At 39.5% G+C, this 110,088-nt stretch overlaps 1 protein-coding gene across 5 annotated transcripts; it reads right to left on the bottom strand.

The window, feature by feature from the left end:
* Positions 1-32,613: 32,613 nt before the first annotated feature.
* CYP2C18 (cytochrome P450 family 2 subfamily C member 18) lies at positions 32,614-108,786 on the bottom strand. Of its 5 annotated transcripts, XR_005244182.2 has the most exons (12): positions 107,201-108,786; positions 92,845-92,913; positions 72,673-72,830; positions 65,045-65,207; positions 64,701-64,850; positions 60,775-60,935; positions 55,319-55,495; positions 45,809-45,950; positions 41,866-42,053; positions 35,387-35,528; positions 34,716-34,885; positions 33,447-33,535 (listed from the first exon to the last, which is right to left on the bottom strand). XR_005244182.2 is itself a non-coding variant. In XM_007963633.3 (11 exons), the coding sequence occupies exons 3-11, from the start codon at positions 72,673-72,675 to the stop codon at positions 33,354-33,356; spliced, it is 1,308 nt and encodes a 435-aa protein (XP_007961824.3). In that variant the 5' UTR covers positions 72,676-72,830; positions 92,845-92,913; positions 107,201-108,786; the 3' UTR covers positions 32,614-33,353. The 5 variants fall into 5 exon arrangements, 4 of the variants coding, with proteins under 4 accessions (XP_007961824.3, XP_007961821.3, XP_072875286.1 ...); XM_007963633.3 differs by lacking the exon at positions 34,716-34,885 and having other exon boundaries at positions 32,614-33,535; XM_038009286.2 differs by lacking the exon at positions 33,447-33,535 and having other exon boundaries at positions 33,542-34,885.
* Positions 108,787-110,088: the final 1,302 nt, after the last annotated feature.

Raw genomic sequence — 110,088 nt, 5'->3', positions numbered from 1 at the left:
CTCCACTGCTGATACTCAGGCAAACAGGGTCTGAAGTGGACCTCAAGCAAACTCCAAAAGACCTGCAGCTGAGGATCCTGACTGTTAGAAGGAAACCTAACAAACAGAAAAGACACACACACCAAAACTCCATAAGTACATCACCATCGTCAAAGACCAAAGGCAGATAAAACCACAAAGATGGGGAAAAGGCAGTGCAGAAAAACTGGAAATTCAAAAAATCAGAGCGCATTTCCCCCTCCAAAGGAACATAGCTCATTGCCAGCAACAGAACAAAGCTGGATGCAGTATGACTTTGACGAGTTGAGAGAAGAAGGCTTCAGTTGATCAAACTTCTCAGAGCTAAAGGAGGAACTACGTACCCAGCACAAAGAAACTAAAAACCTTGAAAAAAGATTTGATGAATGGATAACGGGACTAACCAATGTAGAGAAGTCCTTAAAAGAAATGATAGAGATGAAAACCATAACACAAGAACTACATGACAAATGCACAAACTTCAGTAACCAACTCAATCAACTGGAAGAAAGAGTATCAGCGACTGAAGATCAAATGAATGAAAAGAACTGAGAAGAGAAGTGTAGAGAAAAAAGAGTAAAAAGAAATAAACAAAGCCTCCAAGAAATATGGGATTATGTGAAAAGACCAAATCTACATCTGATTGGTGTGCCTGAAAGTGACGGGGAAAATGAAACCAAGTTGGAAAACACTCTGCAGGATATCATCCAGGAGAACTTCCCCAACCTAGTAAGGCAGACCAACATTCAAATTCAGGAAATACAGAGAATGCCACAAAGATACTCCTCAAGAAGAGCAACTCTAAGACACATAATTGTCAGATTCACCAAAGTTGAAATGAAGAAAAAATCTTAAGGGCAGCCACAGAGAAAGGTCGGGTTACCCACAAAGGGAAGCTCATCAGACTAACAGCAGATCTCTCGGCAGAAACTCTCCAAGTCAGAAGACAGTGGGGGCCAATATTCAACATTCTTAAAGAAAAGAATTTTCAACCCAGAATTTCATATCCAGCCAAACTAAGTTTCATAAGTGAAGGAGAAATAAAATCCTTTACAGACAAGCAAATGCTTAGAGATTTTGTCACCACCAGGCCTGCCCTACAAGAGATCCTGAAGGAAGCACTAAACATGGAAAGGAACAACAGGTACCAGCCATTGCAAAAACATGTCAACATTCAAAGTTCATTGATGCTAGGAAGAAACTGCATCAACTAATGAGCAAAATAACCAGCTAATATCATAATGACAGGATCAAGTTCACACAAAACAATATTAACCTTAAATGTAAATGGACTAAATGGTCCAATTAAAAGACACAGACTGGCAAATTGGATAAAGAGTCAAGACCCATCACTTTGCTGTATTCAGGAGATGCATCTCACATGCAGAGACACACATAGGCTCAAAGTAAAGGGATGGAGGAAGATCTACCAAGCAAATGGAAAACAATAAAAAAAGCAGGAATTGTAATCCTACCCTCTGATAAAACAGACTTTAAACCATCAAAGATCAAAAGAGACAAAGAAGGCCATTACATAATGGTAAAGGGATCAATTCATCAGGAAGAGCTATCCTAAATATATAAGCACCCAATACAGGAGCACCCAGATTCATAAAGCAAGTCTTTAGAGACTTACAAACAGATTCACATAAAATAATAATGGGAGACTTTAACAACCCACTGTCAACATTAGACAGATCAATGAGACAGAAAGTTAACAAGGATATCCAGGAATTGAACTCATCTCTGTAGCAAGCAGACCTAATAGACGTCTACAGAACTCTCCACCCCAAATCAACAGAATATACATTCTTCTCAGCACCACATCGTACTTATTCCAAAATTGACCACATAGTTGGAAGTAAATCACTCATCAGCAAATGTAAAAGAACAGAAATCACAACAAACTGTCTCTCAGACCACAGTGCAAACAAACTAGAACTCAGGACTAAGAAACTCAATCAAAACCACTCAACTACATGGAAACTGAACAACCAGCTCCTGAATGACTACTGGGTACATAACGAAATGAAGACAGAAATAAAGATGTTCTTTGAAACCAATGAGAACAAAGATACAACATATCAGAATCTCTGGGACACATTTAAAGCAGTGTGTAGAGGGAAATTTATAGCACTAAATGCCCACGAAAGCAAGGAAGATCTAAAATTGACACTCTAACATCACAATTAAAAGAACTAGAGAAGCAAGAGCAAACGCATTCAAAAGCTACCAGAAGGCAAGAAATAACTAAGATCAGAGCAGACAAAAAAACCTCCAAAAAATCATTGAATCCAGGAGCTGGTTTTTTGAAAAGATCAACAAAATTGCTAGACTGCTAGCAAGACTAATAAAGAAGAAAAGAGAGAAGAATCAAATAGATGCAATAAAAAATGATAAAGGGGATATCACCACCGACCCCACAGAAATACAAACTACCATCAGAGAATACTATAAACACCTCTACACAAATAAACTAGAAAACCTAGAAGAAATGGATAATTTCTTGGACACTTACACTCTCCCAAGACTAAACTACGGAGAGGTTGAATCCCTTAATAGACCATTAGCAGGTTCTGAAATTGAGGCAATAATTAATAGCCTACCATCCAAAAAAAGTCAAGGACCAGAAGGATTCACAGCTGAATTCTACCAGAGGTACAAGGAGGAGTTGGTACCATTCCTTCTGAAAGTATTCCAATCAATAGAAAAAGAGGGAATTCTCCCTAACTCATTTTATGATGCCAACATCATCCTGATACCAAAGCCTGACAGAGATACAACAAAAAAAGAGAATTTTAGACCAATATCCCTGATGAACATCGATGCAAAAATCCTCAATAAAATACTGGCAAAATGAATCCAGCAGCACATCAAAAAGCTTATCCACCATGATCAAGTGGGCTTCATCCCTGGGATGCAAGGCTGGTTCAACATACGTATATCAATAAACGTAATCCAACATATAAACAGAACCAAAGACAAAAATCACATGATTATCTCTATAGATGCAGAAAAGGCCTTTGACAAAATTCAACAACCCTTCATGCTAAAAACTCTCAATAAATTCGGTATTGATGGAACATATCTCAAAATAATAACAGCTGTTTATGACAAACTCACAGCCAATATCATACTGAATGGGCAAAAACTGGAAGCATTCTGTTTGAAAACTGGCACAAGACAGGGTTGCCCTCTCTCACCACTCCTATTCAACGTAGTGGTGGAAGTTCTGGCTAGGGCAATCAGGCAAGAGAAAGAAATCAAGGGAATTCAGTTAGGAAAAGAAGAAGTCAAATTGTCCCTGTTTGCAGATGACAAGATTGTATATTTAGAAAACCCCATTGTCTCAGCCCAAAATCTCCTTAAGCTGATAAGCAACTTCAGCAAAGTCTCAGGATACAAAATCAATGTGCAAAAATCACAAGCATTCTTATACACCAGTAACAGACAAACAGAGAGCCAAATCTTGAATGAACTCCCATTCACAATAGCTTCAAAGAGAATAAAATACCTAGGAATCCAACTTACAAGGGATGTAAAGGACCTCTTCCAGGAGAACTACAAACCACTGCTCAGTGAAATCAAAGAGGACACAAACAAATGGAAGGACACAACCATACTCGTGGATAGGAAGAATCAATATTGTGAAAATGGCCATACTGCCCAAGATAATTTATAGATTCAATGCCATCCCTTTAAGCTACCAATGAGTTTCATCACAGAATTGGAAAAAGAACTGTTTTAAAGTTCATATGGAACCAAAAAAGACCCCTCATTGCCAAGACAATCCTAAACCAAAAGAACAAAGCTGGAGGCATCACGCTACCTGATTTCAAACTATACTACAATACTACAGTAACCAAAACAGCATGGTACTGATACGAAAACAGAGATATAGACCAATGGAACAGAACAGAGTCCTCAGAAATAATATCACACATTTACAGCCATCTGATCTTTGACAAACCTGACAAAAAGAAGAAATGGGAAAATGATTCCCTATTTAATAAATGGTGCTGGGAAAATTGGCTAGCCATAAGTAGAAAGCTGAAACTGGATCCTTTCCTTACTCCTTATACGAAAATTAATTCAAGATGGATTAGAGACTTAAATGTTAGACCTAAAACCATAAAAACCCTAGAAGAAAACCTAGGTAATACTATTCAGGACACAGGTGTGGGCAAGGACTTCATGTCTAAAACACCAAAAGCAATGGCAGCAAAAGCCAAAATTGACAAATGGGATCTAATTAAACTAAAGAGCTTCTGCACAGCAAAAGAAACTATCATCAGAGTGAACAGGAAACCTACACAATGGGAGAAAATTTTTGCAATCTACTCATCTGACAAAGGGCTAATATCCAGAACCTATAAAGAACTCAATCAAATTTACAAGAAAAAAAACAAACCCATCAAAAAGTGGGCAAAGGACATGAAAAGGCACTTCTCAAAAGAAGACATTCATACAGCCAACAGACACATGAAAAAATGCTCATCATCACTCGCCATCAGAGAAATGCAAATCAAAACCACAATGAGATACTATCTCACACCAGTTAGAATGGCAATCATTAAAAAATCAGGAAACAACAGGTGCTGGAGAGGATGTGGAGAAATAGGAACACTTTTACACTGTTGGTGGGACTATAAACTAGTTCAACCATTGTGGAAAACAGTGTGGCGATTCCTCAACGATCTAGAACTAGAAATACCATTTGACCCAGCCATCCCATTACTGGGGATATACCCAAAGGATTATAAGTCATGCTGCTATAAAGACACATGCACACGTATGTTTATTGTGGCACTATTCACAATAGCAAAGACTTGGAATCAACCCAAATGTTCATCAGTGACAGACTGGATTAAGAAAATGTGGTACATATACACCATGGAATACTATGCAGCCATAAAAAAGGATGAGTTTGTGTCCTTTGTAGAGACATGGATGCAGCTGGAAACCTTCATTCTCAGCAAACTATCGCAAGAACAGAAAACCAAACACCGCATGTTCTCACTCAAAGGTGGGAATTGAACAATGAGATCACTTGGACACAGGAAGAGGAACATCACACACTGAGTCTTATTGTAGGTAGGGGGTAAGGGGGAGGAATAGCATTAGGAGATATACCTAACGTAAATGATGAGTTAATGGGTGCAGCACACCAACATGGCACATGTGTACATATGTAACAAGCCTGCACGTTGTGTACATGTACCCTAGAGCTTAAAGTATAATAAAAATAAATAAATAAATAAATAAATAAATAAATAAATAAGTAAAGCAAGAGCAAACCTACCCAACATTAATAGAAAGAAAGAAATCATAAAGATCAGAGGAGAAATAAATAAAATTGAAATTTTAAAACAATACAAAACATCAATGCAACAAGACGTTTGTTTTTTGAAAAGTTAAACAAAATTGACAAACCTTTTGCCAGATTAAGAAAAAAGGAGAGAAAATACAAATAAATAAAATCAGAGATGAAAAAGGAGACATTACAACTGGTACTGCAGAAATTCAAAGGATCATTAGTGGCTACTATGAGCAACTACATGCCAATAAATTGGAAAATCTAGAAGAAATTGACAATTTTCTAGAAACATACAAGCTACCAAGATTGAACCATGAAGAAAACCAAAAGCTGAGCAGACTAGTAACAAGAAACAAGACCAAAGCCTTAAGAAAAAATCTCTCAGTTAAGATAAACCCAGGACCTAATGGCTTCACTGCTGAATTCTATCAAACAGTTAAAGAAGAATACCAATCCTACTTAAACTAATCTGAAAAACAGAGGAGGAGGAGGAGGAAATACTTCCAAACTCATTCTACAAGGCCAGTAGTACCCTGACACCAAAACCAGACAAAAAAAGAAAATTACAGGCTAATATCTCTGATAAATATTGATGCAAATATCCTCAACAAAATACTAGCAAACCAAAATCAACGATACATTAGAAGGATGATGCATAATGACTAAGTGGGATTTATCACTGGGATGCAAGGATGGTTTAATATACACAAATTAGTCAATGTGACATACCAATAGAATGAAGGATAAGAGTGATATGATTATTTCAATTTATGCTGAAAAAGCATTTGATACATTTCAACATCACTTCATGATAAAAGCCCTCAAAAACCTGGGGATAGAAGGAACATACCTCAACATAATAAAAGCCATGTATGATAGACCCACGGTTAGTATCATACTGAATGGGGAAAACTGAAAGCCTTTCCTCTATGACCTGGAACATAACAAAGATGCCCACTGTCACCACTATTATTCAACATAGTACTGGAAGTCCTAGCTGGAGCAATCAGACAACAGAAAGATATAAAGAGCATCCAAATTGGAAAGGAAGAAGTCAAATTACTCTTGTTTGCAGAAGATATAATCTCATATTTGGAAAAGTCTAAAAACTTCCCAAGAAAACTATTAGAACTGACAAATTCAGCAAATTTACAGGATACAAAATCAACATACAAAAATCAGTAGCATTTCTATGTACCAACAGTGAATTGATTTGATTAAATGATAAATGAATTAAATTCAACAGTGAAATGAATTGGTTAAAAATAAACAGAAGAAGTAATCCCATTACAATAGTTACACACAAAATAAAATATCTAGGAATAATTTAACCAAAGATCTCTACAATAAAAACTATAAAACGTTGATAAAAGAAATGGAAAAGTACACAAAAAATGGAAAGATATTCCATGTTGATGGATTGGAATAATTAATACTTTTAAAATGTCCATACTATCCTAAGCATTCTACATATTCAATGCAATCCCTATCAAAACAGCAATGACATTCTTCACAGAAATAGAAAAAAATTCTATAATTTATAGGGAACCACAAAAGACCCAGAATAGCCAAAGCTATTCAAAGCAAAAAGAACAAAACTGAAGGAATCACATTACCTGACTTCAAATTATACTACAGAGCTATAGTAATCAGAACAGCATGGTACTGGCATTAAAACAGATACACAGACCAACGAAACAGAATGGAGAACCCAGAAATAAATCCACACACCCACCATGAACTCATTTTTCACAACAGTGCCAAGAATGTAAACTGGAGGAAGGATATTTTCTTAAAATGGTACTGGGGAAACTGGACATCTATATGCAGAAAAAAATGAAACTAGACCCCTATCTCTCACCATATACAAAAATCAAATTAAAATAAATTGAAGACTTAAATCTAAGACCTCAAACTATGAAATTACTAAAAGAAAGTATCCGGGAAACTCTCCAGGACATTGGTCTTGGCAAAGATTTCTTGAGTAATATCTCAAAAGCACAGACAACCAAAGCAAAAATGGACAAATGGGATCATATTAAGTTTAAAAAGATTCTGCAAAACAAACATTCAACAAAGTGAAGAAACAATACACAGAATTAGGGAAAATATTTACACACTATCCATCTAACAAAGGATTAATAACAAGAATATGGAAGGAGCTCAGACAAGTCAATATGAAAAAAATCTAATAATTCTGTTTTTTAAATGAGCCAAAGATTTGAATAGAAATTTCTCAAAATAAGACATACAAATGGCAAACAGATATATGAAAAATACTCAACATCATTAATTATCACAGAAATGCAAATCAAAACTACAATGAGAAATCATCTCAACCCACTTAAAACAGCTGTTGTCCAAAGGATAGGCAACAATTGATGCTGGCAAGGATGTGGATAAAGGAGAACACTTGTATATTGTTAGTGGGCATGTAAATTAGTACAATCTCTATGGAAAACATTTCAGCAACCTAGTATGGAGGTTCCTCAAAAACTAAAAATAGAGCTACTGTATTATCCAGCAATCCCACTGCTAGACATATACTCAAAAGAAAGAAAATCAGTATAGCGAAGTGATATCTGCATTCCCATGTTTATTGCAACACTATTCATAATGTCCAAGATTTGGAGTGTGTTCAACAGATAAATGGATAAAAAAATGTGGTACATTTACACAAAATAATATTACTCAGTCATAAAAAAGAATGACATCCTGTCATTTGCAACAACATGGATATAATTGGAAGATATTATGTTAAATGAAATAAGCCAGGCACAGAAAGACAAATACATGTTCACTCCTATCTGGGGGCTAAAAATTAAAAGAATTGAATTCGTGGAGATAGAGAGTAGAATGATGATGACCAGAGGCTGAGAAGGGTAGCAGAAATTGGGGGATAAAGTGGGGATGGTTAATGAGTGTAAAAATATAGTTATATATAATGAATAAGATCTAGTATTTGATAGCACAGGAGGGTGACTACAATCAACGATAATTTATTGTATATTTGAAAATAACTAAAAGAGTAGAATTGGAATGTACCTACAACAAAAAAATGATAAATGCTTGGCTTGACCCCAATTACCCTGATGTGATTATTACACATTGCATACCTGTATCAAAACATCAAATGTACCCCACAAATATAAGTACCTACAATGTACCCATAAAAATTAAAATTAAAAAAATTAATATGCAGTTACACAATGTTTAATCAGTCATGTTTACAGGGATTCTGACAATTAACATAGATTTTCACACCCATTATACTCCTCTTTATTCTCTCAATTATTTTGCCTAAGGTAAAAGTACTCTTATTTTAGGGATGAGGAAGCTGGGCCTCAGAAATTCAATACCTTAACCAAGGACATGGTGTCTACAGGTGCTGTGGAACCCATAACCTCTGAGTCTTGCACCCTTTCTCCCAAATAAAACATTCAGTTCAACTGAGTTTGCTAACATTGACTGATTGTGTGCTGTGTTTTGATATTTCATGGGTCAGCCTAGTGAGTGACTTGCAAAGTAAATATTAATTTAGTTAATAATTATAGTGCAAATCAATTAAAATGGGGGTCAGAGAGTGTAGTTTTATACACCTTTAGTAACTTGAGTGAGTCTAGATCTTGGTTAATTCCATACCCAGAGTGAAGAGTTACTGCCTAACTCCCATACCTACAAATTCTAGAAGAACTACAACTACACCACCTTATTTTGGATAAAATAAGCTCAACTGCTCTCTTTACAGCAATTATTTTATTCCTTAAGAGATGAGTGTCCCTGATTTGCCCTCCACCCTTTTGATGAACTGAGTCTCCTGCCTGGGCCTTTTATAGAATGAAAGAATCATAGATAAGTTAAAGATAGAAGGAGCCTTTAATTTTGATTCATTTTTAAGGAATGAGCATTTGGTGACTCAATGAGATAGAGTGCCACCAATGCAAAAGTGTGTGAGAATTTCAGTTTTTCAACTCCCAGTTTAATGATATTGCACATCCCATCCTGTAAAACACACATCCCAATTAAATGATCAGGAGAGTACCAGCATTAAGCCCTCCACAGTCACAGAATATTGCAAACCTCAGCTTGGCTAGAATTGTGGATTACAGTGGGAATTTTTTAATTAGAATTTATTTTTTAGGATTGGTTTGGGTTCCCAGCAAAACTAACTGGAAGATACATAGTTCCCACATACTTCTTCTTCTCACCCACAGATAACCTCCCCAACAATTCGTTACTCTCACCAGTGAGGTTTCATAGCTACAATCAATAGACCAATATTGATACATCACCATCAACAAAGTCCAGCTTATATAGGGTTCACTCTTTGTGTTGTACATTCAACAGGCTTTGGCTAATGTGTGACCTGTATCTAGCATGTTAATATAATACAGAATAGTTTCAATCCCATAAAAGTCCTCTGTGCTCTGCCTATTCATTACTCTCTTTCCCCAAGCCCTTGGTTAAAAATATGATATTTTAGTGTCACCAGAGTTTTGTCTTTTCCAGAATGTCATGTAGATGGAATCATATAGTATATAGCCTTTTCAGGTTAGTTTATTTCAGTTACTGATATACATATATTTCCCCCATGTCTTTTCATGGCTTGACAGCTCATTTTTTAAACAATAAGCAATATTCCATTGTATGGATTTACTACTTTTTTATTCACCTATTGAAAGACATGTTGGTTGCTTCCAGTATCGGCAATGACAAATAAAAAGTTGTTAAAATCATTCATGTGCAGGTTTTTGTGTAGAAATAAGTTTTCAACTCATTTAGGTAAATACTGAGGTCTCGTGGTGCTGAGAAGCAGCATTCCCTATTTGATTTGGACTGGTCCCTTCCAGTCCCTTCCAATATGGTCCCTTCCACATTAGAAGGAAGTGATCGGTGACTAGGAGTCACTGCCAAAACCCTTTTAGCCACAACTGAGCAACAAGGAAGATTCAGAAAAGTGGTCCCCAGGCTGTTAAGTTAATTTTGTCTGTTCTGTAGGTAATGGCTATAATCTCAAAGTGCTGGGCCAGCATTCTTCTGTTAAGAATTGCACTTCTGCAGAAATTTAACAAGTTACAGGTAAAACCACAAGAAAAATCAAGTTACAGTGTGTAGAAACCTGGCTTCTAGGGCTCCCCATTTTACAGTGATTGCATAAAAACTCTCCTCTTGGAAGGCTCAAGCAAATTAATAGTAGCATGATAATCTCAGTTTGCAAAATAGTTTTAAGCCATGAACCTAGGTTTAAAGGCAACCAATTGAAAAATCAAATGACCATAGGGAATTAACAGACGAGATGTAAGATGAAAGATTAAATGATCATTTTAAGAAACAAACTAGCTACCATGATGGAGCTGAAAAACCACTGCAAGAATATTATAATGCAATAATAAGTATTAACAGCAGAATAGCCCAAGCTGAGGAATGAATCTCAGAGCTTGAAGACCAGTTCTTCAAAATAATTCATTCAGACAAAAGTAAAGAAGAAAGATAAAAGAACAATGAACAAAACCTCCAAAAAACTGAGATTAAGACACTGTATTAGTCCATTTTCATACTGCTATGAAGAAATACCTGAGACTGGATAATTTGTAAAGAAGAAAAGGTTTAATGGACTGACAGTTCCACATGCCTAGAGAGTCCTCATAATCATGACAGAAGGTGAGCAAAGGCGTGTCTTACATGGTGGCAGGCAAGAGAACATATGTAGGGGAACAGCCCTTTATAAAACCATCAGATCTCATGAGACTTATTCACTATCACGAGAACAGCACAGGAAAAACCTGCCCCGCAATTCAATTACCTCCCACCTGTGTCCTTCCCACAACGTGTGTGTATTATGAAACCTACAATTCAAGATGAGATTTGTGTGAGGACAGAGCCAAACCATATTATTCCACCCCTGGACCCTCCCAAATCTCATGTCCTTACATTTCAAAACCAATTATGCCTTCCCAATAGTCCCCCAGAGCCTTAACTCATTCCAACATTAACCCAAAAGTCCACAGTTCAAAATCTCATCTGAGACAAGGCAAGTCCCTTCTGCCTATGAGCTTGTAAAATCAAAAGCAAGTTAGTTACTTCCTTGATACAATGGGGGTATAGGCACTGGGTAAATACACCCATTGCAAATGGGAGAAATTGGTCAAAATAAAGGAGGTACTGGCTCCAAGCAAGTCTGAAATCCAGCAGGACACTCAAATTTTGAAGCTAAAGAAAGATCTTCTTTGACTCTGTGACTCACACCCAGGTCACACTGATGCAAGAGATAGGTGTCCATGGTCTTGGGCAGCTCCACTCCTGTGGCTTTGCAGGGTACAGCCCCACTCCTGACTGCTTTCACAGGCTGGTGTTGAGTATCTGTGACTTTTCCAGGCACACAGTACAAGCCAAACTGTTGGTAGATCTACCATTCTGGGGTCTGGAAGATGGTGGCCCTCTTCTCACAGCTTCACTAGGCAATGCCCCGGTGGGGACTTTATGTGGGGGTTCCCACCCCACATTTCCCTCCTGTACTCCCCTGGCAGAGGTTCTTCATTAGGGCTCCACCCCTGCAGCAAACTTTGCCTAGATATCCAGGCTTTTCCATACATCCTCTGAAATCTAGGCAGAGGTTCCCAAATCTCAATTTTTTTTTTTAATGGAGTCTTGCTCTGTCACCCAGGCTGGAGTGCAGTGGCACAATCTTGGCTCACTGCAAACTCTACCTCCTGCCTCAGCTTCTTGAGTAGCTGGCATTACAGGTGTCCACCACCACACCTGGTTAATTTTTTGTGTGTTTTTAGTAGAGATAGGGTTTTTCCATGTTGGCCAGGCTGGTCTCGAACTCCCAACTTCAGGTGATCTCCCTGCCTTGGCCTCCCAAAGCACTGGGATTACAGGAATGAGCCACCACACCTAGCCTCCAAACCTCAATTCTTGACTTCTGTGCACCCACAGTCTCATCACCCCATGGAAGCTGCCAAGGATTGGGGCTTGCACCATCTGAAGCCACAGCCTGAGCTGTACCTTGGCCCCTTTTAGCCACAGCTGGAGCAGCTGGGATACAGGGCATCAAGTTCCTAAACTGAACACAACAGGGAGACCCTGGACCCTGCCGAGGAAACCATTTTTTTTTCTCTTAGGCCTCTGGGCCTGTTATGGGAGGGGCTGCCACAAAGGTCTTTGACATGCCCTGGAGATATTTTCACTCATTGTCTTAGTGATTAACATTTGGCTCTTGTTACTTATGCAAATCTCTACAGCAGGCTTGAATGTCTCCCCGGAAAATGGGATTTTCTTTTCTATTGCATCACCAGGCTGCAAATTTTCCAAACATTTATGTTTTGCTTTCTCTTGAACACTTTGCCACTTATGAATTTCTTCTGCCAGATACACTAAATCATCTTTCTCAAGTTCAAAGTTCCACAGACCTGTGAATATTAACCTTGACTGTAAATGGGCTAAATGCCACAATTGAAAGGCACAGAGTGGCAAGTTGGATAAAAAAGTAAGACTCAGCAGTATGCTGTCTTCAAGAGCTCCACCTCACATGCAATGACACCCATAGGCAAAAAGTAAATTTGCAAAGAAAAATCTACCAAGCAAATGGAAAACACACAAAAAAAGCAGAAGATGCTATTCCAATTACAGAAAAAAACAGCCTTCAACCCAACAAAGATCAAAAAAAGACAAAAAAGACATTACATAATAGTAAAGGGTTCAATTCAACAAGAAGACATGACTATCCTAAATATTTATGTACCAAATACAGAAGCACCTAGTTCATAAAGCAAGTTCTTAGAGACCTGCAAAGAGACTCAGATAACTACACAATAATAGTGGGAAACTTCAACACCCCATGGAAAATATTAGACAGATCATCAAAGCAGAAACTAGAACCAGAACTCAACACATGACCAAATGGGCCAGGTAGACATCTACAGAATGCTCCACCCCAAAACAACAGAATATATATTCTTATTGCCACATGGCACATACAGTAAAATAGACCACACAACTAACAATGAAACAATTCTCAGCAAATTCAAAAAAATCAAAATCATACCAACCACACTCCTGAACCACAGTGCAATAAAAATATAAATCAATACTAAGAATATCACGCAAAACCATACAATTACATGGAAATTAAACAACATGCTCCTGAATGAATTTTGGGTAAACAATGAAATTAAGGCAAAAATCAAGAAGCTCTTTGAAACTAATGAGAACAAAGATAAAACATACCAGAATCTGTGGGACACAGTTAAAGTAGGGTTAAGAGGGAAATATTTAGTGCTAAATGTCCACATCAAAAAGTTAAAAGGATCTCCTAGTCAGCAGGGTTATAATTAAAAAGTCAAAAACCAACAGATGCTAACAATATTGTGGAGGAAAAGGAACACTTTTACACCATTGGTGGGAATGTAAAGCAGTTCAACCATTGTGGAAAACAGTGTGGTGATTCCTCAAAGACCTAGAAGCAGAAATGTCATTTGACCCAGCAGTCTCATTACTGAGCATATGCCCAAAAATATATAAATTATTATATTATAGAGATACATCCAGCCAGGTGTGGTGGCTCATGCCTGTAATCCCAACACTTTGGGAGGTGGGTAGATCACCTAAGGTCAGAAATTTGAGACCAGCTTGGCCAACATGGTGAAACCATATCTCTATGAAAAAAATGGAAAAATTAGCCAGGCATGGTCATGCAGGCTTGTAATCCCAGCTACTCGGGAGACTGGAGCAGAATCATCACTGGAACCTGGGAGGTAGAGGTTGCAGTGAGCTGAGATCATGCCACTGTACTCCCACTGGGCAACAGAGTGATAGTCTGCATCAAAAATAAATAAATAGGGCGGAGCAAGATGGCCGAATAGGAAGAGCTCCAGTCTCCAACTCCCAGCGCGAGCGACACAGAAGACCGGAGATTTCTGCATTTTCAACTGAGGTACTGGGTTCATCTCACTGGGGAGTGCCAGACAATCGGTGCTGGTCAGCTGCTGCAGCCCGACCAGCGAGAGCTGAAGCAGGGCGAGGCATTGCCTCACCTGGAAAGCGCAAGGGGGAAGGGAATCCCTTTTCCTAGCCAGGGGAACTGAGACACACAACACCTGGAAAATCGGGTAACTCCCACCCCAATACTGCGCTTTAAGCAGACAGGAACACCAGGAGATCATATCCCACACCTGGCCGGGAGGGTCCCACACCCACGGAGCCTCCCTCATTGCTAGCACAGCAGTCTGTGATCTACCGGCAAGGCAGCAGCCAGGCTGGGGGAGGGGCACCCGCCATTGCTGAGGCTTAAGTAGGTAAACAAAGCTGCTGGGAAGCTCGAACTGGGTGGAGCTCACAGCAGCTCAAGGAAACCTGCCTGTCTCTGTAGACTCCACCTCTGGGGACAGGGCACAGTAAATAATAACAAACGCAGCAGCTCTGCAGACGCAAACGACTCTGTCTGACAGCTTTGAAGAGAGCAGTGGATCTCCCAACACGGAGGTTGAGATCTGAGAAGGGACAGACTCCCTGCTCAAGTGGGTCCCTGACCCCTGAGTAGCCTAACTGGGAGACATCCCCCACTAGGGGCAGTCTGACACACCACACCTCACAGGGTGGAGTACACCCCTGAGAGGAAGATTCCAAAGCAAGAATCAGACAGGTACACTCGCTGTTCAGAAATATTCTATCTTCTGCAGCCTCTGCTGCTGATACCCAGGCAAACAGGGTCTGGAGTGGACCTCAAGCAATCTCCTACAGCTACAACCTACAGCTGAGGATCCTGACTGTTAGAAGGAAAGCTATCAAACAGGAAGGACACCTACACCAAAACCCCATCAGTACATCACCATCATCAAAGACCAGAGGCAGATAAAACCACAAAGATGGGGAAAAAGCAGGGCAGAAAAGCTGGAAATTCAAAAAATAAGAGCGCATCTCCCCCGGCAAAGGAGCGCAGCTCATCGCCAGCAACGGATCAAAGCTGGACGGAGAATGACTTCGACGAGATGAGAGAAGAAGGCTTCAGTCCATCAAATTTCTCAGAGCTAAAGGAGGAATTACGTACCCAGCGCAAAGAAACTAAAAATCTTGAAAAAAAAGTGGAAGAAATGATGGCTAGAGTAATTAATGCAGAGAAGCTCACAAACGAAATGAAAGAGACGAAAACCATGGCACGAGAAATACGTGACAAATGCACAAGCTTCAGTAACCGACTCGATCAACTGGAAGAAAGAATGTCAGTGATGGAGGATCAAATGAATGAAATGAAGCGAGAAGAGAAACCAAAAGAAAAAAGAAGAAAAAGAAATGAACAAAGCCTGCAAGAAGTATGGGATTATGTAAAAAGACCAAATCTACGTCTGATTGGGGTGCCTTAAAGAGAGGGGGAAAATGGAACCAAGTTGGAAAACACTCTTCAGGATATCATCCAGGAGAACTTCCCCAACGCAGTAGGGCAGGCCAACATTCAAATCCAGGAAATACAGAGAATGCCACAAAGATACTCCTCGAGAAGAGCAACTCCAAGACACATAATTGCCAGATTCACCAAAGTTGAAATGAAGGAAAAAATCTTAAGGGCAGCCAGAGAGAAAGGTCGGGTTACCCACAAAGGGAAGCCCATCAGACTAACAGCAGATCTCTCGGCAGAAACTCTTCAAGCCAGAAGAGAGTGGGGGCCAATATTCAACATTCTTAAAGAAAAGAATTTTCAACCCAGAATTTTATATCCAGCCAAACTAAGTTTCATAAGTGAAGGAGAAATAAAATCCTTTACAGATAAGCAAATGCTTAGAGATTTTGTCACCACTAGGCCTGCCTTACAAGAGACCCTGAAGGAAGCACTAAACATGGAAAGGAACAACCGGTACCAGCCATTGCAAAAACATGCCAAAATGTAAAAACCATCAAGGCTAGGAAGAAACTGCATCAACTAACGAGCAAAATAACCAGTTAATATCATAATGGCAGGATCAAGTTCACACATAACAATTTTAACCTTAAATGTAAATGGACTAAATGCTCCAATTAAAAGACACAGACTGGCAAACTGGATAAAGAGTCAAGATCCATCAGTCTGCTGTATTCAGGAGACCCATCTCACACGCAGAGACATACATAGGCTCAAAATAAAGGGATGGAGGAAGATTTACCAAGCAAATGGAGAACACAAAAAAGCGGGGGTTGCAATACTAGTCTCTGATAAAACAGACTTTAAACCATCAAAGATCAAAAGAGACAAAGAAGGCCATTACATAATGGTAAAGGGATCAATTCAACAGGAAGAGCTAACTATCCTAAATATATATGCACCCAATACAGGAGCACCCAGATTCATAAAGCAAGTCCTTAGAGACTTACAAAGAGACTTAGACTCCCATACAATAATAATGGGAGACTTCAACACTCCACTGTCAACATTAGACAGATCAACGAGACAGAAAGTTAACAAGGATATCCAGGAATTGAACTCATCTCTGCAGCAAGCAGACCTAATAGACATCTATAGAACTCTCCACCCCAAATCAACAGAATATACATTCTTCTCAGCACCATATCGTACTTACTCCAAAATTGACCACGTAATTGGAAGTAAAGCACTCCTCAGCAAATGTACAAGAACAGAAATTATAACAAACTGTCTCTCAGACCACAGTGCAATCAAATTAGAACTCAGGACTAAGAAACTCAATCAAAACCACTCAACTACATGGAAACTGAACAACCTGCTCCTGAATGACTACTGGGTACATAACGAAATGAAGGCAGAAATAAAGATGTTCTTTGAAACCAATGAGAACAAAGATACAACATACCAGAATCTCTGGGACACATTTAAAGCAGTGTGTAGAGGGAAATTTATAGCACTAAATGCCCACAAGAGAAAGCAGGAAAGATCTAAAATTGACACTCTAACATCACAATTAAAAGAACTAGAGAAGCAAGAGCAAACACATTCGAAAGCTAGCAGAAGGCAAGAAATAACTAAGATCAGAGCAGAACTGAAGGAGATAGAGACACAAAAAACCCTCCAAAAAAATCAATGAATCCAGGAGTTGGTTTTTTTGAAAAGATCAACAAAATTGACAGACCACTAGCAAGACTAATAAAGAAGAAAAGAGAGAAGAATCAAATCGACGCAATTAAAAATGATAAAGGGGATATCACCACCGACCCCACAGAAATACAAACTACCATCAGAGAATACTATAAACACCTCTACGCAAATAAACTGGAAAATCTAGAAGAAATGGATAATTTCCTGGACACTTACACTCTTCCAAGACTAAACCAGGAAGAAGTTGAATCCCTGAATAGACCAATAGTAGGCTCTGAAATTGAGGCAATAATTAATAGCCTACCAACCAAAAAAAGTCCAGGACCAGATGGATTCACAGCTGAATTCTACCAGAGGTACAAGGAGGAGCTGGTACCATTCCTTCTGAAACTATTCCAATCAATAGAAAAAGAGGGAATCCTCCCTAACTCATTTTATGAGGCCAACATCATCCTGATACCAAAGCCTGGCAGAGACACAACAAAAAAAGAGAATTTTAGACCAATATCCCTGATGAACATCGATGCAAAAATCCTCAATAAAATACTGGCAAACCGGATTCAGCAACACATCAAAAAGCTTATCCACCATGATCAAGTGGGCTTCATCCCTGGGATGCAAGGCTGGTTCAACATTCGCAAATCAATAAACATAATCCAGCATATAAACAGAACCAAAGACAAGAACCACATCATTATCTCAATAGATGCAGAAAAGGCTTTTGACAAAATTCAACAGCCCTTCATGCTAAAAACGCTCAATAAATTCGGTATTGATGGAACGTACCTCAAAATCATAAGAGCTATTTATGACAAACCCACAGCCAATATCATACTGAATGGGCAAAAACTGGAAAAATTCCCTTTGAAAACTGGCACAAGACAGGGATGCCCTCTCTCACCACTCCTATTCAACATAGTGTTGGAAGTTCTGGCTAGGGCAATCAGGCAAGAGAAAGAAATCAAGGGGATTCAGTTAGGAAAAGAAGAAGTCAAATTGTCCCTGTTTGCAGACGACATGATTGTATATTTAGAAAACCCCATTGTCTCAGCCCAAAATCTCCTTAAGCTGATCAGCAACTTCAGCAAAGTCTCAGGATACAAAATTAATGTGCAAAAATCACAAGCATTCTTATACACCAGTGACAGTCAAACAGAGAGCCAAATCAGGAATGAACTTCCATTCACAATTGCTTCAAAGAGAATAAAATACCTAGGAATCTAACTTACAAGGGATGTAAAGGACCTCTTCAAGGAGAACTACAAACCACTGCTCAGTGAAATAAAAGAGGACACAAACAAATGGAAGAACATACCATGCTCATGGATAGGAAGAATCAATATCGTGAAAATGGCCATACTGCCCAAGGTAATTTATAGATTCAATGCCATCCCCATCAAGCTACCAATGAGCTTCTTCACAGAATTGGAAAAAACTGCTTTAAAGTTCATATGGAACCAAAAAAGAGCCCGCATCTCCAAGACAATCCTAAGTCAAAAGAACAAAGCTGGGGGCATCACGCTACCTGACTTCAAACTATACTACAAGGCTACAGTAACCAAAACACCATGGTACTGGTACAAAAACAGAGATATAGACCAATGGAACAGAACAGAGTCCTCAGAAATAATACCACACATCTACAGCCATCTGATCTTTGACAAACCTGAGAGAAACAAGAAATGGGGAAAGGATTCCCTATTTAATAAATGGTGCTGGGAAAATTGGCTAGCCATAAGTAGAAAGCTGAAACTGGATCCTTTCCTTACTCCTTATACGAAAATTAATTCAAGATGGATTAGAGACTTAAATGTTAGACCTAATACCATAATAATCCTAGAGGAAAACCTAGGTAGTACCATTCAGGACATAGGCATGGGCAAAGACTTCATGTCTAAAACACCAAAAGCAATGGCAACAAAAGCCAAAATTGACAAATGGGATCTCATCAAACTAAAGAGCTTCTGCACAGCAAAAGAAACTACCATCAGAGTGAGCAGGCAACCTACAGAATGGGAGAAAATGTTTGCAATCTACTCATCTGACAAAGGGCTAATATCCAGAACCTACAAAGAACTCAAACAAATTTACAAGAAAAAAATAAACAACCCCATCCAAAAGTGGGCAAAGGATATGAACAGACATTTCTCAAAAGAAGACATTCATACAGCCAACAGACACATGAAAAAATGCTCATCATCACTGGCCATCAGAGAAATGCAAATCAAAACCACAATGAGATACCATCTCACACCAGTTAGAATGGCGATCATTCAAAAGTCAGGAAACAACAGGTGCTGGAGAGGATGTGGAGAAATAGGAACACTTTTACACTGTTGGTGGGATTGTAAACTAGTTCAACCATTATGGAAAACAGTATGGCGATTCCTCAAGGATCTAGAACTAGATGTACCACATGACCCAGCCATCCCATTACTGGGTATATACCCAAAGGATTATAAATTATGCTGCTATAAGGACACATGCACACGTATGTTTATTGCAGCACTATTCACAATAGCAAAGACTTGGAATCAACCCAAATGTCCATCAGTGACAGATTGGATTAAGAAAATGTGGCACATATACACCATGGAATACTATGCAGCCATAAAAAAGGATGAGTTTGTGTCCTTTGTAGGGACATGGATGCAGCTGGAAACCATCATTCTTAGCAAACTATCACAAGAACAGAAAACCAAACACCGCATGTTCTCACTCGTAGGTGGGAACTGAACAATGAGATCACTTGGACTCGGGAAGGGGAACATCACACACTGGGGCCTATCATGGGGAGGGGGGAGGGGGGAGGGATTGCATTGGGAGTTATACCTGATGTAAATGACGAGTTGATGGGTGCAGCACACCAACATGGCACAAGTATACATATGTAGCAAACCTGCACGTTGTGCACATGTACCCTACAACTTGAAGTTTAATAATAATAAATAAATTTAAAAAATAAATAAATAAATAAATAAATAAATAAAAGATACATAGACGTGTATGTTTATTGCAGCACTATTCACAGTAGCAAATACATGGAATCAACCTAAATGTTCATCAATGATAGCCTGGATAAAGAAAATATGGTACATATACACCATAGAATACTATGCAGCCATAAAAAGACACAGGATTATGTCCTTTGCAGGGACAGGGATGGAGCTGGAAGCTATTATCTTCAGCAAACTAACACAGGAACATAAAATCAAATACCTTGTGTTCTCACTTATAAGTGGGAAGTGAATTATGAGAATACCTGGACACATTAAGGGAAAGACACACACTGGGACCTGTCAGAGGGTTGGAAGTTGGAGGAGGGAAAGCATCAGGAAGAACGGCTAATGGATGTTGGGCTTAAACCTAGGTAATGGGATGATCTGTGTAGCTACTCCACCATGGCAGACGTTTAAGTATGTGACAAGGCTGCACATTCTGCAGAAGTACCCCTGAACTTAAAGAGTTGGAAATCAAAACAAAATTAGAAAGATCTCAAATTAACAACCTAACATCACACCTAGAGAAACCAATAAAACAATAAGCAAACCAACCCCAAAGCTAACAGAAGACAAGAAATAACCAAAATCAGAGCTGAACTGAAGGAAGTCAAGACACGAAAAGCCATATAAAAGATCAATAAATCCAGTTTGTTTTCTGAAAGAATAAACAAGATCAATAGACTGCTAGCTACACTAATAAAAAGAGAACATCCAAATAAACACAACAAGAAGTGATAAAGGGGACATTACTATTGGGAAAAGGCCCCCCAAAATCTGGCCATAAACTGACCCCAAAACTAATCATAAACAAAAGCTCTGCAGCAGTGTGACATGTTCATGATGGCCATAACACCCACACTGGAAGTTTGTGGGTTTACTGGAATGATGGCAAGGAACACCTGGCCCACCTGGGGTGGAAAACTGCTTAAAGGCATACTTAAACCACAAACAATAGCATGAACGATCTGTGCCTTAAGGGCATGTTCCTGCTGCAGATAACTAGCCAGACCCATCCCTTTATTTTGGCCCATCCTTTCATTTCCCATAAGAGATATTTTTAGTTAATTGAATATCTATAGAAACAATGCTAATGACTGGCATGCTGTTAACACATACATGGGTAAATCTCAGTTCAGGGCTCTCAGCTCTGAAGGCTGTGAGACCCCTGAATTCCCACTTCACACCTCTACATTTCTGTGTGTGTGTCTTTAATTCCTCTAGCACCACTGGGTTAGGGTCTCCCTGACCAAGCTGGTCTTGGCAAGTGATGTCCATCATGGGGGCTTGAATCCAGGTCAAAGGGTCACCAGAGCAACAATTGGAGAATGTGGAACTAGCTGGAGGACACCTGAGTACTCTTAAAGCAATCCCCATGGTGAGTAAGAAGGGGAGCTTGAAGCATCAGGGTAACAATGGGACAAGTGTGGGCTGTGGTTCATTCCACCTCAGAACGTTTTCACACTGATGAGGAGGAGGAAGGAGAGTATAACAAAGTAATGGAAGAGGTTAAAGAGCAGGTTTATTTGCCAGCTAAAGTGGCAAATGAGGGAGAGGTTCATCCCTACCTTTCTGCACCCTCTCATTATTATTTTGAAGAAAAAGACCCTCCAGATCTTTCTTTTCTGGAGGACACTGGGCAAAAAGTAGTTGCCCCAATGACTGTTCAAGTAGTGCCTCGAGTGACCACTCTTAGTTCTATTCAGGCAGGAATTTAGCAAGCTAGATGAGAGGGTGATTTCGAGGCCTGGTAGTTCCCTGTTAGAATATACCCCCCAGATCAACAGGGAAATATCATAGCTACACTTGAGCCCTTTTCCTTTTAAATTACTCAAAGAATTTCAACAAGCTATAAATCAGTATGGGCCAGGTTCTCCTTTTGTAATAGGACTGTTAAAGAATGTTGCTGTTTCCAGTCAGATGATTCCTACTGACTGGAACACTCTTACTCGAGCTTATCTAAGTCCTGCTCAGTTCTTACAATTTAAAACTTAGTGAACAGATGAAGCTTCCATTCAGGCTGCCTGCAATGCCCAGGCCCAACCTCAAATTAATATAACTGCAGACCAACGTTTGGGGGTTGGCAGGTGGGCTAGTTTAGATACACAAGTGGTCAGGCAGGATGATGCAATAGAACACTTAGAGGAGTGTGCATTAGATCTTAGGAAAAAATCACTTCAGGTGGGGAACAATACCCTTCCTTTAGTGCTATAAAACAGGGGCCAAACTGAACAATGAGATCACTTGGACTCGGGAAGCGGAACATCACACACCGGGGCCTATCATGGGGAGGGGGGAGGGGGGAGGGATTGCATTGGGAGTTATACCTGATGTAAATGACAAGTTGATGGGTGCTGACGAGTTGATGGGTGCAGCACACCAACATGGCACAAGTATACATATGTAACAAACCTGCACATTATGCACATGTACCCTAGAACTTAAAGTATAATAATAATAATAATTAAAAAAAAAAAAAAAAAAAAGGTGCCAAAAGAACCATATGTGGATTTTATAACTCAGTTACAGGAATCTCTTAAAAAGGTGATTGCAGATTTGGCTGCTCAGGATATAGTGCTGCAGTTATTAGCTTTCAACAATGCTAAACCCAATTGCCAGGCTGCTCTGTGACCTATCAGAGGGAAAGCACATTTAGTTGACTATATCAAGGCTTGTGATGGTATCGGAGGTAAGCTGCATAAAGCTACTTTGTTGGCACAGGCAATGGCAGGACTGAGAGTGGATAAGGGAAATACTCCATTTCCCAGAGCTTGTTTTAACTGTGGGAAGCATAGTCATACTAAAAAAGAATGTAGAAAAAATCAGCCAGTCAGGCCACCAGATAGGGGAAAAAAGAAAACTGTTGAGCCTGAAATATGCCCAAAACGTAAAAAAGGAAAACATTGGGCTAATCAGTGTCACTCTAAGTTTGCAGGAAATGCAATGAGGGGGCCCATCCCAGGCCCCATTCTAAACTCGGGCATTTCCAGCTCAAGCCATTCCCTCACCCCTGGACAATGTCTGTCCCCTGCCACAGCTGGTAGCGCCACAGTGGATTCATGCTGTACAAAAGCTGTGAGCCTTCTGCCTGGGGAACCCCCACATAGGTCTCAACATGAGTCTGTGGACCATTGCCAGCAGGGATGATAGGATTACTTCTAGGCAGGTCTAGTTTAAATTTAAAAAGGGTACAAATGCACACAGGAGTCATTGATTCAGATTACAATGGGGAAATTAAAATTGTAATATGTACTTCTGTTCCCTGGAAAGCAGAGCCACGAAAGCGCATAGCACAGCTCCTGATTGTGCCATATGTGGGAATGGGAAAAAGTGAAATTAAATGAACAGGAGGATTTGGAAGCACAAACAAACAAGGCACAGCAGCTTATTGGGTAAATCAAATTACTGATAAATGTTCTACTTGTGAAATAAGTATTCAGGGAAAGAAATTTAAAGGTTTGGCAGATACAGGAGCAGACATTTCAATCATCTCTCTACAGCACTGGCTGTCTGCGTGGCCAATTCAACCCGCTCAATTTAACATAGTTGCAGTTGGTAAAGCCCCTAAAGTATATCAGTCACATATTTTGCATTGTGAAGGGCCGAGAGGACAACCTGGGACTATTCAACCAATGATAACTTCTGTACCTATAAATTTATGGGGGAAAGATTTATTACAACAATGGAGAGCACAAGTTCTAATTCCAGAACAAGTATAGAGCCTTCAAAGTCAACATACAATGCATGAAATGGGGTATGTCCCGGGGATGGAACTAGAAAAAAATTTGCAAGGTTTGGAGAAACCACTTCAAGCAGAAAGACAAAGCTCCTGCCAAGGTTTAGGATATCATTTTTGACGGTGGCCATTGTTAAGAATCCAGGGCCAGGCGCGGTGGCTCAAGCCTGTAATCTCAGCACTTTGGGAGGCCGAGACGGGCAGATCACGAGGTCAGGAGATCGAGACCGTCCTGGCTAACATGGTGAAACCCTGTCTCTACTAAAAAATACAAAAAACTAGCCGGGCGAGGTGGCGGGCACCTGTAGTCCCAGCTACTCGGGAGGCTGAGGCGGGAGAATGGCATGAACCCAGGAGGCAGAGCTTGCAGTGAGCTGACATCCCGCCACTGCACTCCAGCCTGGGCGACAGAGCGAGACTCCATCTCAAAAAAAAGAAGAAGAAAAAAAAAAGAATCCAGAACCTACACCTTTAAAATGGTTAACAGATAAGCCAATTTGGATAGAACAATGGCCACTAAGTAAAGAGAAACTGGAGGCTTTGGAGAAATTAGTTGCCAAACAATTAGAAAACGCACACATAGCTCCAGTATTTTCCCCTTGGAATTCTCCAGTTTTCATAATTAAGAAAAAGTCAGGTAAATGGAGAATGCTAACTGACTTAAGAGCCATCAATTCAGTTATACAACCTGTGGGAGCATTACAGCCAGGATTGCCTGCTCCTGCTATAATTCCGAAAAGTTGGCCTTTAATAGTCACAGATTTAAAAGACTGTTTCTTTACTATCCCTTTAGCTGAGCAAGACTGTGAGCGGTTTGCATTTACAATTCCTGCAGTAAACAACCTGTAGCCTGCTAAGTGTTTTCATTGTTTTACAGATGGGTCTAGTAATGGTAAAGCTTCTTATTCTGGCTCGAAAGTAAAGTTTTCCAGACACCCTATACTTCAGCTCAAAAAGCAGAGCTTGTAGCTGTAATTGAGGTATTGACTGCTTTTGATATGCCTATTAATGTGATTTCTGATTCTTCATATGTGGTTCATTCCACACAGTTAATTGATAATGCTCAGTTACGATTTCATACAGATGAACAACTGATGACTTATTTACCCAATTGTAAACAGCAGTTAGAAGTAGAATGCACCCTTTTACATCACTCACATCATACACCTCTTCCAGGACCTTTGACTGAAAGGAATCAAATGGCTGATCACCTAGTTGCTAAAGCAATATCTAATGCTAGTCACTTTCACAATTTAACCCATGTTAATGCCTCTGGTCTCAAATGCAGATAAAGAATTACCTGGAAAGAAGCTAAAGCTATTATCCAACAATGCCCAACTTGCCAAATGGTACATTCCTCATCTTTTACAGGAGGAGTTAATCCTCGAGGATTGGAACCTAACTCTCTTTGGCAAATGGATGTCACACATATTCCCTCATTTGGGAGACTAGTTTATGTACATGTATGTGTTGACACCTTTTCTCACTTTGTCTGGGCTACCTGCCAATCAGGAGAGTCTTCTGCTTGTGTTAAACATCACCTTTTGCAGTGTTTTGCGGTGATGGGCATTCCAGCTTCTATTAAAACAGATAATGCCCCAGTCTATACTAGCCAAGCTCTAGCTACATTTTTCTCTATGTGGCATATTAAACACATCTCTGGAATCCTATACAATTCTCAAGGACAAGCAATAGTGGAAAGAATGAATCTTTCTCTAAAGCAGTTGCAAAAGCAGAAAGGGGAAAATAGAGAATATGGAAGCCAACAGATGCAACTGAATCTAGCATTATTAACTTTAAATTTTTTGAGCCTGCCCAAAGGCCAGATGCTATCAGCAGCTGAACAGCATCTACAGAAATCAGCTGTAAAGACAGAAGAAGAAGAACTGATTTGGTGGCGAGATCTGATGACAAAAATTTGGGAAATAGGTAAAATAATAACTTGGGGTAGAGGTTATTCTTATATTTCTCCAGGCCAAAAGCAACAGCTGATTTGGATACCATCAAGATACCTGAAACCTTATCATGAGCCACATGCTGGGGAAGAGACTCCAGGAGGATACCGAGGACCCCCCAGTTGCAGCCATGCCAAGACTGACACTGAGGAGGACCACAACTGTCACGAGCAACACCCATCAAACACAGCCACCCTCCTGGGGACAGATCAAGAAGCTGTCACAGATGGTGGAAGAAAACCTGAGGAAAGCAGGACAACCAGTCACAATGAATAATTTAATGGTAGCTATGATAGCAGTTATCACCACTGCCATGAGTATTCCTTCAATAAGGGCTGCCACAGAGAACAATTATACTTATTGGGCATATTTATCAATCTTGGCTGGCAATAATGCCTAGATGTAATCATTCTATGACACAGTTACACATGCTTTCTGATCTCAGTATTTACCATGATAAATCTGCTCCTATAATTGAGGCATACTAGCATACTGCCATCAAAAACCTATTTGTAAACAAAATAGAACCTGGTCAGAATAATGAACATATTTGTTTAGGAAGATTGCATTGCAGAACAGGCAGAGGTGCTACACAGCAATTCCTATGGAATCATTATTAATTGGTCCCCTAAGGAGATGTTTAACTTGAATTGCACCTCTCAGTCTATGTGCCAAGGCCACACTATGTTCAGATGGTCTGAACAAAATGGTCAGATGGTAGAAATGATAAGAAGTATGGCAAAAGTTCCTATTATCTGGAACCATGGCAGTATAGTAGCACCTCAACCTCAACTGATATGGCCTGTTTTAGGAGCTAAACATAAGGATTTGTGGCTTAATAAGATCAAAATTTAGGAAAGAATAAAAAAGCATCTAGAAGGACACTCTACAAACTTGTTTTTAGAGATTGCAAAATGAAAAGAACAAATACTTAAAGCATCCCAGGCACACCTGATCCTAATGCCAGGCACTGGGTTGCTTGAAGGAGCTGCAGACAAATTAGTAGCATAAAAACACTTGGAAGCTCTGTGGTTTCAATGATGATTGTGCTTTTAATCTGTGCTTTTTTTCTTTGTAGTCTGCAGATGCAGATCCTGAATCCTGAGAGACGTAGCTCACTATGACAAAGCTGCCCTTGCTTTTATCGCTTTGCAAATAAAATAAGGGGGACATGTTGGGAACAGGCCCCCCCAAAATCTGGCCATAAACTGATCCCAAAACTGGCCATAAACAAAATCTGTGCAGCACTGCAACATGTTCATGATGGCCATAATGCCCACACTGGAAGGTTGTGGGTTTACCAGAATGAGGGCAAGGAATACCTGGCCCACCCAGGACAGAAAACCACTTTTTTTTTTTTTTTTTTTTTTTGAGACGGAGTCACGCTCTGTCGCCCAGGCTGGAGTGCAGTGGCGAGATCTCGGCTCACTGCAAGCTCCACCTCCCGGGTTTATGCCATTCTCCTGCCTCAGCCTCCTGAGTAGCTGGGACTACAGGCGCCCGCCACCTCGCACGGCTAGTTTTTTGTATTTTTTTTAGTAGAGATGGGGTTTCACCGTGTTAGCCAGGATGGTCTTGATCTTCTGACCTCGTGATCCGCCCGTCTCGGCCTCTCAAAGTGCTGGGATTACAGGCTTGAGCCACCACACCTGGCTAAAGGCATTCTTAAACCATAAACAATAGCATGAGCAATCTGTGCCTTAAGGGCATGTTCCTGCTGCAGCCAACTAGCCAGACTCATCCCTTTATTTCGGCCCATCCCTTCACTTCCCATAAGGGATATTTTTAGTTAATCAATTATCTATGGAAACAATGCTAATGACTGGCTTGCTGTTAATAAATACATGGGTAAATTTCTGTTTAGGACTCTCAGCTCTGAAGGCTGTGAAACCCTTGATTTCCCACTTCACATCTCTATATTTGTGTGTGTGTGTCTTTAATTCCTCTAGCACCACTGGGTTAGGGTCTCCCTGACCGAGCTGGTCTTGGCACATTACCATCAAACCCACAAGAATACAAAAGCCATCAGAGACTACCATAAACACTCTATGCACACAAGCTAGAAAACCTAGAAGAAACAGGTAAATTTCTGGAGACATACAACCTCCCAAGATTGAACCAGGAAGAAATCAAATCCTTGAACAAACCAATAATGAGTTCCAAAATTGAATTAGCAATATAAAGCCTACCAATTAGGAAAAATAAAAAAGCCCAGGACCAGATGGATCAATAGCTGAATTCAATGGATGTATAAAGAACAGGAACTATTACTATGGAAATGATTCCCAAAAAACGAGTAGCAGGGATACTTCAGTAACCCATTCTTTAAGGCCAACATCATCCCAATATCAAAACTTGGTACACACACACACACACACACACACACACACACAAATGCCCACAAATTCAGGTCAATATCCTTGATGAATATTGATGCAAAAGTCCTCAACAAAATACCAGCAAACTGAATCCAGCAGCACATTAAACAGTTAATCCACTACAGTCAATTAGGCTTTATCTCTAATAAAGAAGATTGGTTTAATGTACACAAATCAGCAAACGTGATTCATCACATAAACAGAATTTAAAACAAAAACTATGTGATTATCTCAATATATGCAGAAAAGGCCTGTGATAAAAATCCTACATCCCTTCATGTTAAAAAACCCTCAACAAAGCGGGCTTTTAAGAAACATGCATCAAAATAATAAGAGCCATCTTATCTAGTAAACAATAATAATTTAAAAAGAAAGAGAGAAAGACAAAAGAGGAATAAAGAAAAGAATAAGAGTGATCAAAGACACACCCACAGCCACATATACTGAATGAGCAAAAGCTAGAAGCATTTCCCTTAAAAACAGGACCAAGGCAAGGTTGCCATCTCTTACCACTCCTATTAAACATGGTATTGGAAGTCCTAGCCAGAGCAATCAGGCAAGAGAAAGAAATAAAACTCACCCAAATTGGAAGACAGGAAGTCAATCTATCACTGCAGATGATATGATTCTATGCCTAGAAAACCCAAAGTCTGTTTCCAAAAGCTCCTTGATCTGATAAACAATTTCAGCAAAGTTTTGGGATATAAGATTTATGTACAAAAATTCATAGCATTTCTATATACCAAAAACATCCAAGCTGAAAGCCAAATCAAGAACACAATCCCATTCACAATAGCCACAAAAAGAATACAATACCTAGGAATACAGCTAACTAGGGAAGTGAAAGAGCTCTATAAAGAAAACTACAAAACATTGATGAAAGAAACCAAAGATGACAGAAGCAAATGGAAAACATTCCATGCTAATGGATTAGAAGAATCGATGTTATTAAAATGGTCATACTACTCAACACAATTTACAGATTCAATGCTATTTCTATCAAACTATCAATGACATTATTCTCAGAATTAGAAAAGGCTATGCTAAATTTATATGAAACCAAAAAAGAACCTGAATAGCCAAGGCAATCCTAAGCAAAAAGAACAAAGATGAAGGCATCACATTACCTGACTTCAAACTATGCTATAAGGCTACAATAACCAAAACAGCATGGTACTGGTACAAAAACAGACACATAGACCAATGAAACAACATACAAATCCCATAAATAATGCTATACACCTATATCCATCTGATCTTCAACAAAGTCAACAAAAACAAGCAATGGGAAAAGGACTCCCTCTTCAATAAATGGTGCTGAAATAATTGGCAAGCCATATGCAGATGACTGAAAGTGGATCCCTTCCTTACACCATATACAAAAGTCAAGATTAATTAAAGACTTATATGTAAAACCTAAAACTATAAACACCTTGGAGGATAATCTAGGAAATACCATTCTGGACATAAGGCCTGGAAAACATTTCATGATAAAGATGCCAAAAGTGATTGCAACAAAAGCAAAAATTGACAAATGAGACCTAATTAAACTAAAGAGCTTCTCCACAGCAAAAGAAACTACCAACACAGTAAAGAGACAGAATGGGAGAAAATATTTGCAAACTATGCATCCAACAAAGGTCTAACATGCAGAACCCATAAGGAACTTAAACAAATTAAAAAGCAAAAGACAAACAATCCCATTAAACAGTGGGCAAAGAACATGAACAGACACTTTTCAAAAGAAGTCATACATACATACAGCCAACGAACATTAAAAAATGTCCAACATCACTAACCATTAGAGAAGTGCCAATCAAAACCACAATGACATATCACCTCACACCAGTTAGAATGACTATCATAATAAAAGGTCAAAAAATAACACATGCTAGCAAAGGCTGCAGAGCAAAAGGAATGCTTATAGACTCCTGGTGGGAATGTAAATTAGTTCAGCCACTTTGGAAAGCACTTTGGTGATTTATCAAAGAACTTAAAACACAATTACCACTCAACTCAGCAATCCCATTACTGGGTATATACTACCCAAAGGAATATAAATTGTTCTGCCATAAAGACATATGCATACATATGGTCATTGCAGCACTATTCACAATAGCAAGAACATGGAATCAACTTAAATGCACATCAATGGTATACTGAATAAAGAAAATGTGTACATATACACTGAGGAATACTGCACAGTCATATAAAAGAACAAGATCACGTCCTTTGCAGGAACATGGATGGAGCTGAAGGCCATTATTCTAAGAGAACTAACACAGGAACAGAAAACCAAGTAGTGCATGTTCTCACTTATAAGTGGGAGCTAAACATTGAGAACACATGGGTACAAAGAAGGGAACAACAGACATCGGGGCCTACTTGAGAGTGGAGGGTGAAAATCGAAACACTGCCTATCAAGAACTATGCTTATTATCTGGGTGATGAAATAATAATCTGTATACCAAACTCCTGTGACATGAAATTAACCTGCATAACAAACCTGCACATGTAACTTGAACCTAAAAGTTAAAAAAAGAAATAAACAATAAATCTGAGATTCCTCTGTGATCAATGTAGAGAGAAAAGGTATGTTTGTAGAGAAAAGTTAGACCTGTTATTGGATTGTAGCCTTGTACATTGTTTTCTAGTTCTTGTTATCTACCTACAGGCTAGACTAGATCCTGAATTCTTCTAGATTTCTCTAATCCCATTTTCTTCTATGAAATTACTAAAGCTGGGACCTGATACTGTTCCTGAAGCCCTGTAATCTGACACTAGATTGATTTTAAGGGATGAGTCTCATTTCTGATGTGTGGGGAACACAGAAAATTTACCAAACCTCCCAATGCCCATAACCAGAGACATTCAAATTGCAAACCAGGATGAGAAGTCAATGGCTTCATGGTTTCATGCTATTGACAGCATGTCCCACAACACTAGAAAAAGACTCCGTATTGTAAGACTCATCACTATGAATGCCTTTGATTTTCACTTAACTTAGAGAACCTTTAGTCCACCTGGAGGGCAACTTTGGGCAACATTGCTGATACAATCATTGCTCACTCCCTGCTTTAAGCTCAACACAGTCATGGGATAGTAGTGTTGGTGAAAAAGTTGCTCTATATTATCTATTGGTTAAATAAGGAAATGTCTGTTTTATTGCTAATACTACAAGTAATGTAGCTTTCATGTATCCTTTTTATTTTTAAGCTATTTTAATACTTTTAATAGCCATTCCCATTTTCTCTTCTGTAATCTGCCCAATGAAATGACTTGCCCATGTTTCTACTACCTTGGAAGTTTTCCTGGCATATTGTTTAGTACAAAACATGTCTTTTGCAGGAAAATTGATGGATCTGGGGCCAGTACCATTAGCAAACTAACAGAAACAGAAAACCAAATACCACATGCTCTCTCTTATAAGTGGGCATTAAATGATGAGAACTCATGAACACAAAGAAAGGAACAACAGACACTAGGGACAGTATGAGGGTGGAGGGTGGGAGGAGGGAGAAGAGCAGAAAAAAATAACTATTGAGTACTAGGCTTGGTACCCAAGTGATGAAATAAGATGTACAAAAAAAACCTGTGACATGAGTTTACCAATATAACAAACCTGCATGTGGACCTCCTAACCTAAAATAAAAGTTAAAAAAAAAAAAAACAGCAAGTTATATAATATTATATTATGTGTGCAATATAAACCCAGTATATTAAAGAGCCACTATTAATCTCATATATACATGCATGTATATATTATGTGTAAATATACACCTATACAGACATATGTATGTTTATAAAACTATACACATGTGTAATCTTACAAACGCACAATGAGTATAAATGGCTTTCTCTTGGAGATGAGCTGAGAAAAAGTTAATGTGTCACTTCTCATTTCATACACTTCAAGACAGAAGGAAGGAAAAAAAAATGACTAGAATTTGATGTCTATGAGTTGTTCATTTGTTTAAGCTTTAGAGTTGATATAAGGCTAATAATTTCAGGATCGTAGCATCTAATTACCATTGCATTTATGTTCAGTAAAATAAAAATAAAAATTAAAAAAAGTATGCGGTGCAAAATAGAAAAAAATAAAACCTGGTGAGGATTTCTGGAGATTTTGCTCTTGTTTGGAAGAGAAAAATAACAGCCATTAACACATGATTAGCAATACGAAAGCACATATTTAGACAGGATCTAAGTTGGAAACACAAAGGAAAACGATTATCCAAATCTTGATCTTGTGTTTACAGTAACACAAAATCAGATCATGAATTCAAACACTTAATGTTCATTCCTCTTATGGCTGATTGTTTCAGTATTTCCCTACAGGTTACAGCTGCTTCTGGACATAGTTTTTCTGTTCCAAATCCAGACTTCCAGTAATTCTAGGTGATTCTCAGCCAAAACAGCTTTCCTACCCTCTTACCTTTCTCCCTTTTTGTGCTTAACATTATGAGGTCCAGCATAGCCTCTTCACATTCTATCTTCTTTCATTTCTCACTTTCATTTTACTCAAAAGCAAGAAATCTAAGAACTGACCCAGCAAATAATAATCCTTTTTATCTAGAACATGCAGAGAATAAATGGCTCTGAATTGTCATTTATTAATTTTTCTTTGTTTTATAGTGATAACATATTAACAACTCAGCAGTAGATAGGTATTAGCATATGTGGTGGTCAATACAAGTGTTACAGAGTGTGGAGAATAGCAGATATATGTATGCAGTGACCCAAGAAACTCTCTTTAATGGGGGTTGTTCACTGGATCTTGAGGGAATGGGAAGATGTGGGTTGACAAGTCAGAGAAGATATCCCTCATGGTGGGAAGGAAGAGGGTGATGGCCCCGATAAGGGAGAATTGCAGGTGACAGCACAGCAGCAGCCAGACCATCTGCCCTTCTTCAGACAGGAATGAAGCAGAGCTGGTAAAAGGGTGGCACACGACCAAATGCATTGGCAATGGGGGTGATGTCAATATCCTTCGGGTCAACCTGAGATTTCAGGTTAAAGTTCTGCAAAATGGTGGTCAGGAATAAAAACAGCTCCATGCGGGCCAGGCCCTCTCCCACACACATCCGTTTTCCTGAAAATAACAGACATAGACGATTTGTTCCCTGAACATTAGGTCACGAACAGTCACAAAAAGTATGCAGTAACTATTTGGTATATGATTAAATAGATGGATGGATCAAAGGCAGAATGGCTGGAAGGAAGGTTGGATACACAGAAAGAAAAATGGATACATTTCCTATCTACCTAATATCTTATGTTACTAAGTACCCTTCACTCAACAAATATTTATAGAGTATCAGCTCTATGCCATGTACTTCACTAAGTATTCCCACATTATAACTGCTCTTTTGACACTACTAGTTTCCATCAGTCTTTTTCTAGAAATGCACTCACAAGGAAGAAGGGTTGAAAGGAGAAGGCTCATATACTGTGTTCCCCTTTGTACTTCTGGTACAATATTTAGCCAAAGATTTTTTCCTAGTGTACTTTCAAAAGTACATGTCTAAACATGTCACTCTCTCACTTTACAACTTTAAACGACACCCATCTGTCCTATGGGATAAGGGCCAAATGGCTTGACCTGACTCTTCACATTCTGTTTCCAGGCTGACATTCTATATCACATCTTCCATTGTTCATCTCCTCCACTCTCAGCTCCAGGCATATCCATTCTTCATCAATCTCCAACACACCACAAAGTTTCAAGCATTATCTCTTGCTGTCCTATCTGTCTAAAAAGCTCTACTCTTACGCTTCCTTCAGAATTTATGTCCCATGTCATTTCCTCTTTTTGATTTCTGTGATCCCTAGTCAATAGAAACTCACCCTCTCCAGGTTTCCTCATCATATTCATGCCTCCACTGGAGCATGAATCACCTGGAATTCTATTATCTGTGTATTTGTTTTTCTATCCTGCTAAAACGCGAGATCCTTAAAAGGTCTCAGTTCTTGACATTATTAGTGTATACAGTGCCAGATCCAAAGCAGAGATCAAAAGCCAGAGAAAAAAATGAAGGGAATTCTATGTCCACAGACTCACCACACACTTTAGCTGTAGAGATTGAATATCCAAGATGTATGATCATGAGTGGAGGGAGATCAAGGTACTCTGGAATAATCGCAGACTATTCTTCCATATTCTCAGGGTTTCCTGAGATTTGTTGACCCTGAGATTTGTTGACCCTGAAATTTGTTGGCAGGTTCTAACCACCTAGATCTACAAAAAATGTCCTGCTACTGTGGTCCATTACCTCCGTAAAAGTTTCCTGCCTTCTCTTCTTGTCCGGCTTCCCGCTCCAATGAGGTAGCTTAAGTTTCCTTCCTCTTGGAAGTAGTATGGCCTATGAATGAGCAGTAAGCAGGCAGCTTCCCCGGCTGAGCTCCCCAACATCCTGTGCTTTCCCCTCTGGCAGCCTTCCTCCTATGAGATTACAATGATCTGTTTACTTGTCTACTTCTCTAAATCAGAAGTGAGCCTCTTAGGAGCCCATTCTCTGCTCTCAGATACTTCTGAGCTCAGATACCTAGAGCTCAGCCTAAGGAGCAAAGGACACCACAGGGCAGATATTCAAAGTCATGGAATTAGATACCTTTCTCATAGCAGATGAGAAATGTCTAAATAAGTTTCACCCAGTAAGAGGAGCTCTTGGGTAGCTCAGTGTTGTATCTAGAGGCAGAATTAAATTAACCTACACTCTAGTTTTTTCAGTTTGAAAAACTGGATCAACTCCCCAAAGCCCCACTAATCTGGCTGAATAATGGGGATGTTCATCAGCAGGGAAATCGCATAGGCATAGGGAACGGTGCTAATGATCTGTAAAGCAATTCAACCAGACCCCAGAGGAGGCATCATGTAAGAGTCAAATGATCCCAAAAAGGTATCATGTCACCTGAAGGACAGATGAAAATGAATATCTATTACCTGCTGAGAAAGGCATGAAGTAGTCACTTTTCTTAAAGTTGCCACTCTTATCCAGAAAGTGGCCAGGGTCAAACACCTCTGGGTTGGGGAATTCTTTGTCATCGTGCAGCACAGAAGTCAGTGATGTTATTATGGTCGTGCCCTGGAAACAGCAAAACAGACAAACTAAGTTATAAAGAAGTCAAAGAGTGGGAAGAAGTGATGGAAATCACCTAGTCCAATTTCTTTGATCAATAGATAAGAAAATTGAGGTCCAAAGAAGTTACATTCCCACGCAGACAGACCTAGTAAGAAGCAGGATGAATTTAAGGCAAGTGGCAGTGACTTTAATAAAGTCGTCCCCTCCAATTAATTGCATTTGAAGTCCTGAGCATTTGAGTACATGGGGGCATCCTTCTGAATCCTCTGTTTATCATCAAGCTTGGACCCTGGTGTACATCCCCACTTGCTGCTGTATTTCATCACTTCAGTTTTCACACATCTCACAAATGGATTACCTTTTTTGTTGTTGTTTGTTTGCAGGATTGTTACACGGGTATACTGTGTGATGCTGAGGTTTGGAGTACAAATAATTCCATCACCCAAGTTGAGAGCACAGCATGCAACAGGTAGTTTTTCAACCCTTCCTTCCCTCCAGCCCCCATCTAGCAGTCCCCAGTGTCTACTGTTGCCATCTTTATGTCCATGAGTACCGATGTTTAACTCCCCCTTGTAAGTGAGAATGTACAATAGTTGGTTTTCTGTTCCTGCGTTAATTCACTCCAACTGCATCTATGTTGCTACAAAAGACAATATTTCATTCATTTTTATGGCTGCATACTGTTTCCTGGTGTATTTGTACCACCTTTTCTTTATCCAGTCCACTGTTGGTGGGCATTTAGGTTGATTCCAATCCTTTGCCATTGTGAATAGTATTTTTTGCCTTTTCATCATAGCTATTCTGACTGATGTGAGAATGGTATCCCATTTTGGTTTTGATTTGCATTTCTCTGGTTAGTGATGTGAAGCATTTTTTCATATGTTTATTGGCCACTTGTATGTCTTTTGAGAAGTGTCTGTTCATGTCTTTTGCCCACTTTTTAATGGCATTGTTTTTTGTTTGTTCAATTGTTTAATTACCTTATAGGACATTAGACCATTGTCAGATGCATACTTGGTAAATACTTCCTCCCATTCTGTAGGTTGTCTGTTTACCTTGTTAATAGTTACGTTTGTTATGCAGAAGCTCTTTAGTTTGTAACTAATGTATCAATTTTAATTAACATATCAATTTTTTTTCATTGTGATTGCTTTTGAGGACTTAGTCATGAGTTCTTTCCCAAGGCCAATGTCCAGAATGGTGTTTCCTAGGTATTTCTCTTGCAATTCTTAAAGTTTGATGTCTTACATTTAAAACTTTAATCCATCTTGAGTTCATATTTGTATATGGTGAAAGGATGGGGTCCAGTTTCATTCTGCGTATGGCTACCCTGCCATCCCAGCATCATTTATTGAATAGGGAGTCCCTTCCCACTGTCTATTTTTTGTCAGCATTGTTGAAGATCAGATGGCTGTAGGTATGAAGCTTTATTTCTGGGTTCTCTATTATGTTTTATGGGTCTGTGTGTCTGTTTTTGTACCAGTACCATGATTTTTTGGTTACTGTAGCCTTATAGCATAGTTTGAAGTCTGGTAGCGTGATGACTCCAGCTTTGCTCTCTTTGCTTAGGTTTGTTTCAGCTATTCAGGCTCTTTTTTGTTTCCACATGAATTTTACAAGAGACACTGGTAGTCTGATAGGAATAGCACTGAATCAGTAAATTGCTTTGGGCAGTATGGCCATTTTAATGGTATTGATTCTTCTAATCCATGAGAATGAAATGATTTTCCATTTGTTTGTGTCACCTACGATTTCTTTCAGTAGTGTTTTGTAGTTTTCCTTATAGAGATCTTTCACTGCCTTAGTTAGATGTATTCCTAGGGATTTAATGTTTTGTGGCTATTGTAAATGGGATTGCGTTCTCGATTTGGCTGTCAGCTTGAACGTTACTGATATGTAAAAATGCTATTGATTTTTGTACATTTATTTTGTATCCTGAAACTTTACTGAAGTCATTTATCACTTCCAGGGGCCCTTTTGGCAGAGTCTTCAGGGTTTTCTAGGTGTACAATCATATCGTCAGTGAAGAGAGATTGATTTCTTCTTTTCCTAATTGAATACGTTTTCTTTCCTTCTCTTGCCTGATTGCTCTGACAAGGACTTCCAGATGAAGATTTTTAAATAGAAGCCTCTGCTGGCACTTAAAGAGTCAGGAGAATTTGGAATCTGTTCATAGGGTTTTTTTAAATGGAGGTCTGATCTATCAAAAATGACTTCTGAGATAATATCAACAAGTACACTAAAATCAATTGAAGGGTTGATCACAGAAGTGTTATATGTTTCTTTTCATTAAAACATGTGGGAGAACTCTTCATTATAGATGAACCCAACCTAAAAAACACAGAAGGAATGATAAAAGTAGAAAAAATCATCATTTTTGCAGCCATTCGGGTAGGACCATAGATTCAAGCAAGGATCATCCATTAACTTTAAAACTACTGGGTAAATTAATTGGGAAAGTAATATTCACAAGATCTTAAAGTACCATGCCATCTTTTTATTAACTGTATATGAAAAACAGAACCCCAACAATGGAGAGACTAGCAGACACACCGTTACAAAATGTGGACTGCACATGTGATGCAGTAGCACATATATAACATCACCTACGTAACTTTCTTGCCAAAAACACATAACTGGAATCTAATTGTCAAAAAAGCATTCAAACAAAACCAGACTGAGCAACATTTTACATAACAAGGGGACAGGACTTTTAAAAACTGTCAGTGTATTAAAGTGAAACAAACTAAAAAAAACTGTTAGTAATGAGAGAGGACTAACAAAACAAGATAACCAAATTAAAAGCTTGTTCCTTGACTGGACTACAGGAAGTCCACCAAAAAAAAGCTATAAGAGATATTTTAGTATAATTGGGGAAAATGTAATTGTAAGATATTAGATAATATTAACCTATTGATAATAATTCATTGAGTGTGAATGTTATTATTATTATTATGTAGGAGAAAGTCCTTGTTTTGGGGAATTATATACCGAAGTACTTAGGTGTTAAATGTGACAGATTAGATTACATAGGTACATAGATGATAGATAAATGCAGATAAATGTACAGAGTAAACTGTAGATGTATAAACATTTCCATATATTATATGTATACTATATGCCTACACACAAATATATTCATTCTAGAAAGATATTATAATACATAATAGTTGCTATAGATTTTCTAATACTCCCAATAATGTGGGAGTGGGGAGATACCAAATAATTGAATACGTGATATTTCTTTTCTTTTTTCCTTTTTTTTTTTTTGAGACAGGGCCTTGCTCTGTCACCCAGGCTGGAGTGCGGTGGTATGACCATAGCTCACAGCAGCCTCAACCTCTCGGGCTCCAGCAATCCTCCCACTTCAGCCTCCCAAGTAGCTGGACTACAGGCACATGCCACTATGCCCAGCTAATTTTTTTTATTTTCTGTAGAGATAGGGTTTCACTATGTTGCCCGGGCTGGCCTCCAGCTCCTGGGTGCAAATGATCCTTCCACTTTGGCCTCCCAAAGTGCTGGGATTACAAGTGTGAGCCTCCACACCTGGCTGGCCTTTTCTTTAGCAAAACATAAATATTTATATAAAGTATGATAAATAAAGAATAAAAATACATTCAATCCATGCAAGTAAAGGTTTAGCCAAATGAAATTGCACCCACCTTAAATCGTTTTTAGCTATTCAGGCTTTTAGTACAGCATAATTGAGAATGAGATATTTCCAACCCTGTATTACAGAAAATTAAAAACTTAGATATGTGTTGTGTAGCATGGTAGCCATGAATAATCCATGGTTATTTGTATTTAAATTTAAAGTAATGAAAACTAAATAAAATGTTAATTCCAGTTCCTTAGTTGCATTCATTACATTTCCGGTGCTCAATAGGTACCTGTGTCTAGTGGATTCCACACGGCACAATACAGACATTCAGAATTCCCTCTTCCCTATAAGATGGCAATAGTGACTTCATCCTTAACAAACTCCAATCCTTTTTCCTCTCAAAGTTAAATTTTTGTTATTTTATTTCTTTATAATGGCATCATGTACTTGCTTCAAGTGGAATGGAGCAACTTGCAGCATAGCAACTAAAAAGTCTCAGTAAACACAGAAGCCATGTGTTAGAAGGCACTGGAAAAGCTGCTGAGACAAAAATTACTCAGGGTTGCAGACATAGGGGAACCTCAGAGAGGTCAGCTGATGGCTACAGTCAATTTCTGACTGTGTTTCATATATTTATTGTGGCACTATTCACAATAGCAAATACTTGGAACCAATCCAAACGTCCATCAATGATAGACTGGATTAAGAAAATGTGACACATGTACACCATGGAATACTATGCAACCATAAAAAAGATGATTTCATGTCCTTTGCAGGGACATGGATGAAGCTGCAAATGATCATTCTCAGCAAACTATCACAAGATCAGAAAACCAAACACCGCATTTTCTTACTCATAAGTGGGAGTTGAACAATAAGGACACAGGATGGGAACATCACACACCAGGGCCTGTAGGGGGTGGGGCGGGGGCTAAGGGAGGGATAACATTAGGAGAAATACCTAATGTAGGTGACAGGTTGATGGGTGCAGCAAACCACCATGGCACATGTATACCTATGTAACAAAACTGCACATTCTGCATATGTATCCCAGAACTTAAAGTATAATAAAAAAATTGAAAAAAAAACATTGTTCAACCGTGTTCATATCTAATTCTGAATGAAGGTAGAAGGTGTTGCATAATTCTGTCTGCCTAGCACAGGAGGGATGAACCCTTTCTGGAAGAAGATGAACTTCATCTGACGTTCTGCATTTTTTCATATGTCATAACTGGCACTTAACCAAAACTTATGAGTCACTCCAAAGACAGAACTAAGTGAGCACAAAAAGAATAGAGAGTGAGAAAAGGTTATAAAAACAATCAGAATAGGGAACATTATCTTCCTTATTTTATAAAGCCAACATTTCCTCAATATCAGAAATCTGACAAGAAAATTTTGAGGAAGAAAAATTGCAAACTGATGTCTCTTATAAATATAAGTTCAAACAACCTGAAAAAACGTAGCAAATAAAATCCAGCTGTGTATGTCTCTGTGTGTGCATTTGTGTGTATTTTAACTAATATATATATTATATGTATATGCAGGACAAACTATATGGCCATATTAATTGATGCAGAGACTCCATTTGATCAAATTGTATAAACATTCATGACCAGAAAAAAAATCATCAAAAGTAGGAGAAGGCAACCTTCTCTAATCTGATTTTTTAATTACAAAAATATACATAAAACATTGTTCTCACTGGTGAGATGTTAAACCTCCACTCATCCTGAACATCATACATGAAACAAGGATGCCCACCATCATGAATTATTCAACACTGTCCTGGAAATCCTAACCGTGAAATAAAGCAATAAAGATAAAATTGAGTTATAAGAATTGAAAAATAAGAAATAAATATTAAAACAGATCACAGGATACATAGAAATTACAAATAAATTTACAAACAAAACATTAGCAATGTTAAGTAAATTTGCTTGATGTAAGATCATCAAAATAATAAAATCAATTATATTTCCATGTGCCAGAAACAAAGAAATGGAAAAGGCATTTTTTTGAGTATATTATTTAAAAGCCAGGTGCAGTGGCACACATCTCTAATCCCAGCTACTCAAGAGGATGAGGTGGAGGATTTCTTGAGCCAGAAGATCAATCTGTGCAACACAGCAAGACTTTGTTTTGAAAATATTTTAAATATTATATATATTTATTTTATATTATATATTACATATTTATTATTATATATTATATACACAACTTACAATTACATCAAAATACCATTTATTTCAGAAAAAATATATAATACATGTGAAAGCCACTGAACTGAAGACAAAACATTACTGACAAAATAGAAGAAAGTCCAAATAAATTAAGAGCATAATCATATCCATGAATTGAAAGATTCAACCTGTCCGGACCTCAATTCTTTCTAAATTTATCTAAAGATTTAATGTCACCATGATAAAAATCCCAGCACAGTGTTTTGGGAAATTGACAAATTGATACTTTAAACATTTATTTGGAAATGTAAACACCTGAGAATAGCCACAAAAAATTATTACAGAAGCAGAACAAATTTGGAAGACATAAACTGCTAGATACTGAGAACTGTTATAAACCTTCATAGGACCAAACTAGAATGGAAACAGCAGAGTCCAGAAAGCTGCCCCGAGCATGAATTTTACACTTCTCTCATCATGTGTTGTTAGAGGATTGGGACCATACTATGAATCTGGGGACTTCAAGAGCATGGAGGTGTAGGAGAAACAAACTTACCTTAGGGATGAGGTAGTTTCTGAATTTAACATCACAGGTCACTGCATGGGGCAGGTTGGTGGGGATGAGGTCAATGTATCTCTGGATCTCGTGGACCACAGCATCTGTGTAGGGCATGTGACTCCTGTCCTGCATGCAGGGGCTCCGGTTTCTGCCAACCACACATTCAATCTCTTCCTGGACTTTAGCTGGTAAGACACAAGTAAGAAATGATGGAAAAGGACAAAAATGGCACATTTGCTGTAGCAATTCAGGTTACAAGAAGCATAATGAAGGGGTCCCAATATCATTATAAACTTAAATTATAGGACCGAAAGTACACCTAGACTTAGAGAAGAAATTACTACATTATAGATACATCTAACTCTGCTACAAGCTAAGTATTAAGATAAATCTGTAACCACCTACATATTAGCATACAGGATAATCAGTACAAATATAAATGATAAAATGCTTCAAAATATAAATATTTAGTATATTATAAACTCAAGAAATTACTATTCTTGAAGAAAGAAAAAAATCAAATTAATGTTGTATCGGAATAATATATAATGTTTTAAAACTTTAATTCTACTAACAGATCTATATGTATGGGCAGATTTGTGTGTTGTGTGCATACGTTTATTTGAAACTTGAAATGATATTCTCTCTCATCCTCACACTCCACAAAGGTGGCCATGCTGAAACATTCTAGAAGTTTCTTCTGAAATTTATATTCATATTTCTAAATAATGACTCTCTTTCGATTTTTTTATTTTTAGAAAATTTCTAAAATTTCATGGTAAGAAAGATGAGGACTTTCTCCATTACCAACCCATAACAAATAGACACACATGCACAAACAGAAACACACACACACACTCACACTTCCCCCTACTCTAGTTTCCCCAGTGTATTTATATCACATTTGTATTATATTCTCATGTTCACATCATTATTATTTCATAAATATTGATCACAAGTGGGGCTGCTGTAATTATGTCTCCTTTTTTGTATATTCTTGGACTTAAGTGTATCTACTTCAATTCTAATTTTATGCCAATTTAGAATTATTGCGAATGCTCGGAAATATTTCAAACTCTCACTAATAATTCTCTAAATACTAAAAATAATCAAATAATCAATCACCTTCTCTTTGCCCTTAATGTCTTCCCTCACACCTCCATTATCCACCTGGTCCATTCTAAAGCATTTGTTTTCTAGGCCGGGTGTCCAGCAGCCTCCCTGACACTTCCATCCTCCTACGTGAAGTCTCCTGAGACCTACAGTCCATGACTTCCTCTGACTTGGTTTCAGATATTTAGATGGAAAATATTCTCTAGTATCTAAGAAAATAAACACAAAGGATAAAATTTTTTTGCCAACTTGCAGGTCTGAAAATATTCTTTATCTAAAAATACACAAGATGACAGCTGCTCTTGAGAATTCTAATGTCATTCTGATTCCTGATCCTTTATAGGTGAACTAATTTATCTCTGAATGTTTTTATCACTTTCCCTTTAACTCTGATGTTCTAAAATTTCATGGCCTTGGGTGTCTTGGGTGAATATTTTCCATTTCATTCACTTTGCTGGACATTTGGCAAGAATTTTCTATCTAAATGGTGAAAAATGGAGGTCTTTCCACTGGTGCTACTTATTCTCGGGAGTTTACACCTGGCTGCTGAATTTTAGGAACAAGATGCAGAAAGGCACTAAAGGCCTCAGAATTCAAGTGAACTCTTACTTAACCCCTCACTGTTTCCCTGTCTCTGTCTGTTGTTTATGAGTGAGCCTCTTAGATTCAGTTTCTCTAGAGAGTGAACCTCCCTTTTCTGTGGGGAAAAAACAATTAGTTGACAAATGGAGTTGTGGAGGGAATCTAGGCAGGGAGAATTTTCTGTTTTCTGCCTCATTCTCCCTCTGTGTTCTTTGGGTCTTGGTTCTTTTGAATACTCAGCCTTACAGGGACTATAGCAACACAAATTCTTATGACCCTTAGGTTGCAACTTCAATCTCTCTGCCAAATTGGTTACCATCCTTCTGTCTGCTCCCTGTGTCTCAGAAGTTTGTTAAAGACTTGATGGTTGTACTCTAACTTTAACAGGAGTAATTCTCATATGTAATAAATTTAACATCATTTCAGTGTGATTCTGACCCCAGAAAAACAAATGTGTGGCTAATAGGCTATGCAGAGCCAGAATCTGCTCATAGATAAATACAAAATTTGAAGGAAAAAAAAAGTTGTTTGTAAAAGATAAAACTATTGACCCTAAGAAAAAATATTGACAAGTACCATTTTTCTAGGTGCAAATTTTGATAATCATAAAGCTCCTCAGGCACATTTTCTACTTAAATAGCATACACCTTTATTATACAGCTATATGCTTAAAATACTTTCCAGACTACGCAGATTTTCTCAGGCTATCTCATCAAATTTCTAGAATATCCACTATACACTTCAATAAATAGTATTTCCCAAAGAATCAAAAATAGAACTATCCTTTGATCCAGCAATCCCACTACTGGGTATCTATCCAAAATAAAAGAAATCATTTTATCAAAAAGACATCTGCATTCATATGTTTACTGCAGCACTATTCACCAAGGCATATTCATAAAATCAACTAAAAAGTTATGTGTGGGGTTTAAAAATCTGCATCTAGTAGTGTCACACACACACACACAAACTCACACCATGCACTACTACTCAGCCATGTAAAAGAATGAAATCATGTCTTTTGTGGCAACATGGATGGAACTGGAGGCCATTATCCTAAGTGCAAAGACTCAAAATAGAAAGTCAAAAACCACACGTTCTCACTTACAAGTGGAAGCTAAACAATGGGTACACAGAGACATACAGAGTGGAATAACAGACACTGGAGATTCCAAAAGGTGGAAAGGTGGGAGGGAGGTGAGGGATGAAATGTTACCTATTGGGAACAATGTACACTATTCAGGTGATGGGTACACTAAAAGCCCATACTTCACCATTAGGGAATATATTCATGAACACAATTGCACTTGTACCCCTAAAAAAATAGAAATTTACCAAAACATTAAAAAATGGTATCAAACCAACCATAAAAGAATTGCCAATAATAAAAATTAAAAATAAAAAGAGTCTCTGTCTTTACTGTCCCAGCATTAAAACACTACATTTTCAGAATAAGGGAAGATCTGTAAGAGCATACCTGGCTGGGCACAGTGGCACACGCCTGTAATCCCAGCACTTTTGGAGGCTGAGGTGGGAGGATCATTTGAGGTCAGGAGTTCGAGACCAGCCTGACTAACATGGTGGAAACCCGTCTCTACTAAAAATACAAAATAATTAGCCAAGTGTGGTGGGCACACCTGTAATCCCAGCTACTCGGGAGGCTGAGGCAGGAGAATCACTTGAACCCGGGAGGCGGAGGTTGCAGTGAGCCAAGATTGCACCACTGCACTTCAGCCTGGGCGACAGAGCGAGACTCTGTCTCAAAAAAAGAAAAAAGAGCATATCTATTACTCAAAGTGGTCTGTTCTGCTGGAAAATGGAATTTTGTAGACATAGTTTTTAGTGAAATAAAATTTCTACTCATTTCAAAAAAGAAACTGCAACAAAGTAGTCTGTTCTTAAGAAAACCAACATATAATCCTAGGCCAATTCATCATGTCTGTGCCTGCTACAAATCCTCTCCCATGAAATCTAGACACTTTATTCAGAGTATTTAGTCACTTAAATCCAGGGTTTTATTACTTTTGCTAGCGATCACACTGTCTTCACCTCTCTCAGTCCCTCTTCCCTGTTGTGCAAATTCATCTCATTCTTACCCCTTCATCATATTTAGACAACTTAGAGCCAATGGCACAGAAATTTCAATAATGAAGCTTCTCTAAGAGAAACAAGATGGAGGACAATAGCAGTGTCTTCCCAACATCTTTTCTGAAAATCACCCTGCTCACCTATGGTATCATCATACCTGTGACCTCTGGGTACTTCAGCAGGAGCAGAAGTCCAAATCTTAGGGTGGTGCTTGTTGTCTCTGTTCCAGCTCCAAACATATCAGTTACAGTGGCTATCAAGCTTTCAACAGTAAATTCAGACTGTAGATTGTGCTTTTCCTAAAAATTATTTCATCATTTAATTATTTGATAGTGTGCCAGCATATGAAATTACAAAAAATCCAAAATATATCAGGTTGTTCTAAAGATAAGGAAATTTGGAAACTACAGAGTGCAGTATTAAAACTACAACAATTTCACAGTGTGGCAGAGAATGTAAAATAGTTCATTTCCCATTCCTGCTTATCCATTGCTTGCCTAAAAATTCTATTTCCAAGTATAGAATGTTCTCACTTATAAGTAGAAGCTGTGTTGGCCACGAAACATATTTCTTGTCTATGACACATAAGCAGGTACCTGCTGATGGTGCTTTCTCTCTCTCCTTTTTACTCAAAACACATATATGAAGGTAGAGGTGGTATAGATATCACCTTGGAACACGAGTATTTAAGAATCATAACAAAGCCATCTGTGGTGGCTCATGCCTGTAATCCCAACACTTTGGGATGCCGAGGCAGGAGGATCACTTGAGTCTTGGAGTTTGACACCAGCCTGGGCAACAAGTGAGACTCCCTGGCTCTAAAAAAAAAAAAAAAAATTCAAAAAATTGGCCAGGCATGGTGGCTCATGCCTGTAATCCCAGCACTTTGGGAGGCCAAGACAGGCAGGTCACCTGAGGTCAGGAGTTTGAGACCAGCCTGGGCAACATGGTAAAATATAGTCTCTACTAAAAACACAAAAACTAGCCAGGCATGATGGTATGCGCCTGTAATCTCAGCTACTTGGGAGGCTGAGCTACGAGAATCTCTTGAACCCAGGAGATGGAGGTTGCAGTGAGCCAAGGTTGCAGCACTGCACTCTATCCTGGGTGACAGAGCGAAACTCCTTCTCAAACAAACAAACAAAAAAATCAAAAAACCAGGTGAATGGCACATATCTGTGGTCCCAGCTACATGGGAGGCTGACGCAGAGAATCACATGAGCCCAGGAAGTCAAGGCTTCAGTGAAGCATGTTCATGCCACTGCTCTTCAGCTTGGATGGCAAAGAGAGATCCTGTCTCAAAAAAATAATAATAATAATCAAGATGAAGGTTCGTGTTGTAAGTGTGGGGATCAAAAATGGCAGGCACTTGGTTCTAGGATGCTTCAGGGCTACAGTACTAGTTCTGCACTGTCCAACATGACACACTTTATGTGAAATAAATAAACACATTATTTGTTTAAGCCATGTTAATTGGTTTTTTTCTTATTTGTATACACATGATCTTAATTGCTAGAAATAGAAATAAGTAAATTAGAGACATAAATACATTATAAACCAGAATCAAGGGTTTTGCAATTCTCAGTGTCACAATAGTGACATTGCAGAATAGGAGGCTCCAGTCTCTCCTTCCACCCAAGGATACACAAAATAAATATCCATTCACAGATCAATTCCCTCTGAGAGAAAGTCGGAAACAAGTTGAGAGACTTCTATATACGGGGCAACAAAAAAAAATCCACATAGACTGGGAAGAAAAAGCTACAGCACTAACCTCACCCAGGCACTACACCATACAATTGAGAAGGAATCCCCAACATCCAGCTTCTCCCTGGGGAAAAGAGGGTTTAGACCACACATTAACACCCTAACTCTAAGGTTCCCCACAGCTATCCACTTAACTTACCAACTCTGGGAGCAGAGAGGGCTAAGTATGCAGGAGTCTCTCTCTAGACCACCAGAAAAAGTACCAGTATTATATTGGCAAACAAGCACTTCCAGAGGTTTAATTCTCTAGGATCAGGGCAGAGAAAGGGATGAAGCTCAAAAGTCCAAGTTTCTGCCTAGATGAGATTTATGAGCATGTTCTGTAAATTGCTGCTCCTGACAGTGGAGCTTCTAACTAGCCTCAACACAAGTCCATATATGACAAGTGCACAGCTAGCCTCATATTCAATAGTGGAAAGTTGAACGATTTTCCTGTAAGATCAGGAAAAAGATATGGATGCCCACTCTCACTACTTCAATTCAACATATGGGAAGTACTAGCCAGAGCATCAGACAGGAAAAGTAAATGAAAGACATCCAAATAAGAAAAGAAGTAAAATTGTCTCTGCTGATGGCATGATCTTACATACAGAAAATCTTAAACACATCATCAAAAAACTCTTAGAACTGATAATTAAATTCAGTAAAGTTGCAGGATACAAAATCAATACACAAAAATTGATAGTGTTTCTACACGCTAACAACAAATAATATGAAAAAGAAATTTTAAAAGCAATCCCATTTACAATCGCATCAAAGAAATAAAGTATTTAGGAGTAAATTTAACCAAAAAAGTGAAAGTCACTGAAAAATATAAAATATTAATTAAAAAATGAAGAAGACACAAATTAAAAAGAGATACTATATACATGGATTGGAAGAGTTGATATTGTTAAAATATCTATACTATCTAAAGCAATTTACAGTTTCATTGAAATCTCTATCAAAATTCCAATGTTATCTCTCATAGATACAGGAAAAGTCATTCCAAAAAAAATTCATATAGAACCACAAAAATACCCAAATAGCCAAGGCAATCATTAGTAGAAAGAACAAAGCTGGAGGCATCACATTACCTGATTTCAAGCTGTACTACAAATTAATAGTAATTAAAACAGCATGGTACTGGCATAAAAATTGATACATCAACCAACAGAATACAATAGAGGGCCAGAAAAGAACTCATGCAACTACAATTGATTTTAGACAAAGGTACCAAGAATATACAATGGAAAGGGGACAATCTCTTAAACAAATGGTGAGAAAACTGGATATACATATGCTAAAGAATAAAATTGAACGCTTATCTCACACCATATACTCAAGCAACTCAACATGAATTAAAGACTTAAATATAACACCAGAAACTGTGAACTACTAGAAGAAAAGATTGAAGAAAAACTACAGGACATTGATCTGGGCAATAATTGTTTAGATTTTACCCCTAAAGCAGAGGCAACAAAAGCAAAGATAGACAAATGGGATTAAGTCAAACTAAAAAGTCTCGGCACAGCAAAGGGAAAAACAGAGTGAAGAGACAACGTATGAATTAGGAGAAGTATTTGTAAGCCCTATATCTAATAAGGGATTAATATCCAAAATATATAAGAGGGCTGGGAGCAGTGCCTCATACCTGTAATCCCATCACTTTGGGAGACCAAGGCAGGTGGATCACCCAAGGTCAGGAGTTCAAAATCAGCCTGGACAACATGGTGAAACCCACATCTCTACTAAAAATTTAAAAATTAGCCAGGTGTAGTGGTGCATGCCTCTAATCCCAGCTACTTGGGAGGCTGAGGCAGGAAAATCTCTTGAACCGAGGAGGCAGAGGCTGCAGTGAGCCGAGATTGCACCACTGCACTCCACTCCACCCTGGGCAACAGAGTAAGACTCTGTCTCAAAAAAACCTATATATATATATACACACACACACACACACACGATCATATATATGGAACTTAACTCTATAGAAAGAAAATAAATAATCCAATTAAGAAATGGGCAAATCACCTGAATATTTCTAAAAAGAAGACATATGAATGATTAAGAGATACATGAAAAAGATGTTCAACATCACTAATCATTAGAAAGTTACAAATTAAAAACACAAATTAAAAATCACATCTGTTAGAATGGCGATTATCAAAGAGAAAAAAAACAAGTGTTGGTGAACATGTGGAAAAAGGGGAATACTTGTGCACTGTTGATGGGAATGTAAGTTAGTGCAACCATTATGGAAAACAGTTAAAGGTTCCTCAAAAAACTAAAAATAGAATTACATGATCCAGCAATTTGGTTTATGGACATTTACTCAAAAGATTTGAAATCAGTATGTCAAAGAGATGTCTGCACTCCCATGTAAACTGCAGCACGATTCCCAATAGCTAATATATAGAATCAGCCTAAGTGTCCATCAGTAGATAAATAGATAAAGAAAATGTGGTATATATATACAATAGAATACTATTCAGTCTTAAAAATGAGGAAATTCTGTTATTTGTGATAACAGGGATGGAAATGCAGAACATTATGCTAAGTTAAATAAGTCAGGTCAGGAACAGGAAAACAAATACCATATATTCTCACTTATATGTGGAATCTAAAACAACTGAACTGCTAGAAGAGAGTGGAATACTGATTGCCAGAGGGCTTGGGGGTTGGGGGAAAAGGGGAGATGATAGTCAAAGGCTATAAAGCCTCAGTTAGAATGGAGGAGAAAATCTGATCTCTCTTTTAAAAAATAACAAATTGCACAGCCAGTTGAATATAGGTAATAATAGAGTACAATCCACCTTCCTATCCATGGATATCACATCTATTGATTCAACCAACCTTAAATCAAAAAAAAAAAAAAAAAAAAAAAAATTGGAAAAAGAGGCCACGAGTGGTGGCTCATGTCTGTAATCCCAGCACTTTGGGAGGCCAAGATGGGAGGATTGCTTGAGCCCAGAAGTGCAAGACTAGCCTAGGCAACATGGAAAGACCCTCTCTCTACAAAAAAACAAAATTAGCTGGGCATGGTGGCATGCACCTGTGGTCCCACATACTCAGGAGGCTGAGGTGGAAGAATTGCTTGAGCCCAGGAGTTCCAGGCTGCAGTGAGCTATGGTCATACCACTGCACAACAGCTTGGGCAACGGGACAAGATTCTGCCTCTAAAACAAAAAAGAATAAAATTCAGAAAATAAAAGTGTTGTATTGGACATGTACAGACTTTTTTCTTGTCATTGTTCCCTAAAAAATATAGTATAACAACCATTTACATTGTATTAGGAATTATAAGTAATTTAGACTGGGCACAGGGGCTCATGCCTTAAATCCCAGCACTGTGGGAGGCTGAGGCAGGAGGATTGCTTGAGTTCAGGAGGTCCACTCCAGCCTGGGCAAACACAGTGAGACCCTATCTCTATAAAAACAAATTTTTAATTTTCTGGGCATGGTGGTGTGCACCTGCAGTACCAACTACTTGGGAGGCTGAGGTGGGAGGATCACTTGAGTCCAAGAGGTCAAACTACAGTGAGCCGCAATCATGCCACTGCATTCCAGCCTGGGTAACAGAGCAAAACTCTGTCTGAGGGGTAAAAAAGAATTTAGTTAGACTCAATATTGCCTGCAGACTCATTATGAACTTGGAAATGTGCAAAAGATAACATGGTAGCATATCCGAGATTATGGAGAAAGAGAACAGATTGACAAGACAAGGTGGGGCCAGCCATTATTGTATTCCAGTGTGAGGTAATAGTCAACTTGATCTAGTAAACAAGCACAGCAATGAATAAGAATATAGAAATTGAAGAGACACTACAGACATGAAGACAGAGAGTTTAGACAGTAACCACCTATACAGGATGAAGGAGAGAGTAAGGGCAATGGAGATGCTTAGGACAAGGGACTGAATGAATTGAGTTCTTATATTTGGTTGGTGAAAAAGTAATTGCAGTTTATGCCATTAATAATAAAATGGAGAGTGGAAGAACAAAGCACTTCACAAGGCAACTAAGGCTGGTTTAAGATGAGGGAAATATGTAACACAAAATTGACCATAACAATGGGACAGTTTAAAATATTGATTACAGGGAGTAATTAACATACAAAAAATGATTTCTTCCTATTCAATCCTCTAGAACAGCATTAACTTAATAAGGTTGTTATAATCTCCATGTTACCTGTGGCATGCCTAATATTATGTAATCAACCACAGCAAGACAAACCAAATCCTCTCAACAGATGTACTTGCCAGACAAAGGTCATCGTGCCCATTGGTAACGTTTAGAAACTTAACACAGTTTTCTAAGCTTATCAACTCAAAATTACACCAAGGCCAGGAAGGAGAGTACAGCACTTGTAAACCAATAGTAACATTTCCGTCTGCTTAAGTGAATTTGAAAAATCAGTGGTTATGTACAAATAGCCTATCAAAATTAAGCTAGTTGATAAAAAACATTGTTAAAAGAAATTAAAGAAGACCTAAATAAATGGAAAGACATCCCATGGTCATCTATTGGAAGACTTAATATTGTTAAAATGGCATTACTTTCTAAATTGATCTACAGATTCAAAGTGATCCATATCAAAATATTTGCTATCTTTTTAATAGAAATTGACAAGATTACCATAAAATTCATATGGAACTTTACATAACCAAAATAGCTAAGAACCAAAAGAATCTTGGGAAAGAACAAAATTGGAGAACTGACACTTCCCAATTTCAAAACTTACATAAAAGCTACCATCATCTAGATGCATGGTTCACTTCTGTAATCCCAGCAATCTGGGAGGCCAGGACGGGCAGACTGCTTGAGGCCAGTAGTTGGAGACCAGCCTGGACAAAATAGCAAAACCCTGTCTCTGCTAAAAATACAATAAATTAGCTGGCTGTAGTGGCACATGCCTGTAATCCCAGCTACTCAGGAGGCTGATGTGGGAGAATCACCTGAGCACGGGAGGTAGAGGCCAAGATCATGCCACTGCACTACAGCCTGGGCAACCAGAGTGAGATCCTGTCTCAAAAAAAAAAAAAGTACTGTCATACTGGCATAAAGAAAGCCATCAATGAAATAGAATTGAGAGTCTAAAAATAAATCCTTGTGTTTGTAGTCAACTGATTTCAACAAATGTACCATGGTCACTCAATGGGGAATGAATGTCTTTTCAACAAATAGTACTAGGACAACTGAATATGCACATGCAAAGAATGAAGTTCTACTCATACCTCACACTATAACCAAAAATTGACTCAGAATGGATCTTAGACCCAAATGTAAAAGTTAACTTATAAAACCATTAGAAGAAAACTTGGGGTGAATCTTTGTGATATTGGACTAAGTAATCATTTCTTAAACATGACAAGAAAATTGTAAGAAACCAAGCAAATAAATTGGATTTCACAAAAATTAAAAACTTGTATTTCAAAAGACACTATTAAGAAAATGAAAGGCACTTGACAAAATGGGAGAAAATATCTTTAAATAACATCTGATAAGGGACTTTTATCTAGAATATACAAAAACATTTCCATCTCAATAATTTCAAAAATATAATAACCTAATTTTAAAATGGACAAAAGATCTGAATATATTTTTCTCCAAAGACAAATACAAATGAACAATAACCAAGAGAAAAGATTATTTGGTGTCAGGAAAATGCAAACCAAACCACATGGAACCACCTCACCCCACTGGAATGGCTGGAATCAAAAAGATAAGAAGCATTAGCAAGGTTGTGGAGAAAGTGGAACACTCAAAACGTTGTAGTGAGAATACGAAATGGTGCAGCAAATTTCATGCCTAGGTTTTCTTCTGAGAGTTTTATGTTTTTAGCTCTTAACATTTAGGTCTTTGATCCAGCCACAGTTTCTCCAAAGATTAAGCATACAGTTGCTGTATGATCCAGCAATTCCACAGCCAAGTATATACCCAAGAGAAATAAAAACTTATCTATACACAAAAACTTGTACACAAATGTCCATACCAACATTATTCATAACAGCCAAAACAGAAACAATCAAAACCATCAACTAATGAATGGAAATATAAAATATGATATAGCCACACCCAAATATTATTTGTCTATATAAAGGAATGAGGTACTGATACATGCTACGTCAATGAATCTTGAAAACATTGTGCTAAGTGACAGAAGTCAGACAAAAAAGACCACATACTGTGTAATTTCATGTATATGAAATGTCTAGAATAGCAAATCTATAGAGACAGAAAGTATATTAGATTGCCTAGAGCCACCCCAATATGGGGTGACTGTTAAGCATATGGTTTTCTTTTCAGGATGATGGAAATGTTCTGAAATTGATTGTGGTGGTGGCTGCACAGCTCTGTGACAACTACTAAAACTATTGAATTGTATTTAAAATGTATGAGGGTACAATATGTGAATTAAACTCAATAAAAATGTTATAAAAAATAAAATAAGCTAGATTCTAAATATTATAGTGAGGTCAAAGGAACAACACACTTTTTAAATACAGTAATGAGGACACAGCCACTGGTCACTGAAACACCATAGACCTTACAATTCTGCTTAACCTGGAATTAACGGAGAGGATTCATAGCATTAAGGAAAGCCCTCTAAATGTGTACAAAAATGGAGAACTCATACAGTTTCATTTTTCTGGCAAAGTGTCCACATTTTAATGAGATTCTCAAATTAATTAGATCCCAGAACCATTGAACTAGCAGTAGAGAAGGTGGAGAGTAAGAATAATTTCACTCTATCTAGAACACATTATTCGAGCAGTCCTGCTAACATTCCACGGGCAATTTCAAGAAAGTCACCTTCATTAGCATCTTTGACTCCGTGCCATTTTCACCTACTGGCTGATTCTTCATTTCCACCCAGTGCTGTAAAGTGGTTGAATAAAATAATGGTGACCTCACAGGAAGAATTTTCTTCTCTAGAGTTAACTCTTTTCAGTTTGTTCTGGATTGGGCCACTTCTCAGTTCAAAGAGTACTTTGCACCTTAGTGTCCTGAGGGTATCTATATTACTCTTCTCAGTTTCCATATTGACCCTACCACTATTATTCATTATTTGGCTCCTATCTGATCCTCTAACTGAAACTAATATCTACAGATTTTTGGCAATATGACAAAATGGACAACTTGATTTCATTTCAGAATCTGTGTTTCTGTAGCCCACACTTTCAGCAAGCTGAAATTCAAAGATATGAAAAGTCTTGTAGCAAGTTTTTGACCCCCATTCTCATTGTACATATCCTTCTACACAACTCCTAGGATTATTTTCTCTAATAATTATATGCATCCCACTCTTGTTAGGGCTCACACATATACCTGATCAAATCAAAACTCTCCATGCCAGCATTCAGGTCTGCAGGTTAGACACCTCCAATTCCATATGTGTCCAGATTTACTTTTGGTTCCATTCAGTTAAGGCCTCCCTTCTCTGTCTCTTTGCCACCACACACCTCTGAACCTCTCATCACACTGTTCTGCACACCAAAAAATTGACTGCCCCATTATTCATTGTAAATATTTTAAGATTTACACCAAACATCAGGACATGCAGGAGGCCCATTTAGGTTAAAGCCTTTCACCTAACTCTCCCATATGCTGTTTGATATGACCATGCCCACTTTCAATTTATGACTATATATTTTGCATTTTCTAACTTATTTGTATTTCCCTTTCATCTGAGGCATGCATTCTGTCTTTCCTCAGATAAATTATTAGTACCTAAAAATATTGCTCACATATTCTAATTGTTTAACAATTCAATTATAAATTCTCCATGGTGCTTCACCCAGATCCATACTCATAATAAGTACTTAAAGTGATTGTGAAGAGTTTCTTGCCTCACCATTTAAGCAATCATTATAGAACTAATCAATGAACCACAAGATGTAGGCAAACAAATAACATTTTACCTGTTCCATTTTGATCAGGAAACAATCAATAAAGTCCCGAGGATTGTCCATGTCCAGGGATTCTTGATGTTCTTTTATTCTCTCCAAAACATAACTTTTAACATAAGCAAAATTTTTAACTACTTTGTTATGACTTCCTGGGAGATAATCGATGAGAGCTGGGAAATTATTGCAGACCTTAAAGATTTTTTAAAATTAATTAAATTAAACACATGTATTGAAGACGTATACCATAAGTTAACTGCTGGTTTAAAACTGAAGTAAATTTTTAAAAATTGTCTCCCTCTTTAAGAGGAGCATTTGAGTGTACGTACAAAGTAGTCCTCTATACTGAAAGATTTAAGTTAGAAAATTCTCAACAAGGGATCAAAGATGATAATTTCTTATACTCATATATTGTTTTCAGAATATTAAAATATCTTCATGTCAATTATCTCATTTTTTACATTAATTTTTCTCTATAGCCTTGAAATATAGAATGACATGAATTGCTTTAATTCCCATTTTGCAGATAAGAACAGAGGTTAAGGAAATTTGAATAACATGAAATAGACCACAAAGCTGTTCCCTGCTATTTCTACTCCTAGAAGGAAGCCTCAGAAATAGAATCACTCTTTTGTAACTGGGAGGGGTACAAAGATACCATAAAATGTAATTCAGCATTTTATGGATAAGTACCCGTACACCAGAGTAGTTAAGATACTTCCGTGAGTAGTTAAGATAATCACACAATTATCTTTTAGACAGAGTTTGGGACCTGCTAGCTCAGCACAGGGCAAAACTGTAATTTTTTAATGATTCATACACCCCAAAACCCAATCATTTTGTCATCTTAACCTTAATTGCCTTGCTGAAGCAGCAAACACCCCTATCCTATTCAGAACTTCCTGGTAGCATCTGTGCTCCCAAACATTCTCCCCTTTTGCCAAATAATGTGATGAAGAGGTCTCTAGGTGTGATTTAGAGGAAAAGCCTGTGAGTAATGCCAGCTTTTCAACAAGGGACTTGGATTTCCATTGAGTGTGTGCTTTTGGACAGTCACCAAAGTACTGCCAGAAACTGGATTTGGGGGTTTGGTGGAAAAAAAAACACTAGCTAATGGGCTTGAATTCCAGCTCTATATTCAGGCATTTCTTTTCTTGTCTGTAAAATAAAGAAATTATCTATCTTTCCCAGATGTTAATGCCACAATGCTAAGATATGGACAAGCTGTAGTGTTCAACCACTCACTTCATAGAGTAATAATGCCTACAAAATTGGCACAAAAGACAGTTCCATGGGCCCATCTCTCCATGAAAACACCCAAAACTTCAAACAAAAAAGTCAGAATCAACTTTAACAGAACTCTGGAAATCAGTCAAAGGTTTACAGCAAGCAAGAGAAAGCTGAATAAAGAAAATGGCAACTTAAAAATAGTAGAAAAGCTTTGTGGGTTTATTTTTATTTTTATTTTAAGTTCCAAGGTACATGTGCTGGATGTGCAGGTTTGTTACATAGATAAATGTATGCCACGGTAGTTTGCTGCACCTATAAACTCATCACCTAGGTATTAAGCCCTGCACACATTAGCTATTTTTCCTAATGCTCTCCCTTCCCCAACCCCCCAACAGGCCCTAGTGTGTGTTGTTCCCCTCCCTGTGTCCATGTGTTCTCATTGTTCAGCTCCCACTTATAAGTGAGAACATGCGGTGCTTGGTTTGCTGCTCCTGCATTAGTTTGCTGATGATAATGGCTTCCAGCTCCACCCATGTCCCTGGAAAGGACATAATCTCATTCCTCTTTATGGCTACATAGTATTCCATGATGATGAAGTATTTATGGCTACATAGTATGGCTTATGGCTACATAAGCTTTGTGGTATGTTTATTTGCTCTTGTCCCACCTCCGTCATCAGCTTGGCAGTGATCTTGTCAAGGGTAGCCCTGTTCCCACTAGAGGACCCTGGTTCCTGGTTCCAGAGAGACCACAAAAGACCTTACTTGCAAAAAAGTATGTTTCTCTTTCTCACCTGTCTGAGGACTACCATGGGCTAACATTAGGCACTCACCTTTGTTTCACCTGATTCAAAATTCATTCAGGATGGAAAAGCAATGGCCATTTCTCAAAAACCTTCTAAGACAAATGAACAACCCAAAGCTACCTGGGGCAAATGATAACAGTTGAGGCACACAGTACAGCACTAAAATCCTGAAAATAAAAGCTGAGAGACAGTTTCTTTGGAAAACTGGGATATTCAAAAGTGCCTATGTATACTAAGAAATTTAGAAAGTTATCAACATGCCCAGAGCAGGACAGGCTAATTAGAAAAACGTGAGAAGATCCTGAACTTTCACCTCTGGCTGATATCCAGGCTCAACTTAAGCAGTAAGTGAAGGCTATGACAAGGAGTGCTCCAACCAATCTGAAAGACCGGCCTGCCTCCCTCCCTCCTTTCCTTCTTTCCTTCCTTCATTCCTTCTTTCATTTCTTTGCTTACTTCCTTCCATCTTTCTTCTGATATTTATATATATAAATACATATATTTTTTCTATGTCTCTTTTTTGCCTCTCCACATTTAAGAAAATTTCTGTCAAAACTATCTGAACATAAGCTAAAGAAAAGACTTCAGAAACCACACATGATTTGCAAAAATAGTTTTGAAAAGTCACTAAAGAAAGATATAGCCTTCAGAAGGAAAAAAAAAAAAAAAAGAAACAAACTATAGCAGGCAACAAAACACCCTAAAGAGAGGAAAGACTCTGATTTCCAGAGTTACCACATAAGAGTATCCAAAATTTCCAGTTTTCAAACATTCACTTCACAGCTTGGTACATACAAAGTTTTGGACTGGGATTGGGGCAAGATGGCCAAATAGGAACAGCTCCAGTCTGGAGCTCCCAGCGAGACCAATGCAGAAGGCCAATGACTTCTGCATTTCCAGCTGAGGTGCCTGGTTCATCTCATTGGGACTGGTTAGACAGTGGGTGCAGCCCACGGAGGGCAAGCAGAAGCAGGGTAGGGAATTGGCCCAGCTGGGAAGCACAACGGGTCAGGGAATTCCCTCCCCTAGCCAAGGGAAGCTGCAAGGGACAGTGCTATCTGGTCCAGATACTACACTTTTCCCATGGTCTTTGCGACACGCAAACTAGGAGATTCCTTCAGGTGCCTACACCACAAGGGCCCTGGGTTTCAAGCATAAAACTGGGCGGCCGTTTGGGCAGACACCAAGCTAGCTGCAGAAGTCTTTTTTTCATACCCTAATGGCACCTGAATTCCAGCAAGACAGAACCATTCACTCCCCTGGAAATGGGGCTGAAGCCAGGGAACCAAGTTGTCTAGCTCAGAGGATCCCACTCTCATGGGGCTGAGCAAGCTAAGATCCACTGGCTTGAAATTCTCGCTGCCAGCACAGCAGTCTGAAGCCCACCTAGGATGCTTGAGTTTGATGGGAGTGGGGGGTGTCCACCATTACTGAGGTCTGAGTAGGCGGTTTTCCCCTCACAGTGTAAACAAAGCCTCTGGGAAGTTGAGTCTGGGCAGAGCCCACTGCAGCACCACAAAGCCCCTGTAGCCAGACTGCCTCTCTAGACTTCTCTCTGGGCAGGGCATCTCCGAAAGAAAGGCAGCAGTCCCAGTCAGGGGCCTATAGATAAAACTACCTCTCCCTGGGACAGAGCACCTGGGGGAAGGGGCGGCTGTGGGGACAGCTTCAGCAGACTTAAACATTTCTGCCTGACGGTTCTGAAGAGAGCAGCAGATCTCCCAGCACAGCACTCAAGCTCTGCTAAGGGACAGACTGCCTCAAGTGGGTCCCTGGACCCTGAGCCTCCTGACAGGGAGACATCTCCCAGCAGGGGTCAACAGACATGTCATACAGGAGAGCTCTGGGTGGCATCTGGCTGGTGCCCCACTGGGATGAAGCTTCCAGAGGAAGGAGCAGACAGCAATCTTTGCTATTCTGCAGGCTCTGCTGGTGATACCCAGGCAAACAGTGTCTGGAGTGGACCCCCAGCAAACTCCAGCAGACCTGCAGAAGAGGGCCTGACAGAAGGAAAACTAACAAACAGAAAGCAATACCTACAACATCAACAAAAAGGAAGATGATGCAAAACTCCATTCAAAGGTCACCAACAGCAAAGACCAAAGGTAGATAAATCCATGAAGATGAGGAAAAACCAGCACAAAAAGGCTGAAAATTCCAAAAACCAGAATGTCTCTTCTCCTCCAAAGGATCACAACTCCTTGCCAGCAAGGGAACAAAACTGGATGGAGAATGAGTTTGATAAATTGACAGAAGTAGGCTTCAGAAGATGTGTAATAACAAACTCCTCCAAGCTAAAGGATTATGTTCTAACCCAATGCAAGGAAACTAAGGACCTTGACAAAAAGAGGAATTGCTAACTAGAATAACCAGTTTCGAGAAGAACATAAATGACCTGATGGAGTTGAAAAACAAAGCACAAGAACTTCATGAAGCATACACAAGTATCAATAGCCAAATCTATCAAGCAGAAGAAAGGATATCAAAGATTGAAGATCAACTTAATGAAATAAAGCGAGAAGACAAGATTAGAGAAAAAAGAATGAAAAGGAATGGACAAAACCTCCAAGAAATATGGGGCTATGTGAAAAGACCAAACCTATGTTTGATTGGTGTATCTGAAAGTGACAGGAGAATGGAACAAAGTTGGAAAACACACTTCAGGATATTATCCAGGAGAACTTCCCCAACCCAGCAAGACAGGCCAACATTCAAATTCTGGAAATACAGAGAACATCACAAAGATACTCCTGGAGAAGAGCAACCCAAAGACACATAATCATCAGATGCACCAAGGTTGAAATGAAGGAAAAAATGTCAAGGGCAGCCAGAGAGAAAGGTTAGGTTACCCACAAAGGGAAGCCCATTAGACTAACAGCAGATCTCTGTGCAGATCCCTACAAGCCAGAAGAGAGTGGGGGCCAATATTCAACATTTTTAAAGAAAAGAATTTTCAACCCAGAATTTCATATCCAGCCAAACTAAGCTTCATAAGTGAAGGGGAAATAAAATCCTTTACAGACAAGCAGATGCTGAGAGAGTTCACGTCCTTTGCAGGGACATGGATGAAGCTGGAAACCATCATTCTCAGCAAACTAACACAGGAACAGAAAAACAAACACTACATGTTCTCACTCATAAGCGGGAGTTGAACAATGAGAACACATGGGCACAGGGAGGGGGACATCACACACCAGGGCTTGTTGGGTGGTAGGGGGTAAGGGGAGGGATAGCATTAGGAGAAATACCTAATGTAGAGGACAGGTTGATGGGTGCAGCAAACCACCATGGCACATGTATACCTATGTAACAAATCTGCCCATTCTGCACATGTATCCCAGAACTTAAAGTATAATTTTTAAAAATTTAAAAAATTTTCAACTGTCTGATAAAATAACAAAAATAATATCTCAGGAAGAGAAGCTCTTGATCTCACCTGGATCCATGGGGAGCTCAGAATCCTGAGGTTTTCATTGAATTTTTCCATCAAGTTAAGAAATCTCTGATCTTTATAATCAAATCGATTATGGAAAATAACAGAGCAGATCACATTGCAGGGAGCACAGCCCAGGATGAAAGTGGGATCACAGGGCGAGGCTAAAAGATTGGAATATTTTAAATTATCATTAAAATATACATATATATAATACTTTGTCTTGGATAACAGGGAAAAGTAATTTTAGAAACTCTAAACCAATATCTATCTAGAAATTCTCTTATCAACACAAACTACAGTATATTGAAATTTAATACCTCACTTTTTCCTTAAAATTGAATTAATTATTCCACCCTAGCTATTTAATAATGGTTTTCCAAATACTGCATTTACTTCACTGCCTTTCTTTATACAATTCTTACCCAAGATGCCTGTTATTTTGAAGAGAAAACAAAAAAATTTAAAGAGGCCACATTTAAAACCACCTAATAATTCAAGTTATCAGTGCAGAATAACATTTATCTGGAAAGCTTGTAGACGATTGATAGAGGAAGGGAGAAAATAGGAACCTGAAAACCTCTTCTATATAATGAATAGTTGAAGTAACTGTGTGTAGAACCAGCAGAGGGGGAGACTAAAGAGAGAAAGAGTATGGGAAAATTCAGATTGATGGAACAAATGTAAAAAAGCAAAAGTCATCTATGTTATACAAGAAGAAAGCTAACACAAATGAACACAAAGAAGAAGATAGACTGGTTTGCCTAAAATAAAAGTAAATAAGAAACTTTCATTTCAAACCTAAATTACAAATAGGGCAGACAGAAAAACTTAAATTGATAAATGGAGTCCTTTTGTTTCCTTATTTCGATATTGAAAGGAAAAAAAAGAATTTCCGGCTCTAAGAAATTGTGTCTATTATCACTGGGCACTATCTTCAATTTATTTGAACAAAGCCTGACCTCTTATAGAATCCTCGGTTATTGTTCCATCTAGCCATCCAAAAAAATACCTTATGTTATTATAAATTTTTTAATTTGATCATCATTTAGGTAATTCCATCATTTCACAAATCAATAAATTATTATAGGGGAAACTGATTATTTGTGAGCAATTTTTAAATAAAATTGTTATAATCAAATCATCAATGAACTTTACACGTGACAGTATCATAAATGTAATTAAGAGTGACTTGAACAAAAATACTGTGTGGTAATGATGGGGAATTATATAATAGGACTGTGTTTAGTTAACTGCTCCTATGCCAGGCTTCTTTTCAGCTGAAACATGCCAGGGCACTAAGTTTTCAGAAAATCTTTTATTCTAGCCTGGAAGGCAGGGGATAATTTGGGATTATTAGTTTGAGATTTCTGTGTGTGTGTGCATGCACGCGCACGTGTGTTTGTACATGCCCATGCACATGATATTCATAGTGAAAATTTGGTTTCTGATCTTTCCCTTCACTTCAATTGGGGGAGTATATTAGGCTGTTCTTGAATTGCTATAAAGAAATACCTAAGACTAGGTAATTTATAAGAAAAGAGATTTAATTGGCTCACAGTTCTGCAGGCTGTGCAGGAAGCATGATGCATGGCAGAAGGCAAAGTAGGAGCTTGCACTCACATGGCAAAAGCCAAAGCAAGAGACGGAGGGAGGGAGGTGCTAAGCACTTTTAAATGACTAGATTTCATGAAAACTCACTTGCTATCATGAGGAAAGTACCAAAAGGGTAGGTGCTAAACTATTCATGAAAAATCCAGCCCCATGATCCAATCACCTCTCACCAGGCCCCACCTCCAGTACGGGGATTACATTTCAATATAAGATTTGAATGGGAACACACATCCATACTATATCAGGGAGATTATAAAAATCAGGGTAATTTGTAATCCAAGCTGAAAATCAGACTTATTATGACAAGAACTTTTTAGGTGAGTCCAACTGGGATGAGGAGAGGATAAATAACTTTTAATCCTAAATCCAACTGTTTTAATATTCACCGTGGATTTTGTTTCTATTTAGATTTGGTGAGGTCAACAGATCAGGTAGCCCCAAAACAGACTGCCGTTGAAAAGACAGTTCACTGCTCGCAGTTCCTAGAGGAGGGGCACTCCACACCACGTTGAGGGTGTGGTGAGCCACATGGGAAAGTACCAGGGTTGGTCAGGAGGCAGCAAGAGCAAAAAGAAACCATGGGGCTGAGCCTTTATTGGTGTTTTCACAGGAAGAAATGAGTGAGATAGGGTGGGTAGACTGAGTAAGCCTGGAAATAGATAGTTTGAACAATTTCTGTGGGCTCTGGGATATAGGGGTGGTCCATAGTTATCCCATAACTGGCTCTGTAATGATTTAAGACAAGGAGAATACAGTCAGCACTCTGTATCCATGGTGTATCATGGATTCAACCAACCCCAAATCAAAAATATTCAGAGCAAAAACAAGTATCTGTACAGAACATGTACAGACCTTTTTTCTTGTCAATATTCTCTAATATTGGGAAATATTATAAATAATATTATCAATATTCTCCAAATATATGGCAAATACTATGCCATATTTAAGGGACTTGAGCATATGTGGATTTTGGTATCCAAGAGGAGTCCTACAACCAATGTCTTACTGATAAGGAGGGACAACTATATTGGATTCATGTGTGAGAGTTTGATAAAGAAGGTGGATAGGGCTCTGAGCTCTGGAGAGTTTGCTTTGTAAATCAGAGACATGATGTGGACAAGATATTTGCTATCTCTAGGAACTGTCTGACTTTGGGAGGGGCAGTCCCTTCTAGGACCACAAAATCCCCAAGATGTCGAAGCATCATAAAAAAATAGAAAATAAAAAACATGATTAATACACAAATAAAGATGAAGGAAAATACAAAGAAAGCTGAATACAGAGCTAATGTACAACTAGGGAAGGTAGAATAAAGAGTTATTAATAATACTTAAAATTTATTTAAATAAACATTTTATAATTTGGCACTTTTTTAAATTGAAAGACTATGTTATAGCATATATTTTCTTAAAATATATAAAACATTACAGTAAATAGTAACATTAAATAACTCCAGCTGATAATTTTAATTAGTTCTTAATTAACAGGGAAATTAAAATTGATAAAAGCTACACTAAAGATGCCTAGTCTCTTAAAACCATAGATAAGCATCATTATGGTAGAAATTGTAGACACACACCTCAGAAGAAACCCCCAGATATGTTAGTGAGGCTGACTGTACAAATATAGACCAACCAAATGAAAGTACATGTCAGTTGTTTCATGCCTAAAAGATGTAAAGAAATCATTCCCACTATGTCTGTGCCACAAGTATTCCCTGGTGAAATGTTCTAGAATAGATAATCCACAATTATACTATGGGAAAAACATTACTCTTTAATAATTTGAAAAAAATGAGACAAAACCTTCTAAATTAATGCTATAATGATTTGAAAACAAACCAAGCCTGGGACAGAATAGGATTAAATAAGCCTTTTATACTCACACTGTATGCATAGTCATTGTGTACAAACGCAACAAGCATAGGTGCACAAAAGCTCCCTTGGCTCTCTGCTTCAAATCTCCCCCCTCCATATGAAGACCGACAACCACTGCCTATCATGAGAGATCCGGCCACCCCTAGGAGGTTTCCAGGGATGTCATTAGAGAAGATAGCAGTCTGTTAATGTCAGAGTATTACGTATTTCAAGATAGCTAGAACACAGGTTTTGAAATGTTCTCAACATATAGAAACGATAAATGTTCAACGTGATGCATATCCTAAACACCCTAACTTGATCATTACACATTCTGTACATGTAACAAAATATTACATGTACCCCATAAATATGTATAAAGGTTATGTATCAATTTAAAAATAAATTAAAATAAATTTTAGAAAACATTTTTCAGGAAAAAAAAAAAAAGTCACCTACCATTGGTTTTTCTCAACTCCTCCACAAGGCAGCGGGCTTCCTCTTGAACACAGTCCTCAATGCTCCTTTTCCCCATCCCAAAATTCCGCAGAGTCATGAGGGAGAAACGCCGGATCTCCTTCCATCTTTTTCCATTGCTGAAAAGGATTCCTAACAGAACAGAAAACAGAAACTAGGAGGGAGACCCCAAACAAGGAGAACAGAGCTGACACTCGGCAGCCACGTGGATGGGTCAAGTTCTGTCTCAGGAGCTCTTCAAGCCTCTGTTTTCCATCCTCCCCATCCCTATAACCACTGCCCAGTACATACACATGTACACATTCACACGATACATGCACATTTACCGAGTCCTTTATTAACTTTTTCAGCCACTGGAAAACTTCCTCTTCCAGAAAACTTCTCTCCATGATCAATCAGGGCCTCCTTCACTGCTTCATATCCATGCAACACCACAATGGGTTTCAGGCCAAAATACACAGTGAACACAGGGCCATAGACTTTCGAGAACTGAACATAGAAAAGGAGGTTCAAATAGTAGCAAAACTCAGTATTTGGTCTATATACTGTCCGTGATTCAGACTGATACTAGCATCATAATGTTGATATGATTATTTTGTCAAATACAGCTTCAAATATTTGTGGATTTTACATAAAGATGATGATTATTGTTTTAGCTGCACATATACAGTGCCTTCAATGTGCCAGGCAGTGGCCTAGGAAATTAGTATGCAGGTTATTAAACTTAGTCATCACATCAATACCTTGAGCTAGATTTGTTTACTTTATTTTACAGATAAGACAAATTGAATTTTAAAGAATTTCAAATTCATTGTCAGTTTCCCACAACTGATAGAAGGTCAAAATATGAAGCCTGCTTAGTCAACCTGTGATGCCTGAGCAATTTATCAGTTCCCAATGTCCATATTTTGACCAATATTCAGCCACTGGGACACTGCTTCAGGATCCCCTGCAAAGCTCATCCCATAGGGATCCTGATGCAGGAGTCCTGTCATCAATACTAAAAAATCTACACCTTTTTAAATCACCCAGATGATTCTACTGCCCAGTCCACTTTGAGATCCACTAGTATAATCACCACAGAAAGAGAGTGGACCCTACAGAGATAGTATCAGGATGCGTGGCACTTCACAGAGGAACAATGTTTTCCATGCTGTACACTCATAGGTCACAGACAGCAGCTTTGTACAGAGGCCATAAATATTCTGTTACCACCCAGATGGCCCTAATTATTTCTTTCATTCATTTATGTTTATGATGAACTCATAGATATTTCTTCGACATCAGGCATGACTTGCTTTTTTAAGAAGTTTAATGATCATGGCTAATATAAGCAAAATACATAGCACATACAGTTACTGACTTCTCAAAACCTTTAAACACAAAACACTTCCATTACCATTTTCTCAGGCAAAAAAATTATAGCAAATGACTGTGAAGCAAAGAAAAGCAGCAGGCCTTTATCATTTTGATTCTACCTTACAACTTAAAATGTTTCTCTTCTGGCAAAATGCATTATTTTATTCCACTATTTCTGACAATGACACAAAAGAAAAACATACTCCACAGGAAGTATTTGCTTTACAATAACATACTTTAATAATTGGCCTCTGGTAGTACAGGAGGAATGTTGAGGAATGTTCCTATAACATATAACCTTTAATAACTGGCCTCTGGTAATACAGAAGTTTCTATGTGACATTAATGGTTATATGTGACAAGCCCACAGCTAACATCATATTTAAAGGTGAAAAGCTAAAAGCTTTTCCTGCAAGATCAGAAATTAGAGAAGAATGCCCCCTCTGACCAGTTCTGTTCAACGGAGTACTGAAAGTCCTAGTCAGAGCAATTAGACTAAAAATAGAAAATATTAATATAGGAATATTCATATAGGAAAGGATGAAGTGAAATTGTCTGTTTCCTGATGGTGTAATCTTATATGTAGAAAATCCTAAAGACTTCAGAACAAAAGTACTAGAACTGATAAACAAATTCAGTAAACTTGAAGGATAAAAAATCAACATGCAGAAATCAGTGGCATTTCTATACACTAGCAACAAAATATCTAAAAAAGAAATTAAGAGAACAATTCATTTATAGTAGCATCATAAAATAAAATACTTAAGAATAAATGTAACCAAAGAAGAGAAAGAGCTATATACTGACTACTACAAATCATTGATGAAAGAAATTGAAGGTGACACAAATAAAGGCAAAGCTATCCCATGTTCATGGATTGGAAAAACTAATAGTGGTAAAATGTCCATACTACCCAAAGCAATATACAGATCCAATGCAATCCCTATAAAAATTTTGATCTCATTCTTCACAGAAATAGAAAAAACAATCTTAAAATTTGTATGGAATCGGCCGGGCGCGGTGGCTCACACCTGTAATCCCAGCACTTTGGGAGGCCGAGACGGGCGGATCACAAGGTCAGGAGATCAAGACCATCCTGGCTAACACGGTGAAACCCCGTCTCTACTAAAAATACAAAAAATTAGCCGGGCGTCATGGCGGGCGCCTGTAGTCCCAGCTACTCAGGAGGCTGAGGCAGGAGAATGGCGTGAACCCGGGAGGCGGAGCTTGCAGTGAGCCGAGATCACGCCACTGCACTCCAGCCTGGGTGACAGAGCAAAGACTCCGTCTCAAAAAAAAAAAAAAAAAAAAAAAAAAAAAAAAAAATTTGTATGGAATCACAAAATATCCCAAATAACTAAAGCAAATTAACCAAAAGAATAAAGCTGGAGGCATCACACTATTGAACTGCAAAATATGTGACAAAGCTTTAGTAAGCAAAACAGCATAGCATTAGCATAAAAACAGACACATTGATTAAAGGAAAACATAGAGAACCCTGAAATAAACCCACACATCTATAATCAATTGATTTTTGACAAAGGTGCCAAGAACATACAATGGGGAAAGCACTCTTCAGCAAAAGGTGTTGAGAAAACTGGATATTCTTATGCAAAGAATAAAACAGAATCCTAACCTCACCCCTTATATAGTAATTAACTCAAAATGAATTAAAGTCTTAAGCATAAGACCTGAAACTAAAAACTACTAAAAGAAACCATAGAGAAAAATTCCATGACATTGGTCTAGGCAATGATTTCTTGGATATGATTCTAAAAGCACAAGCCACAAAAGCAAAACTAGACAAATGAGATTCTGACCACCTAAACTTCTGCACAGCAAAGGAAACAAGTCATAGAGTCAAGAGACAATCCACAGATTGGGAGAAAATATTTGCAACTCAGACACAAGATAAGGGACTAATATTCAAAATATATAGACACTCAAATTACTCAATAACAAATAATTCTATTTAAAATGAGCAAAAGGGTCAAGTGCAATGGCTCATGCCTGTAATTCCAGCACTTTGAGAGACCAAGGTGGGTGGATTGCTTGAGCCCAAGAGTTCAAGACCAGCCTGGACAACAGAGAGACCACATCCCTACAAAATATTAAAAAAATTATCCAGGCATGGTGGCATACACCTGTAGTCCCTGCTACTTGGGGGACTAAGGTGGAAGGATGGCTTGAGCCCAGGAGCTCAAGGCTGCAGCAAACTGTGATCCCATCACTACTCTGCAGCCTACAACAGAGAAAAACCCTGTTCCTATCAATTAATTAATTAATTAAATGGGCAAAGGATTTCAGTAGACATTTTTCAAAAGAAGACATATAAATGGCGAACAGATATATTTTTTAAATACTCAATAAATTTAATCACTAGAGAAATGCAAATTAAAACCACAATGAGATATCTCATCGCAACTTGTAGATATTATTATTATCAAAAAGATAAAAAGATAACAAGTGTTGAAAAAGATGTGGAATAAAGTGAACCTTGGGTATGTAAATTAGCATAGTGATTTGAGAAAACAGTATGGATATTCCTCAAAAAACTAAAAATAGAACTATCAGATGATCCAGCAATCCCACTACCAGTATATATCCAAAGGAATTGAAGTCAGTATGTGGAAGAGATGTCTGTACTTCCATGTTTATTGCAGTGCTATTGATAATAGCCAAGATATGGAAACAACCTAAGTGTTCATCAATAAATTAATCGATTTTGTATGTGGCATATATGTACAATGAAATGTTATTCAGTCTTTTAAAAAGGAAAAAATATTCTTATTTATGACAGCATGGATGAATCTAGAGAACATCATATTAATAAAATAAGCCAGGCACAGAGAGACAAATATCATATATGATCTCACTTCTATGTGGAATCTTAAAAAGTTGAATTCATAGAAGTAGAGATTAGAATGGTGGCTACCAGAGGCTGGCAGGCGGAAATGGGCCAAATAAGGGAATACTTTGGTCAACAGGTACAGAGTTACAGTTAGATAGGAGGAATAAGCTCGGGTGTTCTACTGGACAGCAAGGTGACTATAATTAATGTTAATGTACTGTATATTTCAAAACAGCTAAAAAAAGAGGATTCTAAATGTTCTCATTACGAAGAAATGACAAATATTTGAGATGACGGATATGCTAATTACCCTGATGATCAATTCACAATGTATACATGTGTCAAAATATGTAATATTGCACCCCATTAATATATTCAATTACCATGTATCACTTTAAAATGAAATAAAACTTTAGGAATCGTGAGGTTAAATACTCCTTGTACATTACTAGAGGAGCATAAAGCATACTTACATTGGTTAAGGATTTGCTCATGTCCTTAACATCTAACTGCAGGATATTTCCAATAATTGGGAGAGGAGTGGGGCCAGACGGGAGCCTCCCTCTTCCAGAGTTCTGTCTCCAGAGTGAAAGGAGAAACAAACAGGAGAGACAGAGCACCAGAGCCACAGCTGGATCCATTGAAGTCTTCTCTTCTTAGTAAGAAAACTGTGGGCTTTCACTTCAAGGTTTTTATAACACTCCCTATTAATCCACCTGTGATTCTAACTCTGACTGTGACTAGTCAGCAAAAAGCACTTTAATCTCTCTTCTGAATGAACATTGGCTCACTGAAAAAGATAAAAATAAGGTGTTCTTTTTTCTTGTTCTCATTTCCAATGCCCCACCCTGGAGATTCTGGTTTAACTAGTCTGAAGCAGAGCCCAGGTTTTTTTTGTTTTGTTTTATTTTGTTTTTCTTTTTTTCTTGAGCTGGAGTTTCGCTCTCATTGCCCAGGCTGGAGTGCAAGGGCAAGATCTCAGCTCACTGCAGCCTCTACCTCCTGGGTTCGAGCAATTCTGCCTCAGCTTCCAGTGTAGCTGGGATTACACGCACGCACCACCATGCCTGGTTGATTTTGTATTTTTAGCAGAGACAGGGTTTCACCATGTTGGCCAGGTTGGTCTCGAACTCCTGACCTCAGGTGATCCGCCCGCCTTGGCCTCCCAAAGTGCTGGGATTACAGGCATGAGCCACCGTGCCCAGCCAGGCCTAGGTTTTTTTCCAAAACCCCAGGTGGTTCCACTGTGCAGCCAAAATTGAGAACAAATGAAATAAATTATTTCATCAAAAAAGTGTTCAAAATTTTGGATTCTTAGATTGATGAACAGTTGGAAATATGACCTTGAGGGGAATCTGTGTATTATATCCCTTGTATGTAAAATAATATTTATCCTACTGAGAGGAGGTAGCCAGCTTGCTTTAGGTAGGCAGTAAGGGAAGGGTCCCCAGAGAACCTCCAACCCTTCCAGGTCATCGCCCAATCCACAAAAACCCCAAGTACTTACACTAGATGTTTTGTGCAGATAAGGGAACTTGCACAGGGAGCTTGCCTAAATATGCCCGCAGTGAAAAATTCCTACCTTTAACACATGTGCAGTAAGGGAATTAAATCAATATGGAGTGGCTTACACTGAGTCCACATGCGCAATGGAAGGAAGGGGTGGAAACACTAGGAATTCACGCCTTATGCAAATAAGGATCCCAGCCTCATCAGCTTTTCTATAAAAATCCTGGTATTCAACTGTGAATTGGCAATCCGCAACCTGCTTTCAGGGCCTCTCTCTTTGCTGAGAGTTTTTCTTTCACTTAATAAATTCTACTCCACTCACTCTCTGGTGTCTGTGTGCCTAATTCTTCCTGCATGAGATAGCAACTCGGACTTAGCTGAGCTAAGGATCAGGAAGACTGCAACACTATAATGCTTTCTCAAGCACTGGGATCATTTTCCTTGAAAACGAGATCCTTTTGAAGTATTTTAGTGTAGTACTAACATTACAGCTGCCTAAACATAGCGCAGCTAACAAACTCATTCATCTTAAACGGCTAAACCGGTTATCAATTAACTAAGTAAACATACACACCTTTTTCCATTAACCCCCCTGAAAAACACTGGACAGCTGAGAATATTATTTCATATTTTTCAAATGGGGAAAGGGAGACTCTAGGAGAAGAGATGACCTATTCAGTGTCCCACAGCTCATAAATGGCAGGCTGGGATTTGAACTGAGATCTTCTGATGCCCGCTGCAGTATATTATCACTTACACCTGAGCTGCCTTGTGACCAGTTTTAGCAAAATAAAATAAATCCTAAAAACATTCATCAGTCTGAATCTACACCACACTGTTCACAAAATAACAAGGCTGTACATTCTCAAGAGAAGAAATAAAAGCTAGGGTTTCTCCCCTCTCTGTCACTGAAGAGCTGAAACTTACTCAGTGTAACTGAGGAAAGAGCCAATCTCAGAGAATTAAGTGGGTAAGAGCTCAGAAACTATGACTTCTCCACCTCCCACTCGCCTCCAGACACAACTGTTTCTATTGCTTTTTTGGTCTATGTCAGAAATAATGGAATGAAATATTCCACAGCAAGGAAGGGGAACTATAGGCAGAACAACAGGCATGTGCTTCAGTGGTGAATGGGAGGTAGGGAAATCATTAAACAGAGCCACAGCACAGAACAAACACAGTTGTGCAGACCTGAACAGAAGATGACATTTAGTGGTCATGAGGCTCTATATATCACTAAAATGATACACACATTTCTGGATCATTAATGGCAATGCTTGTACAAAGGCATATTCTGTAAAGATATCATTGTGGTATTCTAAATGACTAGTACAGTTATTTGTTTCTATTGTATATATTTAAGGTATACAACATTGGTAGTCATAAACAGTGGAATGATTGCTACAGTTAAATTTACATATTCATCAATTCTATAATTACCTTCTTTTTTGTGGTATAAGCACCTAAAATCTACTCTTTTAGCAAATTTTCAGCATAGTATATTAACTATAGTCCTCTTGCTGTCTATTAGATCTTTAGACTTATTCATCCTATCTAACCGCACATTTGGGCTCTTTAACGCACTTTTTTCCATTTTCTCCCCCTCCCACTTTTGGTAACAACCATTCTACTCTCTGTTTCTATGTATTTGACTTTTTAAAGATTCTTCATGTAAGTGAAATCATGAAATCTTTTTTCCTCTGTATCTAGCTCATATCACTTAGCATAATATCCTCCAGGTTCATTCCTTGTTGTTGCAAATGGCAGTATCTCCTTTTAAAGTTTAAAAGATATTCCATTGTGTATATAAATAAACACCACAATTTCTTCATCCATTTCTTTGTGAATGAACACTTAGGTTGTTTCTATATCTTGGCTATTGGAAATAATACTGTATTCGTGCAGTTACTTCTAACTACAATAAGGAAAAATTAAGTTTTGTCAAGATCCCATATCAACAATGTTTTATCAAACATGTTTACAGGGATTCTGACAATTCACAGAGAATTTTTATACCCATCATAACTCTTTTGATTCTCTCAATTACCCTTGCCTATGGTAAAATTATTCCCACTTTAGAGATAAGGAAGCTGGGCCTTGGAGATTCAGTATTTTGTTCAAGGACACAGAGGCTGAAAATTATAGGGCCGAGGCTCGAACCCTATCTCCTAACTCTTACATCATTCCCTCCAAGCAAGAAATTCAGTTCAACCAGAGTCACCAACATTTACTTACCATGTACTATGAGGCAATATTTCATTACTCAGGATAATCAGTGATTTTCCAATACACATTAACCAACTCAACATGTGCAACATAGGTTGATTACAATTAGGGTGTGGTTTTGTAACCTTTGGAATTTGAGTCAATCCAGGTTGTGGTGAATAATTTATCTGAGACAAAGAGAAACAGTTATTTTACTGCTTGGTTCACATAGCTCTGAACTCTAAAAGAAGTGCACTACCTTGTTTTAGATAAAATGATCTCAATGGCTTTCTTTAAAACAATCATTTTATTTCTTGAAAAAATGGGTTTCTATTCCTCCTTTCTGTTGAGACTTCTGCCTGGTCCCGTCAAAGAATGAAAGAAACATAGACAGTTAGAGACAGAAGGGGTCTCAGAGATCCACTAGCCTAATCCCTACTTTATTATTAGAAATAAGGAATTGGTGAGTAAGTGAGGTGAACTGTCAGCAGTGCATCCGCACATAATCTTTTTTTTTTTTTTTTTTTGAATCCAGGTTTTAATTCCCAGTTCAGTGATTGTCACATTGCAGAGATTTCCTATTATTGCCCAAATGGATGGTCAGGAGGGCATCCGGCTGAAACCCTCCACTGTGACAGAGTAATGCAAACCTCAGCTTGGGTGGAATTGGGTGAATGGAAACTGCTTCTTTTTAAATAAACCTTTTCACTGGAATGTAATATACAAAGAGAATGTTGGAAACATCCTAAATGTATATAGCTAAATGAATTATCATGAATTAAACATATCTGTGTAATCAACACACAGATCAAGAAAAGTAATTTTGCCAGGACCCCAGAAGTCCCTTTATGTCTCCTCCTACCTTCCTCCCCCACTAGATATCTCCAGTATTATGCCATAGGTTAGTTTTGCCTGTTTGTGAACTTAATATAAATGGAATCACATTATGTATTTTTAAGTATCTAGTATTTTCACTTAATTTTGTGTTTGTAGGATTCATTCATGTTGTCATAAATAGCAGTAGGTAAGTTAGGGTTACTTTAGAGTGTTTTATTTTATAACAATTCCAAAATTTATCTTTTCATTGTATTGTTATGGACTTTTGAGTTGATTCTAGTTTGTGGCTATTGTGAATAGTGCTGTTATTACTCTAATACGTTGTTATCCCAATATAAGGATTTCTATTGATACAATTATGAGCATAATTGTTGGATGTGCATGTGTTACTTTTATTAATGACTGCCAAATAATTGTCCAAATGGTTTAATAAATTACAATTTTACTGAGAGTGCCAACTGCTTCTCTTTCTTGCCAACCCTTAGTATATTGTCTTTTTTCATTTTAAGCATTCTGATGTGTGTGTAATAATATCTTATTGTAGTTTTAATTTTCATTTCAGTGGAGCTTCATGATGCCGGGTGCTTTTTCAAATGTCCTTTGGCAATATCAAATCTTTTGTGAAGGGCTTGCATAGATTAGATATGAGTCTATTGTTGGTTTTATATGTATCATTTATCTATGTATATGCATATCTATATGTATGCTTATCTATACATATATACACAAATGCATATATATATTTATATAATTTTAATAACTATAAATGTAATAAAAAGTTGGAGGTACAGAGAATTTTCTCTATTTTGAACATTTGAGAGTAATTTTGGACCTGAAGTTCCAAACCTGAAATATTTTAGTATACAGCTCTTATAAGCAAGGCAATTTGACTATATAACCAAAATATAACTTTCAAATTCAGGAAATTAACATTGATGCATTAGGGCCATCTAATCCTCATTTCCATTAGTGTTTCCTCAATAAATCCCAATGATATTCATTATATTCATTTTGGAATCCAGTTTAGAATCCTGAATCACATTTTGCAACTAGTTTTCACGTCTCCTTAGTCAACCACAGCCTGACACAGTTCTTCAGTCTTTCCTCAACCTCCTTGACCTTGTCACTTTTGAAAAGCATAGGTTGGGAGTTTTTTAAATTTCTCTCAATTTGGGATTATCTGAGGTTTCTTCATAATCAGATTCTGGCTATGCAACTTTGGCAGGAATATCACAGAAGATGCTTTGACTTCTCATTGCATCATATCTAGTGACAAATAATTTCAATCTGTTCCATTATGGGTGATCTTTACTTTGATTTTTGATTATGGTATCTGATTGTGTCCTCCACCATAATGTCATTCTTCCTGCATTTGTAATTAAGAAATACGGGAGGCTGAGGCAGGAGAATCGCTTGAACCCGGGAGGTGGAGGTTACAGTGAGCCAAGATCGCACCATTGCACTCCAGCCTGGGTGACAAGAGCGAGATTTCATCTCAAAAAAAAAAAAAAAAGAAATACTTTGTGGGTAGATTCTTTGATACTACATAACTATATATTCCTCATCAAGTTTTTAATGTATTCATGTATTTATTTATATCATTATGGAATCATGAATTCAGTTGTGTTCAATGGGTTATAATCCATTATAACATTACTTACTTTGGTGCTCAAATTATCTTCTAATGACTGGATTCTGAGTCCTTTTGTCATGTCCCCCTCAATCCTTAAGCAATTCCTTACTTTCTGGCACAGCAAGATATTACAGCTCATCTTTTCCTTTTTTTTTTTTTTTTTCTTTGAGACAGAGTCTTGCTCTGTCACCCATGCTGGAATGCAGTGGCGAGATCTTGGCTCACTGCAACTTCTGCCTCCTGGGTTCAAGCAATCCTCCTGCCTCAGCTGGGATTACAAGCACCTACTGTAGATTCTCACTAAAGAGGGAGGAAGACTTACACTTGTGACTCCTTTCCTCTGTTCTAACTTATCAGGAGACCTGATGGCCACTGGGGCCCTCAAATGTTTCATAAGAGAAAATAGTCCTATCCCAATATCGCCTCCTTGTCAAAATGCTGGCTTTGGGCTTCACCTGCTATTGTCATCATTGACATCTTCCCCAAAAGCTTGAGTGTGGGACTTTGCTGCTTGAGGACAAAGTACAGAGGTAGTTCTGCTCAGCAGCTAGAGGGGGCTGAAACAGAGTCAAGCATATCCCCAGGGTTGGCATGTGGGAAGGTGTGGGACAAGAAAGCACAGCTGAGGTCTCAGGAATTTAGGCAACAAGTCCTGTGTCTGAGGCTCAGACCCGTCTTACACTACAAATGACAGATGAGGTTGTGCTGATTCTGAGCCTGGTCCAGAGCCACAAACATTTTCAGCAAAGCAGCTGTCAGAGTCCTCAGTGGAGCTGTGTCACAGATCCTTGGTGTTAGCCAGATCAAAGTTTGTAATGACACTGTGGAAACTGCAGACTGTTTGACTACCACAGAGTCTCAGGTTTCCTATCTGTATGTGGATCCAATATTACGAAATGCCTGTAGTAGGCAGTTCTTGCATTACTATAAAGAAACACCTGAGGCCCTGTGAGGTGCCTCATGTCTGTAATAATCAGCACTTTGGGAGGCCAAAGTGGGTGGATTGCTTGAGTCCAAGAGTTCAAAACCAACCTAGGCAACATGGCGAGATCCCATATCTACTAAAATGCAAAACATTAGCCAAGCATGGTGGCACGTGCCTGTAATTCCAGCTCCTCAGGAGTCTGAAGCATGAGAATCACTTGGACCCTGGCAGCAGTGAGCCACTGCACTCCAGCCTGGGTGACAAAGCAAGATCTTGTCCCCCCCAAAAAAAAAAAAACAGAAGAAGAAAGGAAAAAGGTAACAATGTTTTATCTAAAGAACTTAGGGCTCCATATTAAAAACCAATGAAAGCACCCAGACTACTAGTAATAAGGCCAACAGTCACCAGAATCATGTAGCTGCTCTAGACAGGTTTTTGTTTCTTAGTTTTCCTGTAGATTTTTTGTGGAAGTTTATGCTCAAATGGGTCCCCTATAAGATGAGCAGCTGCCCGGCCCGTGGGACAGTCTACAGTTTTTTTCTTCATAAGTATTTCTACAATCTATATATTTATTTTTAGCATAAAATACTTTTTTATATGAGTGGTTTTACTTTGCTCACTTTGTATTTTTCAAAAATGGAGTGCTGGCAGATTCAGTGCCTGGTGAGGGTTCACTTTCTGGTTCATACATGGCTACTTCTCTCTGTGTTCACACAAAACAGAAGGGACAAAGGGACTTTCCTCACGTTGCATTTTTTTAATTACTTACAAAAATTTTTTTTAATTTTTTTAAAAAATGCAACGTGAGGAAAGTAAAACCACTCATAAAAGTATTTAAATGACAAATAATAATTGCATATATTTATGGGGTGCAATGTAATGTTTTTATATATGTATTTGACATATGCATATATTGTGGAATGATTAAATCAAGCTAATTAACATATCCATCACCTCACCTACTTATTTTTGTATGGTGTGAATATTTTAAAATCTACTCTTACAGCAATTTTGAAATATCCTGAATGTAATATAATTTTTAGGATAGTCATATTAAATCAAAATTATTTAAGTTATTCTCATTTGTGATGGTTAATTTGATGTACCAACTTGTTTAGGCTGTAGTACCCAGGTTATTTGATCTAGCAGTAATGTGGTATTGCTGTAGAGGTATTTTGTAGATATAGTTCACATCTATAGTCACTTGATTTTCAGTACAGAAGATTATCCTTGATTATGTGGACAGGGTTCACCCTATTAATTGAAAGGCCTTTAAGAGCAAAACAGGTTTTTCTGAAGTAGAAGGAATTCCACCTAGGAACTACAGCATCGTGTTTTTGCCCAAGTTTCCAGCCTCCATGCTTGCCCTGTAGATTTTGGACTTGTCAGCCCATACAAACAGGTAAGCCAATCCCTCTGTGTGTGTGTGTGTGTGTCCTATTGGTTCTGTTTCTCTGAAGAAACCTGAATAACACAGATTTTAGTAGATAGAGTGGTTCTAAAGGAACAGAATCTTAAGGATGAGTTTTCTAAATTGGTTCTGGTCTGTCTGAAATTGGTTCTCTCATCTGATTAGATTTAAAGGCACTAATGACTTTATTTCCAGTGATAATGAGATCATTGGTCATGGCATAATGCGGCAATAGAAATATGCAAGATATTGCCATCGAATACTCATAATTAAATATTTATAAAGGGCACAGTCTGAGTGCCACGTATTTGATACCTTAGGACATGTTAGTAAAAATAATAAATATAACAACTGGTTGGCTGCTCCTAACCGCTCTGGCGAAAGTGGGGATAGAAAAGGATGATCTCAGGGCTTCAAATTCCACATAAGCTCCACATAAATGACCTGAAAGTGTCTATGTCTTCCTTGAAAAAAATGCTTAAGGCAGGGTGCAGTATAGTAGCTCACAGCTATAATTCCAGCACTTTGGAAGGCCAAGGTGGGTGTATCACTTGAGCCCAGGAGTTTGAGACTAGCCTGAGCAACAAGGCAAAATCCCATCTGTACAAAAAAAAAAAAAAAAAAAAAAAAATTAGCCAGTTGTGGTGGCGTGTGCTTACAGTCCCAGCTACTTGGGAGGCTGAGGTGGAGAGGATCACTTGAGTCCAGGAGGTTGAGGCTGCAGTGGGTTGTGATCGCACCACTGCACTACAGCCTGGGCAACAGAAGGGAGACTCCATCTCAAAAAAAAAAAGAGAAAGAAAGCCTTACCTCCTGTAGCTACAAGACTAAGACTGCTGAAAACCAAACCCGGACTTTCATTCTGTAAGTGGCAAAATTACAACACAAATTGAATTCCCAACATTGCAGGGTGTCTTCTGTTAAAGTGAGGGCCTGGACTTGGAAGGAATGGAATTGTGAACGTTGGAATAGGAGCATATAGAGTAGATCCCAATGCAGCTGGGAAGATTGAACCTTAAAATCTGTTGTGGCTCCTTTGCCAGTAGAAGCAGCCCTCCAGCCCTGTCTGTGGAGGTTATTATTGTTTTGCCTGAAGAACCTATAATGGCCTCCTTTGAGGCCTTGCATGGCACTGCAGGGCCCCCAACAACCTTCTTTGCTTCTAGACCTACAACTAGACTCAAGCCCCAGCAGGCCTGAAAGGGTAACCCATGAAGAGGCAGCCTAAACACCAAAATGATTGCATGATATTTCCAATTCCTGCAGATAGTAATCTGCATAATATGTGTAAGAGCGGATACTAAGCGTGTGGGATAATGGTGAATGGAATACAAAGTTGGATCAAGCCAATTTATTGACATGAGTTCACTAAGCAAAAATTCTAAATTCAATGTTGTAGCTTGATGGGCTAGAAAGAGCCTGTTTGTTTGGTTGGTGGTTGCTTGGCTGAAACACAGAATAAAAAATGGCCTACACCAAACAAAGTTAATATGCTAGAACTTCTTGGTACACTGTAGATGAAGGGATTCAAAGACTCAGAGACACTCAAATGTCAGAATGAATTTATCTTATCAAAACTGCTCACACATCCCAAGGAGGGTCCAGTGGATCACCATTCAGCACAGCTATGAGAAATAAATTTGTAAGGGGATCCCCAGCATCCTTGAAGAACTCTGCAGTTGTTCTTCTCTGTAAGTTAGAAATTATAATGCGAACTGAACTAGAATCCTTCGGTATAATGAAGATAATTGAATCCCAGGTTAACAAGGGTCAAATTGTAGCACTTAGCCACCAAAGACAAAATGTTCGTAGTTATCATAATGGACAGTGGAGTTAAAGCAATAATCAGAATAATCTGGCTCTTATCTACTTATGGCACTGGTCATAGTGTCCCTACAAGAGGAATAGATGACCAGTCTACCAAATTCTCAGCTGGTCTGTATAGACAACAGAAGAGTTCTAGAGTGAGTGAACAGAAGTCTAACTTGAATCACCCAAGCATTGAATCATGACCCCTCAATCTATTCCTGGATTTGAGACAGTTTACAGACCTAGAACCCTGTTGAAGAGGCATCCAGTTCCCCTTAAAGAACTGCCCTGCTAAATTCCCAAAAATATATACTGTGAATCTTTCTTCCAGACTTTCCCAAAATCTGATGTTTTACCACAGTGAATGTGCATTGAGAAAGAGCAAATAATCGGACTTTGGGGAAACTACTGTAACAGGATCTAAATTGACAGTAATTCTGAGTGACCCAAAACACCACTTTGATCCACCAGTCAGAGTAAAGTCTTATGGAAGTCAGATGATCAATGGAGGCTTAGCTCAGGTCTGTCTCCCAGTGAGCCCAGTAGGGTTTCAAAATCATCTTGTGTTTATTTCCCCAGTTCTGGAATGCATAATGGAATAAATGTACTCAGCAACTGGTAGGATTCCCAGATTGCTTCCCTGACCTATATAGTGGCAGCTATTATGGTAGGAAAGAAAAAGTAGAAGCCCCTAGAACTGCCTATGCCTAGGAAAATTGAAACCAAAAGCAATACCATATTCCTGGAAAGATTGCAGATATTATTTTCACCATCAGGAATTGAAAGATTCAGGAATGGTGATTCCCATTACATCCTCACTCAACTCACCTATTTGGCCTATGAAGAAAACAAATAGTTCTGGAGAATGACAGTGAATTATCACAATCTTAACCGGGTGGCAACTCCAACTAAAGCCATTGTTCCAGATATGATTTCATTGTTTGAGCAAATTAAGATATCCTCTGGTAACTGGTATGCAGCTATGGATCTGGCAAATACTTTTTTTGATACATGTTAGTAAATAGCACTGGAATCAGTTTGCTTTAAGCCGGGAAATCCAGTAACAGCCCTTTCACTCTCCTACTTCAGGAGTCTATCAATTTTCCAACCTTGTGTCATAATTTAGTCCATAGGTACTTCAATCACCTTTCCCTTCTGTAAGGCATCACGCTGGTCATTACATTGATGATGTTACATTGACTGGACCTACATGAAGAAGTGGCCCAAATGCCCATTGTCCCCACTCCGGATACATTACCTTCTCTCTTCCAGCCTACTATGGCCTCATGGAGAGTTTCTTATGATCAGTTGACTAAGGAAGAGAAAATTTGGGCCTGGTTTACAGGTAGTTCAGCATGGCATGTAGGCATCACCTGAAAGTGGACAACTGAAGCACTACAGCACCTTTCTGTAACATCCCTGAAGGTCAGTGATGAGGCAACATGCTCCAGGTAGGTAGAACTTCAAGCAGTGCACCTCCTTGTTCATTTTGCTTAGAAGGCCAGAGGTACAAGTCTATACCATTTCATGAGCTGTGGCCAATGGTTTTACTGGGTAGACAAGGGTTTGGAAGAAAAATGTTTAGAAAATTAGTAACAAGGAGACTTGGGGCTTAAGTATCTGGATAGAACTCTCTGAATGGAAAAAAAGTAAGAAGATATTTGTGCCCATCTCAGTGCTCACTACAAGGTGACCTTGGCAGGGAAGGATTTTAATCATCAGGTGGATAGGATGACCCTTTTTGTGAATACTAGCTAGCCTCTCCCCAGCTGTTCCTGTATTGGGAGAACCCGCCTCCGATAGTTAATGTGGGTTCTTTTCTATTTCCCTAACCATCTCGGCTTGTTTGAGAAATAAAAGGAAAGAGTACAAAAGAGAGAAATTTTAAAGCTGGGTGTCCGGGGGAGACATCACATGTCAGCAGGTTCCATGATGCTCCCTGAGCCATAAAACCAGCAAGTTTTTATTAGTGATTTTCAAAAGGGGAGGGAGTGTACAAATAGGGTGTGGGTCACAGAGATCACATGCTTCACAAGGTAACAAAATATCACAAAGCAAATAGAGGCAGGGCGAGATCACAGGACCACAGGATGGGGCAAAATTAAAATTGCTAATGAAATTTTGGGCACGCATTGTCATTGATAACATCTTATCAGGAGACAGGGTGTGAGAGCAGACAACCAGTCTGACCAAAATTTATTAGGCGGGAATTTCCTCATCCTAATAAGCCTAGGAGCACTACAGGAGACTAGGGCTTATTTCATCCCTTCAGCTTTGACCATAAAAGATGGCCACCTCCCAGGGGGCCGTTTATAGACCTGCCCTCAGGGTGCATTCTCTTTCTCAGGGATGTTCCTTGCTGAGAAAAAGAATTCAGCAATATTTCTCCTATTTGCCTTTGAAAGAAGAGAAATATGGCTCTGTTCCATCTGGCTCACTGGCAGTCAGAGTCCAAAGTCTTATCTCCCTTGTTTCCTGAACATTACTGTTATCCTATTCTTTTTTCAAGGTGCCCAGATTTCATATTGTTCAAACACACATGCTCTACAAACAATTTGTGCAGTTAATGCAATCATCACAGGGTTCTGAGGTGACATATATCCTCCTCAGCTTACAAAGATGATGGGATTAAGAGATTAAAGTAAAGACAGGCAAAGGAAATCACAAGGATATTGACTGGGAAAGTGATAAGTGTCCATGAAACTTTCACAATTTATGTTCAGAGATTGCTGTAAAGACAGGCGTAAGAAATTATAAAAGTATTAATTTGGGGAACTAATAAATGTCCATGAAATCTTCACAATTTATGTTCTTCTGCCACAGCTTCAGCTGGTCCCTCCGTTTGGGGTCCCTGACTTCCCGCAACACTCCTGTCATTGCTTAATCGGCTCACGAAGAAAGTAGCTATAGTGGAAGGGATAGAGGTTATGCATGGGCTCAGCAACACGGATTTCCACTAACCAAGGCCAACCTGGCTACAGTCACTGCTGAGTGTTCAATTTGCCAACAGAGACCAACACTGAGTCCTCAGTATGGTACCATTCCTCAGGGTGATCGGTCAGACATCTAGTAGCAGGTTGATTATACTGAACCACCTTCATCATGGAAAAAGCAGCATTTTGTTCTTACCATAATAAACACTTACGCTGGATAAAATGCATCTGCCAAAGCACCATCTGTGAACTTACAGAATAGAGTGTCTTATCCACCCATCATGGTAATCCACAAAGCATTACTTCTGATCAAGGAACTCACTGCACTACAAATGAAATGCAATGATGGGTCCATGCTTATAGAATTCATTGGTCTCACCATGTTTCCCATCATCTAGAAAGTTAGCAGGATAGAATGCTGGAATGACCTTTTGAAGAAACTTACAGTGCCAAGTTGGTGGCAATATCTTGCATGACTGCAGCAGTGTCCTCCAGGAGGATGTATATGCTCTAAATCAGCACTCAACATACACAGCTGTTTCTTCCCTAGCCAAGATTCATGGGTCCAGAAATCAAGGTATGAAAATGAGAATGGCATCGCTCACTATTCCCCCTAGTGATCCACTAGCAAAATTTTTTATTCCTGTTTCTATAACTTTATGCTCTGCTGGTCCAGAGACCTTAGTTTTAGACAGAATTGTTCCCACCAGGAGACACAACAACAATTCCATTAAACTATAAGTTAAATTCCCACTCAGCCACTGTGGGCTCCACATGCTTCTGAATCAACAGGCAAAAAAGGAAGATACTACACTGGCTGAGGTGACTGATCCTGATTACCAAAGAGAAATTGAGCTGCTACTACACAATGGTGGTACAAAGAGCATGTATGGAACACAGAGGGTTCTTTTAGAGTGTCTCATAGTACTACCACGATGAAAGTCAATGAAAAACTACAAAAGACCAATCCAGGCAAGACTCCCTGTGGCTGAGACTGTTTAGGAATACAAGTTTGGGTCATTCCGCTAGGCAAAGAACCACTGTCAGTTGCTTGCTGAAGGCAAATATGAGGTGGACAGTCAAAGGAGATAGTCATAAATACTAGCTATGACCACATAACCATTTGCAAAACTGAGGACTATAATTATGAGTGTTTTTTCTTTATTTTATCAAACACTTTATATATACAAGTATTAATATTTTTATTTTCTTCTTTCTCATTCCTTTATCATCTAACATGAGATATTCATAAAACTTCACTTTGTATCACAGTATTTAGATTATGGAATATTAAAGAAAAGAGTGAACATCATTCAAAGACTTGTATCCTCCTCTGGGTAAAGAATTAGCATGTTTACAGTTGTATTAGGTGGAAGTATGACTTGGTTGTTATTATTTAGAGATTAGGTATGATTTAAGATGTGTATAGGTGCCAAGTTGATAAGGAGTGAACTGCGATAAAACTGAGAGTTATGGGTCAATTTGGCTAGGCTATATTACTGAGTTATGTAATCAAACACTAATCTAGATGTGGCTGCAAAGGTATTTTGTAGACAGGATAAATATCTATAACCAGTTGACCTTAAGTAAAGATGTATTTCCTTGATAATGTATTTGGACTTTATCCAATTAGTTGAAAGGCCTAAAGAACAAAACTGAGGTTTGCCTGAGGAAGAAATTCTACTGTGGACTGTGGTGTCAGCTCCTGCCCTCAAGTTTCCAGTCTGTGAGCCTGCCCTACAAATTTTGGACTTACCTAGCCAGGTTACACAATAATGTAAGCCAATTTCTTGCAATAATCACTCTCTCTCTCTCTCTCTCCCCCCCTCTTTCTCTTTCTCTCTCTCACTCTCTCAGTCTCTTTCTCTCTTTCCCCTACTGGCCTCCCACTCACTCGCTATCTCTCAGTAAGAGATATGTATAATCTTCTACTGGTTCTTGGTTCTTTTTCTCGGGTAGAATCCTGACTGATAGAGAATATGTCAGTTCTCTCAAAAAAAGTTAATAGCACAAATGGATAAATTTGTGGAAAATAATGAACCTTAACATCTACTTCATACCAAATATCAAAATTAATATTAGGTTTAGACATGAATGTTAAATTTATACATTTCCTAGAAGAAAACTAAGAATATATCTTCATAATTTTGAGGCAGAAATGTCTTTAAAAGTTTATTGCATTGAAAGATCCTATTTAAAAAATGAAAATAAAAGCAATAGGCTGGGAGAAAATATTCACAAGACATATACCCAACAAAGGACTTATATCCAGAATACACACAAAGAATCTTTTTTTTTTTTTTTGAGACAGTGTCTTGCTCTGTTGCCAGGCTGGAGTGCAGAGGCACGTTCTCAGCTCACTGTAACCTCTACCTCCCAGGTTCAAGTGATTCCCCTGCCTCAGCCCCTCAAGTAGCTGGGACTGCAGGTGCATGCCACCACGCCCAGCTAATTTTTTGTATTTTAGTAGAGACAGGGTTTCACCATATTGGCCAGGCTGGTATTGAACTCCTGATCTTGTGATCTGCCCACCTTGGCCTCCCAAAGTTTTGGGATTACAGGTGTGAGCCACCACACCCAGCCAAGAATCTTAGTAAATCAATAGTGAAGAGACAAACCATCCGATTTAAAAATGGACAAAAGAAACAGATGCTTCACAAAAGAGGATATATGAATGGCCGATATGCACAAGAAAATGTCATCAACAGCACCGATTAATTTCAAAAATATACTGCTTAGCAAAAAAGGTCATATACCTAGGATACATACTATATTATTTCACATATACAAATTTCAAGAAATAAAAATTTTAATTTATGGTAATAGCAATCAGATAAGTATTCCTTTAGGACAACTGGGGACAGCAATTGCCTAGAGGGAACACAATAGAACCTTCAGAGGTAATGAATGATAATGTTCTCTATCTTGATTTGAGTGGTTGTTACATGAGTGCAGAAACTTTCTGAAACATCAAATTGTACACAAGATACGTACATTTTCAGGAAAAGGAAAGTATCTTCAATAAATAGTGTTGGGAAAACCAGATTTTCACATGCAGAAAAACAAAACTGGACCCTTTTATCACACAATAAACAAAATTCAATTCAACATGGATTAAATACTTAAACATAAGACCAGAAACTCTAAAACTACTAGAAGAAAACATGCAAGAGTTTGAGACCAGCCTGGGCAACATAGCAAAATCCCATCTCTACAAAAACAATTTAAAAATTAGCCAAGTGTAGTGGGGTGCACCTATAGTCCCAGCTACTTAGGGGGCTGAGGCAGAAGGATCACTTGAGCCCAGGAGTTCATGGCTGCAGTGAACTGTGATGACACCACTGCACTCCAGCCTATGCAACAGAATAAGTCACTGTCTCAAAAAGAGGAAGAAAGATGGAAGGAAGGAAGGAAGGAAGGAAGGAAGGAAGGAAGGAAGGAAGGAAGGAAGGAAGGAAGGAAGGAAGGAAGGAAGGGAGGGAGGGAGGGAGGGAGGGAGGGAGGGAGGGAGGGAAAGAGAGAAAGAGAGAAAGGGAGAGGGAAAAAAAACAAACCTGAGGTATCCAGTTTCTCACACAGACTGACTAGGCAGATGGCTAGACCCATGGAAAGTGAGGAAAGCAGGGTGGGGTAACAGCCCACCCAGGAGTGGCATGGAGCCAGGGAAGCCCCACTGCCAGCCAAGGGAAGCAGCAAGTGACTGTGCAACCCTGCCCAGGAAGACATGCTTTTCCTAGACATCTTTGCAACCTAACAGAGCAGGAGATCCCCTCATGAGCCCACATCACCAGGGCCTTGGGTCCACAGCACAGAGCTGTGTGGCATCTCAGCAGAGTAGCCACTCATTCATTCAGCATGCAGAGAACCCCAGGAGATTTGCATATTCCAGCCCCAGGAATTCTGACAAAGCAGAAGATCCCATGCATGCCCCTAGGAAGGGGCTGAATCCAGGGAGCCAAGCGGCATAATTCTGTGGGCCCCACTCCCATGGTATCTCACAAATCAAGGCCCACTGGCTTGGAATTCCAGCCAGCCAGTGGCAGCAGGCTGGAGATGGCCTGACATGGACTGAAGTTAGAGGAGTGGGGAGAGCTGGCTGCCATATCTGTGGTTACAGTTGGCCACTCTAGCCTGCCAGTATGGGGGCGCTGGGAGAAATTCCCCACAGTGCAGCACAGCTGCTGTATCAGATTATGGGCAATCTGCTTCTTTAAGTGGGATCTCGATCCATCCTTCTTCACTGGGTGGGGCCTTCCTGCAGGAATTTCAGCAACTCCAGCCATGATTATACAAAGAGAACTCTGATGTCTCCCTGAAACAGAGTCCCCGGGGGGAGGGGCAGTTTCTCTCTCTGCAGTTCAGCAGACTTAGTCTTTCCAGGTTGCTGGCTCTGAAGAGGCCAGAGGTCAGCACAGCACACTTGCTCTGCCAAGGGGCAGCCAGACTTCTTCTTTAAGTGGGTCCCCAAGTCCATTTCTCATGTCTGTGTGAGACCTCCCAACAGGGATCTCCAGAAACCTCCTACAGGAGCATTCTGGACAGCACCAGGTTGGTGCCCCCAGGGACAGAGCTCCCAGAGGAAGGAACAGGCTATCATCCTTGCTGTTTCACAGGCTTCCCCGGTGGTACCCCCAGGTGCAGGAGGGTCCAAGGTGACTAGGGTCTGGAGTGTGCCCCTACCTAGAAAACTGCAGCAGGCCCACTGAAGAGGGGCCTAACTGTTAAAACATACACACACACACACACACACACACACACACACACACACAGAGAAAGCAACAACAACATTAATAGAAAAGACCCCACAAAAACCCCATTCAAAGATCAGCAACCTCAAAGACTGAACATAGATAAGACCACAAAAGGAGAAAGAATCAATGCAAAAATGTTGAAAACTCAAAAAGACAGAGTGCCTCTTTTCCTCCAAGTGACAACAACACCTCCCCAGCAAGGGCACAGAACTGGGCTGAGGCTGAGATGGCTGAACTGACAGAAATAGGTTTCAGAAAGTAGGTAATAATGAACTTCCCTCAGTTAAAGGAGCATGTTCTAACCAAATGCAAAGAAGCTAAGAATCATGATAAAACATTACAGGAGCTGATAATCAGCATAACCAGTTGAGAGAACATAAATGACCTGATGGAACTGAAAAACACAACATGAGAACTTGACAATGCAATTCCAAGTATCAATAGCAGAATAGACCAAGCCAAGGAAAGAATCTCAGAGCTTGAAGACTACCATTCTGAAATAAGGCAGGCAGAAAAGAAAAAAAGAAATGAAAAGGAATAAACAAAACCTCTGAGAAATATGGGATTATGTAAAAAGACTGACCCTATGACTGACTGGAGTACCTGAAAGAGACAGGGAGAATGGAATCAAGTTGGAAAACATACTTCAGGATATCATCCAGGAGAACTTCCCCAACCTAGCAAGATAGGCCAACATTCAAATCCAGGAAATATAGAGAACCCCAGTAACATACTCCAGGAGAAGATCAACCCCAAGACACATAATCATCAGGTTCTCAAAGGTGACAATGGAAAAAAAAATATTAAGGGCAGCCAGAGAGAAAGGCCAGGTCACTTACAAAGGTAAGCCTATCAGACAAGCAAACCTCAGTGGAAACCTTACAAGTCAGAAGATATTGGGGCCAATATTCAACATTCTTAAAGACTTTCCAACTCAGAATTTCATATCTTTCCAAACTAAGCTTCATAAGGGAAGGAGAAATAAGATCCTTTTCAGACAAGCAAATGCTGATGAAATACGTCACAACGAAGCAGTGCTTTGCAAGAGTTGCTGAACGAAGCACTAAATATGAAAGAGAAAAACTGTTACCAGCCACCACAAAGACATGCTGAAGTACACAGACCAGTAACACTATGAAGCAACCACATAAGTATGCAAAATAACCAATTATCATGATGACACGATCAAATTCACACATAACAATATTAATCCTAAATGTAAATAGGCTAAATGCCCCCACTTAAAAGACACAGAAGGACAAGCTGGATAAAGATTCAAGCCCCATTGGTATGCTGTCTTCGAGAGACCCATATGCTGTCTTCAAGAGACCCATCTCATGTGCAAAGACACACATAAGCTCAAAATGAAGGGATGGAGGGAAAATTACCAAGCAAATGGAACACAGAAAAAAAGCAGGAGTTGCAATCCTAGTTTCTAATAAAACAGTGAGAAATAGACACTTACTACAGATATAAGTTTACCTATCCTCTGCCCTTTTCATGATGCCCTTATTCCAGATATGGATTTGCCAAACCCCTGCCCTTTTCATGATGGAAGAGGTCTAGTATAATCAACCTGTCACCAAGTAGCTGGCTGATCACCCCGAGGAGTGGTGCCATATCAAGGGCTCAGTGCTGGTCTCTGGTGCTGGCAAACTGGGCACTCAGCTAATCCCCATCTCTGCCACCATGGCCACTCTGTTTATGGGCCCATTGGTTGATGACAGGGGTGGCTGGGGAAAAAGGCTGAGTGGTATCCACAGAACAGGTCATCCTTTTCACTTGATTATTAAACTCCTCCTCTGCTGAGGTCACATGGGATACATGGTAAGTGCTCACACGGAATACAAATATCTTCACAGTCTTTCACCACTCAGAGAGACCCATCCACATACCTCTTCCCCAAACTTCTTTGTCACCAATTTTTCAATGATGCTTCTTCCAACTCCCTGACCATCTAGCCAAACCATTGGCTATAGCCCGTGAATCAGTACATAATCACACATCTGGCCATTTCTCCTTCCAAGTAAGGTGCACAACAAGGTGCACTGCTCAAAGTTCTACCCACTGGGGAGATTTCCCTTCACCACTGTCCTTCAGGGATGTCCTAGAAAGGGGCTACAGTGCTGCAGCTGTCCACTTTCAGGTGGTGCCTGCATATCATGCAGAATCATCTGTAAACCAGGCCCTAGTCTACTCTTCCTCTGTCAACTGATCATAGAGAACTCCCCATAAGGCCATCAGTGCAGGCTGGAGAAGAGAAGGCGGGGTGGCAGGAGTGGAGACCCATGGGCCTTTGAGCCACTTCCTCATGTAACTTACTTGTGCCTTCAGGAACTGCTTGAGCCCGGTAACATATATACCACTTTTATTTGATGATGGAATGCTGCTGTGCATGACCCACTTTATGGCTAGATTGGTCAGAAAGCACGCAGTTCATGATAGGCAGTTCAGGTCACATTCATGGCGACTTGGTGACCCACAGTCAAATGTTCAGTTTCCACCAAAGCCCAGTAACAGTCCAAGAGTTGTCTTTCAAAAGGAGAGTAATTATCTACAGAAGATGGTAAGACCTTGCTCCAAAATCCTAGAGGCCTTTGCTGTTATTCACTTATAGGAGCCTACCAAAGGCTCCAAACAGCATCCTATCTGCCATTGACACATCAAGCGCCATTGGATCTACTGGGTCATATGGCCCAAGTGGCAGAGCAGCTTGCACAGCAGCCTGGACCTGTTACAGAGCCTTCTCCTGTTCCGGACACCACTCAAAACTGGCAGCTTTTCAGGTCACTCAATAAATGGGCTGGAGTAACACACCCAAATGAGGAATGTGTTGCCTCCAAAATCCAAATAGGCCCACTAGGCATTGTGTCTCTTTCTTGGTTGTAGGAGGGGCCAAATGCAGCAACTTATCCTTCACTTTAGAAGGAATATCTCAACAGGCCCCACATCACTGGATCCCTTGAAATTTTACTGAGGCAGAAGGTACCTGAACTTTAATCAGATTTATTTCCCATCCTTTGGCACACAAATGTCTTACCAATAAGTCCAGTGTGTTTGCTACTTCTTACTCACTGGATCCAATTAGCATAATGTCATCAATGTAATGGACCTGTGTGATATCTTGTGGAAGCAAAAAGCTATCAAGATCTCTTCTAATAAGATTATGGCACAAAGCCAGAGAGTTGATATACCCCTGAGGTAGAACAGTAAAGGTATATTGCTGGCCTTGCCAGCTAAAGGCAAATTGCTTCTGTTGGGCCTTATGAACAGGAAGGGAGAAAGGAGCATTTGCCAAGTCAATGGCTGCATACCAGGTACCAGGGGATGTGTTAATTAGGTCAACCAATGAAACCACATCTGGTACAGGAGCTGCAACTGGAGTCACCACTTGGCTAAGCTTATGATAATCCACTGTCATTCTCTAAGATCCATCTGTCTTCTGCACAGGCCAGATAGGAGAGTTGAATTTGGGATGTGGTAGGAATCACCACCCCTGGGTCTTTCAAGTCCTTGATGTTATCGCTAATCTCTGCAATCCCTCTAGGGATGTGATGTTGGTTTTTATTTACTATTTTTCTAGGTAGAGTCAACTCTAAAGGCTTCCATTTGGCCTTTCCTACTATAATATCCCTCAACCTACCAGTCAGGGAGCCAATGTGGGCGTTCTGCAGGCTGCATATGCCAATTATGCATTCTGGCACTGGGAAAATGACCACGGGATGAGTCCAGGGACCCACTGTAAGTCAGACATGAGCTAAAACTCCACTAATTACCTGACCTCCATAAGCCCCTACTTTAACAGGAGGACCACAATGACATTTTGGGTCCCCTGGAATCAACATCGACTCAGAGCCAGTGTCTAGTAGTTCCTGAAATGTCTGATCATTTCCCTTTCCCCAATGCACAATTATCCTAGTAAAAGGCTGGAAGTCTCCTTGGGGAAGGATGAGAGAAAGATCAACAGCATAAGTTGTTCATAGTTAAGTGGGGTCCTTCCTCAAGAGGACCTAGCCCTCCCTTCATTCAAGGGTCTGTAAACTGGCTCAAGTCTGGAAGTTGATTGAGGGGCCATGATTCTCTGTTTTATAATTCAAATTAGTCTTTTGTCCATTTGACCTGGAAGTTTTCTGCTTATATAAATTAAGTAGGAATGGAGAAGGCTTCTTATATCAATTTCATATCTAGGAACACCATGATTAGCCAATGCCAGCACACTCCATGAGTCAGATTATTCTGATTGCTGCTTTGCTTCTGCTGTGCATTACAGTAACTACACCCACCTTGCCTTTGATGCTTGAGTGCCACCACTTAGCCCCTGCCACCTCGGGATCCAATTATTTCCATTGTATTTAACTTTTGTAGTTGAGTAACTGTGATTCCCACTGTTAGATCTGACATACAGAGAAGAGCAATTACAGGGCTCTTCAAAGATGCAGGTGCTGCCCTCACAAATCTATTTCGCAAAGTACTTGTCAAGGGTATATTTTCTGCACCCTCCCAGCTGGGATGAGTAGGTCCAAAGTAACTAATCCACTCCACCATCCCAATCTCCCTAAGCCTTTGGATCCCTTCCTTTACATTAAACCAAGGAAGATCAGGCATGTCCAGCTTGCTCACAGTGGGCCCTCTTTTAATCCACATTTCAGCCAACCAAGCAAATAAACTATTAAAACCTTTTTTAACTCCCTGAGCTGCAACATTAAAATCAGAATCTCTACTTAGTGGGCCCAAATCAATAAATTCAGCCTGATCCAACTCTGTTTCTTCCACCATTATCCTACACCCTTAATATTCATTCCCATGACTGTTCTCCAGATTTCTGCTTATATAAATTAGAAAAGCCAAGCAGTTCTTTTCTATTGTAACACACCTCCTCATGGGCCACACTCTGAACCTCACTTCTAGGGGCCCACCAGAACTTTAGTCTAGTTACAGGTCTGAAGCAAACAGGAGTGTTGAGGGTGGCTCCTGAGGAGAATCAACATTATCTTGCCTCAAGGGAGGCCATCACTACTGCCTCAGACAGCACAGGGTTTATCTACTCAGACAAAGGAGGAAAGGTTGATGGCAGCATGGGTCACAGAGGGGATGTTGCCACTACCAGGGATGGGGAAGCTGTTTCTTCTGGCAAAAAAAGATTTATCAGAGTTTACAAGCTTAGTGTCCCCAGATTCAGCAGGGTCCTCCCACACATCCCCATTCCAAGTTGCAGGGTCCCATTCTTTTCCAATCAATGCCCTCACATTAACAGTAGACTCCTGGCAAGGCTATGCATTCACCTTTCATTGCAGGTCAGCCACTTGTATGATAAGAGCTTGTGTCTGTTTTTCCACAATTTCAGCTCTTTCTCTACAGGAGACAAGATTCTCACTCAGAGCAATCTTAGCAGATTTGAAGCTCAGTATCTGCTTCTGAAGCTTGGAGTTAGAATCCCTGAGTTCATCATTTTCTTTCATCACTTTGTCCAGTGAACTTAGTAGCAACCAACCAACTTCATTATGTTCCTTGGTTCTCCACATGTAGTCAAAGGTATTACGTATAGAGAACCTAAACTCCTTGCATCTCACAATCTGTGAATCAGGAGTGTCAAATTCATCTATTTTGTATAACTCTCAGTTCACACCAAGGACTATCAGTGTTCTCCATACTATTAGAAGTAGAGTCCTTAGCATTTTGGGGTCAAATCATATTAAGCAGCCAATTCCAGAAACCCCAAAACTAATGAAAGAACTCCATGCTTAATATTCTGTTCATCTAGAACCACTCCTGGTACCAAAATCTGTATCAGTCAGGGTTCTCTAGAGGGACAGAACTAATATATATATGTGTGTGTATATATATATGTATATATGTGTGTGTGTGTGTATATATATGGAGTTTATTAAGTACTATTAACTCACATGATCATAAGGTCCCACAATAGGCCATCTGCAAATGGAGGAGCAAGGAAGCCAGTCCAAGTCCCAAAGCTGAAAAAGATGGAGTCCAATGTTTGAGGGCAGTAAGCATCCAGTGCAGGAGAAAGATGTAGGCTGGGAGGCTAAGTCAGTCTAGCCTTTTCACTTTTTTTTTTTTCCCCCTCCTTTACATTCTGGCCTCACTGACAGCTTATTAGATGGTGCCCACCCAGATTAAGGGTGGGTCTGCCTTTCTCAGCCCACTGACTCAAATGTTAAGCTCTTTTGGCAATACCCCCATAGACACACCTAGGATCAATATTTTGCATCCTTCAATACAGTCAAGATTGGATTGTGTCTGAGTGTCAGAATACTGAGTGTCAACTTGATTGGATTGTGATTAACCATCACACCATCTGACAGAAGTCTGATATCCAGAGCCCACATGGAACTTAAACAAAATTACAAGAAAAAAAAAAACAAAAACCCCATTAAAAAGTCAGCAAAAGACATGAACAGACACTTCTCAAATGAAGACATTCATGAGGCCAACAAACATACAAGAAAAAGTCCAGCATCCCTGATTATTAGAGAAACACAAATCAAAACCACAATGAGACACCATCTCACTCCAGTCAGAATGGTGATTATTAAAAAGTCAAGAAACAACAATTTCTGGCAAGATTGTGGAGAAAAGGAACGCTTTTATATTGTTGGTGGAAGTGTAAATTAGTTCAACCATTGTGGAAGACAGTGTGGTGATTCCTCAAAGACCTAGTGCCAGAAATACCGTTTGACCCAGCAATCCCATTACTGAGTATTTACCCAAAGGAATATAAATCATTCTATTATGAAGATACATGCACATGTGTGTTCATTGCCTCACTATTCACAATAGCAAAGATATGAAATCAACTCAGATGCCTATCATGCCCATCAATGATAGGCTGGATAAAGAAAATGTGGCACATATACACGATGGAATACTATGCAACCATAAAAAGAATGAGATCACATCCTTTGCAGGGACATGGATGGAGCTGGAAGCCGTTATCCTCAGCAAACTAATGCAAGAACAGAAAACCAAACACCACATTTCTCACTTATAACTGGGAGCTGAACAATGAGAACACATGGACACATTGTGGGGGAACAACACACACTGAGGCCTATTGGGAGGGGGCGCAAGTAGGAGGGAGAGCATCAGGAAGAATAGCTAGTGGGTACTAAACTACAGGGTGATGGGTTGATCTGTGCAGCAAATCACCATGGCACACATTTACCTATGTAACAAATTAATTAGGGAAATAAAATTACAATGAAATAACACTTCACATCTGTCATAATAGTTTTTATCAAAAAAAATAAGAGATAATAAGTATTGGGGAGGACATGGAGGAAAGAAACCCTGTACACTGTTAGTAGGAATGTAAATTAGTATAGCCATTATGGAAAACAGCGTAGAGCTTCCTCAAAAAACTAAAAACAGAATTACCATATGATCCAGCAGTCTGGGTATCCAATTCTGGATATTTCTCCAAAAGAGCTGAAATCAATATGCCGAAGAGACAACTACACCCAATGTTCTTTATTAGCACTATTCACAATAGCCAAGTTATGGAATCAATGTAAGTGTCCATGAACAGATAGATTTTTTTGAGACGGGGTCTTGCTCTGTCACCCAGGCTGAAGTGCAGTGACACCATCATAGCTCACTGCAGCCTTGACCTGCCTGGCTCAAGCAATCCTTCAGCCTTAGCCTCCCAAGTAGCTGGGACTACAGGTTGGGCCACCATGCCTGGCTTAGATTTTTTTTAGTCTGGTATATATACACAATGCAATGCAATACTATTCAACCTTCAAAAAAGAAGGGAATTCTGTCATTTGTGACAAGATGGATAGAATTGGAGAATGTCATGCTAAGTGAAATAAGTCAGGCACAGAAAGATAAATACTGAATGATCTCACTCATATGTGGAATCGACTCGGGTACAGAGCATGGAGCAGATCCGCGACGTCACCTCGGGAGCAGCCTGCATCCTGAGAAAGATGGTGGGCCTCATCGGCTGCAATTGCAGGGGGGCAGGCAATTGCTGTTCTACCCAAAACAACTGAACTCATAGAGAGAGTAGAATGGTGGTTACAGAGGCTGGGGGATGGGAGAAAGGGGGATATAATAGTCAAAGGATACAAAATCTCAGATGGGAGGAATATCTTTTTTTCATTTTTTGAGTTCTATTGCACAGCATAGTGAATAGTTCGTAATAGAGTATTGTACATTTCAAAATTGCTAAGAGAGTAAATTTCAAGTGTTCATCATTAAAAATGCTAAGGATTTGAGATGATGGGTATATTAACCAGCTTCATTTAATTATTCTACATTGTTTTAATAAGCTATAATATCAATTTGTACCCCATAAATTTATACAATTGTACATTGTCAACTTACAATGAAAAAATACATTTTCCTGTGCTAAATTTTATCTCAATAAAAAAGAAAGTAGGTGCTGGGTGGGCCAGCTTGGACCAAAGTGGGGGTCTGACCCAGCAGGGCCTCACACCAGCGAGGTCACTGGTGCCCCTCGTATCTGTGGGGCCTGGTAGAGGAGAAGACACAAGACCACAAGGGATATTGGGGTGGGGCCCTAGCCTGCGACCAAGGATTAGAGAAGCAGCAAGGACCTGGCAGGACTGTGTATGAGCCACCTCTACTCCCAGTGATCGCAGAGTCGGGGAGCTAAAGACCTGGGGTCATGGCGTTCCTGGCCCCTCTAGTGGACTCTCAAGGAGGTTCGTTGACTGTGCAATGGTAGCAGACTTGCAAGGAAACAGGTTTTGAACCAATGAAGCTGTACTTACTTAAAAAGACGGACCACCCATCATGCAACCTACAGCATCTGTGGACAGATTTACACTGGGTTCATTGTGCCATCAGGCACGCAGGTTCAGCCAAGTTTCCCTAAGCTCTTAGAGGGTTGCTTTAGCTTTTGAATCTGAGTTGCAAAGTTCAATAAATAATGGCCCTATGGATAAGCACAAAGTCAAGAGACTGCGATTGAACGGAATTTGTGAAGGGTAAAGTTATCCACTTTCAGACCATGAATAGGCTCTTTGCACCCCAGCAACCCCCAGGCCCCAGTGGCATTCCTGGACTGAGGCCACTGCACTGTGGAGATGCCTATCGTGAAAAACCTAGCCACCGTGGCCTTCTGTGACATGCAGTCCACACAGGAGATCCAAGAGTAGGTTTAAATGAAGTTGAAAACAATGTGTTGGCCGGGCGCGGTCGCTCAAGCCTGTAATCCCAGCACTTTGGGAGGCTGAGACGGGCGGATCACGAGGTCAGGAGTTCGAGACCATCCTGGCTAACATGGTGAAACCCCGTCTCTACTAAAAAATACAAAAAGCTAGCCGGGCGAGGTGGCTGGTGCCTGTAGTCCCAGCTACTAGGGAGGCTGAGGCAGGAGAATGGCGTAAACCCGGGAGGCGGAGCTTGCAGTGAGCTGAGATCCGGCCACTGCACTCCAGCTTGGGCGACAGAGCAAGACTCCGTCTCAAAAAAAAAAAATGTTTTGTTTTGTTTTGTTTTTTTGAGATGGAGTCTTGCTCTGTCGCCTATACTAGAGTGCGGTGGCGCGATCTTAGCTCACTGCAACCTCCGCCTCAAGAGATTCTCCTGCCTCTGTCTCCTGAGTAGCTGGGATTACAGGCACCCACCACAACACCTGGCTAATTTTTGTATTTTTAATAGAGACAGGGTTTCACCATCTTGGCCAGGCTGGTCTCAAACTCCTGACCTCGTGATTGTCAGGCCTCTGAGCCCAAGCCAAGCCATCGCATCCCCTGTGACTTGCACATATACGCCCAGATGGCCTGAAGTAACTGAAGAATCACAAAAGAAAATCACACTTTTGTGACTGAAAATCACAAAAGAAGTGCAAATGCCCTGCCTTGCCTTAACCAATGACATTCCACCACAAAGAAGTGAAAATGGCTGGTCCTTGCCTTAAGCGATGATATTATCTTGTGAAATTCCTTTTCCTGGCTTATCCTGGCTCAAAAAGCTCCCCCACTGAGCACCTTGTGACCCCCACTCCTGCCCGCCAGAGAACAACACTCCTTTGACTCTAATTTTCCTTTACCTACCCAAATCCTATAAAACAGCCCCACCCTTATCTCCCTTGGCTGACTCTCTTTTTGGACTCAGCCCGCCTGCACCCAGGTGATTAAAAAGCTTTATTGCTCACACAAAGCCTGTTTGGTGGTCTCTTCACACGGACGCGTGTGACAGTGATCAACCTGCCTCGGCCTCCCAAAGTGCTGGGATTACAGGCATGAGCCACCGCACCCAGCCTATTTTGTTTTGTTTTTGAGACAGGGTCTGCTCTGTTTCCCAGGATTGAGTACAGTGGCACCATCATGGCTCACTGCAGCCTTGACTTCCTGGGATCAAACCATGTTTCTCCCTCAGCCTCCTGAGTAGCTGGGACTGCAGGCGCATGCTACAGTACCCAGTTAATTTTTGTAGAGATGAGGTTTTGCCCAGGCTGGTCTCTAACTCTTGGACTTAAGCAATCTGCCTATCTCAGCTTCTCAAAATGAGATTACAGGCATGAGCCTGGCCAAGAATGAAATTTTTAAACTGTCATTTATAATGTCAAAAAATTATGTAACTATTAATCTAAGATATTACATGCAAAAATTCTCCAAAAAACTATAACACTTTATTGAGAGGCATTTGAGAAAATGAATAAATGAAGGGATATACCAAGTCCATTGATTGGAAGACTCAATAATATACATTCTCAATTCTTATTATAAATTGTTAATTCTCTCCAAACTTACCAGTAGATTTGGTGCAACTTCAATCAAAACCCTAATAGGCTTTTTTTCTTTTCCTTTTTGTTTTGTTTTGGTTTGGGTTTTGAGACAGGGTCTCACTCTTTCACCCAGGCTGGAGTGCAGTAGTGCGATCACAGCTCATTGCGGCCTTGACCTCCTGGACTGAAGCGATCTTCCCACTTCAGCCTCCCAAGTAGCTGGGATTACAGGAACACACAATCATGCCTGGCTAATTTTTTAACTTTTCTGTAGAGACAGGGGTCTCACTATGTTGCCCAGACTGGTCTCAAACTCCTGCTCTCAAGCCATCTTCCCACCTTGACATTCCAAATTGCTGGAAGTACAGGCATGAGCCACCATGTCTAACTTTTTTCCTTTTTGTAATACAATTTGACAAGCTGACTCCAAAATGTATTTGAAAATGCAAAGACAAGTAATAGGAGAAGGAGGAGAAAAAGGAAGAGGAAAAGAAGAAATAAAGTTTTACTCTACCAGAAATCAAGACTTGTTATGAAACTAAGTAATAGGTGATAGCCACAGTGACAGAACAGAATATGTGGATTCTTGATTTATGAAAATGGCAGCATAGTCTTTTCAATGAATAGTGCAGGTAAAATTATTAAATATGTATCATTATGAAAAAAGGAAATGGGCTGGGTGTGGCAGCTCACACCTGTAATCTGAGCACTTTGGGGGTCGAGGTGGGCAGATCACAAGGTCAGAAGTCTGACACCATCCTGGCTTATATGGTGAAACCCTGTCTCTACTACAAATACAAAAATTAGGCAGGCCTCTATAACCCCAACTACTCAAGAGGCTGAGGCAGGAGAACTGCTTGAACCCAGGAGGTGGAGGTTGCAGTGAGCTGAGATTATGCCACTGCACTCCAGCCTGGGTGACAGAGTGAGACTCCATCTCAAAAAAAAAAAAAAAAATGAAATGGACTACTACATGCTACCATACACAAAAATCACCTTCAGACGTATTATAGGCCAAATATAAAAGGCCAAATTATAAAGTTTTTAATAACAGAGAAGAAAATCTGAATTATTTTAAGAAAGGGAAGAATTTTTTTACATAAGCTGCAAAAAGCATTAACCATAAAGGGAAAGAAGGGCAAATTTGATTATATTAAAATTCAAAGTGCATATATGTATGTATGTGCATGTGTACCAGGGTAAATGTGTAATTATTTTTCTAGCATCATTGTTCCCAACAGTCAAAAACTAGAAATAACCTACATGTTTATCAACAGTAATATAAAGAAATTTTTATATGCTCATACAATGAAATACTGTATAGGAATGAAAATTAATAAATTTGAGATACATGAAACAACTTAGAAGAATTCTAAAGACAAAATGCTGATGTAAAAAGTCAGACACAAGGACATACAGACTGAATTATTCTATTTTTGTAAAGTTTGTTATGGGCTGAATTCTGCTTTCCAAAATTCACATGGTGAAGTTCCAACCCCCAATACCTCAGAATGTAAACATTTTTATCATGCCTTTACTGATACTCATGCCCCTACTCTGCTATTTTGTCAGATTCAAAACTGTCATCCAGAACTCAGATTCAAACAGTTGCCTCTGTTAATTACACCTACTGTTTGACACACCTTCCATGCCCATTCATGTGGATCCAGTCAACCTCTGTATCTGCTCTATTCTTCTCGGTCCCTGGCCCATCATTCCCTGGATTTTCTGTGTCCCTCTGTCTCTCAAAGTTAACATTGCCTTGGGTGATTTCTTTGATGAATCCTTTCCAGATTATAATCAGCCTAATCTAATCACATCTGTTAATCTAATCAGCCTAACCTAATCACAATCTTCTGTGATGACTCATTTAAATATGACAGCACATTGCTTATCATCATCCTGTGTGGGCGCGCACACATGCATGTGTCTTCTGTCTAGCCATCGGCTTTTATGTAACAAGAATCATAACTCCTAAATATTTTACCTTTTAAATTTTTTAATGCTTATAAAGTGTGAAAATCACATATAGTTCTTAGGTATTTAAACATCTTTCAGATATCATGTTTGTGGCACACCTAAATGTCAATGGAAGAAACAATCAGCCAGTGACTTACGTAAGTAGTGAGAACCAAGCAGCCACTCAATGGGTCACATTTTACCTGTACCCTATTGATCAGGAAACAGCCAATGAACTCTTAATAGTTGCTGAGACACAGAAGAGCTTTTTAACATTCTCTAAAACAGAGTTTTGAGGGAAGCAATATTATTAATCAAAACAGGAAAAGCCTTATAGAGCTAAAAAAGGATAAATCTAATAATTTATTCAGCAGCATTTATAGGTTTCTACTATGTGTAACTTTGCCAAGCACAAGGAAGAGATAGATTGAAACATGTAACATACATGTTATGTGTATATATGTATATATGTATAACTATATATACATAACATATATATTTACATATCCCTACCACTAACAAATATATAATCATGCATGAAACATAATACTTTATTTCAAACATATTAAACTTAGCATTTAAGGTAAGATCTTAGAAAGATAATCAAAGGTAATATTCATCTTTTATATTACATTCCATTTTACTGTTTAAAAAGCATTTCAGTAGTACCTTGATCAAGTTTGTTTTCTCACCATACGCCTCCACGGAAATCCAGACACGTATTTCTGCAATTCCTATTTTTCAGCTAAGGAATTGACAGTTGAAAAAGATCAGTCTGATTTGCTGGCAACATGTCCAAATAGGAACAGCTCCAGTCTGCAACTCCCAGCGAAATCAGCGCAGAAGCTGGGTGATTTCTGCATTTCCAAATGAAGTACCTGGTTCATCTCACTGGGACTGGTTGGGCAATGGGTACTGCCCAAGGACCATGAGCTGAAGAAGGGTAGGGCGTCACTTCACCTGGGAAGTGCAAGGAGTGAGAGAACTCCCTCTCCTAGCCAAGAGAAGCCATTAGGGACTGTACCGTGCACTCTGGCCCAGACACTGCACTTTTCCCAGGGCCTTCACAACCCACAGACCAGGAGATTTCTTCCAGTGCCTACAACACCAGAGCCCTGGGTTTCCAGCACAAAATTGGGCGGCCATTTGGGCAGACACTGAGCTAGCCACAGCAGTTTTTTTCATACTCCAGTGGCACCTGGAATGCCAGCAAGACAGAACCGCTCACACCCCTTGGAAAGGGGACTGAAGCCAGGGAGCCAAGTGGTCTGGCTTGACAGGTCCCACCCCCACGGAGCACAGCAACCTAAGATCCACTGGCTTGAAATTCTCATGCCAGCACAGCAGTCTAAGCGTGACATGGGACACTCAAGATTGGTGGGGGGAAGGGTGTCTGCCATTGCTGAGGCTTGAGTAGGCAGTTTTACCCTCACAGTGAAAACAAACCTCCAGGAAGTTCGAACTAGGTGAAGCCCACCGCAGCTCAGCAACGCCACTGAAACAAAACTGCCTCTCTAGATTCCCTCCTCTCTGGGCAAGGCATCTCTTAAAAAAAGGCAGCAGCCCCAGTCAGGAACTTATAGATAAAACCACCACTTCCCTGGAACAGAGCACCTGGGGGAAGGTGTGGTGGTGGGTGCAGCTTCAGTGGACTTAAACATACCTACCTGGCAGCTCTGAAGAGAGCAGCGAATCTCCCAGCACAGCATTCGAGCTCTGAGAAGGGACAGCCTGCCTCCTGAAGTGGGTCCCTGAGCCCCTATGTATACTAACTGGAAGACACCTCCCAGTAGGGGCTGACAGACCTCATACAGGAGAGCTCTGGCTGGCATCTGGCAGGTGCCCTTCTGGGACAAAGCTTCCAGAGGAAAAAACAGCCAGTAATCTTTGCAGTTCTGCAGCCTCTGCCAATGATATCCAGGAAAACAAGGTCTGGAGCGGACCTCCAGTAAACTCCAGCAGACCTTCAGCAGAGGGGCCTCACTCTTAGAAGGAAAACTAACAAAAAAGGAACAGTATCAACATCAATAAAAAGGACATCCACTCAGAGACACCATCTGAAGGTCACTGACTTCAAAGACCCAAGGTAGAGAACTCCACAAAGACAGGGAGAAAACAGCGTGAAAAGGCTGAAAAGCCAAAAACCAGAATGCCTCTTCTCCTCCAAAGGATCAGAACTCCTTGCCAGCAAGGGAACAAAACTGGACAAAGAAGGAGTTTGATGAATTGACAGAAGTAGGCTTCAAGAGGTAATAACAAACTCCTCCAAGCTAAAGAAGCATGTTCTAATCCAATGCAAGGAAGCTAAGAAACCTTGAAAAAGGTTAGACTAATTGCTAACTAGAATAACCAGTTTATAGAAGAACATACATGACCTGATGGAGATTTAAAACACAGCACAAGAACTTTGTGAAGCATACACAAGTATCAACAGTCGAATCGATAAAGCAGAAGAAAGGACATCAGAGATTGAAAATTAACTCAATGAAATAAAGCAAAAAGACAAAATTAGAGGAATAAGAGTGAAAAGAAATGAACAAAGCCTCCAAGAAATATGCTACTATGTGAAAAGACCAAATCGACGTCTGATTGGTATGCCTGAAAGTGATGGGGAGAATGGAACCAAGTTGGAAACACTCTTCAGGGTATTGTCCAGGAGAACTTCCACAACCTAGCAAGGCAGGCCAACATTCAAATTCAGGAAATATAAGGACCATCACAAAGATATTCCGTGAGAACAGCAACCCCAAGACACATAATCAACAGACTTACAAGGTTGAAATGAAGGAAAAAATGTTAAGAGCAGCCAGAGAGAAAGGTCAGGTTACCAACAAAGGGAAGCCCATCAGAAAAACAGCGGATCTCTCTACAGAAACCCTACAAGCCAGAAGAAAGCGGGGTCAATATTCAACATTCGTAAAAGAATTTTCAACCCAGAATTTCATCTCCAGCCAAACTAAGCTTCATAGGTGAAGGACAAAATCCTTTACAGACAAACAAATGCTGAGAGATTCTGTCACCACCAGGCCTGCCCTATAAGAGCTCCTGAAGGAAGCACTAAACATGGAAAGGAACAACTGGTACCACCCACTGCAAAAACATGCCAAATTGTAAAGACAATCAACACTATGAAGAAACTGCATCAACTAATGGGCAAAATAACCAGCTAACATCATAATGGCAGGATCAAATTCACACATAACAATCTTAACCTCAAATGTAAACGGGCTAAATGCCCCAATTAAAAGACACAACTGGCAAAATGGATAAAGAGTCAAGACCCATCAGTGTGCTGCATGCAGGAGACCCATCTCACATGCAAAGACACACATAGGCTCAAAATAAAGGGATGGAGGAATGTTTACCAAGCAAATGGAAAGCAAAAGAAAAAAGCAGGGGTTGTAACCATGGTCTCTGATAAAACAGACTTTAAATCAACAAAGATTAAAAGAGGCAAAGAAGAGCATTACATAATGTTAAAAGGATGCAACAAGAAGAACTAACTATCCCAAATATATATGCACCCAATACAGGAGGAACCAGATTCATAAAGCAAGTCCTTAGAGACATACAAAGAGACTTAGACTCCCACACAGTAATAATGGGAGACTTTAACACCCCACTGTCAATATTAGACAGATCAACAAGACAGAAGGTTAACAAGGATATCCAGGACTTGAACTCAGCTCTGCACCAAGTGGACCTAATAGACATCTACAGAACTCTCCACCCTAAATCAACAGAATACACATTCCTCTGAGTACCACATCACACTTATTCCAAAATTGACCACATAGTTGGAAGTAAAGCACTCCTCAGCAAACGTAAAAGAACAGGAATCACAACAAACTGTCTCTCAGACCACAATGCAATCAAATTAGAAGTCAGGATTAAGAAACTCACTCAAAACTGCACAACTATATGGAAACTGAACAACATACTCCTGAAGGACTAATTGGTAAATAACGAAATAAAGGCAGAAATAAAGATGTTCTTTGAAACCAATGAGAACAAACACACAACATACCAAAATCTCTGGGAGACATTTAAAGCAATGTGTAGAGGGAAATTTATAGCACTAAATGCCCATGAGAGAAAGCACAAAAGATCTAAAATCTACATCCTAACGTCTCAACTAAAAGAACTAGAGAAGCAAGAGCCAACACATTCAAAAGCTAGCAGAAGGCAAGAAATAACTAAGATCAGAGCAAAACTGAAAGAGACAGAGAAACAAAAAACCCTTCAAAAAATCAATGAACCCAGGAGCTGGTTTTTTGAAAAGATCAACAAGATTGATAGATCGCTAGCCAGACTAATAAAAAGAAAAGAGAGAAGAATCAAATAGATGCAATAAAAAAATGATAAAGGGGATATCACCACTGATCCCACAGAAATACAAACTACCATCACAGAATACTATGAACATCTCTTCACAAACAAATTAGAAAATCTAAAAGAAATGGATAAATTCCTGGACACATACACCCTCCCAAGACTAAACCAGGAAGAAGTTGAATCTCTGAATAGACCAATAACAGGCTCTAAAACTGAGGCAATACTTAATAGCCTACCAACCAAAAAAAGTCCAGGACCAGACAGATTCACAGCCAAATTCTATCAGAAGTACAAAAAGGAGCTGTTACCACTCCTTCTGAAACTATTCCAATCAATAATAAAAGAGGGAATCCTCCCTAACTCATTTTGTGAGGTCAGAATCATCCCGATACCAAAGCCTGGCAGAGACACAACAACAAAAAAAAAGAATTTTAGACCAATATCCCTGATGAACGTCGATGCGAAAATGCTCAATAAAATACTGGCAAACTGAATTGAGCAACACATCAAAAAGCTTATCCACCATGATCAAGTGGGCTTCATCCCTGGGATGCAAGCCTGGTTCAACATATGCAAATCAATAAATGTAATCCATCCCATAAACAGAACCATCAACAAAAACCACATGATTATCTCAATAGATGCAGAAAAGGCCTTCAACAAAATGCAACAGCTCTTCATGCTAAAACCTCTCCATAAACTAGGTATTGATGGAATGTATTTCAAAATAATAAGAGTTATTTATGACAAGCCCACAGCCAATATCATACTGAATGGGCAAAAACTGGAAGCATTCCCTTTGAAAACAAGCACAAGACAGGGATCCTCTCTCTCACCACTCCTATTTAACATAGTGTTGGAAGTACTGGCCAGAGCAATCAGGCAAGAGAAAGAAATAAAGGGTATTCAATTAGGAAAAGAGGAAGTCAAACTGTCCCTATTTGCAGATGACATGATTGTATATTTAGAAAACCCCATTGTCTCAGCCCCAAATCTCCTTAACCTGATAAATAACTTCAGCAAAGTCTCAGGATACAAAACCAATGTGCAAAAATCACAAGCATTCCTATACACTAATAATAGAGAGCCAAATCATGAGTGAACTCCCATTCACAATTGCTACAAAGAGAATTAAATACTGAGGAATCCAGCTTACAAGGGATGTGAAGGACCTCTTCAAGGAGAACTACAAATCACTGCTCAACGAAATAAAAGAGGACGCAAACAAATGGAAGAACATTCCATGCTCATGGATAGGAAGAATCAATATCGTGAAAATGGCCACACTGCCCAAGGTAATTTATAGATTCAATGCCATCCCCATCAAGCTACCAATGACTTTCTTCGTAGAATTGGAAAAATCTACTTTAAAGTTCATATGAAACCAAAAAAGAGCCCGCATTGCCAAGACAATCCTAAGCAAAATGAACAAAGGTGGAGGCATCATGCTACCTGACTTCAAACTATACTACAAGGCTTCAGTAACGAAAACAGCATGGTACTGGTACCAAAACAGATATATAAACCAATGGAACAGAACAGAGGCCTCAGAAATAACACCACACATCTACAACCATCTGATCTTTGACAAACCTGACAAAAACGAGAAATGGGGAAAGGATTTCCTGTTTAATAAATGGTGCTGGGAAAACTGGCTAGCCATATGGAGAAAGCTGAAACTGGATCCCCTCCTGATACCTTATACAAAAATTAATTCAGGATGGATTAAAGATTAACCCATCCATAAAAAGATGGATTAAAGATGTTAGACCTAAAACCATTAAAAGCCTAGAAGAAAACCTAGGCAATACCATTCAGGACAGAGGCATGGGCAAGGACTTCATGACTAAAACACCAAAAGCAATGGCAACACAAGCCAAAATTGACAAATGGGATCTAATTAAACTAAAGAACTTCTGCATAGCAAAAGAAACTACCATCAGAGTAAATAGGCAACCTACAGAATGGGAGAACATTTTTGCAATCTATCCATCTGACAAAGGACTAATACTAAAAATCTGCAAAGAACTTAAACAAATTTACAAGGAAAAAAAAAAAACATCAAAAAGTGGACAAAGGATATGAACAGATACTTCTCAAAAGAAGACATTTATGCAGCCAACAGACACATGAAAAAATGCTCATCATCACTGGATATCAGAGAAATGCAAATCAAAACCACAATAGGACACCATCTCACACCAGTTAGAATGGCGATCATTAAAAAGTCAGGAAACAACAGATGCTAGAGAGGATGTGGAGAAATAGCAATGCTTTTATACTGTTGGTGGAACTGTAAACTAGTTCAACCATTGTGGAAGACAGTGTGATGATTCCTCAAGGATCTAGAGCTAGAAATACCATTTGACCCAGTGATCCCATTACTACGTATATGCCCAAAGGATTATAAATCATGCTACTATAAAAACACATGCACACGTATGTTTATTGCGGCACTATTCACAATAGCAAAGACTTGGAACCAACCCACATGTCCATCAATGATAGACTGGATTAAGATACTGTGGCACATACACACCATGGAATACTATGCAGCCATAAAAAAGGATGAGTTCGTGTCATTTGCAGGGACATGGATGAAGCTGGAAACCATCATTCTGAGCAAACTATCACAAGGACAGAAAACCAAACACCACATGTTCTCACTCATAGGTGAGAATTGAACAATGAGAACACTTGGGCACAGGGCAGGGAACATCACACCCTGGGGCCTGTCGTGGGGTGGAGAGCAGGGGTAGGGATAGCATTAGGAGAAATACCTTAATGTAAATGACGAGTTAATGAGTGCACCAAACCAATATGGCATACGTATACCTATGTAACAAACCTGCGCGTTGTGCACATGTACCCTAGAACTTAAAGTATAATAAATACATTAATTAATTAATTAATTAAATAAATAAAAAAGAAAACTTACAATCATGGTGGAAGGGGAAGAAGGCACATTTTCACATGGTGGAGCAGGAGATAGAGCGAGAGCTGGAGGAAGTGCTACATACTTTTACAACAACCAGATCTCATGAGACCTCACTCACTATCATGAGAACAGCATGCGGTAAAGCTGCTCCCATGATTCAATCACCTCCCACTAGACCCCTCCTGCAACACTGTAGATTACAATTCAACATGAGATTTGGGTGGGGTCACAGAGCCAAATAATTACATTCTCCTCTGGCCCCTCTCAAATCTCATGTCCTTCTCACATCTCAAAAAGACAATCATACCTTTCCAACAGTCCCCAAAAATGTTAACTCATTCCAGCATTAACTCAAAGGTCCAAATCCACAGTGTCATCTGAGACAAGGCAAGTCCCTTCCACCTGTGAGCCTGTAAAATGAAAAACAAATTAGTTACTTCCGAGACACAATGGGGATACAGGCACTGGATAAATGCTCCCATTCCAAAAGGTAGAAATCAGCCAAAACAAAGCAGCTACAGGTCCAATGCAAGTCCAAAACCCAGCAGGGCAGTCATTAAATCTTAAAGCCCCAAAATAATCTCCTTTGACTCTATGTCTCACATCCAGGCCACACTAACATGTGGGGTGGGCTCCAAAGGCCTTAGGCAGCTCTGCCTCTGTAGCTTTGCATGGTACAGCCTCCTTGGCTGCTTTCATGGGCTGGCACTGAGTTCCTGCAGCTTTTCCAGGTGCATAGTGCAAGCTGTCAGTGGATCTATAATTCTGGAGTCTGGAGAACAGAGGCCCTTTTCTCACAGCTCCACTAGGCAGCCCCAGTAGAAACTCTGTGTGAAGACTCCAATCCCACATTTCCCCTTCACCCTTCCCTAGTAGAGGTTCCCCATGAGGAATCCACCCCTGCAGCAGACTTCTGCCTGGAAATCCAGGCATTTCCATACATCCTCTGAAACCTAGGCAGAGTCTCCCAAGCTTCAACTCTTGCCCTCTGCCAATCCACAGGCTTAACACCACATGGAGGCTGCCAAGGTTTGGGACTTGCACCCTCTGAAGCAATGGCCTGAGCTGTATTTTGGCACCTTTTAGCCGCAGCTGGAGCTGGAGTCACCAAGATGCAGAGCACTGTCCTGAGATGTCCTGAGGCTGTACAGAGCAGCGACGCCCTGGCCTACAAAATCATTTTTCCCTCCTAGACCCCTAGGCCTGTAATGGGAGGGGCTGCTGTGAAGGTCTCTGAAATGTCTTGGCAACACTTTCTCCATTGTCTTGGCTATTAACATTTGGCTCCTCTTTACTTATGCAAGTTTCTGCAGCAGGCTTGAATTCTTCCCCAGAAAATGGGTTTTTCTTTTCTACCATACAATCACGCTGCAAATTTTCCAAACATCTACGCTCTGCTTCCTTTTTAAATATGAGTTTCAGGCTGGGCATGGTGGCTCACGCCTATAATCTCAGCACAATGGGAGGCCAAGGTGGGCAGATTGCCTAAGGTCAGGAGTTCGAGACCAGTCTGGCCAACATGGTGAAACTCTGTCTCTACTAACATTACAAAAAAATTAGCCAGGAGTGGTGGCATGTACTTACAATCCCAGCTACTCAGGAGGCTGAGGTAGGGGAATTGTTTGAACCGGGGAGGTGGAGGTTGCAGTGAGCCAAGATCACACCACTGCACTCCAGCCTGGTTGACAGAGACAGGCGTCCTCTCAAAAAATATATATGTATATATATGTTCCAGTTTCAGATAATCTCTTTGTGCATGCATATGAGTGTATGCTGTTAGAAGTAGCCAGGTCCCTTCTTGAATGCTTTGCTGCTTAGAAACTTTTTTTTTTTTGGAGACGGAGTCTCGCTCTGTCACCCATGCTGGAGTGCAGTGGCCGGATCTCAGCTCACTGCAAGCTCTGCCTCCCGGGTTCACGCCATTCTCCTGCCTCAGCCTCCCAAGTAGCTGGGACTACAGGCGCCCACCACCTCACCTGGCTAGTTTTTTGTATTTTTTAGTAGAGACGGGGTTTCACCGTGTTAGCCAGGATGGTCTCGATCTCCTGACCTCGTGATCCGCCCGTCTCGGCCTCCCAAAGTGCTGGGATTACAGGCTTGAGCCACCGTGCCCGGCCTGCTTAGAAACTTCTTATCTCCAGCTCCTAGTAAGTTCCTCATCTCCAGTTGAGAACTCCTCAGCCTGGACTTCGTTGTCCATATCACTATCAGCATTTTGGTCACAACCATTCAACAAGTCTGTAGAATGTTCCAAACTTTCCTTCATCTTCCTGTCTTCTTCTAAGCCTTCCAAACTGTTCCAACTTCTGTTCATTACCCAGTTCTGAAGGTGCTTCCACATGTTCAGGTATCTTTGTAGCAATGCCCCACTTCTCCGGTATCAATTTTCTGTGTTAGTCCGTCCTCACATTGCCATAAAGAACTACCTGAGGCTGGGTGTGGTGGCTCACGCCTGTAATCCCAGCACTTTGGGAGGCCGAGGCAGGTGGATCATGAGGTCAGGACTTCAAGACCACCCCGGCTAACACAGTGAGACCCCGTCTCTACTAAAAATACAAAAATTAGCCAGGCATGGTGGCGGGCACTGGTAGTCCCAGCTACTTGGGAGGCTGAGACAGGAGAATCACTTGAACCTGGTAGTCAGAGGTTGTAGTGAGCCAAGATTGTGCCACTGCATTCCAGCCTGGGTGACACTGTGAAACTCTATCTCAAAAACAAACAAACAAACAAAAAAACCAAAAACTACCTGAGACAGGTTAATTTATAAAGAACTACCTGAGACTGGGTAATTTATGAAGACAAGAGGTTAAGTTAACTCATAGTTCCACAGGCTGTACCGGAAGCACGGCTGGGGAGGCCTCAGGAAACTTACAATCACGGCAGAAGGGGAAACAGGCACATCTTCACATTGTGGAGCAGGAGACAGAAAAGGAGATGGGGGAGGTGCTACATACTTTTACAACAATGAGATCTCATAAGAACTCACTTACTAAATGAGAACAGCAAGGGTGAAGTCAGCCTCTATGATTTAATCACCACCCACCAGGCCCCTCCTCCAACACTGGAGATTACAATTTGACATGAGATTTGGGTAGTGACACAGAGCAAAAGTGCACCCATGTTCATCAGAGCATTAATCACAATAGCCAAAATATGGATATATATTATTTAGCCTTAACAAAGAATGAAATTCAT

The sequence above is a fragment of the Chlorocebus sabaeus genome, chromosome 9 (assembly GCF_047675955.1).
Source record: "Chlorocebus sabaeus isolate Y175 chromosome 9, mChlSab1.0.hap1, whole genome shotgun sequence".
NCBI classification, from domain to species: Eukaryota; Metazoa; Chordata; class Mammalia; order Primates; family Cercopithecidae; genus Chlorocebus; species Chlorocebus sabaeus.
Note: the sequence above shows the minus strand (reverse complement) of the source record. Positions and strands in the feature narration are given on the sequence as shown.

What these genes read in the sequence shown, in the direction of transcription:
- CYP2C18 (XM_007963630.3), bottom strand. Translation starts at nt 69,569, where the DNA reads ATGGATCCAGCTGTGGCTCTGGTGCTCTGTCTCTCCTGTTTGTTTCTC. An exon ending in GGAGTTGAGAAAAACCAATG is followed by an intron (nt 60,936 to 64,700) that starts GTAGGTGACTTT and finishes CCAATCTTTTAG; the next exon opens with CCTCGCCCTGTGATCCCACT. An exon ending in GAAGTACCCAGAGGTCACAG is followed by an intron (nt 42,054 to 45,808) that starts GTATGATGATAC and finishes GTGTCTTACCAG; the next exon opens with CTAAAGTCCAGGAAGAGATT.